Source organism: Scleropages formosus, chromosome 17 (genome assembly GCF_900964775.1).
Source record: "Scleropages formosus chromosome 17, fSclFor1.1, whole genome shotgun sequence".
Taxonomy (NCBI): Eukaryota; Metazoa; Chordata; class Actinopteri; order Osteoglossiformes; family Osteoglossidae; genus Scleropages; species Scleropages formosus.
In genome coordinates this window covers 3,592,917-3,737,095 of record NC_041822.1, presented here as the reverse complement: position 1 = coordinate 3,737,095, position 144,179 = coordinate 3,592,917, and the positions used below count along the sequence as shown (strand labels likewise).

Below are 144,179 nucleotides of genomic sequence, written 5' to 3'. Positions count from 1 at the left end.
TATCCTTAGATGTGCAATTAAGACAAATAATAGTATACAGATATGAATGCACCTTAATCTCTTAACCTGTGTCACGTCCACGCCCACAGCACAAGCAACAACACCTGACTCCGCACTAACTCATGAGTAATCACTCACCTTATAAAGACCCTCTTCGGCTCCTGTACCCCTGCGGAATCTCGTCAGAGACAACCGCCCTTTCCCGTGACACTTCGTTCACAAGCATCGCTAGCTCTTTGTTCACGTCCTCCGGTTTTTGACTCTTCTTCGCTTCGTTTCCTGACCACGTCCACGGATCCTCGTTCCTGTCCTGTTCGCCATTTGACCGACCCTTCGCTAAGTCCCCCGACCTCGTCCATGGATCTTCACTCTGACCCTGACCGCCGATCGACTGACCCTTCGCCTATCCCCGACACCGAAAACTTGCCTCATCCCTCATCTCCTGACAAACAACGCTGCACTTAGGTTCAGCCATCCTGGCTCCCTGTGTTCCACGTGCCAACCTGTCTATTCATTTTATGATGTCTGCATATGATCAAATTTCTATATTAATGACCTTTTGGTACATAAATGATATTTTGCATATACATCTGCGGGGCCTGTCATGTCACCCAATCTTCATAGTATTAATGCTACAGGCAGTCCCCGAGTTACGAACGCCCGACTTCCGTAAAATCCGCAGTTACCAACCACACCCTGTAAAGCCTATTATATTAAAAATTTGAGTTACATACAACGATTCATGATAACAAATGGGCACTACTTTGCAACGGTCATCAAAACATTGCGTTTCTACAGCGGTTTGTCGGCTCGTGAGCCCGAGGTAGGATTTGACTTTGCTCTTTTCAGTCGGACCACGTTACTCTTAACACTAACAGTGCCTTGTGTGTTACTCATTGACTTTCATTTTTTGTTTTTACCCTCCATGGCAGCAAAGCGTAAATGTGATGCAAATGATGGTGATGCATCAAAGAAAAGGAAAACGATCACGATTGAAACTGTCTGAACTGGAAATAATAAGCGATCGGAAAAGGTGAAACGCCAACGAACACTGACTGGAAAGCATTAGGCTACAGTCGGTCAACGATCGGGACAATTTTAAAGGACAAAGCGAAAATAATAGAGCATAAAAGGCTCTGTCGTGATGAAATATATAATTATGCGACTTACATATAAATAAATACAGACTTAAGTCCAACTGCACTGTGAATATTCTGGTTCCCCAAAAGTTGTAACTCCGCCTGCACATGTTTAAATAATAGACTACTGTTAACTAAGGTGCCGATAATATCTTAAAAAGGTGAATTCTTTTCTTAAAACCCTTCATACAGTACTCTATGCTGCGGTGATTTGAGCGTCGCCACCTGTTAGCGGCTCCCCGTACCTTCGGCGCTTTGCTCAGGCTGAAGCCACCTCGTCAGCCATTGGTCAGCACTGCCCTAAGGACCGCCCTTAAGCAGATGTCGCCGCACGGGAATGGTTCTTGTCCATGTCAGTCAAGATTCTGCGATCTGCCGCTTAGGCTCCGTGTATTTTTAGGTGAATCCCTATTATTTTGCCCATGATGGAGTGTGAAGGCTGGGAACGGCGCGTGTCGAGCCCAGCCACACAGCCGCTCGCGGACTCACGCTCAGCGCGCGTGCAGCTGCGCGCCAACTTGTGCGGGAAGCGCGCGGTGCGATGGTGTCCGTGAGAGACGAACAGAACAAGCGGTCGGAAGCGCGTCGTCCGGACTGAACTCGGCGGGCTTCTCTAAAACAAGAACGGAGATCATCATCATGTCACTCCTCTGTGTCAGAGGTGAGTTTTACTTGACAGAAGACTTGATTAAATCAGTCACGCAATTAATAATACGAGCTCTGTACAGATGTGACGAGAAAATTATGCTGATGTAACTCGAATTCTTTCTCATTTTTTACTGACGTGACGGTGACGGGAAAAAGGAGTTAAAGTTTTGAGGGGCGGCGATGCATTTCGCAGTTCGACGATTTGCTTATGAAATATTGCTGTCGAAGAATGCAAAAGAAAGACCTTTTATGAAAGTTTTCTTGCGTTGGGCTTTCTGCTGCAGTGAGTATTAGAGACACAGACAGTGGAGCGGAATTGCGGCTCAGTTGTAAACCCAGCGCCATATCGCTCTTTCCCGGGATTATCGGCGGATTAAAAAGAAAAAAAAAAATATATGTAGGCCTAATATATATTTAAATAAATTCTGCATCGCGGACAAGCATGGAGTCGGGGAGATGACCGGATGATTTAGCGCGAACTGAGGGCTCAAGTTCCTCCGCTTCGCTTCTGCGGCTCTGCCTCGCGCTGCTCGCGCCTCGGGTGCGCGCGACGCGCTAATGCGCTTACCTGCGCCAGGTGGCCTGCTGGTTAAGAACAGGGAGCTGCAGCGTGAACGTCAGCGACGCTGACTGCGTTTAACCGCAGTCCCCTCCCCGTGGATCCAGGTACTCTACTTATCCTGAACTGATACAGTAGAATTTCTTACTGTACAAGGAGGTCTTCGAGTAACAGGTATCCTGAACATTAATATTGTTAGCAATAATAATACTACTACTACTACTAATAATAATAGCAATAATAATTGTATTGTCATTATCAATAATAATCATAATTGTGAGTTACAACAACCACCACCACAATAATAATAATAATAGCAATAATAATTGTATTGTCATTATCAATAATAATCATAATTGTGAGTTACAACAACCACCACCACCACAGTAATAATAATAATAATAATAATAATAATCACGCATGTGTTCCTTGCTTAATCAGACAGCCCACATTTTACCCTAAAGGGAAAATACATTTTTATATTTGCATTTTCAGTCCCTGTTTGATCATTTCTTTAGCGGACTGTTATTAGCACACCTGTTACAGGTGTGCTGCTCTTCCGTTGGGACGTAGGTTCACTGCAGCAGGTCACACACAGAGCAAATCGGTACACACACTCGTTCGGATGCTCAGGATTACTGGTGAGTGACGTAACTTTGCTTGACGTCTATTTAAGCCACATTTAATATTCTGGATATTATGAAACCACTTTATATACGTGACAAGATTGTTCCGGAGCCTGGCCCACACAGTCTGCGAAGTACTCTGAATCTTTCACACACCCGTACACACACTGACCTCATAGTGTTGCTCTCAGTCTGCAGGCCTGAGATGTTGCTCTCCATCACTAGAGCAACCTCCCCAGCTCAACAGATAATACTGGAGTTGTCATGAAACTGTGTAAATACACTCCTGACTTATTCCAGTAGTTTGCAGTGTTTCATTTGGTTGCCTGCTGCACCTGGGTCCACATATTCTCATGCCGTTCAATTTTGTAGAAGCCTTTATATATGTTGCTAGTCATTATCCCCACTATTTTTTGGAGATGACTGTAAAAAATCACCAACTGGAGGTTCTTCTCACAAAGAAACAAATTAATAAGGCAATTAAAAACTATCGGTATACTTTAAGTTTACAATATAATGTCCTGCTTAAATGTATTATTCCATGTTAAGGTCTGTCTATGCAAATTAGGTTTCAGGCCATTTCCAAAAACAGCCATTCATAATTTTAAAATTTGGTGTAATTGGCTCCTTCTGTAAAGAAACCAACAGAAGATCCTTTTGGGGCAAAAATCAGTAGTACCAATGAGTTAGAGTTGTTCACCTCAGGGTATATTGGTCCTTAAAATTTTCCTTTGCAATCCCTGAATGGAGGAAAGTATTGTGTTAAAACATGACCTTGCCTTAAAATGTGTACCTTGAAAAAATAGTTTTTTTTTTTTTTTTTTTTTACATTATTTACCTTTCAACAAACATGTTCAAAGGCACTTATTTGTAGTACCTCAATATATCTGCAGCTTGGTGCTGGTTCATAATGTTTCAGATTTTAGATTTTTTCCTTAGTCGTTCAAGCCCGGGTACAAGCACCCCTCTACTTACGTAAATTTGACTTGCATAAATCCGGATTTATGTAAAAAAATTCCCAGCATGCACATCATTTACTGATAGCGCTTTCATTTTACGCAAAACATCTGAAATGCGTTAAGTACAAGTCAGCGTAGCCAGACGAAGCAGGAAGCTGCATCTTCCCAGTTCCTGCATGTTTTGAGCTGTGAACACATCTCCTCTCATTATTGTAGTGCTTTTTTTTCCCCATATTTTTTACCCTTTTCATTATTCACAATGCCTGGTGGTAAATGTGCACTTGAAGGAAAATGAGAACCGTCTCAAAGCGTACAGCAATTGATTTGGAGATGAAACTAAAAATATTAAAGAAGTATGAAGGTGGGCAAAGATCATATCATCTGTAGCACGGGAACCAGGTTTAGCCGTATTGACTATAAATACGATAGTGAAGGATGCTGCACGTATAACGGGGCACGTGAAAGGAACAGCTAGCATGAAAACAACAATAGTAACGAAGAAACGTCAAGGTGCAAAAACTGAGATGGAAAAATTATTAACGTTATTATGTTGAATAGTGCGGGAGGAGGTGGAGTCTGACATATGTAACTTTTGACTTACGTTAGGGGTTGAAGAACGGTCAATTTGCGTAAATCAAGGAGCGTCTATATTTCATCTCTGTTCTACTCTCTACACATTCTAGAATTTTGGAATCACGGGCTATGTCTATGCAATAAACTGTGGCTCTAATCACTAGTCAAGTTTTCTCTCTTTTCTGTAGAACACACAATTATTCTGCACGTTGGAATTTACAGATTTATAATTTAATCCCATGAAATCTTTTTCCTGCTGTTGAATAAACAGTTACAGTAGAAAGCCCTAAATATGTAGGATCTTGGGCCCAAGAAAATGCTAGGTAGAGATTTTGTGGAATTCAATAAAAGTTTGAATCCAACTCGATCTGTGTGGAGTTTGCATTTTCTTCCCATGTTTATGTGGGTTCCTCTAGGTGCTCTGGTTTCCTCCCATAGTCCAAAGACATGTGTTTCCGGTGTACCCTGCTTTGCTCATCTGTGCTTTCGTTGGTGAGCTCTGGAGCACCTTACATTTGATAAGTGATTACTGAAAATGGATGGGTGATGCATGGAAGTGAACACCTTCTTGTGTTCTGAAGGTTTTTTGCTCGTGGAACAATATCCACGTCAGTTGATCCAGTTTCAAATTGCCATACAACCTGTGGGCACTCAGTCATGTAGCTTTGGGATGTTATAACATTTCCAGATAACAAATCAGTACAGAAATTGCCAAAGCACAGATCTTGATACTGTAGCACACATATTCCTTTTGCTAACATGTACGCTTTACTGCTGTGAGAGATTATTAATTATAGAAGTGCCCATGTTGTCAGAAAGTAGCGGGTGTCTTTTGTTTTTCGGAGTTAAGCATTGTGTTCCCATTGTACCTGGAATTCTCACTCAAGGAACGAAGGAACGTGAATGGCAAGTCTTTGCTTCTCAGCAGTGGTGCAGTTTTTGTGTGTGTGCTGCAGCTTTGTGCGCCATCGTGTATGTGTGTGTGTGTGTGTGTGTGTGGATGGGGGGTCTGTCAGCCTGTAACACAGCAGTGAAACAGCCCAGAGAGACTGACACTGACTGCCTGTCATTGTTATTTCTCTTATTATTATTATGTTAAACTCGTGCTCCTGCAGTCTTTGTCACACCTCGAATGATTGCTTGTGACAGCAAACTGAGAAATGAACCACCTTTACCAGCCCACCAAGACTAATAAGTGGAATGTGGAACACGTGGCCAATCTCAGAGTTTGCATTTTAAGCAGTTGTATGGATTGTCTTCATCCTGGTCGATCGGAGCCATTAATTCTGTGAGAATCTTGTGCTTTGGGACCTGGAGAAGCAGCACGCCATGGACAGCAAAATGCACCTGCTGTATATATGTGCTGTATAGCTGTGCTGTTAGAGACCCGATTGCAATGCTCACAAACCGGTGTAAAGCCCTAGCTGTCCGCTTTGCTCCGAGAGATCATAGGGAAGAAAGCATAGTCCTGCAGCTTTAAAAAAAAAGCATTTTATTTTCAGATTTTCAGATCCTCTATTGCAATATGTACAAAATGGTTCAATAACTCAGAATACTTTCCTGCCAAGTGAAATCATCCGGTGCATGCATGTTTTCTCTTCCTTCCAGTGCCCTGTCACAGGAATATACAGGAATAGAGTGGCCTAGTTTAAAACCATGGCTCGCACAGTGATGGTTTCTAAAGTGTTATTCATCAAAAAAACCCTGAATAATAATAATAATAATAATCATCATCATCAACATGCTCAGATTTCCTTCTCTGTCAGTTGCTCCCAGTCAACAGAGGAGATTGGTATTACTCTATATGAGTGAATAAGAAGCAAAAATAATGCTAATATTTAATACAGTATAGTGAAGAGTACTGATTTGAGATTATCTGATGCAGAATCAAGATGTGAGAAGTAGTTTTTTTAGTGTTGGCACGTCATTAAATGTCTCTCCGTGCATTTACCAAAAATTAAACCATAACTGAAGTCCCCAGTGTGTAGCTGGAAGGGCTTATTTTTCCAGTGTTTCTAGCACAGCACAAGCGCCTGGATGCCCCTGCTCATTTGCATGTACATTACAAATAGGATGTAGTTTCATTAAGAACACTGGGCCCCTGGGATGGCTTGGTTATAAGACAAAATGCTAGTTTCTCTCCTAATTCAGTACACTGTTTATTCTTACAGAGTTACAGTAAATATTCCTGGGAGACAGAGCAATTATACTTGAATTAAATGTTAATTGTTCAGTATTCAGTCTGGCATTTATAGGTCAGCACTTGACATCTGAATTTGTTAATTGCATATTTGCAAAATAACAGAGCTGAACAGTTTGATGGAAAATATGAAATCGTTTTGCACTTGCACATTTAATATAAATGGATTTGAAACAAATCTGTGCATTTATTGGTGCAGAGGGCATACAGCAATATACAGAAGTTGTTTTCTTAAATTTGTATCAATTTGAACTTCTTTGAGTTAAAAAAAAAAAAACAAGAAAAACCAGTCATGTGTTTATCAATGTGCTGTTGGTAATATGTAGCATAATGTTGGACATTACAAGAACATATGCGTATATATATATGCTCCTCTGCTTACGATGGTTCAACTTATGATTCTTCAAAGTTACGACAGTACGATAATGATACCATTCGGCAGAACACGTACTGCAAATTTTGAATTTCGATCTGTTTCCGTGCTTGCGATATGCGATACGATATTCTCTCCCGATTCTGGGCGATGGCAGCGAGTTGCAGTATCCACTGAACCACAATCTCTCTGTAGCAATTCTACCAACGAGTGTAAACAACCGCAAGTCTAAACAACCGATACTGTGTTTAAAGCGTTTTTTTATTTTGTGTTTTCGCATCCCATCATGTCTACTAAACGCCCATGTGTGTCTCCTGCTTAAATTTGCCCAGCTGTAGGCTATGGTAAGTGTTCTGAGCACATTTAAGGTAGACTAGGCTATGATGTTCAGTAGGTGCAGTGCTGTATTCTTTTTCCACTTACAATTTTTCCAGTTATGATGGGTTTATCAGAACGTAATCTCATTGTTAGTCGAGGAGCATCTGTACGTGTGTGTGTGTGTGTGTGTGTATATATATATATATATATACACACACATATGTTGCAGTAATTCAAGTTTTCAGAGAGGCTGCAGTACTCCAAGTTGACAGAAGCAGTGTGATGTGCTTGTGTGGTTTTGGGGACTGAGGGCCTGGGAGCTGTCATTTTGAATGATGAGCTTTAATTTTCCTGAGAATGCCTCTTTCAGCACCTGTCAGAGGTGAGCAGGAGCAGCCCTTCCGCTCCCCTTCCTCTGACACGTGTCACCATCTCTTCCACCGCTGTCACGCTGAACCGCATAAGGGTGTTTGTAGTCGGTCCCACCTCTGGAAGAAAGGGTCCCTTTTGTGTTGCATGCTCACTTGGGCCCAGGCCACCACGCTCGGCCTGGGTGCCGACTCAGGATTGTTCCGGCAGGGCCCGTGATGCTGCGATATTGAGATGATGGCTGTCTTGTGAAGGGATGCAGCCAAGTGACCAGCAGGCGGAAACGTGCAGGCGATCACTCAATGTAATCGCACAGAGAGGGGCTCAAAATAAAGGGGTTCAAATGAGCTGCTGCAGCTGAACAGTGAAAAATCATCTGCGTCAACACATTTTTTTAAACATAAATTTACACTGTGGTGTTGCATTTAGGGGGTGTGGTGGTGCAGTGGGTTGGACCACAGTCCTCCTCTCCGGGGGGTCTGGGGTTCGAGTCCCGCTTGGGGTGCCTTGAGACGGACTGGCGTCCCGTCCTGGGTGTGTCCCCTCCCCCTCCGGCCTTACGCCCTGTGTTACCGGGTAGGCTCCGGTTCCCCGTAACCCCGTATGGGACAAGCGGTTCTGAAAATGTGTGTGTGTGTGTTGCATTTATTCCGCTGGTTTAAGATTTCTGTGTTGCTTTGGGCTCCAGGCATCTCAAACTATTAACTATAAAACCTGGCCTTTTACATTAAAATAAAGACAGTTTAATTGTGCCCTGCAGGACATCTTGTACCAGAACTGTTGATTGATTCTTGATATTTTTGTCCCCCCTTTGAAGGTGTTACTATACTTAGCTTTAAAAAGGAAATGTATGCCTCATTAATATTTTATTAATTCATAAATGTAAAATTTTCACAGTATGTTTATTTAGATTTTTTGGCCCTTGTTTGATTTTTTGGTCATTTATGACCTGCTCTAAGACCCTCAAGTCAATTTGCCTGTGGAATGAGTACCTTGTTGTGAACTAGAGAGGAGATTTATCAGAGATAATGAGATGGTTCAACCTGTTGAATGTTACTCTGACTGAAAATGAAGAAAGTAATCTTCTTCTTTAACCCCACTCATCCTGTGTCATGAAAATTATCACAAGCAACACTAAAGCCTCTTGAGTTTTCATCTTATAAATATGTCCTTTGAAATATATTCAGTTGATTTTTTTTGTCTGTTTCACTTTTGTCAAATAGTATGGAGCAAACAGCGGTAACACCAGAAGTGCTGGGCAGATGGTAGAGTAGTAGTTTAAGTTACTGCCTTGGGATCCACAGGTTGCAGGTTTGATTTCCTCCTCTAGTTACGGTACCCTTGAGCATAGTACTTATCCTAAATTACCCAGTTGTCTAAATAGATAAATAATTTTAGGTAAGTTAGCATTATAAGTTCTTTTGGGGAAAAAAGTATTAGCAGAATGAATAAAGGTAAATACAGTCATTCCCTCACATATGTCCAAGTTCCGTTCTGACCGACCGATCAGATCTTGAAATGGACGTAAGGGGGACATATGTGCATGTGGAAGTCGTATACCTGTATACCATTCTTTTATCCTACTCATTTCCTACTTCGTTTTCAATTCCAAATCGAGTGTCTTCCTCGGCTTCTTGCCAGATCTATCAGCAGCGGATGGGTTTTTCCTCTTGCTCATCACCTTCTTTGGGGTGTAATACAATAATAGTTTAATCTAGCACGAAATTCGTTAGATTTACTTGAATAATGCTTGCTTACCGAATGGCATGAGAGAGATGCTGTGATGTAAACAATGCCGAGATATCGTCTGATGGTCACTATCATAGTATGGGAGAGACTGTATCTCTGTTGCAAACCTAAGTGTATGTAGACTGACTTGGTCAGTTCATGTGGATTATAGCATGCTGAACATTTCTATTCTCTTCCTTTACAGAGGAGCGTCCTCTGTCACCTTTATCGTTTGAAAGTGTTTTGACGGTTGCTCTTTGATGGCGTGACCTGCACGCTAGAAGGTAAAGGTGTAGTGAGGCTCAAATCCTTGAGGATTGCTGCAACTGATTTTGCAAAATGTCAGAATGACACATCAGCAGGTAGTGTGACCAGAAGTTTTTTTATAAAGCTCCAAGCCCAAGTCTCTATTGTTGTACCCTTGAATAGAGTTCTTGACCTGAAATACTTCAGTTAAAATATTCAGCGGAGTCAAAGTGGAATATAGGTAGTATTTCTTCAGATAAAGGTATCTGCTAAATAATAATAGCAGTATTGCTTTTAATGTTTTACTGCATTTTTAAGTGTGCTTTAAATTCAACATCTTGAATTTTTTTCTTCTCACTGTTGTAAACTGTTGGCCCAAATGCCTTTGGTCTTGTTGTCTGGCACATCTTATTTACTAGGTTTTGTTGTATCAGGGCAGAGTTGCAAGTATGTGCTGTATCTCAGACTTGAACCAGCAACATTTGTACCATAAGCTAAAAACAAACAACTGCTCTAGTAGACTTTGCTTTTGTTGAAAACTCCAAAATTATTCTTATCAAAATGATCCAAAAATGATTTCTTGTATATTACTATGACATAAAAAAAGTGTTCTGCTTAAAATACAGCATTGGCTGGGTCCCTCGGGGCAGCTGTTTCATTGTATGACCTTTTCACTGGTTATAAAATGATTTCATTCTGTTAATGCTTTGGCAATGAAATGTTGTTTTCTAAGATTTCTGCAGATCAAAAATATTTGACAAGAGTATTTGGTAAATATGTTCTTTGGAACACAAGTGTTTGAACTGGTCTTCATGTTTAAGTGAACACTGCACTTGTATATACTTACAAAAATATAATTTACGCATTGTCTGAACCGTTTGTCCCATACGGGGTTGCAGGGAACCGGAGCCTAACCCGGCAGCACAGGGCGTAAGGCTGGAGGGAGAGGGGACGCACCCAGGACGGGACGCCAGGCTGTCGCAAGGCACCCCAAGCGGGACTCGAACCCCAGACCCACCCGAGAGCAGGACCTGGTCCAACCCACCACCGTGCCACCACGCCCCCCCGAAATATAATTTATAATATTTAAAATAATCTCATGGCTATTTTGTTAATGTGAGCACCGTAACCAAAATAATTGACTGCTGTCTTGGCTTTTGGAAGTAATTTGTCATGTCCTCCTTGAAGGCAACAGAGATTCAGGCTGTTGCAGAGAAATAGGAGAAGGGAGTTATATATAGAGAAGATACAGAGGCAGACAGATTGAGAGAGTAATCCCCTGGCCATCTGGCAAATTCACCTCTCAGATGAATCTCACGTGAATTGAGCTGGACAGAAATGGACAACAAATAGCAAAAACGTCTCATTTTCTCATATACATCCAGCAGTACCTGGGGGTGCGGGGACTAAACGTCTCTGGGTTTGATGACATGAAGGGCCTGATGGCCATGGTGCATTTGAGCTTCATAACTGTACAGCATCATCCGAAGAAGATGAAAGGAACTTAAAGTTTTCCAGCTGTTTATTTTAGGGTTACCTTGTCCTGGTGGGGGGTGGGGGCGCCTCGGTCCCGCTCTCCGGTGGGTCTGGGGCTCGAGCCCTGCTTGGGGTGCCTTGCGATGGACTGGCGTCCCGTCCAGGGTGTGTCCCCTCCCCCTCCAGCCTTGCGCCCTGCGCTGGTGGGTTAGGCTCCGGTTCGCCCCGACCCCGCTTGGGACAAGCAGCTTCAGACAGTGTATGTGTCCTGGTAGGCTAGTATGTAAGTATGTTTTTATTCTTCCAGAGTAGTTTTCAGATGTTCTACCTGCAAAACTTTTTTGGCCTGTGCTAAAAAAGAGCATCATGGCACATTGTCTGACGGGTTCACTCCTTACCTTTCCTATCCTATTGAGCTGACAGACTTTGTTTTGATGATTATTTGTGCTATATCATCATCTAGTTTTGGAACCTTAATTATTTTAATTTTAATGTGAGGATAATGAGCAGTTTTATGGGATAGACAAGATGATGTTGTGCCAGCTACCAACATCTTCTCTTATCTCACAACTAACTCTTTGTAACTCCTGCTCCAGTCCATGGTGTTATCCCGCCTGGACCACTGCGACTCTAACATCGGAGCTCTCCAGTTGATGCAGAATGCTGCTGTAAGGGCTGCGTTTGATCTGTCAAAGTGTTCCCATGTATCACCCCTACTTGCCCCTGTGCATTGGTTTGTGTAGCTGCCCGTATGAAGTTCAGCACTCTGGTTATGCCCTGCAAGACAGACCATCGATGGACCTGTTCCCTGATACCTACAGGACCTGATCACTCACTATGTTACAGCCAGACTGTTATGCTCCTCTTCCTCTGGTTGCTTGGTGGCCCCCTGCACAAGTGGTCCCAAAGGTTCTCGGTTCTGGTTCTGGTGGTAGAATGATCTTCCTTCACTCGGAACTGCTGGTTTGTATTGTGATTTGAGACAAATTGACTGTAGTTCAAAAATCACATATCTGCATCTAGATCGCTCCCTCTGTTGGTGCAATGCACTTTTGTATTGTTTTCCAGAGGTGTGTGTAACTTTGGAGGAAGGGTCTGCTAAATTAATAAGTGTAGATGCGGCATAAATGTATGGCTGTCCGCCTGTGCTCGTTCGTAGCTATTACACACCGGACAGTTTACACGATGGTTTTCCACTGGGTGCCCCAGTTCTGTATTTCAGGTGCTCTGTCACAATTAGTGACGCCGAATTACCTGTAGTGTGTATTACATTGCTCTGCTCTTGAAACCATGTGTAAAACATGAAACCATGTCCAATTTTGTCACCACAAAATCCTTCCGGGATACTTCCATTCCATTATCAACAACTGCCTTCCCGTGCAGGGTCACAGCAAGCCAGAGCCCTACCCAGCAACACAGGATGACAGTCCATTGCAAGGCACAAACCCCAGACCTGCCATACTCCCCCCCCCAATAATCAACATCTTCAATCTCTTGTCCCAAGTGGGGTTGCAGCAAGCCATAGCCTTATCTGGCAATATAGGGTGGAAGGCCAAGGGAATAGGAGCCACACCCTGGACAGGACACCAGTCCACCGCTAGGTGCCCCAAGCAGGGGTCAAACCCCAGACCCACCACACAGCCAGCATTGGCCAAACCCACCATGCTACTGCTCTCCTAAAGAAGGCTTGCGCTTACAAAAAATATATTGTAAATACTTATACAAAGAAACTGTTGAAACATCAACATACACAGAATAAATCTCCACGCGTCTCTCCCGTGTTTGAGTTTCAGGTGAACTCGTCACTCTAGATGGTCTGTAATGTATTTCTCTATGTGTATGTATGTGGTTGTTACATTTCTCTGCTCTACAGACTAAATGATAGTGGTTAGTGGACTGCTGTGTTTCTGGCAGTGTAAGTCACCTTGGATAAGGGTGCCATCTACGTACTAGTTACTCTAATTTGCTTTGGAGGAAACTGTCTACTAAATGAATAAATATAAATGTCTATATCTTGTTATGCTCAGCTGTCGGGAGGTGCATCAGATCCAAACTCTGTCCTTGTAAATGAAAACAAATGCCTTTTAAGACCAAATGGGAGTATTCAGTGAATGTCTTTTTAAAGTTAAATTTTCATAGCTCAAGTAGAGCAGTCTCAGGAATCATAACACTTTTTCTAAAGAGACAAACAATTGTAAGTTTTGCACACTAAGCTGCTTTCGTTTATGCAGCTGGAAAATATTTACTGGAGTAATTCAGAATAAATATTTTGCTATAGTGTACTACAGTGTGAATGGGAATTTGAACCCAGCTCCTTTAGTTAGAAGATAAGGGCTTCAGCCACTGTGCTAGCTGCTGATCCCATCTAAAACGTTTAAATAAAATGGCACAGATTACTTTTTATCTCAGTGACAGTCATTGCCCTTTATATTTCTGTGAATACGTAACACCGTAGTACAACAGATTGCAACACTAAATTAAAAAGACATTTCTGATATTGAGTTGGAAGAAACACCAAACGTGTCCAGTTTTACCTGACCTTATGCTAATTTTAACATTTTCCCAGACAATTTTAATAGGATATGTTGGTCCTTTAATTATGTGATAATTTAGCTATGACAAAATATTGCACCAATTTTTAATTTACTTTCTGCAGCTTTTGGCTTTAGTTCAACGATGAATTGATTGCTAAGGGGCAAGAAAGACACACAAAAGTGAAATATTTTTGAATAAGAAATAATAGGACATGGCTCTTTGATGGCAAACTAAAAAGAAGAGTAACAAGTGAAGAAAAATGAGGGCAGCATAGCTGAAAACCGAGGACGCTCCGTCGCCGTCTTCCTTCCCTTGGCCCTTGATGGCTACTTCACTCTGCCTGACATGAGTCAGTTGAAGTGAAGGCAGCTTGATGTCATTCGCTCAGTTTGTATGGAACTGTATGGAGCTTCCTCTATTCTTCAGCGACTTCATCTCTGCTTCCATACTCAGGAACCTCCGGTCAGCTCTACGCACCAGGTGTCTATTTATGGCAAACACATAGGGACAGACTTTACAGTATACAGACTTTCCCTTGCAGCCGCTGTGGCCGGACCTGCCTGTCCTGCATTGGCCTTGTCATCCACAGCTTGCAGCAGACGTGGGTAGCCCCCTTCCTAAATCTTCATTCATGAAGCCAAGCCATGCTATAGGGACAGCTGGTAGCGTAGGGGCTAGAGGTGCTGCCTTTGGACCCAGATGTTGCAGGTTTGAACATCACTCCAGCTGTGGTACCCTTCAGCAAGGTACTTCCACCAGAATTGCTTCATTCAAATTACCCAGCTGTTTGAATGGGTAAATAATTGTAAAGTAGCTTAACATTATAAGTTGCTTTGGAGAAAAGCATCAGCTAAACAAATAACTATAAACAGGAAACTCAAGGAAGAGCTTCAGCTGTGGCTTCTGAAAAATAGTGCCTATGTTGGGTATCCACAAATAAAGTTTAGGTTTAACAGAATCCTCCTTAAGAAGCAAATATTATGAATGGCTTACAAATCATTACAAATGGCTTGAATTAGATGAGCAAAATGTAATTTTTAAAGAGAAAATTAATGGGCATTGTTCTCAAATTGGTAATTCCAAAAATCAAATTAACCTTTTGCATTAATGAGTATCAGATCATGGTTATTTCTACTTCTTTTCCATCATTTCCATTATATCAAAATTACCACAACACCAAAGGACTCCTTCGGCAGCCTCTAAGAATCAAGTGACAATACTACTTTCAGCTTGTATCCAAAAATAAGATATACAGTGTGGGTCTCTGATGCAGGTGTCACGGTTCAGGTATGCTCATCATTGAAGTGAGATACCGCTGAAGTGTAGAATTTCACCCTAAATCAGATTTATAAAGTTTGGTGATCTTTGAGCAGAACTGAAATGTGCTTTGTGAATTTTAGAGATTTACACTGCCAACACTATCACATTCTGATGAAGATTTCTGACTTGAAACACCACTCATGCACTTACACATAGATCCAAATCTTACAGGGCTAAATAATAATACACATAAATTCTTAGACTACAAAGGAAAACCTTAAATCTAATATACCTCAGAGGAGAACTTGGCAATTTTCTATAAGTTGTTTAGAAAAAGGAAATAGAGTTAGTGAGAGGCATAGATACTAGTGCTGTGAAAAATTATTTTCCCGATTTTGTCAAGATGATTTTGGTGTGTTTCTCCTGCTCTGCTGGTGCAGCAGGCCTGGATGACCGTAATACCCCTTTAGTCAAGACAGTTATTCCTTCTTTGTATAAATAAAAGTAAGTTAATAACAGGCAAATTTTGTGTCAAATAGGAAGTCAGTTATAGTGCGGAAATACTAATCAATAACAATAATCGGGGTTTTGAGAATATTAGAAAGGATTATCTCAGTTGCAATGTCATGCTGTAGTGAAATGAGAGCAAATTTTTTTTTGTGCTGTGAGTCTGACGAAGAGCACCATTCTTCACATCTGAACATCGTTCATATCCTTTCACGGCCCTCAGTGCTCATTTAAAACTTGAGAAATCTGTTAGACGTCAGAGTGTACACATTTGTTCATTTACTGCATTTTACTTCAATTTTCATTTATTTTTTTATTTAGCAGACACAGGGGCATGGTGGTGTGGCTGGTTCAGCCAGCATCTGCTGTACAGTGGGTCTGGGGTTCAAGCCCTGCTTGGGGTGCCTTGTGACAGGCTGGCATCCCATCCTGGGTGTCCCCCCTCCTACTTAGGCCTTGCACCCTGTGTTGCCAGGTTAGGCTCTGGCTCGCTGCAATCCCGCTCGGGACAAGTGGTTGTTGACAACGGATGGCTGGATTTAGCAGACACCTTTCTCCAAAGCGAATTCCAGTGAACTCTATGTGGTGTTATCAGCCCACACACCTTATTCACCGCAGTGACTTACACTGCTAGATACACTACTTACACTGCCACTGGGTCACTCATCCATACATCACTGGAACACACTCAACCTGAACAGCATGTCTTTGGACTGTGGGAGGAAACCCACACAGATATGTGGAGAACATACAAACACTCACACAGACTGAGTGGGGATGGAACCCACATCCTTTTGTACCACCCAGGTACTGTGAGACAGCAGTGCTATTTACTGTGCCACCCAATACTATCAGGGCACTGTGCTTAATTAAATTTATTGCTATAAAAGGGGATTCAACTTTGTTCATCTCCAACTTCAATCCATTTCTTTAAGAACAATTATCAGCCAATAATCTTGCAAAGCCAGCTGTGTTGATAGGGTAAAACAGGCAGTAGAATGCAGAATTGATGCTGGTGCAATTCACTTTACTCAAGGCACGCATGACTACATCGGGCCTTTATTTCTCCACCTTTTTTTGGATGCCATCTAGCTGCTGCTTTGATGTTCAGTTCCTATTGTATCCACTTATTTTATTTGACATATTCTTTCCTGCTTGCAGACCGTGGGTAATTTATATCCATGTATACTCTACAGGGCTTCAGTACTGTTTTCACATACTGTGTTGATAATACTGTTTTGTTGCCACTCCACTGAGGATGATGCATTGCGAAACTCTAGCCTTTGTCTCCCTCCCAAAAGAAAGTGACACCATGTGCAAATCACCAGGGACTTGCAGTGAGGCTACTAGGATTGTTATGGTATTTCATCTCATATGACTTCAAAAAATTGGATGGCTTCAGTCTAATTGGTAGGCCATCAGTGTTTAGTTTTATAACCGTTATTAGCTTGGGCATCCGTTACACCCCAACCAGACTGCTATGCTCTTCCACATCTGCCTGCTTGGTGGTCCCACGCGTGAAAGGTCCAAAAGCAAAAACACGAAGGTTCTCACTTCTGCCTCTGTTGTAGTGGAACAACCTCCCCCTCTCACTCAGAACTGCTGAATATTTGTCCACATTTAAAAAGTATCTTAAAACTCACCTCTTCCAGACTCATTTTGCCCACGACCTCTTAATTTCATGTAAAGTGTAAATGTTAAGGGCATCAACTTAAAGTTATAGTGCATGATAAATCTTTACGCAGCTACTCCTGTAATGTAATGTAAATGTTTAAATATATTGTAACAACCCACGTTACCGTGTTGGAGCGGGAAATGTGTTTATTGTAATTGGTTAGCGTTTGGTGACCTATGGGGAATATAAGGGGGTGTTTGCGTCTGCCAGTGGGAGAGAGAGAAAGAAGAGAGCCTGGGGGCGCTAAGCAGGCTGGGAAGGCTGGCTAGACGCGCAGGTCCTCGGGCCGAAACGGGGTCCTTGGACCGAGAGCATTATTTCCCTGTGCGTTGGTGTTGGAATGAAATGTCTGAAATAGTTTCATAGTCAAAATCTCGTTTGGTTGTGCCAGGGTGCCGAATAAACTTTAGTTTTGATCTTTTATTTCTTTCATAGAGGAATGCTGTTTACAGTATAAATGTGTTACAACTAGGAAGCAAACAGTTAGTGAGTTCGTGATTAAAAATAAATGATTATGCTTTTTTTTGTACTGATCAGTACTAAAAATGCATTTGTATTATTTGTGCAGAAAATTAATAAAATGCATAAAATACTAAACATACAGTGGTACAAAAACTTTATTCCAGTCCTTGTTGTAGATAAGATTTTTTTTTTCCCCATCTAGAGGATATAGGCACCTTCAATGCCCTTTAAGCAGGTATTACCAAATGGGGACCAGGGATTCAGGTAATTTTGTGCATTATCTATTGTCTGTAGGGGGTGCGGTGGTGCAGTGGGTTGGACCACAGTCCTGCTCTCTGGTGGGTCTGGGGTTTGAGTCCCGCTTGGGGTGTCTTGCGATGGACTGGCGTCCCGTCCTGGGTGTGTCCCCTCCCTCTCCGGCCTTACGCCCTGTGTTGTCGGGTGGGCTCCGGTTCCCCGCGACCCCGTATGGGACAAGCGGTTCTGAAAATGTGTGTGTGTGTGTGTGTGTGTGTGTGTGTGTGTGTGTGTGTGTGTGTGTGTGTGTATTGTCTGTCACAAGTGAGTATATTGACAGTCAAATCCAAATTGCATCAGATTTCCTTAGCAGTACTGTCAAGATTCCATTAAACAGGCTATACAGACTGACCGTGGGGCATGTTTCCACATTGATTTCTCATTCAAAACTTATAAGTTAACAAAATGCTATAGCTATAAGACGACTGTGGCCCTTGGCAAAAAAAGACTGGACACCCCTAGTTTACTGTATCAATGGATACAGTAGGAGGTGGGTTCGAACCTGGGTCATTCAAGGCTATGCAAGTCCTAACCACGCTGATGCTGCTGCCTTGGTTTCTGTATTAAAAATTATTTATGTTTCTCAAAAGACTAAAAGCATTATAGTAATGAAAGGTTATTGCAAGTTGAACCTAATGAGACTGACATATACACATCATTCTATACCTGCAAAATTTTCATTTGAGGTTTAAAGCATGAGCCGTAACACTTACCTGCTGTGTTGCCTTGACTCCATGTGAATGATTGTCACCTGAGCTCCAATTAGCTGCACTAACGTCCTCATTTAAAATCCTTAGTGAGGTGTGTGTAATTGTTCACCAGAGATGTGAGCCTTTGCTATATTGATTCTTACGTGTCACTTTTATCCAAACCTTCTTAGAATTTTAACTAGTTTTTATAAAACTGAGTATTGTGAGGGACCAATAGATGTGAGACCCTAGAGTTTCTTACTCTAGGGTACCACTGATCCACCTTTGAAGCAAAAGAATACCAGTTCCAAGCCTATATGTATAACCCGTACACCCCCTGCTTGAAGCACAAATGTGCTACATTAATCAAATCTTTTTGTGACAAAATGATTTCTCCATTACAGTTTGTTCAATTTGTTAATACAGGTTATATCAGTGAATGTTGAATAGTACTTTCATTGCTCAACTTCCTGCTTCACAACAGCCAGAGATTATGAGACACATATTAGGCAGATTAGGTCTTGGTGTTTCAGGTGTCTGTTTCCTCCAAACTAATTATCCAACTCAGAGTAAAACTCAATTATTGACCCAGACACACAGAGGAGTTGCCAGCAGACACGAAATGTGTTCAGTTTGCTCAGCAGATGATTCCCTTGAGGTCAAAATATGTTTTAATTTGTTGAAATTTCCTTTGCTTTGATTCATTTGTAACCTGCATGAATAGCTGGGGAAACATGATTCCTCACACAAATCCTTTGCATCTCATCCCAGGATCATCAGAGAAGTTCCGTTTTCGTAGCTGTTGAAAGTGCTCTACTGTAAAATAAGTGGACTGGAGTCCTTCATAAGAAATCTGCCTAAAATTTTAAGAACACTTACTAAGGCCGATAGTTACGATTAACGTTCCTCTTTTGTTTGCACTTCAGAATCCATTCTACTTCAAGAGGTGTATTAAAAATCCAATGAAGTAATTGCAGATGAAATATCATGTAAAAGATAATGAACTGATATTTTTCTCATTTCTTTCTCTTTCAGTAAAGAAAGCCAAGCTCCATGGAACCCCAGGTAAGAATCAAAAGGAACTATGATCATGTTTTTTTTCCCTTGTCAGCATTTTCACCAGCAATGTATATTAATGTCTTTCTAAGGTATTTATACAAGCATATCAACAATGTAGTCCAACTGATTATTAAGAAGTGCTTCGATAGAGAGTGTTTAAATGGAAAGTACAGTATAGTCCTTACTTATGAAATTAACTGGATAAATAATAGGTTAATAAAGGAAATTACTTGGGACAGCTAAAAGCATAGTGGTTAGCACTATTACCTGTGGGTCCAAAGGTTGCAGGTTCAGTCCCTGCATCTGGCTGTAGTACCCCTGAGCAAGGTACTAACCCTTAAAAAAAAAAAAATTACTCCAGTAAAATTACCCACCTGTATAAATGGGTAAATAATTGTTGGTAGACTAACATTGTAAGTTGCTTTGGAGAAAAACATTAACAAAATTCATATGCAATTGGACTTAAGAGTTGATTTATTGCTTGAGAAGTCCATTAGTTCAATTTGACATGGAGTGGGCTACCACTTTATCATCAGTGGTGGTTCTGTTGTACAGCAATTTTACGTGCAACAATTTGTGCAATATGTGTTGGTAACAGCAGTGGTTTTGGTCAAAGAGACTGAAAATTGCATGTCTGCATCTGTATCTCACAGTCTGTTGGTGAAATGCACTTTTGTTTACTCTGACTTGTGCGCAACGGGGGGAAAAAAGCACCTGCTAAATGAAACAACGTGAATGTGAGTTTCAGCAATTGGACAGCTCCTCACTTCAGACGGGAACAGAGCAGTGCACTGTCTCTGTCTCTCCCACTGATCAGCTTGTGGAGACCAGGTTGCAAATAAGAAAGTGCAATGAAGAACCCTGGCCATTGCTAGAGGAGAATGTTGACAAACTTAAGGAAGCCCGTACTGTTCTCATTTTTATCTGTAGGTGAATTGGGTGAAACTTTAGTGTGCGATTTGAACTGTATGTTAACTGAAGTTAGATTTAATTAATGAAATTTCTCTGTGGGGCAGTGTGGTGGGGGGTGTAGTGGCGTGGTGTGTTCAGCTGGTACCCACTGTGTGGCGGGTCTGGGGTTCAAGCCCTGCTTGGGGTGCCTTGCAATGGACTGGCATCCTGTCCTGGGTGTGTCCCCTCCGCCTCATGATGCACCCTGCGTTGCTGGGTAGGGCTCCGGCTCGCCTCGACCTCGCTTGGTACAAGCAATTAACGATGAATTTCTCCGTGAATGCTGCCTTCATGGGTACAGTATATAACTTTTTCCTTCGACATGACATAACCCTTGTGTCGTAGTAGTTTTTTTTTATTGTCGGGTCACCATGACTTCTGTGGCAACAATTGCTGTTAGCTTTTAGTGAGACCAGGAATTACAGGAAAAACCTGAACACCTGGGCACTTTTTAGAAATGAACTGATGAGGAAAATAAGTACACTGAGTTGTTAAATGTAATATTAATTGTAACGTTCACATTTCAGTCAGTAGTCTCTATTTTGTTACATATAGGTTTTTACATTGTAAAAGATTTTCAGCACCTGAGCATATTTCTTGATATGCCAATTAGTAAGTGTTCTTGTTACTGTAGGATTATTGATTGTTTCTGTCCTGGTGGTTTCATTGTGGAGGCAGAGAGCCCATTATAATGGGCAGAAAGGCACATCAGCTCAGAGACTGCTGATACAGTTTGCCTATTTGAAATGTTTGTGTTTCATTTTTGTTTTCTTCTTTTCGCTTGCACAGGGCGAAACGCTATATTTTTACTACATTTCTTAAGGGAATGTTCTATTCATCTCGTTGAGTAATAAGACAAACATTAAATACTTATTCTGCTGATCTGGAGAAAACCAACAAGGAGGTAAAAATATCTGCAAATGTAAGTGCTCTGTAAAACAGCAATATAAAAATGTAAAAAAAGATATAGAATTCAGGCACTGAATTTTCACCATGATAAAAGAATAAAGGATTGACAAATCTGTGTCATGTCTTGATCCAGTGATATTGAACTGTTAAATAGATAATTACTGTTTTCTACAGGAAACTCCATCTCAAACACAATTTATGTTAATTGATTATATCTAAAAATCTAATGATGTATTCTGTGTAAGTTGTATTTTTTGCTATTACTTTCTAATAATTTAGTAAAATTTTAAAGGTGACTGCAACAACCAGCTCATCTGAAGACTGTAGCTGGTTCTTCAGGGCTTAGGTTCAGATGCTCTCCACATGAAGTCAGTAAAGGTGAAAGACCATTTATTGAGTTTTTGCTGTAATTACGTCGACTTGGCAATGGATCTATAGAGGGCTTCCAGAGTGGTCTGTCCTCCGTGTAGGTCCTTGGGCTTGAAACTGATGTGTCTGATGTCATTTTTTTTCCTTTTCCACTAACAAGCATTACTGTGGTTTGAAGGGGTGAAGTGCAAAAGCAATTAAGACACTGCTGTAGTTGCTCTCGGCTTCAAACTGCGGCATCTCCTCTTAACACTGATACACTCAACAGCCGTACAAAGGTATGATGTCTGAGTGAGACTGCCTCTGTTCTGCTGATCTTGGGTGCTCAATGGAAAAGCTGCTGCCTCCTTTGCACCACTCTTCTGGACTATGATGTCTCTCCTGGCACTGCAAAGTAAAAGTCCTGTTTTCTTCTTAACATGCTTGAATATGGATCAACAGGATAGACAAGGGGATTTGTTAAAAGAATTTGTTACAATAATGTGTTGCTATGATCTGAAAGAGTATAACTAAAAGCTAAAAAATCTGTGCCTTTTTATGGTTATATCCACCTGAGCCAAGGAGTCTTAATTTAAATGTATTGCTGGTAGCTCTCAAGGCTCATGCTGTTTTGGCTTTTCATGGTCTTGACAGGATTATATAATAATATATGGAATGTCAGGGAATATTCAGAGAATGTGATGTTTTAAGGTTATAGTGGCATTGAGTTGTATGTGCAGTATTGAATTGTAATGGTCTAAATAAAGGAAATAATCCAACGGCAGCATTAGTCCGGTTATTGTCCTGCCATTGAAGTTTTTGATGGTGATACAGAAAGTTAAAATAACTGAGAACTTATTTATTAATTTAGCTGATAAATTTCTCCTAAGCAATTTACAATTATGTTTCTGATATTACAGCTGGGTAATTTTTTAACTGGAGCAATTTGGGGTAAGTATCTTACTCAAGGGGACTACCACCACAGGTGGGACTCAACCCTTCAATCTGTGGATCCAAAGGCAGTAGCTCTAACTACGTGCTCAGCTGTCCACTCTCTTCAGGAATAATATATTATTTTGCATTATGGTTTAATGCCCTTAAGTTAATTGGAAGTTGGCACTTTTACTGAATGGTGATTAAAGGATTTGTAATGTCTTTTGAAACATGCAAGTCACTCTGTGATGGGAAAGATATTTAATTTCATTTGAGATGTTATGACCCCAAGGTTGTCTAACAAAGTAATTGTTTGTTACAAGCCTGTGTAGCAATTTTTCTTTTTTTTTTAACCAAGTTATGGGCTGTGAATTGACTAGAGAACAAATAGGGTGTACAAACAGGAGCATGTGTTGAATGTTCTTGTGAAAGAGAAAACGAAGGCCACAAAATAACGTCGCTTTGGAGAAAAGTGTCTGCTAAATGAATAAATGTAAAATAAAGAGCCAACAAGCAAATCTTAGAAAAGTGGACAGAAACCAAAGAGTATTCATATAAAAAAAACAAAGAAATAGAGTAACTAACCTAACCCTTGAAGACAATCCACTTTCTAACTCCAACCAGGAAGCAAGAAGGGGTCAAAACCCTGAACAAAGTCTTCAGCAACCTTCCTGTCTACACTACTTTTACACTGTGTAAAAAAAGAAAACAAACAACCAAACAGGTGTACAAGCAGTATGGAAATGACACCAAGAAAGAAGCAAAAAATATCAAAGTAACAATAACAAGGTAAACAGGAAGACCAAGATTAAACTAGAGCGCACACACACTGTCTAAAACTGCTCATCCCAACCGGGGGGATGGCGAACCAGAGCCTAACCCGGCAACACAGGGTACAAGGCCTAAGGGGGAGGGAACACACCCAGGATGGGACGCCAGTCCACTGCAAGGCACCCCAAGCAGGACTCGAACCCCACACCTGCCAGAGAGTGGGACCCAGGCAAACCTGCTGTGCCACCATGCCCCCTTTACACTGGAACAATTTTGTTTTAATCCAAGAGTAAGATCCCAAATGGGCTTCAGGAAGTTGCTTTTCAATGTATGGGAAGTCCTGACTTTCTGGTCCAGCGAATCACTTCTGACATTCCTATCTATGTTGATGGACAGGTGTCACTCCAAATGCGAGTCGGCGAAGGAAAAAACAATCATCATCATCAGTGCCTTCCACCCCTCCTGGGGCATAGGCTGCCAATAAGGGCTCCTTGTTGGCATTTCTGTAGCTGACTCAAAGTTTTAACAGTGTGGGGTAGCTAGCCCCATACCCAATCCTCCTCCTCTTTCAGCGGGGCTTAGGGCTGTCCATAGCGGAGTTAAGAAAGAAAGAAAGAAAATAGAAAGCAAACACCCCTGTGGATGCAACAGATAAATGATGATGGATGTGTTTACTACATATTTGCATCTTAGACATAGTGCTCTTTGAAATATGTTTTAATCACAGAACCGCGTTGCTGTCTCATTTACGTTTATCTTTTTAGCAAACGCCTTTTCTCCAAAGCGACTTCCAATGAACTGTATGTAGTGTTACCATTATATATATAATAATATAGTTTTTATAATTTAAACTTGAATTTGGGTGATCGAATGGTGACGTTATTTCAGTCTGTGATTAGGGATCAATCCGGTTATCACTGCGATTTAAGTAATCGATTTCACCCTTCTAATTACCTTTATGTGTGTGCAAAAGCGCACGTACGTGTGTTTGTAGGAGTGCATACAGAACAGCCTTTTGATCATTGCGCTTCTGGCAGAAGAAGTTTGCCCCAAGGGTGCATCTGCTATAATTTTCATCCATATCATTAGTTTTTTTGGTGCATAGCCCACCTTTTCACTCAGACAGGTGCTCTCCATATGCTTCACACTGACCCCATAACTGACCGCCTCCCTGTCAGTGAGTGTTTGTTTGCACTGGGCTTCTCACTTCAGTTTTACTCATTGTGTGTTCAGTTTTCCTGCAGGTATAAGCAATTTACATCTGTCGAAAATAGATTCCTGACATATTCAAGGATATTGATTTTTATTCATGCTTTTTTAGAATTTCATTTTGTCACTGATGAATGCATGTTGTCACTCGCTTTACAGTAAGATCACTCGTTTTTGTTCTGTTCCAAGGCATAAGTGAAGCCGGATAGTTTAGAGTTCTTCTCTTAAACAGCGATGACACTGATGAAGCAGATGTGAGTTGCTGTAGAGGGTCTTAGAATGTGAATGTAAGCCATATCTTTAATGCACTGGCACACTAAAAGGCGTGACAAAGGACGGCGATTCTGCCGCTGTAGCACGGACTACAAGTCCAGTAATGAAGCTGCTGAAATGAGGAGCGGGAATCATGGGGTGTAATCAAACAAAAAAAGAGAGCACCGCACTCACTCCTGCTCCCAAAAAAAAAGACTGCTTCTGCGAGCAGCTCACACAGGAAACCTCGAGGGGCCGCCACGACTCATTAATCCGCATTCTGAATGGGAACATGTGCTACTTTGTTCCTCTAGCTGAATTTACCAATTGATAGTGGCGATAGGCCTCCATTTCAAGCTGAGATGGAATTTGGTCAGAATGGAAGTGAAGTGCTTTTGTAATGAGCCTTTGTTGCTTATACACAAAGTCTGATCAGTGTGATCCAAGAGGGCCTGTCTGGCCCTTTACTCTCTGTACTCAAGCACAGACCACATGAATGTTTTTTTTTGTTTAACCACCTGCAAACTTCCAATTACAAAATGGGAATGTCATCTAAAATTCCATTTATCCTGTGATTTCAGGATAGAGAAGCATTTTCCCTCTTATACAACAGAAAAAGAATGTCATCAGACGACGTCAAGTTGTCATTTATGGTTGCAGGTGGTCCTTTGTCCAAAATAGCGTATTGATTTTCTCCTGCTTCCTTTCCATTTTTCGTTTTTTTTCTTCCTGTTGCCCAGTTTTGCTGTTATTTTGCCTGCCTGTTTTACAGACCCTGTGAATATACCAGGTGGCTGTTTGAACATACCGTGGGAAGACAGGAAAAAGAGGTCATGGAAAGCACGGGGACCTCAGCAGTTTTATAATGAGCTCCATCCTAGCTTTAGCCACGCTATTGTCCCAAACCACAGAAAGCTGTTGTCACTGATTTGTGAGCTTGTATTATAACAGTACTGTTTTGTACAGTAACGGATGTCCAAGCCTGGATGAGTAATTTAGTAATCTATGGTAATTAACCTTGGTGGTCCCTCAGGTCCTCTGAGCTCATTATCCTGTTAATACCTGTGAAATGGTCCCCAAGCAGAAATGTTGTGGACATTAACTTCCACGGTCTTTGAAGACAGAGACCTGCACTGGGTGCCTTCGCTGTCAATACAGTTTCCATTTTAGGTGCTTCCTGGATTTTTTACGCTATAAGTGCTAGTTGATTAAGTAGCCTATATCTATACATTTGTACAGCAAAGGTTTTAGCCTATTTTCTTGATGTATATACTTTTTGTTAACCAGCCTTTCATATGTCCTAGAACTACTTGTTTTCTCCAGAATTATTTATTTAGGATTATGTCTTGAATTGAAAGTATTGATGTAATACTGAGTACATATTTTGGCCTAGTTTATAAAGAATGGAAAGTAGTTTATTGGAACAGTGTGCAGTGTTCCCCCTTTCAGCTATTCTGTGGCCCCATGTTTAATATCCCCTGTGTCTTCCCTCCTTTCAGGGTGTTTGTTATGTGGCTTGAATGACTTTAATAATTTTAACAAAGTTACTTGTTAAGAATAAGGGTTCCATCTCCTATCTAAGAATGTTGGAGCCCTCATGAAATATTCAGATGTTCTCAGAGTGCAGCAGTTTGGTTAGTGATGCACCATAATTGAGGTTGTCCTTTAATTGTGGCTTTCTGTGGGTTAATTTGTTAACATGTTGCTCAGATAATTGTGGCTAATGTAAGTGCAAACAAAGATATAGATGTATCTGGAAAGTTACAAATCTAGTTTTGTCTTTTTTTGTCCTTTTTGTTTTGTGACAACCTCAAAGAAACGACAGAATCCTTTTTTTACCGCAGATTTGCTCTCTGTCAATGTACAACTCCAGGGAGTCTTAGTGAACAATGATGAATGTCTCAACAGCTAAAATACAGACAAATTTTTATCATGGGACATCCTCTTGTATAAATGACTGATGCAGTTCTCAGTGGTAAAGTCTCACTGATTTGTGAGAAAATTCTTTAAGCAATGATTAGGAGATGTGGAGCCATGTTTCTCCATGGTAAGTGGGCTGGCTGGCCTGAGTTGGGGTCATGGCCCTTTTTCATGTTACTAATGAGAGGAGCGGAGAGAGGTTTACCATTCACCATCGGTTTACCATTCACCATCCATCTTTGCCTGAACAGAGCTGAAACTGGAGGAACAGAAAATATAGTCACGCGCCGCTTGACGGCAGACCCCATATACCATGGTGGTCCTATAAGATTGTAATGGAGCTGTAAAGTTCTTATCGACTAGCGACGTTGTAACCGTCGTAACGTCGTGGTGCAATGTGTTACTCACGTGCTCGTGGTGGTGCTGCTGTAAACAAACCTTCTGCGCTGCCATTCGTATGAAAGTATAGCACATACAATTATGCACAGTACATAATACTTGATAATAAACACCTCTGTTACTGGTTTATGTATTTACTGTACTTTTTATTTTACAATGTACTCTTTCTACTTATACAAAAGTTTACTGTAAAACAGTATGCTGTGTTACGCCGGCAGCAGCCTCATAAATTTCGTGTTTACTGCATTTCTTGAATGCATCAAGGCTATACCATCTAGGTTTGTATAAGAATGCTCTATGATCGAGGCTATACCATATGGGTTTGTATAAGTACACTCTATGATCGAGGTTATACCATTTAGGTGTGTATAAGTACACTTTATGATGTTCGCACGACGACGAAATCGCCTAATGACACATTTCTTAGAACGTATCCCTGTCGCTGAGCAACGCATGTCTGTATGCTAAATGTTCACTGCTGATTGATTGACTGACTGATTGATTGATTCCCAAGGTGAAACCTGTTGTTGTACCCTTTGTGAAATGTACTTGAAGTGAAAAATATCCAGCTGAGAAAATATAAATGAATAAATTGTAAGTCATTTTGAATTAAACTTATTTAAATAAGGATGAGGGTGTGAAAGAATTGTGTGGAAGTTCTGCGTTAAATGCAGATGAAGGAATTAGAACTCCATTGTTGGAGTTTTGGAAGTAATTTCGGTACACCATGTGACAAGTTGGTCCTGTAAATAGGATTCATTCTGGGAAAAAATCAAAGTAAAAAAGATGGGGTTCTTTAGAAATATTGTGAATGAGGTTTGACTGAATAGAAGTCAGGTATTTGCTAGAAGCTGTTGAGTATTGAAGTGTTTATAAGACAGTGGCAAAAATTTAGTCAGACTTGTCTTTTCAGATACTGAGTACCCAGAATTTATATGACATCTGTAGCTTAACTTTGAAATGCATGGTTATTAGTAATTGAAGTACTGGCTAAGTTCATAGTTGACTGAGTGCCACTGCTGAGGTATTCAAGTTTATCCTTAATAAATGTGATATTTTAAGCCTTTATGTTATGCTTCAAAAAACTTACATGTTCTGTTTTATGCATTTTTCTTAACTCTTCAGATTTAATTCAGTTGTGCAGTATTTCTATTATTTTTGTTCATAGTCTGTGGAGAAGTATTCAAGAAGAATTTCATGATACTTGTACACGGTACTTATACGTATGACAATAAACTTGAAACTTGATAAACTTGATACTTAATTCATTATTTAATTCATTATTTTATAATCTATCTAGTTTTTTGTCTGTCTGGTTGTAGTCTGAGGGATGCCTTTTTCTTTTTTTTTTAATAAATGTTTTGTGGCCTGAACTATACAGTTGCTCTAATCTTTGTCAGTGTGCTTTAAGCCATTTTCATCTATCTCACTTTCATGAGCTTCCCATTTCAGCTAGAACCTCATAGATTAGTGACCAAATGTTATTTGCTAAAATTTCTGGGACATCTGTTAAGGCTTCTCACTATCTCTTTCCATCATGAATATTTTCTCTGTAATCAATTATATTCTTTATACTTGGCTCCGCTGTGGTGGAATGACCTCCCCCTCTCACTCAGAACTGCTGAATCTCTGTCCACATTTAAAAAGGGTCTTAAAACTCATGTCTTCCAGACTCATTTCACCCATGATCTCTTAAGTTCATGCAAGGTGTAAATGTTCATGCGCTATAACTTTAAGATCATGCCCTGATAAACCTTTACACAGCTACTCATGTAATGTGACGTAAATGTTTATATGTATCTAAAAAAAATAATATTACTAGGAAGGTAATCAGGAATCATGGATATTCGGATAAAGTTTTGTGCAGCTGCTTGTATAATGAAAATTGGTTCATGGTGGAAAGTAACAAAGTAACTGCACTTCAGAATCACACATCTGCATCTAAGTGTCTCTTTCTGCTAATGTAATGAAAGCATTATATTTTCTATGAGATGTATGTCTCTTTGGAGGAAAGCATCTCATAAATGAGTACAGGTAAATGTAAATGCAATGTAATACATGTCTTAAATTTGTCCTGTAATTCAGATGTTATTTGCATTCCAGTCTTTTTAAAAAAAAAGTTAAAATAGTTCAAAAACACCTAATTGTTACCCCTCACTGTGTTCTTCACTTAATGACTAAGTGCAACAACATGCTGAGGTAAGAACCCCTTTCCCTTGCCTGTTCACCAGAAAAGACAATCACCACAGAATTCACCGCCCACTGTTCTTTCACAAATGAAGTTGAACTTTTCCACTTTTGAGTTTGAGGATATTTTTCTAAACCAAATCTGTCTGGTTTGTAGGAGTTTCTGAGATTTTTTCACATTGCCACAGTTTTGGACGTAATGGAGAGTGTAGCTGTCTTAAGACTTTGAGGGTTCTTTTATTACTCATGTTTTGGCAAATATCTATTATACTTGGGTACACTGTGTTGCATCTTACAGATCTCTTATTACTTCTTTTTCTGTTTCTAGAGATCAAAAAGATACATGTGCCAGTTTCATTATAATATGTTCTGAATGAAATAATAGTGTTTTTACAGTGCTTGTATGTGCATGTGCTTCTACCGTGCTGCTCTATTTAGTGCCATAGAAGTAAAGGCGATTTGACAATGGGGCCTCGTGGGGAGCTGGCTTCACCTGACCTTTTCTGCCTGCTTATCATCACTGTAAAATTCACAACTCATTGTGATGTAAAGTGCAGCCTTCAAGACCGAGTCCCTGTGTAATCAAAACCATTCAGAACCGTTAGGAAGTCTGTCTCACTTACTGTATGAACCTTGAACTTTTCAAAAAAAGAGCACAGTACAGCTTCCTTCTTTAATATTTTATATATGTGTTCATGTGTTTTGTTTATTTACATAAATGCATGGGGTAACAAATTAACGGTTGATTATTTTGGAAGCCCTTCTTATTACTACACTTGTAATAATTAAAAGCATTTTACATTAAGCTGATGCTTTTCTCCAAAGCAGCTTACAATGTTAAGGTTATAATTGTTTACCCATTTGTACAGCTGAGTAATTTTACTAGAGCAGTTTAGGTGGGGTAACTTGCTAAAGGAGGGTACTACAGCCAGAGGTGGGGGATCAAACCTGCAGCCTTTAGGTCCAAAGGCAGTAGCTCGAACCACTACACTAGCAGCTATCCCCCAGTTTTGTGTTAATTTTACTCCAGATTCATGAATAAATAGCAAGTTTTGGCTCTCTGTACTGGTGGGCTGGAGGAAAGAGCTGATAAAACACCTTAGTACTGAGAAGAATTTCAAAAGTACACAATTTCTGCAAATACTTAAGCTCTTAAAGCTTAAATATGTAAAGAAACATAAGTTGCACGAAAACTTATATGAAAAGCAAAGAAGACCTAGGGTACAAACACATACATATGCAAATAATTATGTACTGAAATATTCTATCCAGGAGCAGCATGATGTTGCAGCTTGTAGCGTTGTAGCCTCACAGTGCTGGAGTGGTGTGAGAGAACATGGGTTTGATCCATACTTAGTCTGTTTGGAATTTTCATGTTCTCCTTGTGTCTCTGTAAGTTTCTTCTAAGTGCTTTGGTTTCCTGCCATAGTCCAAAGACATGAGTTTAGGTCGATTGGTGATGCTGAAATTGTTCACACTCTATGAATGGCTAAGTGAGTGTTTATGTGTGTGGCTTCCCTGCCATGGACTCGTGTCTTGTCCAGGGTGTACCCCTCCTCGGCCTTGTGCCCAACGCATCTGGGATAGACTCCGGTTCGCTGTCGTGTTGCTCAAGACAAACAGTTATTGAAATCTGATGAATGGATGGATATTCCAGGGCCAGTATATTGCAGGGTGTATTAAAATATTAAATACACTGAATATGAATGCATTCATGATAAGTACATATAAGTTATTCATAGTGTATATAAGTATTTGCACACAAGCAATCAGTTTGATATGTTATTGGGGTGAGGTTTTTCTGTGTTACGAAGCCTTGCAGACAGATGATTGGTGTACTTCTTCAGGGCCTGGTGTCCCATCTCTATTATGCAGCCACCAGACGGATGGTGTCTCTCAGCATGAGCTTGCTGGGTCATTCTTCTTTGCCACTCACTCTGTGTCCCCAGGGTATCTGTTATTCCTCCCAAACAGCTGGACTCTTAGTGTTGTTTATCTGTGCTATGATTCAGTGAGGCAAGTGGTTTCAAAACTTTACCAACTTTCAAAACACTGTGCTGCCTGCCTTTCCATGGACATGTCACAGTAATCAACAATAATCAACAGTGGTACTTATGTACTGGCATGTGGATGTCCAATTAACAAAAGAGAGTAGCAGAATGATTGGGGATGGGAGCTGGGGAGTTCAATGCTGAGTCAGTAGGCTTCCTGTGACAAGTCTACAGAAGAGTGTGAACCTCGGTGGAATAGGTGTCCATTCGTAGTTGTTGCATAGGTATGGAGTGCTGAACAGCCTAGCAATCTTTCCTTCCTTTGTTGGAGGAAGGAGTGAGTAGATTGGTAGGAAAGAGATGGAGATTTGATGATGATGATGATGATACTATTTCTGCAGCTTTTTCAAACTAATTATAACATGGATAGATGGAATCTGTGGATATCAGGAATCAAATATTTTATAACATAGTTTTTTTCAGATGTTCAGGTGTTCACCAGACTTGGCATTTGTATTGCAAAAGTTTCATCACCAGTCGAGGTAACATCATCAGTTGATGTCACCCCGACCGGTAATGAAACGTTTGCAGTCCAAATGCCAAGCTCGGCGAACATCTGAATCAACAACCTGAACTATGAACACCACCAATCTTCTCTGCCATTTCTAATAGGTTTTTTTCCCCAGCGTTTGAATCACTTTTCTTATCAAGTGCATGAAATGTTCTTCTGAAGTACATTTATTGTACACACGAGACTTAACATGATGAGGACATTGACTCTTACAGAGGTTACCCATTTCATTGAACCACCCTGATAATTTTCCCTCTGGGGCAATCTGTTTTTCGAAATAGACAATCTCTTGTAAGATGTCTGGCTTCCTCCAGGTAAGGATGCTAATAAAGGACCACTTGGTTACAAGATTGCTTCTGTCATTCAGGCTTGGTTGCATATTGGTGGGTTTCACACTGACAAACTTTGAGAAGAGAACAGGTTTTTCTACAGCTGCTTTCAGGTTTTTCTGAAATTGTTATGTCTTATTTCCTAAATATGTACCGAACAGTAAAATTCATGTCTGTAAAGTACATTTATTATCACTCAGAAAGAAACTCAAGCAGAAATAAAGCGTATGCCATTGAATCAGTAAATGGTTTTATAAGCCTAAGAATCTGATTTTCAGATGAAACATTGAGCATGGGAATTCTCATTGCTGGCAAGATGTTTTCTTCCTCCAGTAGATAGTAGACTGACAGCACAATTTTGGGGCTCATGGTCAAGAGATTAGATCTCATTTGAAGGCTTTAAAGTGTTAATATTTGGAAGATAAAATGCACATGGCTACCCTGCCAAATATATGAAGTAACATGCATCACAACACCAAATGTTTCTACACTTAAACCGTTAATTGGGCAACTTGTGGGACACCCCAACTTTTGGCAGAAAACTCATATATAACTCAGCTTATTCCAGTGCTGTGGAGTTGGAGTGATGGAGTCAGAGTCAGAAGCAATTATTGTGTCACTGGAGTGGGTAAAAATGTATCGACTCCGACTAAATGTACTACATATGCTGGCCTATAAGTCGACCCCCAAAAATTAGAGGTGTAATATAGGGTTAGGCCTATATTCGTTGGATAAGTCGACCCCCAAAATAATGTGCAACTTTTGGCCAGTGCTGTGGAGTTGAGAGTCGGAGTTGGAAGCAATTATTGGGTTACTGGAGTTGGAGTCAAAGGTTTTGTGTACTGACTCCACAGCCCTGGTTTATTCCTCCCTCTTCTGTTATAATACTTCTGTGGTTTTTTTGTGTATCAAGGCTGTTTCGATCTACCTGTGTTCCTCCTCTTTGCTATTTGTATCAAAAGTAATTTGCAGAAGAGTGAGTCACTGTTGACAGAGAGCATGGCATTTTCAGCAATTTGGAACCACAGTTAGGTAGGGGACCTCTTGGGGATATTAAGAAGTCAGCTTTGTAATCAAGCTGGTTTCCCATATGTAGTTAAAACCAGCTTGGGAGGTGAAAGGCCATATGGAGAAAAGCCAAGCTCAATTTAAAGCTGAAAGCCTGTCTATCAGGGGGTTGCTAAGACAATCTGGGATCTTACATATGGGGAAAAAAAATGCTTTATAACTAAATATTTCTGTAACATGCAAGGAGTTGAGACATTGGAATCTGGCACTGAAATAAAATGCAAATTACATGACTTTGACTCAATGTATAAAGGTCAAGGAGTCCAATGACAAGATGTTTTGTGCCACATGCAGTGGTTCCACCATAGCAGAAACAGCCAAGCCTCCTGAGATTTTTGCATGCTACAATGTCAAGAGTTTACAGAGAATAGTGGAGTAAACAAAATAGTCAGTGGAAATACAGTTGATGAAAATGCCTCTTTAATGAGAAAGGACACAAGAGAATATAAAAATCTGGGCAGGCTAACACACAAATAATTATTGTAAATAAGTAACAGCTCAGCTCAACAGTCTGCAGAAGGGTGTCTCAGCACAACAGACAGCTCATCAGATCTTCAAGAGGATGAGCTACAGTAGAAGACCATGCTGGGTTCAACTCCATTTGGATAATTAACAAGAAGAGGGGGCCTCAGTGGAGATATGATGACCGAAGAGTGGAGAAATGTTGCTTACAACATAAATAGCATAAATCCAATACCGTTTCACCACCACCAGCCAAAACTGCTATTGATGGTGTAATCTGTGAAGAATAATTTCTTGGTACACATCAGGACCATTAGTACCAGCTGAGCATTATCTGAAAGTACCTAAACATTGTTACTGACCAGGTGCATCCCTTCATCCCTTCAGTTTACCCTGTTTCAAATGCTTTGAGAAGAATACTATGCCTTATCACAAAGCACGTGTCACCTTTGGATGGTTCGTTGAACATGACAGTGATTTTACAGTTCTCCAGTGATGCGTGAAGCCCATAAATCTCAATCCAGTAGACTGCATGAGATGGAAATGGGAGGAATGTTCCATCAAAAAACCTACTACAACTGTTGATGAAGAATGGGCCAAGAACATCTGGAAAACTTAGACCACCTCGTTGAATCCATACCTGAAGGAATTAAGTTTATCGGCATGGGTGTCTTCTTCGGAATAAAAGCTAATTGTATCTAACAAAGTGGCTGGTATCTTAATATATTGCCATATTTTTGCTTGTTAAGCATATTAAATCACAACTAATGTAAGCCAGGATTTCTTTCTCTGTCTTATGTGTTTATGTCGTGGTTATAATACTTCCGTAGTGAGTAATCTGTTGCTCTATTCCTTCATTATCAGTAACTGCTTGTCTTGATGCAGGATCATGGTGATATGAACCCTATCTTAGAAGGTAGGGCACAAGGAAGGGTACACCCTTCATAGGCCCCAGGCCACCACAGGGCAATTGCACCCATTCTTTCACATGTATACACAGCAAACAACTTAGTTACCAGATTCACATCTTTGGACATTGGGAAGAAACTCATGCAAATACAAGGAGAACAAGCAAACTCTGCACAGACAGCAGAGGCCTTGCACCTGTCCCCAGTCACACAGTCCAGGTACTGTCAGGTACTAGCATTACCTGCTGCACCACCCCTTCTGACTCATAGAGCTCATTTATGCAGAGTTGAAAAATTAAGCTTATTCTATCATTTTAGTGCACTGAAAGGGTTTTTTTTTGGAATTTATGTTTAGGGAAAAAAACCATATGACAACTGTTCTGGTTTGCTTGGACAAGGGAATGTGAACACAAGGCTTTACATTCAACTGTAATTTTATTTAGACTGGGCAAGACATTTATTCATTTAAGTTAATGCTTTGTTCCCAAACCAACTTACAATTGTTGTTTTACCTACAGTTATTTACCCATTTATGTAGCTAGGTAACTTTACTGGAGCAATTTTAGAGTTGGTACCTTGCTCAAGGGTGCTATAGCCAGAGAGAGGGATCAAACCTGTCACCTTTGAATCCAAGAGCAGCAGCTATAACCACTACACTACCAACTGTCTCCCATCAGAAAAGGGGTTTCTTCTTATCTCCAGGAGTAGTATCTAAAGGATTTCTCTCGGTTTGGGCAGAAGGTGCTTAAATAGGGGAGTCATGGTAACATACTGTTAAACAATTATAATCAGTGGTGGTCAGGCATCTCAGTGTTATTTGGTAGTTGTCAGCAGTAACTATGACAGGTTTCCAGGTGTGAGTGGTGTCTGAGGGGCAGCAAGTAGAACAGGGGTTGGAGTGGCTTTAGTTGGAGGGTCTGGTGCAGTTTCCTTTGGATCCAAAGGTCACAGGTTTAAATCCCCCTGCAAATGTAGTACTCTTAAGTAAGGTACTTACCCTGAATTGCTCCAGTAAAATTGCCTAGCTGTAGAAACAGGTAAATAATTGTTAGTCACTTTGGCGGAAAGTGTCCGATGAATGTGGCTGTCTGATGCAAAATAATTATTTCTTGGTTATTGGTTCAGAAGCACATAGACTTGGTTAAATGTTTAAAAGGATAAAATATATCATGCACATTTATATGCGTATATTTATGTACGCATCTTCAGACATTTAATTGTGGAATATACTCGTTGTATTCACTGCTGGAAATAAATGATCAAGTGACGCATGATGAATACTTGACACTTGAAAGTGCGCAAGAATCTAATTTATTTCAATTTTGTTTGACAGATAAGTTCAACACCTATGTGACGCTGAAAGTGCAGAACGTCAAAAGCACAACAGTCACCGTCCGTGGAGATCAACCATGCTGGGAGCAGGACTTCATGTTGTAAGTTCTGTACCTTTCACTGGACTGTTGTGTAGCTTTGTATTATGGCTGCCAGATATGTGGAGGAGAATTAAATCATTCATGCTCTGCAAGTGTCAGTTGTTTTTCAAATATGGAGTGCTGACTGTGAGTTGCAGCAGCTTTAATTACAGATCTGTACAATTTAATTTCATAAAGCAGTTTTCTGTGAATGGTTTAGAGTCAAGGTCATACCTAGCCGTGCTGCTTGAATTCTGGTCAAGGCAGTGTCCTGTGTAGGCAATATAAGTTGGCCAGAGGCAGAACTATGGAACAAGGTAGAGCTGCACTTGGTCAGATGCAGATGGTCAGCTGCCCATTTCCTGCCCTGTGCCAACTTTCAGATAACGGGCACTAGTTGCCTATAATTGGACAAATAGGATCATTATATGGAGCACAAAGTTAGACACTATGGAAGAAGGACAATACAGGTATCCCCCGCTTTTCGAAGTTCGCTTTATGTCACTTCACTCTTACCAAAGACCTACATTAGTACCTGTGTTCTCTCACCGAAAAAAATTTGAAGAGGATTTTCGCTTTTACGAAAAAAGGCGAAAAACGAAAACAGCGTTTAGCGTTTGTTTTGCAGTGAGATCTAGAGGCAGCGCTCACCCCGGGCAGCCACAGTAGCGCCGCCAGGCTCCTTCTCCAGGACCTACGCTCATCATCTCAGCGTCAAGCCACCATAGCTTTGAATTGTGTCTGTGAGCACCTGTGCTTTATCTCGATTTATTTTGTGCATCCATTAGCAAGATGTGTCCTAAGGTATCAGAAAAGCCCAAGAGAGCTCGTAAGGGTATTACGCTTAGCGTAAAACTGGACGTATTTAAGCGTTTAGATCGTAGCGAACGAAAGAAAGACGTTGTGCGTGTGTAGAACTTGCTTGCTTCCACCAGTCCTACTAATAGGTTTTCTGTGTTATTTGGTATGATTTAGTGGGTTATTTTTTTGTTTCTAGGAACGCTCAAAATTTTTCCTATAAAAATTAATGGTAATTGCTTTTTCGCTTTATGCCATTTCATCTTACGAAAGGTTTCATAGGAACGCTCTACTTTCTGATAGTGGGGGAAACCTGCAACAGCTTCACAAAGACTTCAGCCTGGCTGTGATTCTTTAATGGTTGTTCTGACAACGAAAATCATTTCTTTTCTCTTACCTTTTTCATGACCTTAAAGAGCTTTATTCTCATTTCTATGTGTCTCACTCGGTGATAATTTTTTTGTCATTTCTCGCTGTACTCTTAGCCACAGTTTATCTTTGTAATAGTTTGATTTTGTTACATTGATGCTGACCGCTGTGTCTTGTCCTGTGTTGATCCTGTGTCAGTTCATCTGAGAACTCCATTCTATGATTGTACCCTGTGACTTTGTACTCACTTATATTTTATACAAACTGTACTTTTGTAGTTTATTGCTGCAGGATCCAGAGGAGGTACCAACTGGCCAGCTGATCATTTTAAAACTTGATCAAACATTGCAACATGATATTCAGCAGGGCAAAAACTAGCCGAGACACCGTGGAAGAAATGTGTATAAATGTGGATCCTGATATGTACTGTTCTAGTACTCTCACTCATTGAATACTATTGTTTCTTTTGACTTTCTTGTTTTTATGAAGTCACCTCTGTTCTCCCATGTTTTTATTGTGATATATTTAATTAAGATAATCTTTTGATTTTAATGAACTATGTAAATACTTATATAGTAATTAAAACATAGGGTGTGAAACAAGGTACACCGTGGATCAGATTAAATCCATTAGACCGCAATCACACACAGACTCAATGACTCACACATGGCACATTTGAGTAAAGAGCTTGCCCAGAACACGTTGTAGACTGGGGGAGGAAACAAGAGCACCCAGAGGAAACCCACATGAGAGAATGTTCAAACTCCATGCAGACAGAGCCAGACTGAAACTCACATCCAAACCCACTGAGCCGCTGTGCCACTCCCATTATCATCTGCTGTGACAAATGTTACTGTATAAGACGAATTTGAAGCTGCCAGGAACGTTTATGTTTGCAGTAAATTACTGCACAGTGTGGTTCCCCTTTGCAGTGGGACAATGACAGTCATCCGTAGTTGGCAGTGACTAACAACATATGTTACTGCTGAGCATTTAGCACTGGGGAGAGTTACGTTTGCGCTTGTGAGATGGCATCTTTTCATGTGTTGAGCCAGGGTTTGAGGTTGAGAAGGAGACCCTGGTCAGCAGGATTAAAGGCTTGCTGGCCTGTGTACTGATCGGGGTAAACCTCAGCACTGATGGGGATTAGGGCCAGCCTTAATCTCACTCTAGTCAACAGTGTGGTCCAGAGAGCACAGACAAGTGGCCAACCACACTTTTTCTGTGAAAAAGAAATACACAGTCATCCCCCTACATTTAAAGCACCCACCGTGTGCAGTATCACATTGTTTATTCTCTCAGCATGTAACATTCTACTAACTTAGTGATTATAATCACATAAACATGGCATCTGAACTAAACCTTTTAAGCACAAGTAAACTTTAAATCTAATGACAGCGGTCAGTAGATCCATCCATTTGTCTTCTTGACACTGCATTTTAGTACCATTGCATGCGATTACTAGTAGATGCTGATTTTTATTTGGATGGCTGGATGTAGTGTTGTCCTGTCTGCCTCTGTTTGCTCCTTCTTGGATTACTGTGTTCCAGAACACCACTGTCAGTACATTGGCAAAGATTAATCACGTTACGGCAGATAAAATTGAACCATCCTGGAAGTATGACATTTTCTCTTTCCCCTTTTTTGCCTGGGTAGCCATCACATTTGTGTCACTGCACTCAGATAATATGATTATATCTACTTATCCATTGATTGTATGTTTTATCTATTGTTTTTATACATATTGTTTTATGTACAGGGGGCACAGTGGTGCAGTGGGTTTGGCCTGTGCCTGTTCTCTGTTGGGTTTGGGGTTCGAATGCTGCTTGTGGTGCCCTGTGATGGACTGGCATCCCATCCTGGGTGTGTCCCCTCCCACTTCAGCCTTACGGCCTATGTTCCTCCGTTAGGCTCCGGCTTGCCGCAGCCCCATTCGGGACAAGCGGCTTCAGACAGTGTGTGTGTGTTTTATGTACCTATAATATACAGGCAGTCCCCGGATTACGAACGAATTCTGTTCCTAAGTCTGTCTTTAAGTTGAATTCGTACGTAAGCTGGAACAGTTAGGTACATTGTGTATCTAACATCAGTTAGTCAAATGTTTGTCATAGTATATAGTGTACCTTTCTGTGCATAAAAAACATTAAACACTTCCAGATACACTAAACCATATTTAATATAACAATACAGTAATAATAATAATAATAATAATAATAATAATAATAAATGTTACTACAGTATTTATAATCGAGAGTGAGAGAGATTGTGTGAGAAACTTTAATGTTTGCTTTTCCAATGTTCGTTGGCGTTTCACCTTTTTATGATCGCTTTATTATTTCCGTTTTAGTTTCAGTCGTGATTGTTTTCCTGTTTTTTGATGTATCACCATCACTTGCATCACATTTACGCTTTGGTGCCATGGTTACGAGGGTAAAAACAAAACATTTAAATCAAATAAAGTAACACACACGAGTCACTGTTAACAGCAACGTGGTCTGACTGAAAAGAAGGAAGTGTTAATCCTACTTTGGGCTCACGCGCCGACGAACCGCTGTAGACGCACAATGTTTCGATCACCGTTGCAAAGTAACGCCTATTGTATGTAACACCAATTTTTAATATAGTAGACTTTACGGGGGGTGGGTCGTAACTACGGGTTGTATGTAAATTGGATGTTCATAACCCGGGGACTGCCTGTAAATATTTGTATTCCTGTTGTATGTATTTGCAGTAGTTAGAGATTGGCAGATGGTGCTGGTTATGAGAGTATATGAACTCAGCAGTAACAACATTTCCAAGACATGACACCTGCAGCACAGACGCTCGGGTTCCACAGATGGTTGAGCAATTTTAATTGAAATCGTAAAATAAGCAGCACATTGCTTTTCCCATGCTTATGTGGGAAGGGAAAACAGCTGACTGGAGTAGCGCTGTACAGGATAATAAGTGATGAGCTGGTCCTGATCCCCTTCCAGGGAGCTGTCTCTTGTTGTATGTGCTAAGTGGTTGCCTGAGGTAACCCCAAGCGTACAATATGGCTGAGATTCCTTCACAGTCAGGTCCAGCCATGCCAGAGTCAGGAGATGCTTTACATCTACAATCAGTGCCGAGTATGAACAGTGGTGGCTGCACCACAACATTGCATGTGCTGAGGACAGTGTCAGATCAGTCGTTTCTTTCAGTTGCTGCGGTAAAAATGTAATTCGATATGTGAATGACAGTCCATTGGGCGTGTTGAAGCGATCTGAACAGCTCGGCCTACTTCCGGTGAAGCAAATAATCACAGGTGACTGAAAAGAAGGCAGCCAACATGCGAAATTTACATGTATTCATTTAACAGATGCTTTTCTCCAAAGCAACATACATCACATAGAAAGTACAATGTGTTCATTACATTAGCAGGAAGAGACACTTAGATTTTTTCGTGATTTTTAAGTGCAGCTACTTCGTTACTTTCCACCATATGAGCCAATGTTCATCACACAAGTAGCTGCATAAAACTTTATCCAAATATCCATGATTCCTGATCATCTTCCTAGTACTTTTTTTTGAGATGCATATAAACATTTACGTTACGTTACAGGAGAAGCTGTGTAAAGGTTTATCCGGGCATGATCTTAAAGTTATAGTGCATGAGCTTTTACACCTTACATGAACTTAAGAGGTCATGGGCAAAGTGAGTCTGGAAGAGGTGAGTTTTTTGACCCTTTTTAAAAGTGGACAGAGATTCAGCAGTTCTGAGTGAAAGGGGGAGGTTGTTCCACCACAACAGAGCTAGAACCGAGAACCTTCACACAACATTAGCTGACATGCTGGGGACATGTTCCTTGGCATGCGACGCTGGTCTCTGCAATAGATATTATTCAGCCCTCAGCATTAAATGCTACTCTTGGTGTTATGCACCTAGATTCTACTTACAGGTTTTTTTTTTAAATTTATACCTAACCTTTAATTATTACCTACTTTTAATTATTTAGTGGAACTCAAGTTGTCATGGTTTTTTTTGTCGGGATTCAACGTTCTGTTTTCCCGCAGCACAACGAAGCAGTCAGAATGGTTTACTGACAGTACATATTTTTCTCCATCCCCAACTAGCTTCAAGACAGGTGCATCCCTCTCCATCTTGGGGGAGGGTGGTAGGGGAATGAGAGTTTATGCAGAAGGGGGTGGCAGATGTCCAACTCCCAAACGGAACGAAGCGGAACCAAAATGTTTCATGAGACAGAGGTTTCTACTTGCTGTGTGCCAAGGAATGCCAAGAGGGAAAGCTGGAATGAAAGAGCATGAAAGGAGGAGGAGATGAAAGAGGAGAGGAGGACGAGAGGATTTTGGGGTTCGCGTCCTGCCATCTGTCACACAAGACCATTTTATGGACTGCACATCTCTGATATGGAATCTCCACTAATCTGCTCCATAGTGGGACAGCTGCTAGTGTAGTGGTTAGCCTTGTTGCTTTCGGACCCCAAGGTCACAGGTTTGATTCCTGCCTAATTCCTAGCTGTAGTACCCCTGAGCAAGGTACTAACCCTAAATAGCACCAGTAGAATTACCTAGTTGTTTAAATGGGTACATAACTCTAAGTACCCTACTCTTCTCAGTTGCTTTGGAGAGAAGCATCAGCTAAGTGAGTAAATATTGCATAAGTCCAATTGTTGTAGTGCAGTAAAAACAGGACTTGCAGCTATGCTTTAGTGCTGGCATTCCTGAAATGATTTTAATGAATGTTTGTCAACATTTTGCAGTTAGTTTCCAATTACTTGGTGCCCTGTTGAACAATTAAACATTTAAAAAGCATTAAATGCTGAATCAGCTATGGACAGTGAACACTGTGTAAAATATATATGTTCTTGTTTAAACATATGAAATATGTCAACGACTAAACTGTAAGAAAAGTGTATTACATAAAGTACTCTGCAATATATGAATTGGACAGCTTGAATCTTCCTCTGTGGAAGTGCTTGTCACTGCTGTTGATCTCCTGTCCATTCTAATTGGTAACATCATCCTTTGAAGCTCAAGTCTTCCACAGGTCTGGTTGGATACAGCTGTGCAATAATTTCATTTCTCAGTCATTTATCTCAGTTAGAAAGGCACACATTTTTCTTTCAGCCTGTTAAAGGATGTGGACAAACGTCCTATGTCTCCAGGTTTGTGAGTTCAAAGAGGGAAAACTCTTCATTAATAATTCCTGGTTTTATTTATAGAACATGCAGGACCATACAGTGCACCGGTTGAGGTAAACAGAGCTTATTAACGTCAGTCTGAAGCAGAGCCGTGCCAGAGTTAGTGGTACATGCTGCTCAGTGAGCAGGTGAGCCACAAGTTGAAGAGGATCTTTAGGAGAAGCACAGTGCAGGGATGGTGATGCACTCTCCATCTGGGCCACGTGATGCAGGGTATGCTTCCAGAAGTGTTTCCTGCTCAACGTACATGTCATTCCACATTTAAAAAGGGTCTTGAAGCTCCCTGTTTCAAGACTCATCTGAACACTTGACTCACTTCACCCATGATCCCTTAAGTTTATGTAAGGTGTAAATGTTCATGAACTGACTTTAAGATCATGCCCTGATAAACCTTTACGCAGCTGCTCCTGCAATGTAATGTAAATGTTTATATATCGCAAAAAACATTACCAAGAAGGTGATCAGGAATCGTGGATATTCTGATAAAGTTTTATGCAGCTACTCGTGTGATGAACATTGGTTCGTATGGTGGAAAGAAACAAACTAACTGTACTTAAGAATTACACGTCTGCATCTAAGTGTCTCTCTTAATGTAATGAACACGTATTTTCTACGAGATGTACGTTGCTTTGGAGAAAAGCGTCTGCTAAATGAATACATGTAAATTTATACACATTTTGTCTTTCCACTGGCTTTATGAAATAATCAATATTAAACGTTTGAGAAACATGTACATTGCACGTCACTGTGTGCAAAGCTGGAAAACACTTGCATTGAAGCATCTGTCCTATATAAACCCACTTCCAGGCACAACTCCACTTTTCTCATTTCTTGTTGAAATCGATTCTGTCGAGTGCTACAGTTTAAGAGGTAGTTATCTCCCTTAGGGGACATACCACCAAACTGTATCTTTATGTAACTGTCATTATATTACCTTTGCACAAATGACTCATTGCTTCAGTTCTGGAAATAACAACGGTGACTATGGTGTGATTGTTAAACCCTCAGCACCATAAGCAACTTAACCCTCTCTGCTTTGTTTCCTGCAAGAAAGGTATTGAACCTGGAGCTAAATCAGACTGAATGATAGCCAAGGCTGCGTTATTGTTCTTTGTGGGAACTAGAAAATTGTTCTGCACTAAAAAAAAATTCCTGTTTTCGTTGTATTCTCAGAGGACCCTTTTTGTGATTGCCTAATGCAGCAGTCTAATATGATGTTGTCTGCTATTTTTATTAATTTATTCATTTTATTTGTGACACCACTTTTTGGAATATGTGGGAACTAGAGAGGAGTGCACTAGAAGCGCCGTAGTTAATTACAGGATACCATAAAAACCTTAAAAAAAGACTCAGGCACAGTTTTTTTCCTTCATTATTCATTCCCAAATATCGATCGAATTGCTGATGAAACTAAAGTATGAATATGCAAGTGAGACATTAGTCTCTTTTAGATTACTAATGTATGTTTGAGAATGTGTTATTCCTGTCTACCTTTTGATGCGTCTAATTTTATTATTAGGAGTAAATGCATTACTGTGTGCATTACCACTGCTGGAAGGCTTGACATGACAAAGAGGGCTGTTTTGTCATAGTTCTTTCAGTGTCTGCATATATAATTCATTAGAGTGTCTTTTAGCTTTTCCACGTGTGTATACCTTACTGAACATTATGGTCTGGCAGAGCTTCTGAACCTGGGATCTGTTGAGCCATAATGGACCCATGAAATCTCATAAGGGGAAATAAGACGTACACTCACTCTACCTACAGCTGGCCTGATTTGTTCCTGAAAAACAACCAAATACCGAAAAACTCGAAAAGCCACATCCCATTATTTTCATGGGAAAAATGTCCAATTCATTCCAACTCCCATCCCACCCAAAATCAAACTTTTGTAGTTTGCTCCTGGAAAATAATAGCAAGGATGAGCCTTATTGTAAAAAGCTTCCTCACCAGTCTGGCAGAGATTTTTTAAGGCCTACTTTTGGAATAGTGGTATGAACTACAAATTTTCTTTTAATTTCATTATATGTTTTGGGGGGTGCGGTGGCGCGGTGGGTTGGACCACAGTCCTCCTCTCCGGTGGATCTGGGGTTCGAGTCCCGCTTGGGGTGCCTTGCGACGGACTGGCGTCCTGTCCTGGGTGTGTCCCCTCCCCCTCCAGCCTTACGCCCTGAGTTGCCGGGTTAGGCTCCGGTTCCCCGTGACCCCGTATGGGACAAGCGGTTCTGAAAATGTATATATGTATGTACATGTTTTGTTAAACAAAGGGGGGTGCGGTGACGCAGTGGGTTGAACAGAGTCCTGCTCTGCAGTGGGTCTGGGGTTTGAGTCCCGCTTGGGGTGCCTTGCGACGGACTGGCGTCCCGTCCTGGGTGTGTCCCCTCCCCCTCCGGCCTTACGCCCTGTGTTGCCGGGTAGGCTCCGGTTCCCCGCGACCCCATATGGGACAAGTGGGTTCAGAAAATGTGTGTGTGTGTGTGTGTGTGTGTGTGTGTGTGTGTGTGTTTTGTTAAACTTTTTTTTTTCTAAATTAATACAGAAATTAGTTAAAAATGGACTATTTGATATTTTTCTTCTTGGCCCCTCACTTCTGATGGCATCAAGGGCACTTATGGATGGCTGTACCACCAAGTCAACACCAACTCATAGCCATTTACAAAAATTTCAAGGTGTGGGAGGCATAGAAGTGGTTTACTAGTGTATTTTCTTGCATGCCCACTTAGAGGGTACAAATACAGGGAAAAAACATGCAACCTCCACACACCTTGGAGTCAAACCCCAAACATACCAAGCAGCTCAGGCAGAGAGACACCAGCTTTAGCCACTGTACCACCATGTCCCTTCAGGAGTGCTTATAGGAACACACATTCTGTGTCTACGGAAACAATAAGCTATTTGTGGAAGTTTAATTCGTGAAAGGGGCAATGTATGTGATGTATTTTATAAATATATAAATAAGGATTTCATAATGTTAACGTACTGTGACCATATGTGGACTGGCTTGAGAAAGACAAAGGGTATATGACACACTTACATAGATAAATTATACAATTAAAGTACAGTGCCTCACACAGCTGCTTTGCACTATTTTCAAACATGGTCTCAGTTTATCATGCCAGACCAGATGCTGCATACCGCATCAATGACAGTCGAGGCTGATTAGTGATAAGTGGCATTAATAATCTCGGAAGGGATACAGAAAAAAACTGATTTTGGGAGACCAGATAATGGGTGATAAGTGTATACATTACCAGGGTAAAAGCCAACTAGTTTTATTTTTATTAAGGCTTTTGATTAACAGGTTTCAGGGGAAAATCAGCTTCCATGTCCATGGAGCTCTGCAGGCTCCTAGGGATCCAGGACACTTGCGTGTTGCTTTACTTTCACTCATCTGGTCAGTTTGTCCCATGCAAGTATTGCCCATGCTGCCTAGATGTACTCAGATTTTTGATAGACGTGTATTTCACTTCTCAACTGTACGAAACCAGGGAAGATATGAGATTTAACTAGTGATCAAGGTTTCAGAGCATGTGTAAAGCACACCCAATAAGTAGACTGGTCAAGAATGGTTCTGAGATACAGCTGTTAAGGTACACAAGGGTATATGAAGGGAACAAGGCAATGGTGGTTTATATGCTAGTAGTAATAGCTGTGCTTCTTTATTCTGTGTTGCAGCGAGATCAACCGCTTGGATCTGGGCCTTGTCGTGGAGATGTGGAACAAAGGTTTGATCTGGGACACCATGGTGGGCACGGCCTGGATTCCTCTCAACACCATCCGTCAGTCAGACGAGGTGAGAGAGAGGAGCACACACAAAAGCACTCGCACAGACCTTCCATGTGAGGGCCTGACATCTAGCTGTTAAATGTCTGCCTAGTATCTGAGTGATCATCTACAGTTTCACTGTGAATGACAATGAGTCCTCTCAAGTAAGGTTAGGAGAGGAATGCAGAAACTGTCTGTATGACTGCTGGACTGGACAGACTGAAAGTGCATGTATGAACAGAAGGTAATCACACGTTTCAGAACCGCTTGTCCCATACGGGGTCACGGGGCAGAAGGTAATCAACAGCTAGTAAAAGTGCCAAATAAAATGGGGTGCTACTTTTATTTTAACTTTTGATTTTTAACATGGTGAAAGCCAAGATTTCTCTTACATTTACATTTACATTTATTCATGTAGCAGATTATTTTTTTCCAAAGCGACGTACATCTCAGCGAAAATACAATTTGTGCATTACATTAAGAGAGACATAGCTGCAGATGAGAACTGATCTCTTGTTTCTGGTATGTGTAATATACATATATACATATATACATACATGGGAAAGGTCTAGCTGTGGTGGCATCATGGTTGGAGCAGCTGCCTTTGGCTCCAGAGGTTGCTGGTTCAATAGCTGCTTCTAGCTGTAGTGCTCTAGAGCAAAATGCTTGCCCTGTAATTGCTCCAGTACCTTTGCCCATGTGTGTGACTAGGTAGGGAGTTGTGGCCCTGTGATGAGCTAGTGTCCCATCCAGGGTGTGCCCACCCTGTCAGCCTTTTGCCCTATGTCTCTGGGATAGGCTCTGGCTTGCCGCGACCGTGCTTGGGACAAGCTGTTATTGAAGTTGGCTAGGTTCAGCTATCAGTAGTAATACAAACCTCCTTGTAACAGTTATTCCTCCACATGATAATGGCATGTCAGGCAGTAAACGTGTTGGGCCTTGAAAAACATGCTCTATGTGCTGCACTATGCAGACAGGCAGCACAAACTTCCAAACAAGATATTTTATCGTTTTATAATGGATCAGCAGTCATTTGAAACGTACAAAACAGTTCTCCTTCTGTACCACTTGCTATGTAACCCTCTTTGTATTTCTATATGTCTATTTCTACAGGAGGGTCCGGGCGAGTGGATACCCCTGGACTCGGAGGTACTGATGAAGGCAGATGAGATCTATGGGACGAAAAGCCCAACACCCCACCAGGTGCTGCTGGACACGCGGTTTGAGCTTCCTTTCGGTACGTGCGATGCATCACCACTATCACGGTGCAAAGCTTTAGCATGGAGTGCCAGTGCAGGTCGGAATTGTGCTGACTCAGCTCACAAGATCAGCAGACTGGTGAACAGTTTGTCTGAAGACCATTGGTAATGGAAAAATTCCTGTGCTGCTGAGCAAAGGGTTTAACAGAGTCATTTCCATCATCAGAGAGTATTTTCTATTGTCTTCATTATGATAGCTTTTGAACACAGTTAAAGGCTTTATAAAGTATAGGCTCCTCTTGAGTGAATATTCCCTTGAGTCATAGTGAAGAATCTCCCATATGGTCTAGCAGTCAAGATTTCTGGTTTTCACCCCAGCAGCCTGGGTTCAATTGTTGGTATAGGAAGGTGTGATGTCCCAACGCTGAGCTTTTTGGGACAGGTGGTAGTCTAGTGGCTAGAGCTGCTGCCTTTGGACCCCCAAGATCACAGGTTCAACTTTCACTTCTAACTGTTATATCCTTCAGCAAGGTACTAACCCTAAGGTGCTTCAGTAAGATTATCCAGCTGTGTAAATGGGTGAATAATTGTAAGTCACTTCAGAGAAAAGCATCAGTTAGAAGTAAATATAGTAGTATATTGTCCTGATGCAATGTCATTTACTGTGTCCTATAGAGGCCAGCAAGGCTCTTGAAACAGTTGTCAGTCTGTGTGCTATCCATGGATATGGTGCCCTTATAAAAATGTGACCCCTTTTTTTTAAAACAGTGTTCTAAAAAGCTTAACGTAAAATGGCCTAATTTGCTACAGCTTGTTCTGTCAGTATGAAGTGACTGTGCCATTAGAAGTTATAACAACAGTATTAACTTTCCATAGATACTTAGGAGAAATGATTTTCCATATATCATCTCAGTATTTTACATCATAGGCTTGGAAATAAATTACTTCTCTGTCCTTACTGTTCATTTCCAGAAGGTTTTCAAAATCTGTATTTTTTCATTTTATTTTTCTTCTAAATATTACACCAAGCAGTGGAAAGAGCAACCTGCCAGAGTGCACAGGGATGGGACTGAACTATTTTTACTCTCCTGCAGGAATCATAAGTGGTTCATGCCATATTGAACACCATAAATGTATAATGTGGTATATGTTTGGGATGGAGGCGTTTTGGAAGTGATGTAGTTGCTAAATGTTGTTCTCTACTAGACATCCCTGAAGACGAGGCCAGGTACTGGACCAGCAAGCTGGAGCGCATAAATGCCATGAGAATTCATGACGAGGTAAAGCTTGCAGTCATTTACCAGGGTGTTATTACGTATGTCGACGTCTCACTCAGTGCGAAGAAATCTCACTTACTGGTTCAACACTGGCTTCTACATTTCAGGGCTTAGTCTTGAGGGTAATGTTGTCAGTGGAAATAAAATGAAAAGTCATCTGAAAATTCAGACATGTAATTCTGTCTAAAATTCAGTTAAATTCTGGTAATACAGCCATCTTTTTTGAGAACCGAGAAGTTTGATGCTTATTAATGTTTCTTCCTATGGTTTGTGAGGAAAAGGAAAGGTAGTAAACAGCCCAATCTCACCATCTGGGGGATTACTTGGTTACTACAACAACCAAGTAAGAATATGATGCTTTGGTGCTCCATTGTTGATGCTAAATATGTACAAAACATCTTTCAGTGACATGTGCAAAAAGCACTATGGCAGCATGGTAAGATTGTATTCCGTGTGTACCAGTTATTTACAATTTGTTCTGGATTCTAGCCCTCCAGAAATATCTTTCAGATAATCTTCTTGACTGGGATTATGTATTATTTGGTAAATCAGTGTCCCGTTCGTTTATATTAATGTTATGTGCCTTAATGGGAATATGCACTTTTCTTTTTCGTTTTTGATCAGTCATATGTGGCTAATCACACTAATTACATTACTGAACATTTGTGAGTTTTCAAAGATATTATAATGTAGTGCAAGCATATTCTGTTATACAGATAGCTGTTACATATTGTCAGTTTAAGTTTATATACGAAAAGGTAATCTCAAAATCTCCTAAAATGAAAAAATCTTGCCTGTAATTTCAGGTTTACAGTTAAGCAAATTCACATCAAAAGTTTTTAATAGGTGATTATAATGGGATTTTTCTATTTCAGACTTCCAAATAATCTTGTCTTTAATCACACTCACATCCCATTTTCTCCTCCCTTTAATGTCACTCTTTCTTCCTTTCTCTCTTTTTTTGTTCAGTACCCGTTTCGAGATGGTCCAAGGCGCACACTGCCCTCTATTCCTTCCCAGTGTTGTAAGTGTGAATTTCCATTTCTGTCTCTCACTGTATTAACAGGAGGTAAACTACATTGGTCCCATCAAGGATCCTTGACTTCCTAACCCTTTCGGGTCAGCTTAGTGTAACAGCTGAAAGTCTGTAGAACTGGAAGAGCCGACACTGAAATTAATAGGTCTTGTCTTTCTTTGGGACTGAGGATTGCTGTCTCTCTGGTTCTTTTCAGTTATTAGTGTCATAATTATATATTATTGGGTCATCTCATAAATAATGGATTGCGTTTATATCAAGCTGTGGCTATAGTCATATGCATTTTATAGATGCAGTGTTACTGCTTTTATTTATTTGCTTTTTAATATGTAACGTCTCATTTTTATTCCTGTCTTCATTTTGATGTCATAGTTTGTTCCGAACAAATTTTTGACGCTCTTAATGTATTTGGAAAAGAAAGACAACCCTTTGATTGGGAGTACATCAATAATACATCAATTATTCACTCAATCAATCAAAGGTTTATTTATCAAAAGCACAACAATATAGTGTACAGCAGTGGTTGCTGGCAATGAACTGTCTTTTTCTACAAGCTCCTGGGGGTGGGATAAAAAAGTAACAACATACATTAAGATTTCAAATAAGTTAAAAACATTTGCTAAACACAACACACAATAGGAATTGAGTAAAACTAGTAGCTATTAATTAAAACTATTTAAGAAAAACCAGATGTGTTGTACATGTAACAAGTATCAGAATGTAGATTTTGCAATTAATTTGAATTAATTATAATGTTTTAAATTTGTGCTGGCAACCACAGTTTGATTTGTTTGAGTTGCTTGTCGCTGTGTATGTTTTTCAGTTGATAATCTATGGAACATGAAATTAGAGCCTTTTCTTCTGAGACAGGAAATTCTGCATCATGTCACTAGATGGAGATATTAAATCATTTCAACTGATTTGTGATACTTGCTCAAATGGAGGAGCTCGTTCATAGGGAAGGGCTAACTGCACATATTTTTGTGTAGTCTTGTGTACTCAACAACCCACATATTTTGTATTACATTAAAGCAATGATCATTATAGGAGCTGTTCTGAGCAATTTGTATTCATCTGTCATTTTATGACATTGCTGAACAACATTATACGCTCGTTTTTGAACATGGTGGATAGTAGAACTGCATTTCCGGGAGAAAACTGCACTTTGTGCTTCATATTTATATTTTATTCATTTAGTTCACAGTGCATGATGAATTGTTCTGGTTCTCAGTTCAATTGATGCATGTAGTTAGTTTTTACAGCTCATAAAATATACAAATCATCAAACTCAGGATTTTTTTTTTCTGTGTAACAATGCCATATCTATGCTAATTCAAGACAACTTTTAACTTATGTCACAAAGGCACTTGTCCATATTTGTTGTGTAGGGTATACCTTTGAAACACGAACACTGCAACAGTATGAGCGTTGAAATATTATTTTAAGTTTACAATGAGACCAGCCGATCTCATGAATAAGACAGAACTTTTGTTGCTGTTGTTACTAAATGAAGTTTTCAGCAATCCTAAAACAGTCATATCTTCTTGCAATATATTTAGTAATGATATCATTACTTTTAACCCTACATCTTTTGGCCGTTTTTGCCGACTAATACATTTAAGGCTATGTTTTTGTCCTTCCACTCTTTTTCTCTGCAAACATTTGCTTCCACACCAGGCAACTGGAGTTATTTTGGATGGGGTGATCAGCAGAGTATGTACTGGAGATGTTTTTTTTAAATTGTGTTTTATTAGTTTTCATGTGGCTGTTATTTTTCTTTTGAAGCCCTCAACCCACTCCACTGCAAGTCTGTGACCAGTGCATGTTACAGTGAAAACCAGTGAGGCTGTTTGTGTTCTCAGTCTCCTTCATGTCCTCTCGCTCATCCTTCCTGATACAAATGCTGTCATCTGCCATTTATTCATTAAGAAAATGCTTTTTCCCCCCAAAGTAACTTCTCTTGAACTCCATGTAGTGTTACCAGCCCAAACACCTTATTCATCATGGTGACTTACACTGCTAGATACACTAACACTGGGTCACTCATCTATACATCAGTGGAACACACTCTCTGTCACTCACATACTATGGGTGAACCTGAACAGCATGTCTTTGGACTGTGAGATGAAACTTGAGCACCCATGCAGACACAAGGATAACATGCAAACTCCACACAGACTGAGCAGGAATCAAATTCACATCCTCTCGCAACACCCAGGTGAGACAGCGGTGCTACTGACTGTGCCACCATGCTGCCTGTGGCTCTTTTTGCCCTCATTCAAAAGGAGGGTGCTGAGTCGCAGGTTTGAGTGTGGAGTTAAGACCAAGATGTTCCAGTAATGAGAGCTCAAACTTTTCCATTTTGAAAATTAGTTTTTCTTTTCTTTTTTTTTTTCCAAATGACATTATATTTATAATGTTCCACATTTTGGCTGTCTTTGCATGGGTCAGAAAGGTTTTATTTATAATTTACATCAAGATTCCTAACAAGTCTTTCTTCTAGAAATATTTCTAATGTGTGCACATTGTTACAGAAGTGGTAAAATCTGTGAGGTTGTTGTAGTAGCAGCAACATTATTCCACTACTGAGTACTGAATATTAAGAGGATATCCAATCTCTGAAAATCGTATGTCTTTTCAGGAAGTGCTACATTCTATGATGGATTAGCAATTACTTGTTCTTTGAAAGGTTACATTCACATTTACATTTATATTTATTCATTTAGCAGACACTTTTCTCCAAAGCGACGTACATCTCAGAGAAAATACAATTTGTGCTTCACATTAGGAGAACAAAAGACATAGTTGCAGACATGTGATTCTTAAGTAATCTGGTTTGTTTCTTTCCACTTTATGCACTGATGTTCATCGCATGAGTAGATGGATAAAACTCAGGATAGACAAATCCTGATCACTTTCCTACAAGTTTTTTTTTAAAAAAAGGTAAAAAAAAAAACATGTACATACAATGCAGGAGTAGCGGCTGTGTACAGGCTTATCTGGGGATGATCATAAAGTTACGGTGCATGAACATTTACACCATACACGAGCTTGAGAGATCATGGGGGAAGTGAGTCCGGAAAAGGTGAGTTATCAGACTGTTCTTGAATGTAGACAGAGTTTCAGCGGTTCTGAGTGAGAGGTCATTCCACCACAATGGAGCCAGAGCTGAGAACCTCCGCGCTTTACCTTTCGTGCATGGGACCACCAAGCGAGCGGAAGTAGACGAGCGAAGCAATCTGGTTGGGGTGTAGCAGTTGATCTAGTCTTGTAAATAGCTGTGAGCGGTTCTGTTTATGCATTTGTAGACAATAACAAGGGTCTTAAATTTGATCCGGGCAGCTATAGAAAGCCAGTGCAGAGAAACGAGTAGAGGAGATACATGGGAACACCTTGGCAAGTCAAACACAACTCGTACAGCAGCATTCTGTATAAGCTGCATAGGTTTGATGGCAGTAGCGGGAAGGCCACACAAAAGATAGTTGCAGTAGTCCAGATGGGATGTCACCATGGCCTGGACAAGTAGTTGGGCAGAGTCAGTTGTGAGGTAAGGATGGATTCTTGCAGATATTATGCAGGATGTATCTGCAGGTCCGGGTTGTGGCTTCGATGTGCTCAGAGAAAGATAGACTTAAGTCAGTCATCACTCCCAGACTCTTAGATGAGGAGGTAGGCGAAATGAGTGAGCTGTCCAGTTTGATCGATAGATTGTGACAGGAGGACAGGCCAGCTGGGAGGTGAAGAATATCTGTTTTAGAGAGGTTGCGTTGGAGATGGTGATCAGACATCCATGCAGAGATGTGTGACAGGCAAGCAGCAATGCGTGCAGAAATGTCTGATGTTCCAGGTGGAAAGGAGAGGAAGAGCTGGGTACCATCAGCATAGCAGTGGTATTTGAATCCATGGTAGGCTATGACCAGGCCGAGGGAGGAGGTGTAGATCGAGAAGAGCAGAGGACCCAGTACCGAGCCCTGCAGGACACCGGTTGAGAGAGGCAAAGGAGAAGAACAGGAGCTCCACCAGACCACTTGATAGGATCTGTCAGATAGGTATGACTCAAACCGTCTTAGTGCCGCTCCTTTGATCACAAGCTAAGAGAGGAGAGTAGAATCTGGTGGTTGACAGTGTCGAATGCTGCAGAGAGATCGAGCAGGACGAGGACCGAGGAGAGGGAGGTGGCTCTAGCTGATTGGAGAACATCAGACACTGCCAGAAGCGCCATCTCTGTGGACTGACCAACTTTGAAACCAGACTGATATCCATCGAAGACATGGTTCCGGATGAGGAATTCAAATAGTTGATCACAGGCTCTAGAGTTTTAGACAGGAAGGAGAGGAGGGAGACTGGTCTGTACTTTTGGACTGAGTTGGGATCCATGGAGGGGTTCTTTAACAGAGGTAAAATGGGAGCCGGTTTGAAGGCAGCTGGGAAACAGCCAGAGGAGAGGGAGAAGCTGATGATCTTAGAGATGAAGGTGAAGGGTTGCGGAGAGATGTTCTGTAGCAGTGACGATGGGCTCGGATCAAGCGAGCAGGTGGTGGCTCTGTGTGATATCAGGAGGTCGGAGCTTTCAGATTCAGAGAGAGACTTGAATTTGGAGAGCATGACTTTGCAGGAAGTCCAGTGTGAACTGGGTAGGGTTATGCTGACAACTTAACTGAGGTTAAACTTCATAAGCTATGTCTGCAAATCACAGTTGTCTTCATGACTTTATTTGAACAGTCATGTATTCGCCATAGCTGGCTGATCTAGGAATTTATTTTTGAGCAGGGTATTAGCAAAACATCATTGTTCATCCCTGTGCATCATATTGCCATTCTCTTGTGTAAATACACCAGCTCTAACACTCATCCTTTCCCCCAAGACTCGAGTGTTGAATATTTCAACTATTTATCAAGGTGAGAATTTTTTACATTTACATGTACATGTATTTATTTAGCAGACGCTTTTCTCCAAAGCGACATACAACTCATAGAAAATGAAATGTGTTCATTACATTAGCAGAAAGAGACACTTCATTACATTAGCAGAAAGAGACACTTAGATGCAAATGAGTAATTCTTAAGTACAGTTAGTTTGTTTCTTTCCACCATATGAACCAATGTTCATCACACAAGTAGCTGCATAAAACTTTATCAGAATTTATATGATTCCAAATCACGTTCCTAGCCAGTATTTTTTTTTTTTTTTTGAGATGAGTGTCCTCACCTAGGTGGGAGGACAGAGGAAAGGAGCTGCTGAAAGAGCAGACATTTGGAATATTTGTACATTTAGTCACTCTGTGAAAATCCTACTTACTGTGTAATGTAATTACTTGAAGTTAGCCTCAGAGACTTCCAAGTCTAATAATTAAACCACTGGCTAAGCAGGGCATAATATAGTTCACTTATACTGTAGCTGTAGTTCCTCATGTTTTCAGGATACAGCCTAGATGGGCACCAATTTTTATATGCAAACATAAATATTAGACAGGTAGTGTAGTAGTTTTGGTGGCTGTCTTGCAGTGTGAAGGGTTCAGGTTTGAATCCCCCCTGGAGTTGTACCATTGCTCAAGATACACATCCTTCAATGTTAAGGATGTATAAATGGGTAATAACTGTATGTTGCTTAGTGTACAAGACTAATGATGTGAATTGCCTCTTGTACAGTAAAGATATCTATTCAATAGCAAAGAATAAAGTTAAAATTCTAGCTTTAACTTGTCAGTATGAAATTTGAATCCAGTCATCTATAAAGTGTTTTTTTATTAATAATCAGTAAACCAAATAGGCTTTAATTAGTGAAGATATTGCAGAAACTGCTTGAGCCTTGTATTTGGACACTCAGCTACCAACCACTTATTATGTTGTCTTTATTGTGGTAAATACCTAAATTGCAGAGCCTTACATTCAGAAAAGAATGTTCTTGCCTTCTTGTCATTTCAGCCTTGATTTACTGTGGTACTTTTGTGACAGGGTTTAATTGCATTGTCAGAAACACTTATTTCATCAGATCCCCAGAAAATCTTCCATTGTTTCCTGATTTCCTTTGAAATTGCTATTTCAAAACAGTAGCATTATGTCACATATGCTTAAGTTGTAGTAAAGGCAAATAGATCTTGACCAATTTAAGGCTGATTCTTTAAACTTAACTGATATACTGGGGTGCAGACACATTCATGCTTCATGTCCTTCATTTGCTTTCCATTGCTTTATGTTAATGTTGGAATATATGGAAATTACACATAACAAAAATAAATACATTAATACAGGATTTTTTTGTATGTGGGCTAGTGTCTTCGATACACTATTTTTACTTGATTTACATGTCTTATTCACTTTCACAGTCTACAAAAATAAGTACATTTTGTTAGTTCATTCCTATGTTTCATACTGTGATCTGTGGTTATGTGTTTTACAGTCGATATTGTTCACCTTCTTATTGTCTCAGAGGATTAACCTTCAAGACAAAACCCCACAATGCCGAAACAGAATTCTGTTTTCTGGAGCCCATGCTTTCCTTTTTGCAGCACTGGAAGATCATGACAGTGCAGTGGATGACCGAGACAGTGACTACCGCAGTGAAACCAGCAGCCTGCCCCCCAGGTACCACACCACGGCCCAGTCTAACTCCTCGCTGCATCAGTATCCCATTGGGCACAGGTTGCCACAACAGCCCCTCTCCAGGGAGTCCAGCACCCAGGAGAATTATGGCACCGACTCAATGCAGAGTTACGACTTTGACTACCAAGAACCCAGGGGGACCAGGTATGCAGAGGCACACATGCACGCTGCTCGGTTTCAAACAGCAGAAAAACTGGTAACATTTACTCTGATTCTTGTTTGAAGATTAATGGTCTCTTAACCTGTTCATTTTTCTGGTTTTATATTTTTCATTTTCTTTTCTCAGATGTGATATTTTGTTGATGTTCAGTTTGCATTACATACAGAACAGTTAATGGAAGATCCCTAAGAATGGCTCCAGTTAATATCCAAGTTGGAAGTTGATTTTGATGTTTAATCTGCACAATGATTTTTGTGGGAGGTCATTCAGTTTACTGGTAAAACATCTTGGTGATTTACCTGAAAACACAATGTATTCTTGTTAGCAAATTAAAATAGTGTTTCATCAATAAACTTTAAAATAATTTATCTTTGGGAAAAGTCTTCTTAAATCACAGCCAGTATGGGTTAATTCATATTCATTTTACCACTTTATGCTAATATTCCGTAAGACAGCCATCTCAGATGCAATTGGAATTTAATTATATGGAGTCATATGTCTATGTATTTAAGTGTCAAATTTTGTTCTTTTTGTCAGTGGTATTGTTTTTTTTTTATTTTGCTTGTTCTCACCTTACTGCCATTCTTTGTCTCTTTCTTTTCCTTTTCATTTTTTTCAATTCTCTGTCACTGATATTGTTTCCATGTATACAAGAACACCACGAGGTAGAGGAAGGGTGAGAATTATTCCTGTAGATTCAGGTATGGGTATTGAAGACTGGGAGAGCAAGTACAAGGTATCTAACATGAATGTGCTGGATGATTACTTGGACAAAGAGGAGGAGCAATGGGATGAGGATGATAAGAACATTATTTATCGCATGACCAGTGGCTCCAGTGAGCCCAAAAGCAGTCGTTTCTATCAGACAGTGGAGTGTGACACTGAGGAGAACTATGATGCTTTGGACAAGCGACGGAAAAAGAAAAAACATGGTATAGGAAGCAGAGAAGTGAGGCTTGTCTATAAAGAGGCAGGCAGTTTTGAAGATGAAACTTCCCCTCCTGAAATCTCCATCATACCCACCATCCAGCACTGCCAACAGCAGCAGGCAGAACAGGTGTTTTGGCAAGAGGCAAAAATGGAGAAACATGATTTGAAGGATGAACTGCTTTTTAAAACCAGAATGTGGGCAAAAAACAATCTAGAGGACACACTGGAAAACTATGCAGCATATCAAGAGGGGGAATTGGCTCGGCAAAATGTCAGAATTGAGTGTGACTCTGAGGGTTCAGAGGAGCTGCTATACTCTATAGGCTCTGAGGAGGAATGGGAGGAGGTGGATCCAGTTTTCATTCCAGATTCCACTGACTCCAGAAATGAGAATTATTACAGACAAGGAAGTTATCTTTTTCCGTTCAGTGGCTATAGTGATAAGCTTCAAGGCTACCGGGATAAAAAGAATGGAAAAGGGAAAGGTGGAAGCTGGGTTTCAGAAGCTGTGCTGTCTCCAGTGGAGGAACCAAGTGATGAATATGTAGATGCAATGGATGAACTACAGAGCCTAGTTGAAACTGTGTCAGAGTACCTTGCTGAAAAGGAAGAAGAAATCAACAAATATGAGTCCCTGCCTAAAACTGGGAAATCTAAGATATCTCAGGACAGCACAAAAAAAGAGTCTGTTGGGGAGGATCACAGTGTCACTTCTAAAGAAACAAAGGAGGAGGTAGCAGCTGAAGCTAAAGAGGAAATTCCCATGGAGCAAGGAATAGCTGGGGTAAAAAATGCAGTCAGCTCCCTGTTTAATTCTCTTACTGACAAGCTGGTTCCTAATCAGCAGTCTGGTACTCCTGAGGTCCAGGCCCAGACTCCCACTCCATCTTCAGGTGCAGCTCCAGCTGAGTCTGGACTCTCCAAGCTGCTTTCTTTCATCCCTAAATCTGCTGGCTCACCTCCAGTAGCTATTGTTCCACCTGCCTCTCAGGAGCCCCCATCTGAGAAAAAATTTTCACTTCAGTCTCTTCTGCCTTTTCAGTCATCAGAGAGTAACAAGCAAAATGATAGCAACCAAGACATCCAGCAAGCTGCCTCTGAGGCTCAGAGCAACAGTGGCAGCAGTGATAAAGGTCTAGAATCCAATTCAAAGCAGCAACCTTCCATTATGGATTCCATGCTTGGAAGGCTCAACCCCTTGAAGCTTTTTTCTGAAAAGCAAACTACAGTTGCTGCGGTGGAGTCCAAAGAGGAAAACAAAACTCAAGCAAGTACTGAATCCAAGAAAGAACATGTTTTAAAATCTAAAACCCATGAAAATTCATCTGAAGAAAAATGTGAGAACTTGTATCATGAGGAACTCTGTACCATGGAAAGCATAGAAGGATGTCTAGTAGGAGGAAGCAGTGGCTCTCAAGATCTCGAGACTGAGAAAGATTCGTTTGAGAAGACACCTGACATTCAACCAAATGAAACACAGAGAAATGAAGAGGTACATACTGTTACAAATGAATGTCAAACAAAAATGGAAGAAAAAACAGTGAGCCAAGCAGAAACAGAGGAAACCAGTTTCTTCAGCCCTTTCAAGAAGTCAATTGCTTCACTGATATCAGCACCTACTGAAAAACCAGCCCAAAATACATCTTTACCCACCAGCTCAGTGTTTTCTCTGTTTAAGTCTGGTGACGATATTAAAGTAGAAAAGCCTGCCGAAGAATCTTTCTCTCTTGGCAGTAAGTTCAAGCTTCCATTCCTGTCCTCTGAAAATGTTTCTGCTGAACAAACATCTAAAAATGAGGGGGGTGTTCTGTCCGGATTTCTAAAATTTGCTGCTGGTGAAGATACCAGTACTCCTAAAACAACCAGTGGTGCAAACCCAGTTTCAAGTATCACAGCCAGATCTTCTGTAAAACCTGACTCTAGTAAAACCAATGTACAGAATCGGTCTGCCCTTCTGGAAGGTGTACCTAAAGGGAACACAGAAACAGGATGGTTTTCAAACCTCTTTAAGGTGACCTCAAGTGAGAATGTGCACACACCGCAAAATCAACAGCAGTCTAAAGCTCAGAATATCCCTGTTACATCTGACTTGTGTCAGAGCACGATTAAGCCAGATGATAAACCACCATCTTCAGCAGAGCAAATGCCTCCAGATGGCCAAGTTGGAGAAACAGATCGGGAGCAAGCCATCAGTGAAATTCAGACACAACCTCACTCACCACCTCATCCACAGCAGCAGTCACAATCACAACCTCAGGGTTTCCTTTCAGGATTGTTCAAAATAGCTGAAGATGTGTCAAGTATCGGTAAACCTCAAGAATCAGCAAATCAGCCTCAGCAAGGAGGCTTGTTTTCTGGACTTTTTTCTTCTACTCAGAGTGGAAATCAAGCACCAATGAAGAGCTCAAATCTGCCACAGCAAGGAGCAGCTCCTCCACAATCTGGGGGGCTCCTCTCCGGACTTCTCAAGTTTGCCTCTGCTGAAAATGTTCCTGCTAACAAAACTCCCAGTGTTCAGACAATGCCTCCTGGTCCAAGTAGTCAACCAGGAGCTGACAAAAAAAAATTAGAGAGCCAAAAGAACATATCTGAAACAGAAAATGCTGCAACTGCTAGTGAGTCTGGAGGTTTATTATCTGGGCTTTTGAAGTTGACTTCTTCAGAAAGCCTGGTTGAGGGTTGCCAGTCCTCAACTTCTCAAGAAAAGCAAAAGGAAAGTCACTTGAATTGTGAACAGAAAGATACAGATAGTCAAAAACAACCTGAACAACCAACCAGTCAACTCGGAGGCTTGTTTAGCGGGCTTCTTAAATCATCTGAGAATGTGCAAGCTCCGCTGAACCAGCACCAATCAGAGAAAATAAATAACTTACCCGATCAACAGAAAACACAGCAAGTACCTCCCAGTCAAACAGGAGGGATGCTGTCTAGTCTGTTGAATAAGATAACATCATCAGAAAATTTAACCCAGAAATCTCAGCAATCTCCTGTGAGCCAAACTTGTCAGCAAGAAGCTAACAAGCCCATACTGACTGACCAAAATCAGCCACAGCAACAGCCTAATCAGCAAGGAGGGTTTCTATCTAGTTTGTTCAACACACCCTCTCCTCCTAGGCAAAAAACTGAAGGCCCTGGCAATCAACCTAGTCAACAGCAAACAAATAATCAAAATGTTCAAAGTGCACCACATCAGACAGGTTCAAGCCAGCCAACAGGGATGCTTTCTGGATTGTTCAATAAGTTGACTTCTTTAGAGAATGTATCTCAAAAGCCACATGAACAACCTGGTGGTAAGCCTGGTCAGCCCCAGTTAAACAGACAAGGGCAAAATTCAAGTCAGCAAGTCCCCAGTCAGCAAGGAGGTTTCTTATCTGGGCTGTTTAATGTAGCATCTTCAGATAATACATCGGCCAATAAGCAAACTCTAACACAGCAGAGACCAGGAGTATCCAATGATCGACCTAGTCAGCAACACGGGGGCAGACAACTATTACAGAGGCAGAACCAAATCCTCCCACAGGACAAAGTAGGCCCTGAACCTCAACAAGGTGGTTTGTTTTCTGGACTGTTTAAAAAATTATCTTCTTCAGAGAATGTTTCCCAACAGCAGCAGTCAACAGAAACCTGCCAGTCCAACCATCTACAGGAAAATAAGTCAAATGTAAGTGGGAAAAATCAAACAGCATCTCAGCAAGCTCCACCTACTAGTCAGCCAGGTGGACTCTTGTCTGGTCTATTTAAATTGGATTCTTCAGACAGTATAGGCTCTAACCAGCCTCCAGTACAGCAACAGTCATTACTGACTGGCAATCAGCAAATTAACAAGCAAAATCAAAATTGCCCTCAAAAGCAAGAAAAGCAACAGTCTACTCAACAAGAGGGACTGTTTTCCGGGCTTTTTAAACTGGCAACATCTGGTAATGAACCCCAGCAGCAAACACCATCTAACAACCAGGTAGCTCAGCAATCTCCCAAGAGTGGACAAAATCAGAATCCTCCGCAGCAAGAAAAAGGATTGTTGTCTGGACTGATGAAAAAATTAACAACATCTTCTGAGGAGGTGACAGCAAAAATCCAGGACAGCATTGCTCAAAAACAAGATTTACCAGGTAAAGTAGTTGGACAGGGACTCCCACAAAGTCAAAATGACAAGAAACTACAGATGCGGCCCTCTGAGGAAGATGTGGTTGAAAAAGATCTCAGAACACCTACACAGCAAAGTTTTCTCTCTGGACTTTTTGGTCGGGCAACAGCAGAAGAGTCCTCCTCAGACAAGTTAGCTGAAGTGGGTGTAGGACAGGAGAATACAGAACAGAAACCAAGCAGTGGCAGCTCCAAAAGTTTGCTCTCCAGCATATTTCAGATAGGACTTAGTGACAGTAGTGTTCAACCAACTGCTCAGGACCCTGAAAAGAGCGTTGGGATCATTGATCGGCTAATTCCAAAACACAACAAAACTGGTCCTCAGAACATCTTGGTTTCAAATAGCATAGAAAGTTCGAGTTCAGATAGCAGTCCTACATCCCAATTCACTCAGCCTCGTTATTCATCTAATAACAGTGTTTTACCATCAGGTGTTGACAACGAATATTACCATCAATGTGGCAAAGAGAACATCTGCTCCGAGAAACAGGAAAAACTTCATTCTGCTATGCTTTCGCAGGAGCATCTGCCAGAAGTATATGATGCATTGTGTGACATACCAACTGAGTATGCTTACCAAGACCTATTATATTCCTTTACACAATGTGGATTAATTCCTGTTGAAATCTACGAGCAACAATGTTTACTAGACACTCTTCTATGGCAGCATCTTAATGAATATGCTTTATCTGAGGCTACTGTTGCCCAATCTCAAAATGATTTCATAGAAGGTGTGGGTTACTATCCACCGGATGGCTCATTTTTAGTGGAGGCACCTTATGGGTTTAGTGTTAGAGATATTGACTGTGATCAGTATTTTATTCCTTCTCACCCCTGGGATGGATCCGAAAATTATATATTCCAAAGCAACCTCAATGATTCTGAACATGCGGAAATAATTTTGTATGATATGAGTTGCAGAAACAAGAAACCATGGAACAGTTGTGACAACTTGAATGCTTTGGAATGTCAAAAACACAGGACTGGATATATGAGTGCTCTGAATCTTACCACATCAAAAGAAAACTCAAAATTAAATAGGTGTCAGTCTCTTGATGAAAGTATCATGTATGAAAAGCATAGCTCCTCATTTATTGATGGTATATCTGAGATCCTGTGTTCCAAGGATGCAGAGTCTAAAAATGGACAGTCTAATTTTGTCAAGATTCTCAAGCGACATTTGGCTAAAAGAGGCCCAGTTGATTTATCTTACTGTGCCGTAGACTTAAGCTCCTCTGCTGGAGTTAATGTAGATGTAGATGACGATGATATCTACTTTGATGAGTCTGAGTGGTATCAGCAATGGCTTTCTCTTTTGGAACAAGGGATGTGGTGGCCAGCTGAAGCTGGTGATTGTGGATATTATGTTTACACTGATGAGGAATACATATATTCATTGCTGACAGATAGAGCAGGGAAACATTTGTATGCATGTGTCTCTGATAAAAATGCCAAAGTATCAACTGAACCTTCAAAACGCCTTGTAAGCAGTTCATACCAAAAGGACAAGATCACTTTGTGTGGTTTTAAAATTCCCCTTTATAATGAAGATGAGCTCCTCTGGGTCCCAGGACAACATCAGAAAGACTCCCAGTTTGTTAACACTCCTATGGACCTCACTGCAGCCTTTAGAAAAGGCGATCAAATTATGAACATGAATCTGAAGCGTTTCTCACAAATGTTTGAGGAATCCATTTCTGCACAGAATGAACAGCCTGTAGACTTTACCATGTGTAAATTGAAAAAAGTAAAAATGGAGCCCAAAGAATCACATCAGACAAATTTAGGTAATGAAGAGCCATGTTTGGAAGCTGCTGACCTGACAGTGCACGTGCACAGAGCAAGTCATCGAGGTCCATACTGGAAAAATCAAAAAACTGAGTTATCATCCCCATTCTCTGTTTCACTCAAATACACAACCACAATTAACACATCACCCGGCCCGTACAGACAATATAAAACACAATGTTGTACATCAGTTCCTGAAATTACAATTTGCCCTGCAGATGTAGATCAAGGGAAGGAATTCTCTGATACTGAAGGACCACATCAGACAAAACAAAAAATATCCACATTTCTTTCAAGAAGCCGAGATTTTGTGGCTGATGGCCAGGATTCTGAAATAAGCAAAACAGCTTGCTCAACGCCAGTGATAGTCCAAGACAGACGTTCTAGAAAACTTCCTGAGCTTCCCACGCCTTCTACAAAACTTTCTGGATCTCCAAGAACGATAGAGGAACTCTCTAAACCTCTTCAGGAGAATCTCGGTACTTCGGCATTTGCTCTGACTCAAAGCGAACAACATAAAGTGGGAAAAATAAAAGAGGTTCCATTAGCGGATCAACAGATTACAAAGTTCACGCAGTCAGACCATCAGACTTTGAAGTCAAAGATAATTAAGGGAGATGAATCTTTGGCAGGTGGCATATCTGATTTTTCATGGCCGCAGATACAAAACTACGCTACTTCTCAGATTGTTCAAGCACAGAATGATGAATCATTTCCCTTCGTACCAAAACAACAATTTAAATCATCTTTGTCAAATCAGTCCACTGCATCACTGCAAAGCATTATCAGTCCCATCCATGCCCTCAGCACACCAGCTGACTTCTCTGTTAAAGATCCCTTGAAACTAATGGGTATATCTAATGAATATCCCTTTCCATGTCCGCATCCACTTGTGAAACCCACTGCAACATCAGAAATGACCCAGTCCATGGCAGGCATGGTAAAAAACAAGTCAGAGCCTCTGAACACTTCTAAGATTCAGAAAGAACCACTTAGGAACAAGGGATCTGCTTTGGGTACAGATCATAGGATTAGCACTAATACTGGTGGTTCTAGCTTTACTACAGCATCCTGTGAAAAAGATCATCCTGAAACAACCCTTTCACAGCCACAGACAAGAATTCCACAGCAGTTAAATTCTGGTGGGCTAGAATTTAAAATTGATAAAATTGAACATTACAAAATGGACTCTGTGTCACACCAGAAAAGTCAACCTTCCGTTACAGGTGAGCTCCTCTGGATCCCAGGTCAGCCTTTGAGAGACTCACAATGTAGAAGTAGTCCCTTAGACTTCTCTAAGGTCTTCAACAATTCAGATCAAAAAATGTCACTGAAGGATTTCAGAGAATTGCAGAAGAAGCCAGTGGATTTCACTAAGTATAAACTAAAAGTCAGAATGCAGAAAAAACTACAGGAAGATAGTTCTAGCAATCAAAAGGCTGTTGATCTAACAGTAGAAAGAGATGATGAATATTCTGAATCACCATTTTTATATTGTCAAAACACTCAAATTGATCAACACTCCCCTTTGTCAGTGTGGCCCAGTTTAGTTACTGAAGGTACAGGCCAATTCAGTCATGATGCCAAGACATTAACAAAAACCTCCTACATTCAGAAGTGTCCACTGAATTTGTCCAGCATGACAGGTTCACTTTCGGATTCTTCTCTGGAAGTGGAGAAAGCTGAGATAGCCATTGATCCTGATGTTGTCACAGACTTATCTGTTGTTGCAAGGATTGAAAATTTCTCTGCAACTCATGCACAACACATGGGGAGAGATGGAGATGTTAACAATATAGATACTGCATCTCCTTTTAAAACAGTCATTGATTTGAAAAAGGTTCGGGCGAAGCCACATCTTTCTGAACAACTTCAAAACTCAGCAACTGCAGTGCAGCTAAAATCTGAGCCAAAAATTAGACATGAAATAGACAGAAAGCACATAGTGGATTCCGTTCCACATCGGAGAATTTCTCTTGACAGTGAAAATGGGATACTCTTGAGTCCAAAGCCACAGTATAAAGAGGTATATCAAAGCAGTATTCCTGTGAACTTCTCTGGTTTCAGAAACAATGACAAGCAACATCCGAAAAGCTGCACCCAAACTGCTGAAGATTCTGTTTTACTTCAGAAAGGGCAGCCTATGGATTTTACTAAGTATAAGATGAAAGTCAGAATGGCAAAAAAACAACAGCTGCAGGCAAACACTAATCATCAGTCAGGATTAGAGGTGGTTGATCTGTCTTTAGAGATGAGAGATGATGGATGTACAGAACTGACAAACCAAAGGAAACAGGAAGTTTCGTGCCAGAAAGACACTCCACTGTCCTACACAACCTTTGCATATATTTATCAAGGAGATCTTAAGCCTTACAGCCTACAGGAAAATTACTCTGAAATTCCTCAAATAATAGAAAATGATAGACAACATCTAGCTCAAGAGTTTCTATTGTCCGACCAATCCCCTGCATTAGTACAACCTGCAGTGACACCCAGCCGGTCTTCTCCAATAATCGCTAAAGATGAACAGCTCGAGAAGCTATCATATACACATTCACCATCCCTAATTTTAAATAAACCAGCAAATGAAATTCAGTCCAGTGTAGTTTCAGGCTCTTGTGTCTCACTGGAACAACTGGAAGAACACAAGGGAGAGCCTAATAAATTTCCTATGGCTCACATAAAACTACTAGAGAAGAGTGTTTCTGCTCCTGTAGGAGCTCTGAATGTCAGTTCTTTTAAAGACAGCTGTAATGTTTTTGTGTCTCCTTCTGCTTCATGTGAAGTACAACACCCATCTTTTGAAAACCTTAATGGAAAACAACCTCTCTCACAGTTGAAGTCAGGAGATTTACAGCAGCAGGGCAATCAAAAAGTTAGAAACAAGATGAGCACACAGTATGAAATTCAAACTCAACAGATGTCTATAATAAATAGGAATCATCCAGAACAAGCACTAAACATCAGAAGTGAAATAAAGAAAGAAGACATTATGCACAGGCAAGAAACTGCAACTGAAGCTGTATATAAAACCCAAATGCTTGCTAAATCCAAAGGTTTACAGAAACAGTCAGATGTTGCCAGTTTTGGAAATGACTCTCAATTTGAGAATCAATCAGTGGCTCAGCTAGGACAACCTAAAGTGCTTGGCATACAGCCCTGTGATTCTAGTCTTATCCAGACTTCTGAGAAATCTCTCACAGTCATGAAAGCAAAACAAAGGAAGCAGGAGAATATTGCCAAGAAAACTGCATTCTTCTTGGATGATTCAGTTGGAGAGACACTGTCTGAACATTCTGCAGAGGGGGAGGACTTTTCTGTTAAAAGTTTAGTATTGAAGTTCTCAACGCAAAACACTCAGGCTACCTCAGTACAATCAGGATCAACTCCTCAGGTATCTACAGCCAGTGATTTAAAGGATAAAGGTTTGCAGTCTATGACCAGGGAGCCTGGTCCCGTGAAGACTGCAATAACTCCCCTTATCTCTGTTACTCCTCAGTCGCAACCAACCTTTGATACTACTATACCTGGAAAATTGTCAGGTAGTGACAAACATGAGCAATGGTCTAGTGCAGCTGATCTACAGCCTGATTCAGTCCAACCAGAGACATCACCTGGAACATCTTCCACTGTTTACTTATCAAGCAAAGGTTTACATTCTGTACTCAACGGAATTAAACCTCAGGCTCCATCAACTGTGCAAATATCTTTAAATGTAGTTCAACCTGAGGCACTGCCAAGCAAACATCCAGCTTTGAAAGATGTATCGTCAAATCTCAGTGGACTTAGTCATCACCCTGCTCAAACACAGTTAGGACTGGTTTCTGTAAAAACCACAACTAATGGCCCAAATGGTAAAATTCTACCACAGGGATCAACTTGTAGTACAACTCTTTCTAAAACAGCTAATGAAATATCATCAGTGAAAGGAGAAATTCATTTATCTGATGAGTGTGGTTCACATACCTCAGCCAAAGACACTCAGACATCTGAGATCCCTGTCTCTAACAAATGTTCCAGTGGGCTTAGTCCAAACAAAAAGCTTATTCCCAAAATCACTCCATTCAAATCAAGTACAACTGAACTCTTATCTCCTGGTAACAAGTCGATGTCCTATGATCATAAATTACAGAGAAGATTAACACACAATGTCACTGATTCTGAACCAGCTACAGAAATTTTGCCAGATTCAAATACAGTAACTTCATCAGCTGAGATTGCTTTTGCTTTGTCAAATAAAACAGTTCCTGAAGCTCTTCACTGTGAAGAAATCTTCAGCGTAGAATTAGCCCCTGGTGAAAGAGAAATAATAGATCTGAACTCCACTCTCATACCACAACATAGCACACCAGCTTCTGACAGGATTTTGTCTGAAGCAACTTTACCTGTAAAAATGAAATCTTGTGAAGTATCTCTTTCCGGAGGCCCCATTCCTCAGTCTGACATAAATCACAGAACACCAGTCCTAGAGGAGAGCCTTTCAGAAACAGTTACACCAAAAAAGGATCTTCCTGCTAAAGGAGAAATCTTTCTTAAGGAATTTTCAAATGCTGTCTCTGAAATAATCGCCTCTGATGCAGCTTCACTCGCAATGGTACCACCAGCTAAGGAAGTGATTGCATCTACAGAGCTTGTTACTCAGGCAACTCAAGGAAGTAAAGAATCCTCTGAGATAACTGTACTGGAAGTAAGTACACTTACAGAGGAAACAACTTCAACAAATAAAAGCACCTCTGAGGCACTTTTGTCCAGTGGGACTGCGCTCACGGTTACACCTTTTCTTGAAGGAGAAATAGTTCAGTCTACAGGGTTAGCTACTCAGCTAACTGAAGATAAGAGGGACTCCAAAGAAGCTGCTCTACCTGAAGGAGAGCTAACTCCAAATAAAAGCAGGTCTACCTCTGTGGTAAATATTTGTCATGTAACTGCAGTCACAGTACCACCTCTAGCTGAAGGGGAAGTGATTCCTCCCTCAGAGCCCCACCTAGCTGAAGCATTGGGAGAATCCTCTAAGATAACTGTACTTGAAGCAACTGCACATACACAAGAAGTTAGTGCAGATAAAAGCACATCTACCTCTCAAGCAACTGACTCTGAAACAACTGCACCCATAGTATCACCTCCAGCTGAAGGAGAAGTTGTTTGTTCTACAGAACTTGTTACTCAGCCCTCTTCAGATATGAGAGAATCAGATGAAATATTTATAATAAAAGGTACTGCACCTAAACAACAGCAAACTCATGACTCAAACATTTTTTCTGTAACTATGCCACTCAGAAATGTTCCCATTTCTGAAGCAATAGCCTCCAAAGCAAATGTGGAGGTATCTTCAAATGTGGTGGAATGTGTTTCTACAGAAGTATTTCCTCAGTCTCTTCCTAACAAAAACAAATTCTCCCATGAGGTAATACTCCCTGAAGCAATTGTCTGCTCCGATGAAGTAGCATTACATAAGGAGAAAGAAACTATTTCAAATGAGTTTGGTCTGCATCCTACTCAAATTAAGGAAGGAGCTCCCGCTACAAAAGAGCCACCAGGAAAAAGTTTATTGTCTATGTTTGGTGGGTCTCAGCAGGGTTCTTCTCATACAGGGTCATCTATTCTTAGTGGCATTCTGCCTGGATCCTCCTATCCTAAAGAACCTCCTGGAACTGGAGGGTTATTTTCTATGTTCAGTGGGACGAACACTCAGCAGGTTTCTAGCCAAAGAGAGTCGGTTGTTGGCAGCACTACCCCAGGAATATCTGCGTCCAAAGAGCCACCAAACAAAGGAATATTTTCCATGTTCGGTGGGCCTTCTTCCTTGTCAGCTTCTAGTCAAAGAGGCACAATTGCTGGAGGTATCATTCCAGGAGTATCTACACCAAAAGAACCAGCAAGTAAAGGGTTATTTTCTATATTTGGAGGACAAAGTCCTCAGCATCCGACAAGCTCTTCAGGACCGTCAATTCTTGGCATTCTACCTGGATCAACTCCATCTAAAGATACTGGAACAGGTTTGTTTTCTATGTTTGGTGGAGCTAGCCCACAGTCAACGCCTAGTCAAAAAGGCCCAACTGTCCGTGATTCTGCTCCAGGAGTAGCCACAAGTAATGAAACACAAAACAAAAGTTTATTTTCTATGTTCAGTGGTCCCAGTTCCCAACCAAATGCAAACACAATTCAAGGAGGCATAAAGGGGCTGTTAGTTACATCTAAAGCATCTGAGACAGAAAGTATTTTCAAGGTTCCATCTATACGCTCACAAGATAGTTACCCTGAGCAAGCCAAAACAGGGGAGGGTGGCTTCCTCAGTATGTCCTTTACTGATAACAAGAAATCAGAGTTGTCTGAAATTCAAGATAAAATCACTGAGAAAAGGGTGTTTGGAGCTATGGTGACTGGAGAAATCACTGAGAAGTCTGTATTAAGTGAAAATATAGAGAAACAAAATACAGCAGCAGAAATAACATATCCATTAGTTTCTAAAATTAATCAGGAGTTAAGTGGTCAGGAGTTAAGTGCTGAATCCTTGGACACTTTAGGGCAGGTTGCTGGTGTAAAGGATGGTGAATCTGTACTTAAAGAAAAAGAAAGTTCAGCTGAAGAGATTTCAAAAAGTGAGCAACACCTTGTAACTGGGAAATCACCAACAACTGAGCTCTGTCATGTAAAAACAGAAAATTCTCCTCAAATAAAGCAGGTATTAGAAAACAATATTTTATCTGAGAAACATCCCGTCAATGAACAAATTCCAGAAAAGGAGCACATTGGAACAACAGACTTTTTGAAAACAGAAACAGTTCAAATAATAGAGAAATTTCCTGTAATAGAGAGCTGCTCTACAGCTGATTTTCACACAGAAATGGAGCCATTTTCAGGAACAGAAATAATATTAGCAGCAAAGCCATCAACAGAAACAGAACCAACAATTAAAACAGATTCAACACTTGTAACAGACACAGAGCCAAAACTAGCAATTGATCCATCTACACAGACAGAACCAACAGCAACAACAAAACATACAGTTGAAACAGAACTAGTAACAACAGAGACAGAGCTACAAACAGAGATGACACTAGCAGCAGAGCTATCAGCGGAAACTCAAACTATACTGCCTACAGAGACATTAACTGAAACTGAAACTGAAACAACGGTAGCAGGAGAACCAACAACAAAAGAATTAGCAGCAGAAACTGTGTCAAAACAAGTAACAGAACCGTCAGATGAAGAGAAGCTATTACTAGCAAGTAAATCATCTGCAACAGAGTCAGAACCAGCAATACTGTCACAAAAAGAGACAGAGAAGCCTTCAGCAACAGGGCAACCTTTCACAATAGACTCAGCAAAAATAACAGAGCAATCAGCTATGAAAGAAACACCCCAAGGGAAATTAATAACAAGAGAACAAGTTGTTCAACCACAGCTACAGCCTAAACGAGGAATAGTAGAACCTTCAAGTCAGATGATAAGAGGGCAGCAGAAGCCTCGTGAACCAGAAAAACCTGCAACAGACTCTCCATCAGATGTATTATCTGGCTTTATGTCCAAGATGTTTTCTGGACAAAGTGTACCTTCCAAGTCCCAAGCCTCCAGCTTTTTCTCCCCTTCACAGTCTTCATTCTTTAAATCCTCTCCCACTTCTGCTCAGTCACAACCAAAGGTTTCTTTCTTTAATCTTCCCAGCAGTCTACCAACAGATGCATTGAAAACTGATTTATTTGGCATGTTTAAAGGACCTGAACCACCAAAACCCCAAGAGAGAAAGTCACCCCCAACATCAAAACCTCAACATGGTGTCAAAGTTGAAAAAAATGTGGCAAAAGAGGCACCTTGTCCCATAGTCACCTTGCAAGAGCAAAATGAAGAGCCGTTGAAAGAAAGGAGAGAAAAATCAGCAATTGAAGGAGATGCAACTGTAAATAATGATCCTGTCCCCACTTCTAATGTTGACGTGAAACCTCTTTCAAAAGAAGCTGAAGTTTTAGAAACCATGGAGCACAAAGGAGACCCAAACAAAGTGATACTTCCTGAGACAGCAACGGCAGATGACTCACAGTCCATAGTGGAAACTGACACATCTCTCATTGCCAGCACAACTCAGGAATGTCCATCTGCTGGGGATACTACAGAGGAAGAATCTGGTATGCATGAGGGAAAAGTCATGTATGAGGAATGTTGCACAATTATCGGGCAGCCTGGCAGCACAAGCTTGGGCAAATCTGGACCAGAAGCTGAGACGACTACTACAGAGTGTAAACCAATTTTAGCAGCAGAGCATCCTCCTGCAAACTCTGACATGCCTGGCTTGTCTGCTTCCACATTTGGCTTCATGTCTAGAGCAAATGACAGTGGTAAAACCTTTGGGTCTCTTTTCTCATCTACCCCAACAATTCCAAAAGTGCCTCTGGTATCTGTGACAGAAGATGGTCTTTTGTCTGGATTCAAGACCTTTTCTGCAGGTCTTTTCCAAGAAGACAAACCAGCTACTATGAAGGATCAACCACCTGCTGCCTCCCTGCTCGGAAGGAAACTGGGTTTCCCATGGCAAACATCACAGACACCGGAGGCACAAACAACCCCTGATAATTCCTGTGAACCTAAAGCTAATGAAAATGCTGATAATACCACAGGTGATACACACTTGAACAAAGTCACAGTGGCATCAGATGAAACTGAAAATGTTCCTGAACCCAAGTCATCTGAAGAAATAACTGACAATTTAGATAAGACCAAGGAACTCTCTGAAAGACATAAGCAGGAAACTTTAAATTCTAGTGAGCCTCAGTTTCTGTTGAACTGTATCGATGAACCCCAGATTTGCATCTCACAGCCCGAGCCTCTACCCCAGGATACAACTGAGAAAGACACAGTCTCTCAACTGCTTTCTGGATCAGATCCCACTACAGAGCTGTCGAAGAAGGATGTTTCTAAAAGGCTAGTAGCAGCATAATAAATGGTTATTAAAAACCATTTATAATGCCTTGATGTTCTTACTAGAACATAGAAACATTATATCCACTACAACTGCTGCAGTTACATTCAGTGTTATCTGATTGACATTGTGTGTTATAGAATTCGTGTTTATTTAGTTGCATATTTGTGTCATGTTGAGTTTTTATGTTATGTTTTCTTATAATTGAAAACAGGGGAATAGCACATCCATGGTAACATTTTTCAGTGTTTTTGTTGTCTTGTTCAAATGGGACATTCCAACATAAAAATGTTGATTTTAGTTGGCGCTTTTCTCCAAAGTTAATTGTTAGTTTTGCTGGTCACACCAGCGGAGATTAGGCCTTCAACAACTATTTTTCAAAGACTTCTATCGGGAGCCATCTTTTCAACAAAGATGTGGAGTACTTATCATTATCTAAAGTGCATCTACCAAAAGAAGTACATAAAGATTTTCAAAGTAGTCTGACAAGTTCTACCAATATGTAGGCACAATCTAGGAAGCAAGTCTGCCTACAAAAACTATGAATTTAATCTTAGAAGATGAAAGAAATGTGGTCTAGATTTCCTGAGGTGCGGCACAAAATATGGTGACATGCTGGTGTGTCTATCAATACAGCCCGGTGGATAGTAGCCATTTCGGCTCCTCTGGGAACCTCAGCCAGACAAGCTCTCAGCTCTGTTCTGAACCAGAGGAGCAAGACAACCAAGACTCTCCTCAGTCCTTCCACAGCTCCCCCAGTCGCCCCACAATCAAAAGGCAAGCTACTTTGGATGAAGAAGAGAAGAAGGAGCTACAGTCACCACTGGACCTGGATAGGACCTCAGTGATCGACAGCATCTCTGACATACAGAGTCCAAAGATGCAAGAAAAGAGGCCAGAGAAATCTTGCAGCAGGTAAAAATTGTTGTTATGCCACTCCCAAAGGAATAGTATACACCTTGGCTGTGTAAAAACTGGTTTGTTATTTCCAGCATTCTTATTTTAGTGAGGGTGTGACAGTGGTGTAGTTGTTAGGGCAGGTGCCTCACATCTTCTAGACATAGGTTTCAGTCAGATTTACATTTAATCATTTAGCTGACACTTCTCTAGAAGAACTTGCAGTTAGTTACCCATTTATACAGCTGGGCAATTTTTACTCAAGCAATTTAGGGTAAGTACCTTGCTCAAGAATAGTAGAGTTGAGATTTGAACTTGTTACCAGTGGCCCTAAAGGCAACAGTGCTAACTACTACACTACCAGCTGATTTACCCTGGGGGAGTTTGCATTTACTCCCTATGTTCACATTGGTTTCCTCCAGGTACTCCAGTTTCATCCGACAGCTTAAATACACAAGTTTCAGGTGAACTGCTAACTCTGAATTGTACTTTTTGTGTATATATATATATATGAGATGATGAGTGTGTGCATCTGATTACCCTGTGATCCACTTGTGTCATATCCAGGATGTACTCTGCCTCATGCCTTAGGCCTTGGGATATTCTCTGGATCACCACCTCCCTGCCCTGGACAAGCAGTGATAATACTATTTTAGTATTATTTTAGTATTGTTTTGTTCCGCGAGAGATGTTGCTTAATTCAGATTTAGTCATTTAACTTTGTGAAAAGTTTTTATCTTTGCTCAGAAAAAAGCTTATTCACTCCTTCAGGCATTCCTTTCTGTTTATTCCTCTGTATTTTCTGGTCATGATTCCTCTTTATTTTTCACAGCTTCCATAACACTGGGCCTCCCCCCATCTCTGCATCCAGACTGCACTGGTTGAAGGCCATCAATAAAGTTCGAGTTCAGCTGCAGGAGGTAGGACATGTACCATATTGCACTCCCTCATTTTTGTTGTCTCTCTGTCCACCCCACCTCACGTCCATGCTTTCTCTGTTTCTTCTGGGTATGGTGTGGAGGGATGGGGTTGGTTGAGTTTCACTTCAGAAGCAGTTATTTACATGCTCTTTCAGAATTAGTCCATGAATAGCTTGCTCAGAAATGCTGCTTGGTGTACATTGCCCTATTTGCCCATTCTGAATTAGGCCTTCGATTTTGACGTACTGTGCTCTTGCTAACTATGCATATAATTAGCCTGTAGAGGAATCAGTATGGATCTGACCTCCTTATACGTCACCCAGCCATTCCTCTCTGTGTAATATGGATGCTCTTTAATGGTGTATTGTATTGGAGATTTTTTGGGAGGAAGGTTTGGAAAAATAGCAGCTGCTATTTTATCTTATTAAATTATTTTTTTTTAAACTTCATTGGAAAAAATGGTAAAGCTGGTCTTTAAGCTACTGAGTTTAGTATTTTTAAAAGGCTGGTTTTATGCAGAGGGGGGCGGTGGCGCGGTGGCGCGGTGGGTTGAACCACAGTCCTGCTCCCCGGTGGGTGTGGGGTTCGAGTCCCGCTTGGGGTGCCTTGCGACAGACTGGCGTCCCATCCTGGGTGTGTCCCCTCCGGCCTTACACCCTGTGTTGCCAGGCAGGCTCCGGTACCCCGTATAGGACAAGCGGTTCTGAAAATGCTCCTCCGTGAACCGCCACCTTATTGTGGTGGAGGGGTTTGAGTGCCTGAATGAGTCCAGGAGCTATGTTGTCTGGGGCTACATGCCCCTGGTAGGGTCTCCCATGGCAGACAGGTCCTGGATGACAGACGAGACAAAGCACGGTTCAAAAACCCCTTATGAAGGAAAAAGCAAGGCGTCCGTTTACCCCGCCCGGTATGGGGTCACCGGAGCCCCACCCTGGAGCCAGGCCTGGGGGGGGGGGCTCGCATGCGAGCGCCTGGTGGCCAGGTCTATGCCCACGGGGCCTGGCCGGGCTCAGCCCGAAGCCATAATGTGGAACCGCTCTTCGGTGGGCTCACCACCTGCCGGAGAAACCGTAAGGGGCCGGTGCATTGTGATTTGGGCGGTGGTCGGGGCCGAGTGCCCGGCCGACCCAAACCTCGGGCGCCAACTCTGGTTTTTGGGACTTGGAATGTCACCTCACTGGCGGGGAAGGAGCCTGAGCTGGTGCAGGAAGTTGAGAGATACCGTCTAGATATAGTCGGGCTCACTTCCACTCACAGCTTGGGTTCTGGAACCACTCTACTCGATCGAGGGTGGACTCTCCACTATTCTGGCGTTGCCCAAGGTGAGAGGCGGCGGGCTGGTGTGGGCTTATTAATAGCCCCCCAGTTCAGCCGCCATGTGTTGGAGTCTACCCCGGTGAATGAGAGGGTCATCTCCCTACGCCTTCGGGTCAGGGAACGGTCTCTCACTGTCGTTTGTGCTTATGCGCCTAGCGGCAGTGTAGAGTACCCGGCCTTTTTAGAGTCCCTGGGGGGCGTGCTGGAAAGCGCTCCCACTGGGGACTCTGTCGTTCTACTGGGGGACTTTAACGCCCACGTGGGCAGCGACAGTGATACCTGGAGGGGCGTGATTGGGAGGAACGGCCTCCCTGATCTGAACCCGAGCGGTGAGTTGTTATTGGATTTCTGTGCTAGTCGCGGTTTATCCATAACGAACACCATGTTCATGCATAAGGGTGTCCACCAGTGCACTTGGCACCAGGACACCCTAGGTCGGAGGTCGATGATCGACTTTGTAGTCGTTTCTTCTGACCTTCGGCCATATGTCTTGGACACTCGGGTGAAGAGAGGGGCTGAGCTGTCAACTGATCACCACCTGGTGGTGAGTTGGATTCGATGGCGGGGGAAAAAGCTGGACAGACCTGGCAGGCCCAAACGCATAGTGAGGGTCTGTTGGGAACGTTTGGCGGAGGCCCCTGGGGTGGATGAGATCCGCCCCGAGTTTCTCAAGTCTCTGGATGTTGTGGGGCTGTCTTGGCTGACACGCCTCTGCAGCATCGCGTGGAGTTCGGGAACGGTGCCTCTGGACTGGCAGACCGGGGTGGTGGTCCCTCTTTTTAAGAAGGGGGACCGGAGATTGTGTTCCAACTACAGGGGGATCACACTCCTTAGCCTCCCTGGGAAAGTCTATGCCAGGGTACTGGAAAGGAGAATCCGACCGATAGTCGAACCTCGGATCCAGGAGGAGCAATGCGGTTTTCGCCCTGGCCGTGGAACACTGGACCAGCTCTATACCCTCACTAGGGTGTTGGAGGGTTCGTGGGAGTTTGCCCAACCAGTCCATATGTGTTTTGTGGACCTGGAGAAGGCATTCGACCGTGTCCCTCGTGGCATCCTGTGGGGGGTACTTCGGGATTATGGGGTCCGGGGCTCGTTGCTACGGGCTGTTCGTTCCCTGTATGACCGGAGCAGGAGCTTGGTTCGCATTGCCGGCAGTAAGTCAGACCTTTTCCCGGTGCATGTTGGACTCCGCCAGGGCTGCCCTTTGTCACCGATTCTGTTCATTATTTTTATGGACAGAATTTCTAGGCGCAGTCAGGGAACGGAGGGTGTCTGCTTTGGTGGCCGCGAGATCTCGTCTCTGCTTTTTGCAGATGATGTGGTCCTGTTGGCTTCATCAAGTCAAGACTTGCAGCGTGCACTGGGGAGGTTTGCAGCCGAGTGTGAAGCGGCGGGGATGAGAATCAGCACCTCCAAATCCGAGGCCATGGTTCTCAGTCGGAAAAAGGTGGATTGCTCCCTCCGGGTTAGGGGGGAGTTGCTCCCTCAAGTGGAGGAGTTTAAGTATCTCGGGGTCTTGTTCACGAGTGAGGGAAAAATGGAGCGGCAGGTTGACAGGCGGATCGGTGCGGCGTCCGCAGTAATGCGGTCATTGTACCGGTCTGTTGTGGTGAAGAGGGAGCTGAGTCGTAAGGCGAAGCTCTCAATTTACCGGTCGATCTACGTTCCTACCCTCACCTATGGTCATGAACTCTGGATCATGACCGAAAGAATGAGATCGCGGATACAAGCGGCAGAAATGAGTTTCCTCCGCAGAGTGGCTGGGCGCACCCTTAGGGATAGGGTGAGGAGCTCAGTCACCCGGGAGGAGCTCGGAGTAGAGCCGCTGCTCCTCCGCATCGAGAGGAGCCAGTTGAGGTGGCTCGGGCATCTGTTTCGGATGCCTCCTGGACGCCTCCCTGGGGAGGTGTTCCGGGCTTGTCCCACTGGGAGGAGGCCTCGGGGCAGACCCAGGACACATTGGAGAGACTACGTCTCCCAGCTGGCCTGGGAACCCCTTGGGGTTCCCCCAGAGGAACTGGAGGAGGTGTGCGGGGAGAGGGAAGTCTGGAGTACTCTGCTCGGACTGCTGCCCCCGCGACCCGGCCCCGGATAAAGCGGAGGAAGATGGATGGATGGATGGTTCTGAAAATGTGTGTGTGTGGGGGAAAAAATGGTAAAGCTGGTTTTTAAGCTACTGAGTTTAGTATTTTTAAAAGGCTGGTTTTATGCAGGGGGGGTGTGGTGGTGCAGTGGGTTTGGCCTGTGCCTGCTCTCTGGTGGGTCTGGGGTTTGAGTCCCACTTGGGGTGCCTTGTGACAGATTGGCATCCTATCCTGGGTGTGTCCCCTGTCCCTCCAACCCTGTGCCCTGTGCTGCCAGGTTAGGCTTTGGCTTTCTGCAACCCCGCTTGGGACAGTAACGTGTGTGTGTGTGTGTGATTTTATGTGAGTTTTTTCTTTGGTAAACTACGGGGTGCCATAAATCAATGGTGAGTGTTCCTGAAAGAGGCTATTGTCATACTGAAATACTTTTACTGTCACTTCTGAATAAAGAGATCTTCCTGGTATGAAAAAGATTTAGGTGTGTTGGACAACAAAACAATTAATTTCAGGTTTTATGAGAAGGATGTTCATGTGGAGTGAATTAAACTTGTGACTAACTGTTTTTATATCTGGGTAGAGTAGCTTAAATTCAGCTGCATGCTCCATGCTTTGACTTGGTGTATACAGGTGGACCCTGATTTACAATGGTGATACGTTCCGCGAAACCCATCATAAGTCGAAAATATCATAAGTCGAACATGCATTTAATACACCGAATACACACCTCTGCGTGACAAACTGGGAGATGCGGATCGCTGCCGCTGCCCAGCATCGCCAGAGAGTATCGTACCACGTATCGCTTGCCCAGGAAAACATCAAAATTCTAAATTCAAAGTACGGTTTCTACTGAACGTCTATTGCCAGTTCACATCGTAAAGTTGAAAAAATTCTAAGTCGAACCATTGTAAATTGGGGACCACTTGTACACTGTCTCAGACCAATAAAATAAGACAAAGACAATTTTATCAATTTAGAGTTTTATCACAAAAACAGATGGAATTTAACTCATTTATTTCTCATAGCTTTGCCTGGATTTCAGTCTTAAACATTATGTTGTACTGGAAGAACGCCAGGGAAAGTTGAGGAATTTATTTAGATATATATTTTTTTTTCTGGCAGAGCCTTTAGTTATTCCCTTTTTTTATACATTTTGTTATTGTGTGATGAGTTAAGTTTGTGATCTTAATTTGTTTAGAAAGTCATTATTTTAAGCTGCATCATGTAATGGAAAGAGACAAACCATCTTCAAGGCAAGAGGAACACAAGTCTCTCCTGAGGATATGCTGATTGAGATTGAAGGTGATTTGTACTGCATAAATGATGCAAACACAGGTGCTTAAATGACTGTGTGGGAGACCGTTTCATGCTCTTGTTCAAATATTCTTACATGTTAGATGAGAAAGATGTGATTCTGCACATAGGGCAACACTGTTGTAACAGAGATGAAGCTGGAAAATATGGGAAAAATTATGGCAATGCTGATGAGAACAGAATATTGAGGAGGAAATCATTATGGCTCAGCACTCAGTAATAGACCAAACTGACCCAATTACCCCCTGTCACTCACTCCTCTATTTGGTTTTCAGCTGGTGGATGGAGCACAGCTGCACATTCTGGAAAGGTCAGGAGGATAGATAATGGTGGCCCTTGTTGTTTAGAATTAAAGGGTTACTCACGTTTACAACATTACTGACAATTATAACAGTCCTTGTAACTATAAGGATGGATGGTAGTGTAGTGGTTAGAGCTGCTGCCTTTGGATCCAAAGGTCAGGGGTTTTATCTCCTGCTCCAGCTGTACTAGCCCTGAGTAAGGTGCTTACCCTAAATTGCTCCAGTAAAATTACTCAGCTGTATAAATGGGTAAATAATTGTAAGTAGCTTAACACTGTAAATCGCTTTGGAGAAAAGCGTTACGTAAATGTGCTGGTTTCACAATCACTAACAGATCTGTGTAAGATCTCTTTAGCACGCATGGCTATAATGGATACTTTGACATTGCATTCTTGTGAGCGTATGATCTAGAATTTAACATTTTCTTTTTCTGTCCCCTGTACTCACATTCATTGGTTTGACATAATTTTGTCATATTTTAATTTTTGCTGTACCAGGACCTTATTAATGGTTGAAGTACATGAACAGAAGAATAAATGTTACTTAAAACCAAAACATGAAAAAACAACATGTTTTTAACAGATTTGATTTGATGTGTTTTATGCAAGAATGATACAGGATTGTCTGGGGATATGGAGAATGCTGGATGTATGCCAATACAGAGAATTGTCATGCAAGAATGCCAAATACAAGTCACACCGCAGAGCTGAGATGTCATCGCCCTTTTCAATCAGGAATTCGATCACTGTGCAATCTTGTTTTTAGTACCGCACTGTAATTGTGTCATGCAGAGACAGCTGTTGTGGTTTAAAAGGACATGGATTCTGCACACTAGTTACTCTGGTCTTCTAATGTGATCTGTCATTCTACTGTTATTTTTATTTTAAAAATAGCCACAACAATTGTTTCACAACACTCCTTTAACTGTGACAGTCAAAACACTAACTGGAAGATCATGCAAAAACTTGGAGCGAAAAAAAGAATAGTTAGTTCCCCCTTCAGAAATGATATCCCATAGCAACCAAGTTTTATTGCTATGGAAACACAATCTTTCTATGATTTATGATTATAGTGGCTTCCCTATAGGTGTTTTACTGTAAGAAGGTCTGAGGTAAACATGTTGTACAAGAACAGTACCTGGTTTTATCCTCTTATTTTCAAGGTTTTAATCTGTATGTAAAAACAAAAAACTGGATTTTCAGTCACCTAGTTTATACAATGCATTATGTCGTAAACTGTAACTGTCAGATTGATTTTGTAAAAAATAAGTCACTGAACGGTCATTGATCACCAGAAGCAGAATTTAAGAGTATCTAAAGGAATGACTAATGACGGTGAAAATAAGAACTACCAATTTCTTTGACAGAATGGGGAAGGGAAGAAGAAGTAAGGAAACCTTTCTCATGCTGATGTGTTTTGGAGATTTACAGCTAGTTGTTGTACCATTGGGCGGGGGGTGCGGTGGCGCAGTGGGTTGGACCAGGTCCTGCTTTCCCGTGGGTCTGGGGTTCGAGTCCTGCTTGGGGTGCCTTGTGACGGACTGACATCCCGTCCTGGGTGTGTCCCCTCCCCCTCCGGCCTTACGCCCTGCGTTGCTGGGTTAGGCTCTGGCTCCCCGCGACTCCGTATGGGACAAGTGGTTCAGATGATGTGTGTGTGTGTGTGTTGTGCCGTTGTATCTTGCTGTATTATTTAGAGCTTAAAATAATGTGAAAATGGAAAAGCATGAGGAAAAACATGGTTTTCAATTGATCAGAAACTACACATGACATGAAACAAATGCTAGAATGCTGTCATTTCAATTTCTGAGAGTCTCTCTTTAAGACTTTCATCAAGTTACATTTTACCTTTTTATATTTCTGCCTATTTAGTAATTCCCAGTTCACAATCTGACACCACTGAGCCCCCACATTGCTTTGATGAGAAATCCATTAGTACACTTACTGTTGCATCCTTTACATACTGCAGTTTACACAGAACCCTTCAGACCTGCCTCCAGTGTATGGAGCTCCTCATTTCTTACAGCAGGCCAGTGGCATCACGAAGGGGTGTAGGGGGTGCGGACCGTATCAGGTGACACCATCAGAGGAGGTGACACAAAAATGACTGTCTATAAAATTTGTGTGCAGTGTTTCAGCACAAATGTATTTTTTTTAAGAAAAATATCCCTGTAGTTAGTTATAAGAACAAAAACACACACACACACACACACACATTTTCAGAACCGCTTGTCCCATATGGGGTCACAGGGAACCGGAGCCTAACCCGGCAACTCAGGGCGTAAGGCCAGAGGGGGAGGGGACACACCCAGGACGGGACACCAGTCCGTCGCAAGGCACCCCAAGCGGGACCCGAACCCCAGACCCACCGGAGAGCAGGACTGCGGTCCAACCCACTGCGCCACCACACTCCCCGCAAGAACAAAAACATTTCTTGTAATAAAGCCCAGCTGACATGTATCAATATACACACACACACACACACATTTTCAGAGCCGCTTGTCCCATACGGGGTCACGGGGGAACCAGAGCCTACCCGGCAACACAGGGCGTAAGGCCGGAGGGGGAGGGGACACACCCAGGACGGGACACCAGTCCGTCGCAAGGCACCCCAAGCGGGACCCGAACCCCAGACCCACCGGAGAGCAGGACTGCGGTCCAACCCACTGCGCCACCACACTCCCCGCAAGAACAAAAACATTTCTTGTAATAAAGCCCAGCTGACATGTATCAATATACCTACAAGGATAAAACTCTGTGCTAATTTACTTTTTGACCCTTCCAATGCGCTCTGCTCAGAGATCTCATTATTACCCAATTACAGTGATGCTTCGAATCACGTGGTTTCATCTCCACGCGCTACAAACACGCGCTCTTGTTTTCGTCGCCGCTATTGTTTTTATAGCCGCAGATTTTGTCACAATTTCTGGTGTTTTAGCTACAATATTGTGGTAATTAGTATTTGTAAACCTATATCAATAACATTAAAATAAACATAATTTTGATTTACTTCTGAAACGTTTTTATTTCGAATTCTATTGTTTTCTTACTGAATTTTCACTTTAACCACATGAAACTATGTAAATGTAAGTACATTAAGGCTGTGTGTATGATGTTGTAATTTAAATGTGTCATTTTAATTTTGCTTGTTGTTTATACCACCTATTGCCATTACATTGAGTGATATACAGGAATTACGATTTATGAGTAACATTAGTTGAAAAAACACTACTGAGGATTCTATATGGTCTGGTATGGGAGGGGGTCCATGGGGGTGTGACACCATGAATTACTGCACTGGGTGGCACCCACCCTAGTGACACCACTGCTGCAGTCTATAGGACTCTGTCAAAATACCAGAGTCACACCACTGTATTCCAGTGTCAAATTTTTTGGTCAGAACAGACAGACATCATAGGAAAAAGAACCAGTCTGTAGAACCCTGCCTAAGATTGATGTTGTTGTGGTATTTATGTTATGTGCTGTAAGATTACAGCAGGAAATTTGAAAGTCTACAATTAGTATTTAGAGTGAAAAAATTTCCTTTTTGAAAGCATACAGTTCTGTGTTCTTAAAGTTTTAGAATTCAGTTCTACATGTTACATAGTTTGTGAATGTGAAATTTAGTCATATCTGATTATTTTGCAGGGGGTGTGGTAGCACAGTGGGTTGGTCCTGGTCCTGCTCTCTGGTAGGCCTGGGGTTCGAGTCCCACTTAGGGTACCTTGTGGTGGACTGGTGTCCCGTCCTGGGTGTGTCCCCTCCCCTTCCGGCCTTACGCCCTGTGTTGCCGGGTAGGCTCCGGTTCCCCGCGACTAGCGGTTCCGGAAATGTGTGTGTGTGTGTGTGTGTGTGTGTGTGTGTGTGTGTGTGTGTGTGTGTGTGTGTGAGTGATTATTTTGCCTGCAGCAAATTTGCTTCAAACTGTAGCTTCATGCTCTACAATTCAATTCAGTAAAAGGGTACAATGAAATTCTTTGTAGAAGCTCTTTTTCAGAAAAATGCTGCTGTTCTCTGAATCTGTCACAGCTAGTTCATGTTTCTTGAACTTTCTTCCAATTCCTGAACTGCCGTTTGAAAAAAATCAAAATTTTATTTTTTCTTAGGTCAAGTATTTAACATGACAAGCTTTAAAACTTAAGTTACCTCATGACTTATATATTTTTTAAGATGCTGCCCGAGACATCTGCAAGAGATCCATGTAAGGGCAAGAACTTGTAGACCTTTTTAGGATCTTTCTTCTATCTCTCGTCCTCCTCTTAAGCTGCTTGGGAGAACCACTGGAGGGCTTAACATGATCTCGAAGAAAAATTGAGCAGAAGGGGAAAATGTATTCAGAGTTTAGCAGTAAACCTCAGATTTAATTGAGAAATTAAAAATTCAGTTCTCTCTTCTAATATGTACAGTGAAGTTGTAAAATCGTAGTAGGAGGTTTGATCTTAATTAATTCAAAATGTCTGCTACTGATGGGGGGTGCAGTGGTTTGGACCAGGTCCTGCTCTCTGGTGGGTCTGGGGTTCGAATCCCACTTGCAGTGCCTTGCGACAGCCCGGCATCCTGTCCTGGGTGTGTCCCCTCCCCCTCCAGCCTTTCTCCCCGTGTTGCCGGGTTAGGCTCAGGCTCCCTGCGACCCCGTATGGGACATGCGATTCAGGCAATGTGTGTGTGTCTGCTACTGCCACAGTATGTGGGAAATCAATAGATCTGTTTTTATCCACCACCTAACGTCAGTTAATTGAAAGTAAATAGCATCTACTGTGAAATGTGAAGCTGTGTATATATTTGTAAATACTTTGGTTACACAGGGCACAAGTGTATACTGAGCAATACTGGAAAATAATTTCTGTGCGTGTGTGTGAGCATGTGCGTCTCGAGGATTGTGAGGGAGTTGTATGTGTCAGAGTTGTTGTGAGCCAACAAGAGGTCGAGGAGAGAGAAATTTAGAGAGAGAGAGAGAGAGAGAGAGAGTGAGAGCGGGAGAGAGAGAGAGAGAGTGAGAGCGGGAGAGAGAGAGAGAGAGCACGAGAGAGCACTCATATAATACATATCTGGCACTTGATTGTTTAAGCACTGCCTGATGCAACAAGCCTTCGGTGAAAGCAAGGAAGCAGTAGGCATTGTGCCATGTACTACTGCAAATATAGAACCAAGACATTTGCTGTGCCTAACATCCAAAATATTCTCTTCTGCCGGTCTGGGGATGGTAGGGTCATTGTATCTCTGCCAGCTGTTTCTCTACTACAGTGATGTTCATGTCTTTGACCAACTATCAAGTCTGGCAAGAACCTCAGGACTGCCAATCTTGTGTCTGTTTTGATTATGGAGCATGGAATGGAATTTGACTGAAGACAATTTTATTTATTATTCTTTACTTCATGTACCGGCCTCTTACTGTATTCTCCAGTGGTATGATTCGCCATGGAACGGCAACTGAAAATATTCAAGTTTACTTGGAAATTTAGTGGGAAATTATTGAAGGACATTTGTACATTATAAATACTGCTCAGACAGGGGAATTTCTTTTTTTGCCTACATAAGGTAAGTTTGCATTAAGTGATATTTGTGTACAGATTTGTGTGTGTGACTTAGCAAAGTCAGTAAATCGGTGTTTTTTGGGATATTAGGAGTGTTTTATTGCATCTGTGTGGTATTATGATAAAGTAAAATGAAAATGAGCAAAAGCATGTTCTTTCCTTTCCCTATCAAATCCTGTTCTATTACTATTATGTAGACTTAATAATTGTCTCAGAATCTGATATTAAGGATCTCACTGAACCAGAAAAGCTTAAAGCTTCTTTTCATGGCAAGTTATTGTATTTTCAGATTTAGAAACGTTAAAGTTGCTGGGTTTCATATTTTTAAGTTCATATAACCATAGTTATGCTTCAGTTGGCTAAATGGGCAACACGGTGGCAGAGAGAGTAGTGCTGCTGTCTCTCAGTGCCTGGGTTCTACAAGAGGGTGTGGATTCGATCCATGCTCAGTCTGTGTGGAGTTCACATGTTTTTCCCATGTCTGTGTGGGTTTCCTCCCACAGTCCAAAGACATGCTGTTCAGGTTCACCCATAGTGTGTGAATGACAGAGAGAGTGTGTGTGTTCCACTGATGTATGGATGAGTGACCCAGTGTTAGTAGCGAATCTAGCAGTGTAAGACATCTTGGTAAATTTGGTGTGTTGACTGATAACACTACATAGAGTTCGTTGGAAGTTGCTTTGGAGAAACGTGTCCGCTTAATAAATACATGTAAATCATACCAGTCCTAAAGTACAGTAGCTACACCATACTACTTGCATCAATACAATGCTTAACATCTTTCAGTTTTTTCAAGACATTGGAATCCAACAAAGATACAAGCAAAAACCTGCTGACCTAAAGGAAAATGATATCATTCATGAGCTTATATGTATGTTATCTGTACACTGTTGATCGAAGGACTTGGAAAGGGATGTTGTGACATAGATAGATAGTCACTTTTTAAGAATCATTCTGCCAGCTTTGTTTTTCATTTTCTTTCAATGGCTCTCATTGTTTAAGGCTGAGTAAAATAGTGATAGATGATTACCCTTGAGTGTAGTGCTCTGTCTAAAATTCCAACAGGATAAAGTAGTAAATTTTGTTGGATCAATGTAAGCTGTGAAATAATAATGCAGATGGTTTTCGTTATATTAAAAATCAGGTTAAATGAAGAGCGCTCAGCATGTGGCATGAGGGAGGAAATGCTGAATTTCTTAAAAAATTGTACTTGATATATTGGCCAGCTGACATGGTGACAGTCCATATCATAGTTGCCAGCTATGACACGTCAGGGTTTGACAAACTCTGGAATCACTGTAAGCAGAAAACTGCCAAATGTGTTTTTTCTTGGTTTTTCACTGAGCAAAGATGCTATTTAGCCTTTTAAAACTTCAGATGAATCTTCAAACCATCAGAAGAAATAATGCCCAAAGAAGCATCATTAATAATTTTGTTCCTAATGTGTTATTAGACAGTAGGTGTAGAAGAATGCTTGCAGGCTGTGGGATATGCTGGTCTCCTAGTACATTCTAACTAACTAAGCCATGACAAACCAAGGTAGCGCAACGCCAGCATCTTCTCTTGGATGGCAGGAGTGGTCGCCTCCTGATACATAAATTTGTTGGATACTGGAGATCAGTTTATGTTTAATCCTGGCAGACAAAAGTTGGACCATCTCTTTTTCTATATCTTGTGTATATGTGCTGTTTTATTTTAAGCACTAAGTATTAGCATAATTGTCAGAGGGATAAAGTATTAGACCTTGTGTAAAAGAAGCAAAACCATTGTTTTCTCATGGAAGAAAACGGTCTAAATCTCTCCTTTTTGGCATTCCCTGAAAGCAGCTAAAAGCGACTCTTCTTGAAACATATGTGTAAGAAGCTTCACAGAAAAATTATGCGGAAGCATCTCCTGCCAGTAATTCAGTCTGTTGTCAAGCATGCGGCTACTTTGCACCCACATCAACAAGATGAAACATGCCATGTTTGGGGGCCCATCAGTCAATTGTATTTTAAAATATGGAAGAGAAGAAACTGTTTCCTAGGATAAAAGCAACTGAGCTATTAATCCTAAAAGAATACTTCTCGTAACTGGTTGTGATGTTGGCAGTACTTCAGATGAAGACCCTCTTCCTCAGTTTCGAGAACTTTGGACTTAATTTGAATTACAGTATGGATTTTTCGAAGTATTGTACTGGATTTCAGGAGAAAAAAATATTGTGAAAAAAAAAAGTGGAAACAATTATTTTCCTTCCCCTACCACCCTACCACTTTTCGAGGTTAGTAACTTTGAAGATTAACATAACTGATTGATACTGTAATCACCAAAATTACAAATGCCTTCAGACCTTGCACGGTCACACTTGAATTTCACAGTTCTGCATGCTTCAGTTGCACTAAAGTGTCAGTAGACTGCCAGTTTGACCAGTGCCCGAGAGTGCAATGCAACAATTAGCCAGCTGGGCTGAACGAAAATAAATGTGCATGGTGTGTATGTTAACATTGCATGGTGATCAGTAAGGCTGAGTGTCTCAGCTATTCTTTTTGGCATGTTCTGTTAGTTATTACAGACAGATTAACACACATACAAGACACTTTATTTGACTATACAGTGGTCCCCGATTTGACTTACGATTTTTTCGACTTTCCGATGGTGAGCTGGCGATAGACATTCAGTAGAAACCGTACTTCGAATTTTGAATTTTGATTTTTTTCCCAGGCAAGTGATATGTGATGCAATACTTTCTCGCAATGCTGGGGAGCAGCAGTGATCTGCATCTCCCAGTCTGTCACGCAGAGGTGTGTATTAGTTGTATTAAATGCGTTTTCGATTTATATTTTCGACTTACGATGAGTTTCAAATTTTAAACTTTATTGAGCTGATGGAAAGGGGGTGTGGTGGCGCAGTAGGTTGGACCAGGTCCTGCTTTCCAGTGGGTCTGGGGTTTGAGTCCCGCTTGGAGTGCTTTGTGACGGAGTGGCATCCTGTTCTGGGTCTGTCCCCTCCCCCTCCAGCCTTACACCCTGCGTTGCTGGGTTAGGCGCCGGCTCCCCGTGTCCCTGTATGGGACAAGCGGTTTCAGGTAGTGTGTGTGTGTGTGTGAGCTGATGGAATGCTGACACAGACTGTAAATATCAGCAGTTTTTTCTTATGAGGGAATTGTGCTGTCAGACATCTTTTTATGGAAATGAAATCCTAAATTCCAGATAACAAAAGACTTCCTTTCCCTGGACTCTCAAAGAAAGGTTGCTGTCAAGACTGTGAACGATCAAAGCACCAGTGGAACATCCATGACATGCACAGAGCCTGCGTAATGTAATTGATTTTCTTTCTCAACTAGTGACCTTTGAGTGAATCAGGTGCTCTATAACTTAGGTTGTTGGAATTACACATCTGCCATCTAAAGCACTAGTCTGAATGCCATTTTATTATCTTTTATTACTTTTTGCTTAACATATGCCTTTATTCAGATTCAGTTATGATTGCACTTATTTATACATGTGGATATTTTACTGGGGCATTGAGGATAACTAACTTGTTCAAGGTTATTACCAGGGCTACAATTGCCAGCATTGATCCTGTGCAACTTGCTGGCCTTTTCTGTTTGTTTGTTGTTGACAAGGGTGACATCTGAGCCTGAATCATTTGTTTATATGGCTGTCTTTACAATATCCAACTCACACCCGAGAAAATCACAAGTCAAAGTTTCTTAGTCCATTAATTGCTGAGCTTCAACAGGCAAATGAATGACCCGATTCTGGAACAAAGCTGCGGAAGGAAATTGTTACTGGGAAGCATCCGGCACTTACGGATGGCTTGACATCTTAACGTGGCTTGTCTGCCTACAAATAATAGCTTTAAATTCGGCTTGTTCTTATGCAGTTTCCTGCTTCCCTGCTGCATGTTTCAGTTGCTATGTTCCCTAACAGAAACCCAATAAAGCTCTCCATCCATACAAGCTGAAATATTCGGTTATTTCAGAATTAAAGGGTATTTTTTTTCTCTGTCCGTGATAGGAGGCTGTTTTCTAGCTCTTGTCTGGGAATTGTGAGGTTGAGTTAGTACATACTACAACTAGAATATTATGGACATTTTTTGATGAGTATTGCATAACTGTAAGCTTCCATCTTTTGGATAGCTTTGTTCTTTATTTTCTAGAATGTAAGTCCATGCAGAGCTATTCTTTTACTGATTTTAAAGGAGGTCTTGTTTACCACAAGAGACACATCTAATTTTCTTCATTTAAGCTTTGGAGTCCATTGTGTATGCACGTTTTTGTATATATGTGCTCCAGGAATAGGATTTTATATACGCAGAGTCCAGGAATAGGAGTAACAAATGTAATAATTGAAGGTAATTGCAGGTCACTATTGTCCAATGCAAAGCTATCAGTCAGTATGGAGGCTCAGGGATATAAAAGGTAAGTCTGCTATGTATGTAATGTCTCCTGTCAGTGGTGTAATAAATTTGTGTCTTACAGTTGAAAATTATACAAAGTGAAAAGAAAATGTAATTTAATAATTTTATAGGAAATTATTTTTTGCTAATAGTTAGTTTGTTTGCAATCCAAAGATATGAATGGACTCAATAGATCTTACATGAATTATAAACCTGAAAACTTGAATTTGTAGCATTGAGAGTTGTACAGTTTGATTCAGTCATAATATATTACAATAACAATGTTAATGAAAATAGAATAATATTGAAAATCTTTGAGAAAAACTTTGATTTGTCCCTATTTTCTTGTTAAACCACAACCTTAATTCTTTTAATGATGTTATTGTATGTAGGCTGGTTACTATTACATCCCTGGGAAAATGCAATGTCCGGACAGGGACGTACAGTGAAGTGGTCTCAACTGCACAGTGTATATACAAGTGCACAGTGCAAACTCAGAGATAAAGTGCATGATTAACTCGGAGGATACGGAATAAGAGACACGCACAAAGTGCTCTTAAGCACAACTGTGGTGTGAACAGAGTAAATGGAAAGAGACGTGGCAACAACAGGGTGGTACACAGGACCGGGACAGGATCCTGAAGGACTGGTGTAGACAGGAACAGAGACACTGGACTTTAACATGAGAAATAGGTCATTGAGCAGGAATTGCAGTAGAATCACAGAGAAAGCAATAAAGGGCTGATCAAAAATCCACAAACTAGTGATGTGTCCTTTCTCCCATTAAATAGGGCTGGGAACTGATTATGAGGCAATTTGAAACAGGTGTGTTGGTTAGTTGCATGGATCTCAGGTAGTGCCTCTGGGGAACATTGGGGATTTCACCCCCTGGGGTCATGACAGTTATTAGAATGTGCTACATGATCGCACCTGTCATATATTGTATCCTCTTGACCTTGAGCCGTAGCTGTATCTATGTGGAAATATTTGCAGTCTTTCAGCTAAATGATTTTACCAGTGTGTTGTTGAGAGCTTGGGCTTGTTCATAATTTACAAATATGTAAATTAATAAATAAATACATTCATTCAATAAAGTTGGAAATAGAGAGCAATAATAATAGTACATTACAGCAGTAATAAATAAATTGTCCTTTTTCACTTTTGTTTTCCTACTGCAATTGAAATTGCTACTTTACTAGTAAAAGTTATGAGAGCTTCCCCTGCAGATGCAAGCCCCAAAAAGGCACAATCAAGAAGCTTCATGGGGTGACCACTGCTTCTGGAATTTTTCAGCATCTTTTCTTGTGATGTTGAACAAATACGCACACACACACACACACTTTCTGAACCGCTTGTCCCATACGGGGTCACAGGGAACCGGAGCCTGACCTGGCAACTCAGGGCATAAGGCTGGGGGGGGGGACACACCCAGGATGGGATGCCAGTCCGTCTCAAGACACCCCAAGCGGGACTCAAACCCCAGACCCACCGGAGAGCAGGACCCGGTCCAACCCACTGCGCCCCCCTGTTTGAACAAATAGTATTTTTAAAAGATTACTCTATGAATACCGTATCGCTTTGTTCTGAACTTTTTGCTAAAAATAAAGTAATCATAGTATTCTAGTATATGTTACGCTCCATGATTATTATAGTCAATTAACACAAAGTTTATTATTTTCCTTAATTTTTTATGTGCCTCGTTAGTTTGCTAGAGGCCTCCATTTTGTTACATATTGCTTAGACTTTGGTTTTAGTTTTAAAATGCAGTTAGGGTCATTTTGTCACGCCTTCTATCTCGGCAACGAGGAACACCTGCGGCTGATCAGGGTCCAGACGCGTCAGAGGACAGCCCCCAGCTCAGAACACTGCGGAACCACGTTCACCCTTACTGCTCACCAGCGCTTCTTGCATCGCCCTGTTTACCTTTCCTGACTTCCCTGTCCTAGCTCCCATTCCTCAACCCTCTTCCTCCTGACTCTCCTCGTCTTCCTCGTTTCCTTCGACCCATTGCCTGATCTTCGATTCACGGTTTTCGGATTCTCCTCGTAACGACGTCTGCTCTTCGGTGACCCTTGCTTGTTTTCTCACAGCGACCCATGGATCCTCCCATTACCTTGTGCGCCTCTGTGCTGCACTTGGGTCTGATGACCCACTTTCCGGACGGAAACATGACACATTTATATTTACGTATACATTTCCGAAACTCAGGATAGACAAATCCTGATCACCTTCCTACATTTTTTTTTCTTATTTTAAAAAAGGTACACAAACATGTACATACAATACAGCGTAAAGGCTTATCTGAGGATGATCATAACGTTACGGTGTATGAACATTTTCACCATACATGAGCTTGAGAGATCATGGGTGAAGTGAGTCCAGAAAAATGAGTTTTCAGACTCTTCTTGAATGTATACAGAATTTCAGCAGCTCTTAGTGAGAGAGGGAGGTCATTCCACCACAATGGAGCCAGAACCGAGAACCTCCGCGCTTTACCTTTCGTGTGTGGGACCACCAAGCGAGCAGAAGTAGACGAGCGAAGCGGTCTGGTTGGGGTGTACCAGTTGATCAAGTCTTGTAAATTGCTAGGAGCAGTTCTATTGATGCATTTGTAGGCAATAACCAGGTTCTAGAATTTGATCTGGGCAGCTGAGTTCAGTGATTAATTTCATCAGCAGTGAGTACATGTCATCAACACCGAATGGATAACTGAATATGTCCCAAGATTAAATTAAATAGATTCAATTACTAAGCAGTCAGAAATAAATTTAAACAGTTGTAAGTTTGCATAGAACTATTTCTCTTTCACTTGGCCAAAATTATTTGTTCTTAATGAAATCGAGGATAGCTGAGTATACTATACGGTTTAACTTTAAATGTTATATGGGTTGATGAGTGAGGAAAAATATTTGTTCTTATTTTACAAATGATCTGGTTTTCTTGAGGGTTTTTTTGTTATCATATGTTGTAAAACTCCCTAGTAATATGAGGTAGTGGGAAGGATAAGGGTAAGATACTTTTGTCAGGTATTAAGAACATATGGAGAGAAGTCGATTTTTGCTTGTAAAGCCTGTCTGGAAGACTGTCAGAGCCCTGCTGTGTATCTTCCTGCTTCAGTAAAGTTTGAAATAATAGCAATAATAATAATACTTTACAATAACAATAAATTTTTACTGCTCTTTCACTTTTTGTTTTCCTATAGTTGAAATTACTACATTACTGTAAGAATTTTCTTTGGGTCTTCCATGACCAAATCTTGAAGTAAGCTGTGAATGATTATTCAAAGGTAAAATTACAATAGGCAGAAGTAAAGTTTGTGAGTTTTAATTCTGTGATTATTGTATCTGTGCTTCCCATTCAGTTTAATAGAGTCACACAAATCACAGTGTTATACCTTGGAGAACCGACTCACTTGTTTAATCAGTCATTTTTTGTTGCAGCAGTAACTGATGTTTTTGCCTGCATTCTGTTTTGGAATTGCACTGTACACCTGAAATGAAGAGTCCTTGAGTTATAAGAATGTTTCAATTACTTCATAGGAATTTGAGAACACAGCGTCATTCCTGAGTGTCCAGTCAATAACCCCTGTCCGCTTAGCCCTCACATAGTAAGGTTTTTCTTACCAGTTTGGGGTACCATTTCTGTTTTGTTCCATGCAGCTTTGATGGGGAATGGAAATAATGCTATATTGATAATACACTGTATGTGTGACTTAAATAGGTCAAAAATAAAACTGAAATAATCTCAGGTGCTAAGTTCTGTTTTGAGTGGTTGAGGCTAGATTTAATATGATTAACCGTAATAATAAATTTTTGGCTTTTTTTGTTTGTAAGCTGTTGACTTGCAGGCTGGGCACAGCAGCTTTAATTTCTCCTTTTCTCAAATGAAGACTTGAGATCAAAGGTCCAAGCTGATTCTGCAGAGAAGCACTGAAGTTGATAATTCACTAATAATGCTATCGAGAACCCACTTCAGTGGACAAGATGGGACAAGCATCCTTGAACATGAGCAGTCAGACAGGAACACTTTGGCAAAGAAAACTGTCCATAGTCCAAAAGAGACCCATGGACTACGGAACAAAATACATAAGTTCCTCCAAGGAGCAGGAGAGAACTCTTCCCCACATTGTGACTTTTCCAATGCCCAGACTGAGAAGGATATTAAGAAAGTCTTTTCCAGTGTTCAGTTTTCATCTCCACTGGTTTCTGGAGTTCAAGGCCAGATGACAGCACCTAGCACTGATATTAACATTGCACCTAGCATTGGAAGTAAAGTAATGGACAGAGGGATCTATAATAAGATCCCCTGCACTCTGCACACTAATGGGCCCAGAGTAGAGAAATCTATGCCTAAGGTTATTTGTTCCAGCTTGGCCATAGAAGAAGATCAAACTGGAGTTCAGGAGGAAGACAGAAACCAAGCCAATGAAGTAACTGATCAAGAGACGAGTCTAGAGGAAAATTATAGGGCCGAGGGGGACTCAAGTTCTGTTATTAAGCACATTCTGAAGGAGTTGCGTGGTATAAATAGGATCCAAGAAGAGATTTCAGATCTTCGGGAGTATTTGACATCTGTGTCAGGGTCTGTGGATGAGATGTCCTGCTGTGTGGATGCTGTTTTGACTGAAATCGAGGGACTCCGTTCTAGTTCTAGGACTGGTGCCCATTCTGAAACCTCCATATCCCAGATACCCAACAACCCTTGTAATTTCCATGTTGAGGAGAAACCTCATGGACTAAACCAGGAGTCCAGGAACATTGAGGTGCACTGCACAGTGTGTAATGCACAGAGGAAAACATCAAGCATGGTAGACTGGTCCAAAAATACCAGACCTTCCTCTATGATTTCTTCCTCAACTGTTAAATCAATGTGCTCTGATATGTTTGAGATGGCTCATAAAAATACATCAGAACAAACTTGTGATCAGCCGTCTGTGTCCAGAAAGCTTAGATTTGGCTTTGTGGAATGGCAAGATGGCCAGGACTGCCCAAGCACAAGTTCCCAATCCTCAAGCCATAGCTCCAAGTCCAATGAATTCAGCCAAGGAGAACAGCATGAATTTCATTCCAGCACAGGCAGTGACTGTTGGGGCATAATTGATTTCACTGAGGAGACTCACTTCTCTCAACAAAATACTGTAGAGGGAGAGCACTTAGGAGAAATGGAGACCTGGAAAGAATGCAGAGGCAGGGAACCCACTAGTACTCCAGAACAGTCTTCATTGAGTAGTTCTGAGCATTTTGTTCCTCAATTTGGGTGTCACTACAATACACCAAACAGCTCACCCAATTTTGCTGATGCGTACACACTACAGTATGATCTCCATGATACTGATATGGCCACTGATATATCAAATCCTAACTTTGAATGTGAATGTACTGCTAGCTGTCTGTACTCACCAACTTCTGGCTACCACTACATAGAGACTTACAGTGATGAGCAGGTGAGTGAGCCTTCTCCAATTCGAAATCCTGCTTCAAATCTTATTCATGCCAAATGCCAAGACATCTGCCAGGAGATGTATCGCTCTTTTGAGCACTACCCCACATCTGCTGAGGTGGGCATTTCAGCAGATGGAAATCTGGGGAGTCGGCAGAGAAAGCGTTTGTGTCACAACACTACAGTTGAGGAGGCCTTGCAGGTGGAAGGAGAGGAAAAAGGAAACAATTCTCTTTGCACCCACCCTGGGCTAGAGCCTGAGAATGAAGAGGCCGGTGTAAGTTTCAATGTCAAAATCATAGGGAAAGTGGTGCTCGATTTCAAAACTGCTCTTCGGGGCGCTTTGCACAAGCTGGAAGCTACAGGCTCTCAGTGCTCTGAGGAGGAGAGTAAAGTGCTCACAAGTCCAAGCAAATTCCTTGTAGATGAGTTTGGCACAGCAGGTTTACAAGAGGAAGAGAAGGACAACTATCTGATAGGGGACTCACCAAAGATGGGCAGTGAAGTAAATTGTTTGTCTGGTGAGTCTGCCTACATGGACTCGCTGGAAGAGAGGTTGAACCCTAACGGCATATTAAAAGATGTCCCGGGCTCCCCCAGCATGGACCTCTCTCATTGCAGAACAACTGAGGTGGTGGAAAGCATTGGAAAAACCCCACCTAATGAAAAGCTCTCAAGCACAGAACTCATACCTGAGCTTTCTCCATGCAAGGTGGAACTCAGTCAGCAGGACATCTGCAATCTGAAGTGTATTACCAACTTCCAACAAATACTGAAGGAGAAGAGACAATCACGCCAGAATCTGTCCAAGACTACTATATCCACCTTCTCTCGGGAGGAGAGTATTCCAGGTAGACTACTGGACTATTAAAGAGATGGATAATTATTTTTTTTCCTCGTTTTTCTTTCTTCTTCTTGCTTTTTACTTTTTTATTCTATTTTCCTAAGATTTGTGCCTGTAGCTGTTAAACCATTATGCCTTTAGAACATCACCATGAGTAATTTACATAATTTCACAAGGATAGCAAAATTAATTAAATATCTGTTTTTTATTATACAGAAAAGTAATTATATTTAGAACATCAACTCATAGTGTCCCTGACATTCTTTAACAAAAGCCACATATGTGGTAATATAGAGTTTCATCTCCTGAGAATTTAACGAAGGTTGAAGATTTTAATTCTGGGTTTGTCCTTTTTATGCTATCATTATATATTTAGTTGTATGCTCATAATAGAGTGTAAATACAAAAAGTCTGACATTCGAAAAAAATCAAAGTATGAAAATGGAGGAAAGCCAAAACTCTCTAATGAATTTTGGGTAAATTACTGTTCGTTATCAATTATTATTTCATACATTTTATTTTGCCCATCTTGCCTCCTCTCTACAAATATTTCTTGGCTACAGTCTTTAATCTCCTTACTCTTTTTGTCTTCTTCTCTTTCAGAAGGCACTAGAGGAGATGACCAGGTTACTCTCACCAGTTTGAAAATAAAATCTCATTACTGCTCTTAGTGACTGTGTCACTATTGATAGACATATATATCATTTCCTTGCATGGGCTTAGCATGTCTTTGTGATGCTTTGTCTTCTGTTTTTGTGCCATGCTCTCTTCCTTTTAGTTGAGTTCTTTGTACTTTGCTTAGGGAGGGTATGAAAAGGTATGAAGGAACTAGGTGCTTTAAAAAAAAAAAGGATATTGACAAAACAATCAAAAAGGTATCTGTTGTACACTTTCAGGACCACTGAAAAGCCTGCTGCATGGTATTGCAAATCTTATTGCTTTACAAATTTGTTTTAGGAAAATCTGTGATGCTTTTGAACTTTGTGAGTTAGGATAGATGAACCAGCACTTCTGAATTTGGGAACAATGAAATACAGAACAAACAATGAGGCTTTTTCTGTATGTTGCAAAGGTTAACATGGTAGGAAGACTCGCACTCTTGGTCTGCTCTTAAGTCACTGGAAATGTATAAAGCTCCATTGATGGAATATGGATTGATGATGGAATATGTGGCTTGACTATTGAATTTAAAACAATGGAAAATGGTTCTTAGCTTCTGCCAGTTCAAGGGTCTGATTCCTCTGAAATATGAATACGAACCTACTGTTATGGACATTATATGTTGGTGCTCTTGCAATGCATATGCTGCATTAAAGAATCTGTAAATGACTAATATAAAAGTGGTGATTTGCTTTCCAGTTAAAGCTAATCCAAAATATGAAGGAGTAGCAATAATGAACAATAACAAGTTGCGTTAGATGACTGTGTTATAGTGGTTGAGAAGTAAATTGTACGTTTTTACAGAAAACTGCTCCGTGAGTATCCCTTCAAGAGGTATTTATCGTTTGTACAGTGAGTCATTTTTATAGCTAGCCAATTCTTGTGTGAATCATCATGTACAGCAATTAGATTCATCAGTTATTTACCTCCTCTGAATCCCGTTTTCGTCCTGTTTTTTCACACTAACACAAGTTCAGAATGTCAGGTCTCAGGCTTGAAGAAGTAGCAGTGTGAGAGAAAATCAATTTGATGACTTTCATTCTATAGAAGTCAAACTTGCACGGTCATATACATGTATAACTGAAAGTGAAAGTATTCAACCTTGGTTGAAGATGATTTATAACCAACTTTGTTAGCGTGATACCTGCACAGCTATTTAAGACCAGTGCGCTAGGTTATTGATGGGCTATGGACCTTTTTTGTGTTACTGCACAGTAGACTGACAGCAAGAGGCTGGCAGAGATACAGACAGAGTAATGAGATCAGAATGTGTTCCCTCACAGTGAGCCCTGACATCCCAAGCCATCCTTGCCTTCATCGTGCAGGCTTCATTTCCTTATTATTGTCTCAGCTCATCGTCACCAACACTTTTCATTCCATGGTTAAGTGTGCAGGGGGTAGTCCTCGGTGAATATTGAATAGTTTCCTTGAAGTGTTTAGTTGTTGGAAAGGCTGTGCTATTAAGATTCAAATTAAATTTGTTGAAACCCTCTTTTGATAAAAATATATAAATGGCTGTGTCCTGATTTTTTCCTGTGAATAATAATGGTTCCTCCAGTTGAAGTCTTTACCTCTCCAACTCCTGTTTTTTTAATCCTGAATTGTACTGTTTTACCTTTTGGTTTGTTTCTGTTTTCATAATAGTCTGGTTTTAGCAGCTGAATTTCTGTAGGTCTATTTTAATTCCATACAACATTTTCAGTTGCAGTTTTGTTTGTTTTACTTTCTCAAGCTGCTGTATTTCATACAATAATCACTGCAGTGACTAGAGGAAGAGGAAGCATGCAATACCAGTGAAACTCAACAACCCATTTCTCTTTGTGTCGTGTCATTTGTATTCTTCTGCTCACTTTCGGTGGGAATGCCTGTCCAAGTGGGAACATTCTCACTTTCTAACCAGTTTCATTTATTTTTAAAAGAACCGGGAAGGTGATGGCGATCCCAACAAACACCCCTGGGTTAAGACTGGGTGAGTGGCTCTTTCACTCTCAGTAATGTCTGCTTTAATGTCACCACTTGCAGTGTACAGTCAGGCCTGTTCTTTATGATGCTTCTGGGGCATGAAGGTATTTACTAAGGGCTTTAAGAATTGTTTTTCTTGCTGATCCGCTGAATCTCTATGCTTGTGTCGACAGTGGAGGTGATAACTTTGGCATCGACAGCATGCCTGATCTCCGCAAGAAAAGGCCTATCCCTATTGTCACTGAATTGGTGAGTGCTGCTCTCCTGCAGGTCCTCCACATTTAAGCACATGCAAAGCACATACATATATTGCAGCTTCGCTGACGGGATCAAAGAGTTGATTTTTTTTTTCTTTTATGTTTTTGTCCGTGCTGTTTTGAAAACTTCAAACACTGTAGTCAGATTTAATCTGCAGCTTTGATGAAGTTAAGTAACATTTTCATTTGCTGTAAATCAGTGACTTTCCAACTGTAATCTTAAAATAACCCCTTTTGCATTGTTTTGGATGCATTCGTACTTATGGGTCCAGGCTATGGTGAGTGAATTACTCCTGTTATTGACACTTAGCCAGAATGATAATTTAAAAGAATTTTTGGTTTTAAAACCACTGTTTTATAGAAGCTCTTCAGAGCTGTAACATTTATCTGAAGTAAAACACACACATTGACATACAGCTTATATTTCAGATGGAAATAAAACTATGCTTTAGGTCTATCTACAATCTGTATCTGTTCTCTTATTTCTGTTTTACCAGTTTCTACACCATGAAAAGAGGCATGGTAACAGTGTTCTATGTTTAGCTGTTTATCATATTGATTAGACCTCCATCCATACATCAATATCTGTATAATTAATATACATTCATTATCTAGATTGGCTTCATTTCTTTGAAGCATATCTTCCTCCTGGGTTGAATTCTGTGTTCACATAGCAACAAGCAGGACAGTTATCTACATACTATTTTGTGTTCAAGCTGGTTTTGTTAGTAGGAAAGACATTTATTTGGAATCACTCGTCACCACCTGCCACAGGACTGTACATGGGTGGTGTGGAAAGCTTGGATGATGCAGTTACATGTGTTCTTTGAGGGAGCTGATGTATGATGTGTACTTTCCCCTGATGAGCAGTCCCTGGTCCGGTCCAGGAAGGCTGGTATTACCTCCGCCCTGGCAGCAAGGAACTCTCTTAAGGACGAGGATCTAGTAAGTTCCCAGACTACAGATTTTAAATATTGCTTGGGTGGGGAGCAACTATATACACCTGCCCTCTCTGTGCTCTGATTATTGACCCATTTTTCTGTAATGAACAGTGGAATGTATTGTTTTGAAAACCTGTCATGATGATTCATGGACTGCAGTTTGCACACAACTGAGTATGTCTTTTCACTGTTGCCTTGTATCTACTTTTTCTCCACACCCCCACAAACACCCAATGCCTTGTCACCTACTTTCCACTGTCTGCTTGTCTGGCTTGCAGAAGAAGCATGTCTACAAGAAGACTCTGCAGGCACTGATCTACCCTATCTCCTGCACCACGCCGCACAACTTCGAGGTGTGGACGGCCACCACGCCTACCTACTGCTACGAATGCGAGGGGCTGCTGTGGGGCATCGCTCGCCAGGGCTTGAGGTGCTCTGAATGCGGGGTCAAGTGCCATGAGAAATGTCAGGACCTTCTGAATGCAGACTGCCTGCAAAGTGAGTCAGAGTTCAGTCTTCGCTGGTGGTTGTGCTATGAGTGTTTTTGGAGATAGGGTTGGTGGGGAAAGTGGCCTGAACCTTCAGTCAGGATTTCTACAGCAGTCCAGCACACTCAAAAGTTAACTATGGCCAAACAGACATAATTTTAGACTGTGCTTTCTGTGGAAATAATTTTATTTTTAAGAGATTTTTCCAATGACTCATGACCCTTACGACCTTTCTATGTATCCAGACGTCCCATGACCTTTAGAATGTCAAAACTGCTGTGATCGTCACTAGCATCACATTTCATCCTGTATGGTCCTGCCTATCTTGTAACACTGTGTCATCAAAATTCGTTGACATGACTTGCTTGATTTCTTTATGTGTTAGATTTTATTTGCTTCTGCTTCCCGCACTAATAACTCTACAAATTAGCAATGCTTGATTCTAATATGGAATTAATTCATGTTGCATTTTTTTTTGCATAATTGCGATGTTTACATGAACAGGCCCTTTTTGATGATTCATTACAAAGTTTAGTTTTGCAGTGACTTGTAATGATTAATTTGGAATGTGAAATTATTCATACATAGCATACCTTTTTATTCTGCAGGAATGCGGTGCATTGCTTAAAGGTCACTGAAATGATTCTTAGATAAATCTATCAAGCATAGTTTCAGATTTATAATTTCTCAGAAATTCTGCTAATAATCAAATCACATTCAGATGGTTAAGATCGTAAAATGGTATATTTTCGCTTTGTGAAGTTCAGCCTAATTAACAAACATTTTTTAAATATTAAGCATACAGTATGATAAATCATTTTAACGAATGGTTTGTACCTTTCAGATATCTATCTCAGATTGTAATTTGTTTCAGGTCACTGGTCACAACAGTCTAATCTCAGTAACACGTAAATGCAGCTCATAGAGTTCAATTTGAACAAACATCTAAAAATTAAAATTCAAATAATTTATATTTTTAATAGCAAAAACCTTTACTGTTTTCACCATGCTGTTGCCTGCTTTCTGGTATTTTAGGGGCAGCAGAGAAGAGTTCCAAGATGGGAGCTGAGGATCGCACCCAGAACATTATTGCAGCCATGAAGGACCGTATGAAGATCCGTGAGAGGAATAAGCCAGAGATTTTTGAAGCGATTCGTGATGTTTTCGGAGTCTCCAAACTGGCTCATGCCCAGCAGATGAAGGCTGTGAAGCAAAGTGTGCTTGATGGCACCTCAAAATGGTCAGCTAAGATCACCATCACAGGTACATAAAGTTGAAGGGGAAAAATACTTTGACAGCTTCTGAAATAGTAAATTAAGGAGGGAACAGCAAGCTTAGGTGGGTTTACCAGAGTTATTGCATTATGACTTGCTGTGTGCTTCATTGTTATAGTAACAAACCCAAAGTAATATGTCTTGTAGACTTGTGCATGTGCACTGCAGTATACTACAGACTAATGCCCACAGAGATATTTTATGTCATATCACCAGTATTTCCACTTTAAAACAATAGTGACACTATACCGTGTAAATCCTTTTCAGCTGTACTGATGAAACTTGTGTCTCTGTGTTTGTATCTCCCTGTTAGTGAATTCTACTTTTGTTTTCTTGAGTTGTACGCTGCTTTGGCGAAAAGTGTCTGCTAAATGAATAAGTGAAAATGTCAGCAACGTGACAGCTTTGCATTTCGGATGATAACACAGTAGCACTCTCTCTGTCTATCCCTCCCACTGAGCATCTCATGCAGACCAAGCTGGCAGACAGCCTAGTGCACATGCCTGCATGTTCTCAATCCCCTGGCTGGGTATTTATGACCCATTATAAATAAAAAAGCACAATAAAGAATCCTGGCTACAGAGCTGCACCAAGGTGTTGGAAAACTTCAGGCGACATTTGCTATTCATGATCACTATCTGTTGGCATATTTGACTGGTATGGTAATGGTATGCTAGATGAATACTAAATCCTTCGCAAAAAAAATTTGTAACAGCTGAAAGTTTGACTCTAAAGTTTGTAAGTCAAAGACCCACTGTACAGGTGGTCCTCAACTTACGATGGGGTTACGTTCCGCAAAACCCATTGGAAGTCGAAAATATCGTCAGTCAAAAATGGATTTAATACATCTATTACACACCTCTACGTGACACCTCTATACTAAATGTTGAGGCTGGCAAACTAAAAACATCTAAGCTACCCTTAAAGGTACAAAGTGACCAATCAATAGAATGACCACAGTTGTAGTTTCATAATTTGGAATGAGTACATCTTACTTTAGTCCACACTCAATTTAGTCCGCACTTGTAGCATTTCATTCGTGCAACATGATTTGAATTCATCATGGTTTTTTCATATGTTTTGACAAAAGCAGGTGTTTTTCTGGCTGGGGTTATTTCCAGTCTTGGCTGATGTCAGTAATGTCAGACCTGTACCTCCTCAGTGATGTCTGCCCAGGGTTTGCAAGCCAAAGACAGGACCGGCTCCAGTGACCCTTATGTCACTGTCCAAGTGGGCAAGACCAAGAAGAGAACCAAAACCATCTATGGCAACCTCAACCCAGTGTGGGAAGAGAAGTTCAACTTGTATGTCAAACCTCTTCCTACTCTTGAATGCTAGCAGACTTTACCCTTTTGTCTGAAAGTTGCAAGTGGATCCAAAAAAGAAAATGTCAGACGTGGAGTTTGTTGTTTTGTCTTCTTAAAAGACCCAGGTTTTTCTGTTGTTACCATGTTCCGTTGTTACTGTTATATTAGTGTTTTTTTATGTTTTCTCAAATCCCCTTTTATTAGTGAATGTCACAACTCCTCTGACCGCATCAAGGTGCGTGTCTGGGATGAAGATGATGACATCAAGTCCCGGGTGAAACAGCGCCTCAAGCGGGAGTCTGATGACTTCCTGGGTCAGAGCATCATCGAGGTCCGCACACTGAGTGGTGAGATGGACGTCTGGTACAATCTGGGTGAGTGGCCATGGATGTGTGATACAATGCCACCTTTCCTTGTCTTGGAATAATGGAGTTAACACCATTTATCCAAAGTGGTATTTGTGTCTTATAAATAATATTTATAGGAAGCTGATTGAGTTCTAATCTTGCTTTTTAACATAGACTTAACACACTCTTACAATACCTTTGACCTTAGTTATTCTTACAAAGTTTTCTATGTTACCTAAGTAGGTTTTTTAATATCACACAATTCACAGAGCATATATGAATGTACACTGTATGTATGTTCATTTAGCAGAAACTTGTCTCCAAAGCTTCCAATGAACACTGTGCAGTAATATCCATCCACACATTATTCACCCATAGGTGATTTACCATGCTAGATACACTGCTTACAATTGGTCACTCATCTATACCACACACACACACACAGGGTTACTTTTTAAAGTCACCAGTCCACCAGAACAGCATATCTTTAGACTGTGGGAGGAAACCAGAGCACCCACACAGAGACAGGGAGAATATGAAAACTCCAAACAGACTGAGCTGGGATTGAACCCACATCTTCTCACACCGCACAGGCACAGCAACACTACTTGCAGTGCCATCGTGCCACCCATTGGCTATGCGTAATATTCTCAAGAGGCCTTGAAGAAGGTGTTGAAAACGGATGGTACTACAAATGGATAGCACTGAGAGATTTTTACTCGTATAAAGGTTGTTTTAAATTATGCTGTATTATTGCTTTTATTCAAACTGTCTTGCCTATTTGCTATCAGTTGATATTTTATTTTCTACAGCCCAGGCTCAATGCAGTATCTCCCTCTTTTACTAATCTGTGTTTTTTACCACCACACAAACTCTAGTGAAATTCCACAACTTGAATGCTGCCTGTTATCCTTTCCCATTCCAACACTAGTGCTTTTGACCCACAACTGCTTATATTTTAATTTATTCATTCAGTTAACACATCCCCCAAAGTGGTTTGTACTTCTAAGATGCTTAGAATTATTTACCCATTTATACAGCTGGGGAATTTTTACCAGAGCAATTTAGGATAAACACTTTGTTTAAGGGTGCTATGGCAGTAGGTGACCTTTGGATCTGAAGGCAACAGTTCTAACCACTATGCTACCATCTGCTTCCCGACAATTCTCTATATGTGCTTCTGTTGTATCCCCAACAGTGCTTCCTGTTGTGTGCTCCATTACCTGTGACTGACCCATTCATCTTGTCCAATTGGTCTAGACCTGCAAACCAGTCCTTCACCAAATGAGCCGTTTTCTGCTCTCTTGGGTTTCACTGGGTTCCATCACTCACGCTTGCTCTGTTTCAGTTCCAAACTCCCTCTTTCTTCCCTTTTTTGCCATTTTTAATGTTGCTTGTTCTATGTTTTTTTTTCAGTTTCTCCTTCTTCTCTCATTTCCTCACAGTAGTCCTTTTCCCTCTTTTCATGATTTTGTTTATTCATACCTTGACCCCTTCTGTTTTGCTTTTTATTCCATGCTAAAATAATTTGAAGATCTAACTGGAGTTTTAAATAATAAATTCTATTGCAGGTACCATGGTGGTGCAGGGGGTAGCGGTTTTGAATTTAACTTTAATGTAAATATAAATTTAAATTTAACTTAGCCTGAGTGAAGTTTGCATGTTTTCCCTGATTTCATGTGGGTTTTTTCTGGGTGTTCTGGATCCTTCCTGCAATCCAAAGACAAGTGTTTCAAGTAAAGTGGCAAGCATGAGTAAGAATAGGTGATTGAGTGTTATGCGAAATAGCCTGCATATACTGCTGACAGTACCTGGGGGCCAACCCTGATACAGATGCTCCTCGACTAACGATGGGGTTACATTCCGATGAACCCATTGTAAGTGGAAAAATCGTGAGTCGAAAAAGAATACAGTACCGCACCTACCAAACATCATAGCCTCGCCTATCCTACCATAAACATGCTCAGGACACTTACCCTAGCCTACTGCTGGGCAAATTTAAGCAGGAGACTCACATGGGTGTTTAGTAGACATGATGGGATGCGAAAACACAAAATGAAAAAATGCTTTTAACACAGTATCGGTTGTTTACACTCGTTGGCATGATCGCTACAGAGACTGCGAGCGTGGTTGAGTGGATGCTGCAGCTCGCTGCCATCGCCCAGCATCGGGGGAGAGTATCATACCGCATATCGCAAATGTGGGAACTGATCAAAATTCAAAATTCGAAGTACGGATTCTACTGAATGCGTATTGCTATCGTACTATCGTAACTTCGAAAAATCGTAAGTTGAACCAACGTAAGTAGAGGAGCATCTGTATTGCTGTTAGTGAGTTTTCATCCCATTGGCTTTGGAGTAGAATATGGCCAATTGAACTACTTAAGCTACTTCGTTTTCAAGGAAAAAAAAATTTGCAGCACTCATTTTCCACTCTTCAATCAAAAATATATTTTTATGTAAAGATGTATTGAATTTCCACTTTTTTGTACACAGACACACTTTAACATGGCTTAGTTCACAAGCTAAACCAAGAAAATGTACGATGTAAAGGTTTTGGGGAGAAAATCTCTTGTGACAGAGCGGCATTACTGATGTTTCATTTGCAAATGTATTTACAAAGTGATGTGTGAGAAAGGGCTTTTGGTCTTTTCATGCACAGAAAAAAGAACCGATAAGTCAGCGGTGTCTGGAGCCATCCGGCTACAGATAAATGTAGAAATAAAAGGAGAGGAGAAAGTGGCTTCCTACCACATTCAGTACACTTGTCTTCATGAGGTAAAGATCATTTCACACCAAATGGTGTACCTAGCTCATCGTTTAGCACAAAATATTGATACGCACAGACAAACAAACGCATAGAAGGACTCTCACAAATTATTACATCAGGAAGGCCTGATGTAACCACCTTTTGCAAATACTCTATTGTTATTTACAAAGTCCATGCAGTGGACAGCTTAAATATAAGAGTTTTTATTTTTGCATTATATCACATCTATTTCAGTCTCTGTATTTGAAATGTGAGACTGAAATAGATGTAAATTTCTGAAAATTTTCTTATTTATATTTTTCTTATTATTTTCTTTTCTTATTTCTTATGAAATAAATGTAAATGTTTTGTTTTTTTAAACCAGCTAGTGAAACATATTTTAGACAGGATAGTGTCACAGTTTACAATGTAAGGCAAAAATTATAGTGGACCAAGGAATGGAGGTGCTTTGTTTGTTTTTTTTTGTTCAGAACATATTCCACCACAGCACTGTTGTAGAGGGCCAGGGCGTGGTGAAGATCCCACAAGCACAGGGCGATGATGCCTGGAAGGTGTACTTTGATGAGGTGCCACAAGAGATTGCTGACGAGTTTGCCATTCGCTACGGCATAGAGTCAATATACCAAGCAATGACGTGAGTTTATGAACATTGGGGTTTAAAGCAATATTTTTTTGTGTTAAATGATTCCCCTTGTTTCATCTGTGTTCTTTCTGTCTGTGTGGCTGTGTCTAAACTATCAAATTGCCTGTGTTTCTAATACCAACCTCTCTATATCGCTTCTAGCATTACCCTCAGCATGAAATACATTACCTTTTACAAATATCTCAGTTTAACCATAGAATTTAAGCTTTCAGTGGAATTTGTTAGTGTACGTATACAAAGTTAAACAAGGACTAAGAAATTTTTTGCAGCTTCGGGTGGTCCCAAACTTTGATAGGTCATTGTAGTACCATGTCTCAGAAAACGACTTAATATTATTTGTGTTTATATAACTAACAATCAAACATGCTGGGAGCCACTTGGCAAAGCAGGTGATGATTATTTATATGTGAATTCTTTCAGAGAACACTTCATTACAAGAGTTGTTGCATTTAGGCTTTTCCATTATTAAACAAATTGTTATTAAAAAATATTAAACAAAACAAGCATGTACATGTTTATCAAGCATTTACGAGATCAGGGGAGAAGTGAGTCAGAAAGCTGAGTTTTGAGACCCCTCTCAAATGTAGAGTACTAAATCAACAAAATCTTTCAAACCATAAATGGAAAAACAATTCTCTAAACTGTAACAACAGAACTTGAAAAACAATGCAAAATTAAGAAGAGGTTATCATACACTGTTGAAAATCTGTGGTTGATTCCGGGAGCAGCTGATCCATATAGCAGACATGGGTATAACTTTTACGGCGTCATTATACCAAAAGTTTGTAAATCGGGTGTCTGTATGCCAGGATATACCTTTAGATGTAACAGTGTAATGCTCGGGTGGGTTCAAGACATCAACAAATTAAATTAATTTTAAAACTCAAGATGTCTTACAAGTATAGGTGAAATCTGTACCATGGTTATATTCAAAGTAGTGGTAGAGACATGGAGCATTACTGCTTTGTAGCTGTTGCTTCATAGTACCTAAACAAAATAGTGTTCTCACTGTTCCCATTATTTGTCCAATTCCTAAGCCATTTATTCATTTTGACATTAAAACTGTAGATGTGGGTATTCTTCAGAGTGGTGATTTAAAGGTTGTAACTGAATGAATGGAAGAAAACGGTGATTAAAAAGTATTTTCCCTGGTTCCTACAGACATTTTGCTTGCCTCTCCTCCAAATACATGTTACCCGGTGTGCCTGCGGTGATGAGCACGCTGCTTGCCAACATCAACGCCTTCTACGCACATCCCACTTCTTCCACCAATGTGTCAGCCTGCGACCGCTTTGCTGCTTCAAACTTTGGGGTATGTCCTTGTAGGTTTGTTCTGTGCCTAACTGCTCCACTGTGTCCCTACCCCCTCTTAATCCGTATCAAGTAATCCATAACAAATGAAATCATGGTATCTCTTACATTATTTTGTTGTATATGCATACTGCATTTTTAAGCAAATTTAGTTATAACTAAATTTTAAGTTCTTCTTTGGTAATATGACCAAAGTTTTTTAAGATGAAAACCGTAGCTCTGTGCAGTATTTCTACAATTACCAAGTAAATTGTCAGGTTATATTTAATAGTTTTTTGTGTCTCTTACCATTAAAGCAGGAATATTTCATGTTCTTGAAATGATATTCTTACAAGACAGGAAAGCATTTTGAACAATTTTAGAGATTTACTTTGACATTTTATTTTGAATTAAGCGCAGTAATCCTGCAGTGACAGGATGAAGTTGGGGCTCTTTGACAGAGACATCTGTGCATCAGTATTTAATTATGCTTGTCATCCTAAACTTGGATACGATTGCACCACTGCCATTCGGTGTCATTAGGAAGAAGACAGAAATGCTTTTGTGATGATTTACAATGACAGATACGGCAAATCTTAATGAGCTAGTGAGAGGAAGGCAACAGCTACTATGATTAATAATAGTCCAAAACGTCTTCTCACAGTCAAAGGCTTACTAAACAGAGTTCCCTACTGCGTAAATCTGTCAAGTATACAGATTCCACATTTAGTGTTACTGATGCAGCTCTAATTCAGTAATATATTTTGCAATTATTGAAACAGGATTTCTAATTTTTGTAGAAAACGTACAATTTTTTAACATGGCCTTGAGAGCTGACTCAAGGAATTTTATGCCTGCTGCTATGTCTTCTTTGGAGAGGAATCTCCTTCCATTAATCTCCACTCGTATCTTCAGGAGAAAACATCAATCTTAATTTTAACAGTGGATCTGGGATTGATCTGCAGAAGCTGGTTTTGATTGAAGACATGTGGCCAGTTATTGTACCCAGTTTATGGCTTGCTTCCTGTTTTCTGTTAATATAATTGTATTCATGTAATATAGCAGTGACATAAATTTATTTTGTTATATCCATTCTTTCTTTGATGCATTTATTTAAATAAAGACATATTTTTCTTGCCCTTATTTATATTCCCTGTAACCTTAATAGATGAGTTTTTTCTTCTCCTTTTCTCCTCTTTGTCCCTGGGCTGCTTCTGGTCCACTGCAAGCCAACATTCAATCCACAGTCTTCTCATTCATTTTTCATCTTCATTGTTAATATTATTGTTCTCACTATCTTTATCTAACAGAGAGATCGGTTTGTTAAGCTTCTGGATCAACTGCACAATTCTCTTCGTATTGACTTGTCAATGTACCGTGTAAGTATTGCTCACTCCACCAAGGCTGAGTCACAGTTCCTCTGTTAATCCAAACAATGTGACATTCATTGGTAATAAAGTTTAGCCTTTCAGAAGCCTGAAGTGTATGTAGTGTTATCAGCCCACACACCTTATTCACTAAGGTGACTTACACTGCTGGATACACTACTTATGATGGGTCACTCATCCATACATCAGTGAGGAATGTATGGATGAGTGACCCAGTCACTTTGGAGAAAAGCAACTGCTAAATAAATAAATGTAAATGTTTTAAGCACTGATTTATTGTAGTTATTATATGTATTATTTATAATTTTGTAAGAAATTGTAAGAATATGATAAATACAATAAAAGTTTGATATGAAACGTAGGGGGGTGCGGTGGCACAGTGGGTTTGACCTCAGTCCTGCTCTCCGGTGGGTCTGGGGTTCGAGTCCTGCTTGGGGTGCCTTGCGACGGACTGGCGTCCCATCCTGGGTGTGTCCCCTCCCCCTCCGGCCTTACGCCCTGTGTTACCGGGTTGGCTCCGGCTCCCTGTATGGGAAAAGCAGTTCTGAAAGTGTGTGTGTGTGTGTGTGTATATAAAATGTTTACAGAGAACAAGTTTCTTGTTTTCTTTTCTTTCCTGCAACAGAACAACTTCCCTGCCAGCAATAAAGACCGTCTGAAAGACTTAAAGTCCACTGTTGATCTACTTACCAGTATAGCTTTCTTCAGGATGAAGGTAGGCTAGCATAATTAGTGACTTTGTAAAATTAGATCAGTTGTTTATCTTAATGAAAGTGATGACTAACCAGCTTTTGTTTCAGCCAAGTGTGGATGAAGATTATGCAGAGATCTCAGCCGAACAAAAATGGTGGAAGATCTATGTTTGGATGAACATCTGTGTAAACACACTATGTTCCTCTGCTGGCTGTAACTGTGAATGCTTTTTGTTTGTTCTTGTCTCTATCTGAATGTCTGTCTCTATCTCTGTTTCCTATCTGAATGAGTATTATTTTATTCGTCTGTGTCATCAGGTCCTTGAACTTCAGAGCCCTCCGCGGGCTGGGCAGGTGGTAAAAGACTGTGTGAAGGCTTGTTTGAACTCCACCTATGAATACATCTTTAACAACTGTCAGGAGCTGTACAGCCGCCAATACCAACCCCAGGGAGACTCTGTGAGTGTGCTTCTACTTTTTCCTTGTCCAGTTCATCGCTAAAGCACGTGTCACAAAACTCCTCACGTTGTCTCTTCTACTTTTATCTTCTCTAATTTCAATGTCTTACAATATCTTACATCTTACATTTCAGTTGTGTATCTTTAAGAAGATGCACAAGCATTCCTTAGCCTTTGTTTAAATTCATAAGCAATCTGACTGAAGTGGTTTTAATAGTCCTGTTTTTGAATAAAACAGAGTCTTTCTATCTGTGTTGTTCAGAACAAACAGGAGGAGCCAACAGAAGAGCATGGCCCCAGTATCAAGAACCTGGATTTCTGGCCGAAGCTCATCACTTTGATTGTATCCATCATTGAAGAAGACAAAACCTCATATACTCCTGTTCTCAACCAGTCAGTGCCATCTCCTTTTACAATTAAGTCATAATATCAAGGGTTTGGATGTATCCTTGGGCATTAGTTCAGTCCTTAGATCATGGCATGTTCTTCATGACTTATTACTCTATAAAAGATTTTGTTAATATCCCATTTCCAAATTCCATGTTGCACTTTTCCAGGTTCCCCCAAGAACTAAATGTTGGAAAGGTCAGTGCAGAAGTCATGTGGACACTGTTTGCCCAGGACATGAAGTATGCATTGGAAGGTGAGCCTGTTCTTACATTTAGCCAGGTGTCACAGATTCATAAACCAGAAAACACAGATTCTAAAGACGCAGCAGTTACATGCTAATATCAGCCCAAGTTCAATGCCTTGACAAGGCTGAAGTTAAATTCAAATCAATATGTTATACTGGTGAAAACCAGCTGCATGTGCTGTGCTGTAAGTAACTGAGTGCGGAACGATTTTTGAAAGCCGTTCACATAGAACATGTTTTTGCAGTGAAAGAGAATTTGCACAGATTCCTTTTGGGTGTGTTCATCTTCGTAGTCAATTCCTCTCCATTCCCCTGCAGTTTTCTCTCATTCTGTTTCAGTTGTATCTTTTTTGCCTGCTATTTTTCAGTTTTGGATAACATTGACCATTACCACTGGAAAAATGGTAAGGTTTTTAGTTGTAGAAATTGAGTAGAAGCAATGTTAAAGGAGCACAGTAGAATCTGATTAATAGCCAAATACAGACAGAGAAAAAGACTTTAGCCCATTAAAAGACTAATGTTTTTTTCACATTTTGTGTAAAGTGCAGGAATTCATTTATAGAGAATAACCTACTAACTTAAATTACTGGTGTAGAATTGATAGATGTGCAGGAATTAATGCTGAAATCTTAAAAATTGACTGCTATCATTATTTATTTTGATTCATTCTTTTAGTTTCATCCTTGATCGTAGAATTTGAGATTAAGTACCATAAAAAAAATTAAAGAGCAAAATAAGACACTTAGAATACCACAACTATCATGGCAATGTGTGTTTTTTCAGGAACAGACTTAATTATGGTAGTTTGTGTTTGTCACACTAAGAAGTAAAAAGAACTGATTTTCAGTAAAATCACTTTGTAAAATATGTTTAAAAAAGTGAGCAAGAGAGCAAGTACCATATTGCTGTAATGGTAAGTACAATGATGATGAGAAAACTTTTCATGCACTTGTCAACTTCAGTTTTCTTTTTCTCCTATAATTCTCATTTCCTTTTTAACATTCTGTTGTTGTCTTTAAACCACCCCTTTTGTCCCCCTGCTTCTCATTTTCTCTGCCTGTGTCACCCTTTTTCTGTTGATGTTTGTGTTCCAGCCCCAACTACATTCCGCATACGTAGGCAAGAATTTTATGCTGGTAAGATAATCACACACCCCCTTTCTGCGTGTATAACACACCAAACGATGTGTCTGTCATATTTGTGTCTTCCAGGAATTGACTCCACTCATTTACAGTAGAAACATGAGTTCTTCATGTGTAGAAATTTCAAAACATTTGTTGCACAGATATGTGTGTACATTGAAATATCAAAAAAAAACAAAATATTAAATCTGTCTTGTTTTAGCAAGAAAAAGGGGGGTGTGGTGGCATGGTGGGTTGGACTGGGTCCTGCTCTCCAGTGGGTCTGGGGTTTGAGTCCTGCTTGGGGTGCCTTGCGATGGACTGGTGTCCTGTCCTGGGTGTGTCCCCTCCCCCTCCAGCCTTACACCCTGTGTTGCTGGGTTAGGCTCTGGCTCCCCGTGACCCTGTATGGGACAAGCGGTTCAGGAAGTGTGTGTGTGTGTGTTCGTTCGTTTGTTTGTTTGTTTTAGCAAGGCACATAAATGATAAACATTTCAGCTTCTGTCCCAGGGTGATTGGCATTTCCTGACTGGGTAGAAGTGTGTATTTAGGTGTGCTGGCTATAGTCAGGTGTTTTTCTAAGCAGGCAGTTTCTCCTTTGTTTGTTTCAAAAATGCAATTTTTTGGCAAGGTGAAGAGTGCCATGTGCTGAGTGATCATCAAAGGCACAGCAGCTCTCTAGGGCTCAGGTCGCACAGCTTTCCTGTAGCCTATCTTCTTGATAACCTTTCTTTAGTTGTTCTTCCATGTCCCCCTTTGTGAAATACCATGTGATCTTCAAGTCTGTATCAGAAAAGAGTGCTGTTTTGGAAATGGCAGAGAAGGCTTTTAGGGTGATGAACAGGTCATGTTGGGTATATACAAGATGCATAAATGTCAGCTTGAAATCTTGACTTTTCTTTGTATGGGTCACTGATTGTGGAGTGTTCGCTACATTCTCTTTTCACATGCATCCTATTATCAGGTGCATCAGCAGGAATATTGATATATTAATATACATGTGCGTCATCTCTCAGTTAATTTTCTCAAGCTACTATCTACCTCTCCATGCTATGAGCTATGCTGTTGAGATCCGTACTGTGTGAAAGTGAACTGGCTGTGATCAAGTAATTTTTCATTACTTGATTAAACTATTGATAAGGTAAAAAATTCACAAAAACCTTATTGTTTTCCTTATTGCCCATTGTTGCCCAGCCAAGTTGCAGCATCACAAGAAGGCATCACGAAAATTATTATTGGACACCTAATTTGAGAGCTCATGCAGAGTACGAGTACAAAATATCTTATCCAATATACAAATACATCTATTCCTCACACAACAGGGCTGCAGTTGGCAAGGGTAATGCATTCCCCAAAAAAACCCTTCATTTGGTGAATGGAAGGCTTCATTACCATTAGTTTTAATGGCAAAATGTTTTATGCCTTCCTGAATCCCAAAAATTACATCCATTTAAATTGAAATATTACCAAATCCAGTTACAATGGACACATTTACTTTATTGGTTAACATGACTTACCTTAACACAACATAACTAGGCAGATTTCCTTCATGAACTGCTCTGTAATAACTGTATTAATGTCTACCTAAACTCATTCAGCTCTTTCGTAGCTATTAGATATGATACGCTTAAATAATCATAAAAATTCCGTGATAGTGTGAAGGATGAAAGGGTACGGCAAGTGTAATAGATAGAGGTGCTGCCGCCACCTTGTTGCCAGATTGAATCCCGCCACTTGCAATAGTATTCTTAAGAAAGGTTCCTACCCTGAATTGCTCCAGTAAAAATTACATAGCTCTATAAGTGGACACTTGAAGCTAGTCTAACATCGTAAGTCACTTTGGAGAAAAGTGTCAGCTAAATGAATGAATGTAGAACTGTGTATTACTTCTCTTGTTCTAAGATTGTTTGTGTGTTTGCGGGTGGTATGGTGGCACAGAGAGTAGCGCTGCTGGGTGGGTTTGATCCTGACTCAGTCCGTGTGAAGTTTGCGTGTTCTCCCCGTGTCTGCGTGGGTTTTCTCCGGATGCTCTGGTTTCCTCCCACAGTCCAAAGACATGCTGTTGAGGTTCACCCATAGTGTGTGAGTGACAGAGAGAGTGCATTCCACTGATGTATGGAAGAGTGATCCATTGTAAGTAGTGTATCTAACAGTGTAAGTCATCGTGGTGAATAAGGTGTGTGGGCTGATAACACCACATAGAGTTCATTGGAAGTTGCTTTGGAGAAAATAGTCTGCTTAATAAAATAACGGAAGCGTTTTTGTATACAGAGTGAATTTACAAGTTCTGTAATGTTCATACTAGTGTTTATTCCAAGTTTGTCCTGTCATGCATTGATGGATATCTTATCAGGGCAGGTAACTATAGACAGGGTTTGATTTGTTTTAGTTTCCTGCACTGTCTGATAGTTCTTCTTTAAGGCTGCATTTCAAAGTATTACCAAATATCCTTTTTTCTGGGTCCTATAAAGTAAGATAAGATACTTTATTTTCATTGTATGCAATACAAGGAAATTTTGTTGATAGCCCTCGGAAGAACAGCAGCAGAAAGAACACTTAAATAAATAAATAAATAAATAAGAATTAGATTATAAGTTTGAAGTCCTCAGTCCTTAGCAGTCTTTGAGGGGGGGCAGTAGATGTGGGGGACTAATGGAGGTGGCAGCTGGCTTTTGTGATCAGTTACTGCCAGCTTTCTTCCTTGGTCGGCTACCATAGGCACTGCCCAGGTTGGGGAGCTCCATCTTGACAATGAGTTGGGCTGCCTTTACCGCACCATGTACATCCTTTCGCTCGGCAGCTGGCATACCACACAACAGCGCAGTTAGTCAGGATGCTCTCAGTGGCGGTCCTGTAAAAGTTTAGCAATAGTTTCTGTAGGATCTGAGCCTGTTTCATCTTCCTGAGGAAGAAGAGTCTTTGTTGGACCTTTTTAACCATGTGTGAGGTGTTGCAGGTCCATGTCAGCTGGTTTTATACATAGACTCCAAGAAACTTTAGGCTTTCCAAGCTTTCCACTGCTCCTCCATATATGTGGAGGGGGGTTGGTCTATCTCCTTTGTTCTCCTGAAGTCCAGAACCATCTCCTTTGTCTTAGAGCTGTTAAGGACCAGGTTGCTGTCCTTACAACACTCAGCCAGATGTTCCACCTCAAGCCTGTAGACCATTTCCTCATTGACTGAAATCAGTCCAACTATCGTGGTGTCGTCTGCAAATTTAATTATGTAGTTGGAGGTGTGGAGGGGGGGTCCAATCATAGGTGAAGAGTGTGAAGAGCATGGGGCTCAGCACACAGCCAAGAACTTAGGCCCAGGTTGTCCAGTTTGCTGACCAGTTTATGAGGGATGACAATGTTAAATGCGGCGCTAAAGTCCACAAATAGCATCCTCACATAACTTTTTGGTTCCTCTCAGTGTGTCTCAGAGCGGTGTGCAGAGGTGTTGTGATGGCATCCTCTGCATCTCTATGCAGTAGCATTGCATGTGGAGCATTATTGTTCTTACCCAAAATTGCACCAGGAAAATTATCAGGCTGTGTAAATGGGCAGATAATTGTAAAGAGATTAACATTGTAAATCACACTAGAGAGAATTGTCAGCTAAATTAATAAGTGTATAAGATGTTTGTAATTCTTGATGAACACTGGTGCATACAGTGTAAAGAGACAAACTAAGTTTACTTAAGGATCACATGTCTGCAACTATGTCTCTTTCTCCTAATGTAATGCACAAATTGTATTTTCTCTGATATGTACATCACTTTGGAGAAGAGCATCTGCTAAATGAATAAATGTAAATGTAAATTATGTTAGATATGGGGGGGTGCGGTGGCGCAGTGGGTTGGACCGCAGTCCTGCTTTCCGGTGGGTCTGGGGTTCGAGTCCCGCTTGGGGTGCCTTGCGACGGACTGGCGTCCCGTCCTGGGTGTGTTCCCTCCCCCTCCAGCCTTACGCCCTGTGTTGCCGGGTAGGCTCCGGTTCCCTGTGACCCCGTATGGGACGAGCGGTTCTGAAAATGTGTGTGTGTGTTAGATATGATATGCAATGTTCAGAAAATTATATTGAAGTTCAGACAATAATTCAATTAATTCAACATTTAATTCAAAAAACAATGGTAAAACAAAGAAAAATCAATGAAAACAGTGCAAATGAATTTGAAATAAACAATCTAACTGCCTTGTCATATACAGAATAAAAAATGGTATATATTTTTGTAAGCCGTTGTAGCGTTGCTTCATTGCATACGTTCCTGTTACGTAAGGTATGAATGTGCAAAGTATAAAAACAAAAGGAAGCCATGCATTTCATAGGAATTCAGTAATCTAAAATAATCTGTCTTCATACTGTAGTTAAAAACTGAAAATGAAAGGGCTTGATGTTTATGATGTTCAGTAACATGTACTGATGAATTTCAGTATCTCTTCAACTACTGTGGAAACCTTAATTTGTGGGTTGAGGACATGAGATGTTTCAGAAACTTTTTCTAATGCTTGTCAATCTTTCTACTCAAAAAGATCTTTAGATGTTTGATTTTTGGTACAATCAGCGAGTTTCCATTTTGCAGAAATCAAGTATCATTTCAGTTAAACCTAAACACTGTCAAAATTATGGGAAGTTATGTGTCTTAAATATCAGTAATAGAGTAATTTTTCTAGATTCATACTTTTTCTTGCATATGGCATGATTGGAACCCAAGAACTCTCAGCTAACACTTCTTTTAATGTGTAATTTTGTCTACTGAGTAGCTGTGGACTTTTTGCTTTTGAAGTGTATTTTCTGAGTGCATGTGCTCTGGTAAGATCAAATTTTGCGCTTTACAAACTAATGGATTCCTGATGACTATACTTTGATGTCTTTACTGAGAAAGAGATTATGCTGTTTCCCCATATTACGGTTTAATTTTTTTGACAACGTTGAAGATTGTCAGATATAGAAGTTCTTCTCAGAAGAAAAATAATAGGTATTTGGGTGGAACAGTAAGATTATCTCCTATTTTTGTTTGTAGAACATGAGAAGCACAGGCTGTGTAAGAGTGCGGACTACATGAACCTGCACTTCAAGGTGAAGTGGCTGTACAACGAGTATGTGAAAGACTTGCAACCCTTCGAAGAAGTTGTCCCGGAGTACCCATCGTGAGTGGTCAGCCTGTGGCTGTTTCCGTTCTTGAGAATGTGATCTGTCACTGTCTGAGTCAGGCTCTGGACGTGGGCGTCTCAAGCATGCTTATGCTGCCGCTGCATTGCTGCCCCTGAGCTTGGTTTATCATGACAGGGTGGGCCTCCTTTGCTATCCTTCTCTCCCACTCTTTTTCTTCTCCTCCTCATCCTACTCACCATTCTGATACAATTCAGTTCTGTTCAACTGCCTCTACCTTCTGTCTCAGTTTAACTTCCAGAATATCTTATTATTTTGTCATTTAAAAATTTTTTTTACAAGGACCCTTGAACCATCTATATAAAATGTTCAGAATTTAACATAATAATGTGTCCTGCATGCATGTATAAGTATTATTGTACAAGCTAAAGTTTTTTTTTATACTGTATACTATGCTGAAACAAATCATACATTTATTCAGCTGAAACAATTTATGTTGACTTTATGTGTTGACCCTCTGGGTCTGTCTCTTTTGGAAGCTGGTTCTTGCAGTTTGTCCTGCAGTGGCTTGCTGAGAATGAGGACGTCTCAATGGACTTTATGCAAGGAGCCCTCGAGCGGGACAAGAGGGAGGGAGTAAGTCACTCAACACAGGGAGCACTGTTTTGCTTTTCATTTTTATTTTATAGTTGAGGGTTTGGCCTGATAACGGTAGAGACTAAAACCTCCAGTTATTTCGGATATCTGTCCACACAATAACAGCAGGTATAAAGAATGTGAATAATAACCACATGATGCATACAAATAGTAATGTGTTAAATAGTAATGTGTTATGCTATAATCTTTATCAGTATTCTAATTTTATGCATAGGTTTTTCCACTATGAATCTTCTAAAATGGAGCTGTGAGTGGGAGAAATCAAGTGAATATTCCCTGCGGGTTGGTTACATGTCCTAAGAATGTTAAGATTTTTGTGTGGTGTCTTTTTCTACCCCCTAGTTCCAGCAGACCTCGGAGCATGCTTTGTTCTCCTGTTCTGTGGTTGATGTCTTCACCCAGCTAAACCAGAGCTTTGAGATCATCAGAAAGCTGGACTGTCCTGACCCCAAGGTCATGTCCCACTACAACCGACGCTTTGCAAGGGTAGGGCTGTGCTTCCCCTGAAACAAAGACTATGTTTTCATCAACAAATGAGGAACTTTAAAGAGAGACAAAAATTTTCTAAATTACTGTTTTGTAACATGTTTTTTCAGAAATGAAATGATTTTCTGTAGTCTTATTAGCTGTAAAAATGGCTGTGTAAAATGAACCTCAAACCATAACTCAAGCTTGGAGGCATTCATGGCCCTATTAAGTGACATTTTTAAGGTAATAAACTTTGCGAAAAGAAAATTCTAAATTAGTTATTTATGAGGCGATGGATAACCTATTTTCAGGGGTTGAATGAGAAAAGGAAGTGCCAATTACTGTTGGGTAAAACATTTTGGTATCCTGCAGAATATTCTCTTCACTATTTCAGAATGTCTTTGACTGCGACAGTTTAACTCTGCAGGGACAGACAGCATATGAGGGCTATGAGCTGCATTTAGTCCGTTATTTTTTAGAATAGTGGAACAAATATTACTTTTAAGACAAGCACGTACCAAATGCAGTAAAACTGATTGCCACTTGATTATGGATTTCTCATTTATTTCCTTCTTGCTTAAAAGACCATTACGAAGGTGCTGATGCAGTATTGCGCAATCCTCGCGAAGAGCTTCCCCTCCTACTGTGAAAAGGAGAAGATTGTAAGTCCTCTGTCATTGGGAAGAGTTTTTACATGTTTTTACCTTGTTCTTTGAGTTGCTTTAGGTGAATTCAAAGCTTAGTGAGAAGTTCTGCAACTTACCTCTCATTTTTCCAGCCCTGCATACTTATGAACAACGTCCAACAGCTCCGTGTTCTGCTAGAAAAGATGTTTGAATGCATGGGTGCCAAACAGGTGAGCGAATGGTGATGACTGAATTAAACACCGCAGTGCCATGTAACAGAGCACTCCTGCATTACCTTTCATAGATCAAGTGGGATTTTTAAATGTAAGCCAATTTATTAAGCAAGTGGTTTATCACATCTGCACAGTCTACTGCGAGTGCAGGGTCACAAATACACATGGCTTTATGGGGTCAACAGTAACTGTGGGATTGAACTTTTGGTCAGCTGATCTATGTACAGAAGTTGTAATTTTCTTCCCGTTTAATCAGCACTGACTTTAAGTTAGATTATTCAAAGGTGTTCCGTGGAGTAAGGTGCACTACGCAAATGTGCACATCATTAGATGGACAATATTGTTTTCCTTGTTTTATTTTATTGCATGGCATATGCTTTCAAGCTCTTTGTGGGTATTTAACTCGTTATATTAATGGTATTTTGCTACATGGAGACGTCTAATAAGATTTTGCTTTCCATTTGCTTTTCCTGTCAGATAACTGCAGAGGAGGAAAGGGTAGGTGTAAGACTGAACATTTAGTCTGGGTTAATGTGCCTGACCTTGAAATCTTGCGACATTAACCAACTGGCCCCCACCCCTTTTCCCATAAAATAGACTAAATCATTTTACCTTTCCTTCAGAACACAATCTTCTACAAAAAAATCCCGAGAACGTACGTTTACATCCCTATTTATTCTACTCAGGCTTTTCTGAGGACCTAATATTGCTCTTAAATTGCAGTACACGCTGAATTGCTACCTTGTATGTAGTACAGTAGTACCAAGTAGGCAGAATGAGGAACGCTTTAGCCCTTATTTGAGACGCAAATTCATCTGTTGGTTTTAAATGTACATAGTTGAATCTCATAGCTTTTTCTTTTACCCTGCTCTTAACCCTCATAAAGACATATTATTACTCTCGTTACATTGCATATTCTACAACAGAAATGTTTAAGATGAAAATGAAGTGGCATCAGGTGATGAACACATTCCTGCAGGCTTAGGCTTCCTCCACATTCAGGGTTGGGTAGCTAGGGGTCTGAATCACTCTTAAATATCTGGTATCTTGGCTGTCTCTAGCTTGAGGATGAAGAGGAGCCAGAAGATTTTGATGAAGAGGTGCGTGTGTGGGTGTATCTTCTGGCATTAGATTCTCTTCAGATTGATAGAATTTCAAAATTCTGTGGTTAATAAATACAGTCTTGTAAGCGTGTGTGAATGGGGAAACACTGGATTATTTTACTAGCAATTACCTTCTTTTGAAGAATTATACTAATGAAGTAGAAACAGTGATACCATGTGGGAAAATATAATTTTATTAATAAATTATTGATTTAGTTTTTTAAAATATAATTAGATTTTTCATTGATCTGTCTCATAAGCCCTGAGCTATTTTTTATCCTCCGACCATTAGGCCATCACAGATGATGAAAGAAATGACATGGTGGGTATGGCTGTAGTCAAAGTGTGTTGTAAAAAAGTACATGTGAGTAGCTTTAGCCAAAGTAGTTGTATCACTGTGTAGAGACATATGTGAAGGGGCATGAAACAAGCAAAAAAAGCTTCTTATGTGACCATAAGATGCTCTGCCTTACAGTTAGTGATAATACAGACTCTAACTAAGTAGAGGAACCATACTGGGAATTCTCTCCCATCAAAATTTTGTAATAAATGTTGAATCTACTTTAAATATCAAGGCATCATGTTTCCTTCAGCAAAACCAGACCTGAATGTGAAATGAGTGGAAGTACACAGCTTCCACAAGTATGCTTTGGGCAGACTACCATACCAGACTGAAGACACAGTGGTAATAATCTGGAGGGGTAGTTTGTAGTCTAGGGATTAGAGTTGTTGCCTTTGGACTTGAAGGTCTCAGGTCTGAATCCTATCTGTAGTACCCTTGAGCAAGGTACTTACTGTAAATTGCTCAGGTAATGTTACTCAGATATATAATTGCGTAAAGAACTGCAAGACCTTTAACGTTGTAAGTCACCTTTGAGAAAAGCATCAGATAAATGAATAAACTCCACAGTTAGTATATCCTTTTGGAAAATTATTTGTAAAGTATTATAGACCTAAGGAATTTGTGAAGGCAGATTAAGAGCTTGATCAGCCATGCCCCCTCCCACTGTCCTAGGTGATGCCCTGTTGTGCCCACTTCCCTCTGTCTCCATTACGGTGTCTTGTTTCTCAGATTATTAGGTCTTATCTGTTGAAACACTTCTCTGATGATTAAAGAATATGACATTTAGTCATATTTAGACATAGAACAAAATTATTTAAATGCATCTCAGGACCTCTGGATTCAGGACCTTTTAAGGTGTGATAAATAATCTTGTATTTTTTAGATTTTCATTTCATGAGTGTATACCATTTTAGGAAAATTAACATCTGCTAGTTAATTAGGGGAATAAGGACTTTAAACTCCTTATGGGGACAGCTGATAGCGGAGTGGTTAAAGCTACTGCCTTTGGATTCAGAGATTGCAGGTTTCGTTCCCACCTCTTGTTGTATTACCCTTGAGCAAGGTACTTACCCTAAATTTCTCGAGTGGAATTACATAGCTGTATAAATGGGTCAATAGTTGTAACCTTGACACTGTAAGTTGCTTTGGAGTCAGGTAAAGTTAACATACAACTCTGAGTAGAGACTTGACTAAAGATAGGCCTTTAGCATTTGTTAACAGATATATGTGTTTCATTTTGCTTAAAGCACAGACTCTATGCCGTATTCAGCAGGCAGAGTAGTTATTTCTGGTTGTAGATTTTTCTGAAAAATGAGAATAACAGTCGTGAGGACTGTAGGAAAAAATGAGTCTTGCTTCTTTATGCTGTGTGGTCCATGAACAGGTAGTGTTGAGAACTGTGGGTGGACTGCCTACTCCTTGCAGTGGCAAGGAATGACTAAAATGCTGAAAAAAATGTGTATTGTTAAATATGGTTGGCAGTAGAGTGCTAATTTACTTTTGAAGCAGCATGTGATTAGAGCTTTATGTTTGAAATTACAATAAAGGCCAACAAAACCGCAAGCTGAACAGAACTAGTGGGAAATGCAGATGGTGATGTGTGAACAACAGAGTAAATAGAACGTGATTATAAAGACAGAAATGTTCCTTTTTCACTAATCCAGTCAGAAAACAGAGGAGAGGTTTGCAATCACACATATGGCCTTTGCAGTAATTTAATGTATTTGATCTTGAATTGGGAAATAAACGTAATATCATTGATTATGAATATGATTAATACTAAGTATGTGATATGGACAAAAATGTTAAACAGTTAAAAAAGTCTGAGAGGAACTAAAGGGGCGGTATTTGATTTTCATTATGGCAAAGTACTTTTTGCACTTTGTATTTAGCAATTTGACAGAGCTGATCAAAATCCACACCCGTCGAATGTGGCTTTAAGCTTATGAATCCATACAGATGCTACTGAGGTTGCAGTTTTTAATGAAAATTAAAATGCAAAGTATTATTTTTACTAATCTGCATGCACATATCAATTAAAAGCTAGAAATAAATATTTATTTTGTTTCTTTACAACTTTACACACAGTACTAATTTCCCAGCAACTCTAAAAACATTAGTTTATGCTCAGATCAAATATTAGTAAGAATGTAAGCATTAATTTGTATCAATATGTGTATTTCAACTTAAAAACTCAAAATTGGCTGCATATAGACGTGAATTTACACAAATCATCTTAGACTACACAAGAGACCACAATGACATATGTGGTATGCAAAGTCTTAGAACCAACCAACCAACCAACCAACGTCAACAACCGCAGGGTCATGGCAAGCTGGAGCCTGTCCCGGAAACACCGGGCACAAGGCTGAAGGGGGAGGGGAAACACCCTGAATGGGACGCTAGCCCATCGCAGGGCACCCCAAGCAGGACTTGAACCCCGAGCCCGCCACACAGTGGGCAGCAAAGTCTTACAGAGTAGGTCTGATGCTTTTCACTGTGTAATCGATAATGCAAATGTACATGCAAATCATTGAGCGGTGATTTTCATAATAAGGATGTATACCGGTGTGCATGTAGTACTATACAATCATTAATTATCCCAGTCTTTCAAGTGTGCCTAGACTTGCACACAGCAAAACATATACATATAAAATTAACCTTATAATGAGCTGCATTGCTTTGACTACTTTTCTTTCCTACATCAAATTCATACTCCTCGAAAAACCGTTGATTAAATTTTACGGATTTCGTATCTGCCAAAAACATTTGAAGTTCAAATTCAGACTTCGTCACATCCCTATTTGTATTGTAGGTACTGAAAATTTGTGATCACTATTTGATATACATCAGCTAATTACTCATGTTTAAGTCCTTCCGCTCTTTCGAACAGCAACCTTTTGGCCCACATCCGTATACATGATAATACATGAAAACTTGGTGCTTTCAGAAGAAATGTGTTGCTAATGTGACAGAGCACATATTTGGTCTAATGCATGACCTTAGATGAAGACAGAGCTGACAGGTTGACAACTGGCATTTCAAAGTTGTGCCCTATATAACTTCCATTTCAGTAATGAGGGGGAACTACATGAAACTTCACTGTTACTAGGGAGATGGACACATACAGTACTGTGCGGCTTCACAGTGATCACTCTAGTTAACTGTTTAGTTATTTTATAAAGCTTTTGTTCTAATGTTACTAATGGTCTGTGTGATCTGTCCTCTCAGACGAACCCTTATTCCATCCCCTACCTTTACTGTTGCTTTCTTCCATATTGTCAATGTGTGGTTTTCCATCCTATCTGTCACCTCCTGCCCTTGGTTACAAAATAGTTGATTTTCTAAAAGAAATTAAATTAATCCAGATTTTTTTTTTGTGTTTTTCATCCAACCTGTCTCAAATTTTTCATCACCAGTCAGATGATTCTGAAACCAAGGTGAGATTTCAAAAGAAAGGATCCTTGGCTTTAACTTCACATAGTACCTTTTTGTCTACAGCTCATTCAGACTTGGTAGAGAGTATATGTGTGAACAATAACTAAAACGACCTGCTTTAAAGAAACACTCGTGTTTGTGACCTATATCTGAATAAGAAGGAGTTTGGTAGGTAATGGAAGGTTAGAAAAAGAGCAACTGAAGCTTTCATTAATAAAGTTTTACTTCTGTGTTAACAATGTGTTTTTTCAATCTATTCACATTGTAGACAAACACAACTGCATACTTTTCTTAATAAAATTGAGTCTTCAAAGGCAGTTGCAATTATCATAATTAAGTTTAAACGAGATTGTTTTCATTAATTATAAACAAGCCATGGGCAAGTCCTCAGTCCCTCAGAAATGAGTGATCATTCTTAGATGAGGAGTCAACAGCTTCTGTAGGAAGATGGTGTGTCGGTACCTGGTCTTTGTGAAATACTTCAGACCTTCATTCGGCCTCTTGCTCTAACTGTGTTTTCTTGAAGTTTCTAAAAAAGCCTCTGTGACAGAAGGACATAAGTTCCCTTGTTCACGGGGGAAAGCTGAACACAGAAGGGTCTGACCTGTTTTTCTTGCCACCTTTCTTCTCTTGCTTCCCAACAGTCTGGATGTTCAGATTCGGGTGGTTCGGAGGTGAGAACTAATGGTGGAAAATAGAAGGGGATGGTGGTGGGGGAGGGAGCTGCTCTCCAGAAGTAGAATGTCATCAGTTATTGAAGTGTTTACTCTGTGTAAGATGCTGGCTCCAGAATCCAGGACACAGTCAAATCTATTTAAAGGACACAGCTGAGGTCGAGGAGCAGCTCGCCAACCATAATTTACAAAATCACCATGTACATGCACTTGTGGTTTACTCCTGTGGACCTTCAAACTTTTTCCGTAGGATTCCACCCACAGATAAATGCTCCATCTGTTGTTCCTGTTTGTGTTACTTTTTATTATTAATTTCCTCTTGTTGCACTCATTTTCATTCTATTTTGAGAAGACATACTTTGTGGATGTAATTGCTATGGTTCAACTCGATTTTAGGGTTTTCACAAACCAAAACAGGCCCTTTTAGCAGTGGGCAAATGAAAGTTATTGTGTACTTGCCTGCTGAGACTTCACACACTTTCTGTATTGTACACTGTAAATGACAGCTATAGATATTCTCTTTTCTTCTTCCTTTTTAGTGCGACAACAAAGAAAAAGATGGAAAGGTTAGTTTGGCATGTAGAAATATCTACTCTGCCGGCTGTTACATTGCTGGCAGTCTGCGCAGTGAATTGATGTGAATATAAAAGGGATTAACCTTGTAAGGAAGAAATATTTCTATTTTAGTTTGATTCTTATAAGCTTTTGAAAGGCTATGATCAGAGTTAAATACAGATGAATGCATTTTTCATGAAAGTATTTTCTGTGTTCCTAAAATTCCTTGTTTGTTTTTGAGGATTTTCTCCTGCCTAGGGTATAAATTAATAAGAAATGTGCTATAGACTGTTCCAGTGATAGCGGTTTTATTCCCCCTTCAGTATCTTCCCTGTTGTACTGATGCACAGCAGTTTGTAACATATGCGTTTTTTTGCTTCTTTTGCTCCCATCAGTCGATGGATAGTGAAGAAGAAAAGGTGTGTTTATGACAAGCTTTGTATTAGCTCTGCATCTGGCTGGTTCACCAGAATCTAGTCCCCAACCCCAACCTGTTGACTCCATCATAGTAATTAGGTCTTCTTAGTTCTGGCTCCATTGTGGTGGAACGACCTCCCCCTCTCACTCAGAACTGTTGATTCTCTGGCCACACTCAAAAAGCGTCTTAAAACTCACCTCTTTCAGACTCACTTTACCCAGGATCTAAGTTCACGTAAGGTGTAAATGTTCATGCGCTCTAACTTTAAGATCATGCCCGAATAAATCTTTCCGCAGCTACTCCTGTAATGTAACGTAAATGTTAATAGGTATTGCGAAAAAATAAATAAATATTACTAGGAAGATGATCAGGAATCGTAGATATTCAAATTAAGTTCTATACAGCTACTCGTGTGATGAACATTGGTTCATATGGTGGAAAGAAACTAACTGCACTTAAGAATCACATGTCTGCATCTAATTCTCTCTTTTCGTTAATGTAATTAACACATTGTATTTTCTACGAGATTTACGTCGCTTTGGAGAAAAGCGTCTGCTAAATGAATACATGTAAATGTAAGTGTAGGCCTCCACCCACCCCACCCCCAATGAGAATTATCTCCTTTGTCTCACTTTATTATAACAAATGATTATACAGCCCTCCTTAGATCCTTAACCTATTTTCTGTTGTTCAAATACAGTGTCAGTGCAGAATTCGGCAGAATTACACTTAACCTAAAATTTGTCCTTGTGCAAACCGCTTTTATCTCCAAATTTCTGCTCTGACCTTGTTATAGAAAAAGAGTATTTCCAACTTCAAGAATGTTTCGCTCTTTCTGTAATTCAACCAAATTAGTACTTTTAAAAGAAAAAAATAGATGTTGTGTACCATTCTTGAAGTTTTGGTGAAATATCACTTTAGACATTCATGTTTGTCTCTAAAATTTTGCATGTTCCTTGTTTTTATAGCTTGACAAAGAAAAGGTAGGTTTTCAAATGACTCAGCTGATTCAGTATACATTCATGCAAAGAGCTCCTGATTTAGTCTTTCGTGTGTATCTTACAAATTTAATGCTCAGTGGCGTCACTAGGGGGTGCAGGGGGTGCGGACCACACCGGGTGACACCATCAGAGGGGGTGACACCAAAATGACTGTCTATAAAATTTGAATGCAGTGTTTCAGCAGAAATGTATTAATTTTTCGAAAAATATCCCTGTAGTTAGTTATAAGAACAAAAACACATACGCTGCCTGAAGCCGCTTGTCCCAAGTGGGGTTGCGGCGAGCCGGAGCCTAACCCAGCAACACAGGACGCAAAGCTGGAGGGGGAGGGGACACACCCAGCATGGGATGCCAGTCCATCGCAAGGCACCCCAAGCAGGACTCGAACCCCAGACCCAGCTGAGAGCAGGCCCTGGCCAAACCCGCTGCACCGCAGCACCACCGCACCCCCCCTAGAATAAAAACATTTTCGTAATAAAGCCCAGCTGACATGCATCAATATACCTACAAGAATAAAACTCTGTGCTCATTTACTTTTCGAACCTTCCAATGCACTCCGCTCAGAACTCTCATTATTACCCAATTACAGTGACGCTTGGAATCACGTGGTTTCGTCTTCACGCGCTACCAACACGTGCTCTTGTTTTTGTTGTCGCTGCTGTTTTCATAGTCGCTGATTTCGTCACATTTTCTGGTGTTTTAGCTACAATATTGTAGTAATTAGTATTTGTGAAACTATATCAATAATGTTAAACAATTTTGCTATAGTTAAATGTTTTAACTTTGAATTCTATTGTTTTCTTACTGAATTTTCACTTTAACCACATTAAACTACGTAAATTATGTAAATACATTTAGGCTGTGTGTATGATGTTGTAATTTAAATGTGTAATTTTAATTTTGCTAGTTTTTTTATACCATCTATTGCCATTACATTTAGTGATATACGGGAATTCCAATTTATGAGTAACATTAGTAGAAAAAACATTACTAAGGATGTCTCATATGGGAGGATGTCCATGGGAGGGATGACATCATGAGTCACCGAACTGGGTGCAACCAACCCTAGTGATGCCACTGTTCGTCCTATGTGTAGAAAACATTTAACAAAGGATTGCTTGGTGTTTGATGATATCGTATAGTATAATTTTCACAGGCTACGACTGTCAGTTGCATTTGGTCTAGTAGTTTCTAAAGATCTTTTTCATGGACTGTATTATGCGTTTCTGAGAATTGATGACGAGTGACTGTTTTCATTCTGTCTTCCATAGCCTGAGGCCCAGAAGGAAAAGGTGTGTGTTCATTAACTCCAAATGTCTTGAGATTACAAGTGGCAGAATAGTTGGGTAGTGTAGGTAGCACCAATAAAAACAGCAGACATATAAATGCTGCCTGGGGGTTTTGCATTGATCTCTTAGTCTATTCTCATCCCCTCTGTGTCTGGCCTCTGCGTTTGCCTCCCCCCCCCCCCCGAACCTCATATCAATAGTATGTAATAATGAAGGCTAGAGGAATGGGACCTGTTTGTATGTGTGTGAGTTCAAGTGAGAGATTAAAGGCTTTCATGCTTCTCTTCTCCCTGAATCATCGTGAACTCAGTTGCTCTCTGAGTTGGAGAACGCAGAAGTGGATGACACTTCCACTTAATGTGGCTGCACCCACACCAGATTGACCGTGCTACTCTTTGCAAAGCACAAATCACATTACAAGAGGACATTTTATTTGCTTGCCTTGTTTGTTTACCATAACAGTGCAATATAATCATAATCACTTAATTTTTTTGCTTCAAAATATCCCTGTAACATTTTCTATTGTACTGTTATATTTAGTTTTTGTGTGAATTCATGTTGTTTAATGTTAAAATGCAGTAATTACATAATTTTTTCATCAATCTTGATAGGCTGAAAAGAAAGGCAAAGAGAAACAGGTGGGTTTGCTTTTAGATTTGTTGAGCTGTACATACTGCATGTAACTGATTTTATTTTCAAGGTAGTTCCCACTCATTAGGATTCCACTCCCATTTTGCAAAACCACTGTTATTTGCTTCGGTTGAGATCTGAAAAGATTCATAGTCCCTGTTCGACAAAGTGCCATGCTGTGACTTACAGTGTTTAACTGTATGCACAATGTTCTTTCCAAATGCATCACACTTCTTTTTGAGGTGTAGCGGGATTCCCTATGAGTGAAGGGGATCTAAAGATCAGTTTCTAAAGATGAGCATAGAAACCATATCGGTCCCACCATAAGTGTACCTCTTTCAAATGAGCAAGTCCCCAGTATTTCCAAAGCACCTTAATTTTTCCAGATCACTTACTCCTGAACATTTTAAAAGGGAAGAAATATGTATGAATTTTAAAAACCACTTACATATGTTGTCATATTCTTTCTCTTTAATAGGCTGTGGCAAAGAACAAAGAGGTGGGTCATTATTTAGAACAATTAGAGCTGTTTTCACGAGGCAAGCACACATTTTCACAGTTTGGAGTGAGTTTTGTTCAGGTGCTTTCATTTCTGCTTGTCTGTGTGTATGTGTATTTGTGGTCAGTGTGTTCATTATATACATCGATCAGCCAAAACATTAAAACCATCTGCCTAATATTGTGTAGGTCCCCCTCTTGCTGCCAAAGCAGCTCTGACTAGTGGAGGTATGGACTCAACAAGACCTCTGAAGGTGTCCTGTGGTATCTGGCACCAAGACATTCGTAGCAGATCCTTTAAGTCTTCTAAGTTGCAAGGTGGGGCCTCCATGGATCGGACTTGTTTTTCCAGCACGTCCCACAGATGCTCAGTTATATTAAGATCTGGGGACTTGGGAGGCCAAGTCAACATCTTGAACTCTTTGTCATGTTCTTTAAACCATTCCTGAACAGTTTTTGCAGTGCAACAGGGTGCATTATCCTGCTGAAAGAGGCCACTGCCATCAGGAAATACTGTTGCCATGAAGGAGTGTACGTGGTCTGCAACAATCTTTAGGTACATGTCAAAGTAACATCCACATGAATGCCAGAACCCAATTCTTCCCAGCAGAATATCGCCCGGAGTATTCCACTGCCTCTACCAGCTTACCTTCTTCCCATAGTGCATCTTGCTGCCATCTCTTCCCCAGGTAAACAACGCACACGCACCTGGCCGTCCACATGATCTAAAAGAAAACGTGATTCCTCAGACCAGGACACCTTCTTCCGTTGCTCTATGGTCTAGTTCTGACGCACACGTGCCCATTGTAGGTACTTTTGGCGCTGGACAGGGGTCAGCATCGGTGCTCTGACTGGTCTGCAGCTACGCAGCCCCATACGCAGCAAGCTGCGATGCACTGAGTGTTCTGACACCTTTCTGTCATGGGCAGCATTAAGGTTTTCAGCAATTTGTGCTACAGTAGTTCTGTGAGATCAGACCAGATGGACTAACCTTCGCTCCCCACGAGCATCAGTGAGCCTTGGGCGCCCATGACCCTGTCACCGGTTCACCAGTTGTCCTTCCTTGGACCACTTTTAGTAGGTACTAACCACTGCATACCGGGAACACCCCACAAGACCTGCCGTTTTGGAGATGCTCTGCCCAGTCGTTTAGCCACCACAATTTGGCCCTTGCCAAAGTCGCTCAGATCCTTATGCTTGCCCATTTCTTCTGCTTCCAGCACATGACATTCAAGAAGGGACTGTTCACTTGCTGCCCAATATATCCCACCCCATGATAAGTGCCATTGTAATGAGATAATCAAGGTTATTCACTTCACCTGTCAGTGGTTTTAATGTTTTGGCTGATGGGTGTACGTTCCCTGTGTCTTGTATAAACAGGATGACTGTACAGTGATTAGGAACACCCTAGGTTTGTTTATGGTTTGATGTGAAAGATAATGTTTTGGCCCTTGGGATCCTTGTATTTTTTTCACTCTGCAGTGAGACTGTCTGCAGACTGTTTAGCACTTCTGAAATCATAGACATGAAAACTGAGATTTAAAAAAAATCTTATTTTTATGTGTTCCTGCAGAACATTTTCATGCATCGTAAAAAAATTATGATAGTCATAAAAAACTGATTAAAAAATAAGTTCTTGTCTGTTTACCACTTAACAAAAATAGTGAGTGTTTGGACGTGTCAGGAGTTCCTTGAGGGAACTCCGGCTATTGAAGCATTGCTTGAACAGCCATTTACTTTGACTTTATTGCATAAATTGTGTAAGTACTAACATTATGGACCGGGTAAGAAATATACATTGCGTGTTGTTTTGCTCTTAAGGCCTGTTTCCTCTGAGCAAGGCTTTTATTTGGTTACTGCTCCTTATGTTGCTTCACTGCTTTTGAAATTGAATTTTTATTGCACTTTTTTCCCCAAAACTAAAACATACTGTACAGTGTGTTTAAATTACCATGTCGTACTGGAGCTTTTTGTTTTTATCCTTTGGGTGTCTTGAAATTAGTTTCTTTTATGTAAACAAACAAAAAATGTAGAATGTTAGAAAAATAAAGTGGTTTGAGAATATAAGGAAAAAAGGATATCTCATGTGCTCCTGCAGTCCACACTTTTTTACTTCAGTACGGATATTTTAGTCTTCACTTTTTTCTTCATCTTTTTTCTTCATTTTGTCACAACTCAGTCAAAAGAGGAGGAGAACCAGGTGAGTGTGTCAGAGCCCTGCAGGACATATTGTCAGGTAGAAGCCCTGTTAGATGTCCCTGCGCCACAGCCCCAGTCCCTCATATCATCCCCATTCTGTTCCAACATCTGTAGCATGATAAACAGCATCCAGCATCCACAGTGGTCACACCTAGTCTTTTGCTGACAAGTTTTGTGATAGTTGCTGGACTTTTGTGACTTTCTAGTGGGACACTAGATGTGATCTACAGTTAACCTTTTGCTGTCCTTTCAATGCCTATAAAACAAGACGGGAACTTGGCTACGTACCTTGTTCAGAATGCTTTAGGAAGATAAGCGTTACCATTGCTCTGAGGTTCCAGTTGAACGACTTCTATAATGACTGATTTATCAGCACATTTCAGACCTCTGGGGTATTTTGTATCTTATTTGTGTTACCAGTATCTGTTCAATTGGCAACAGATGAATCTTTGAGAAAAGGGAGACACGAAACACCTGTTGCCATGGTATTTGGAAACTGGTTGCTGGGAGAAGCACTCTTAGGAATGAATCATCGGGGAGCTTAGACTTCAGTATTTTTGGAACTGTAAGAGCACCAGAGGTGTGCTGATTAACTGCTTTCGTTCCATACATTGGATGTCTCCTGTGCTTTCCAGCTGTGGTCATATTGTGCACTAAGAAAACAAAACAAAGATGTGAGCCAAAGCTTTTATGTGATGCTCATTGACGGTTCCTTCTTCCCTTTGAGGAAATCAGTCGATCTGATTCAAGGCTCTTTGCATGAATATGTGAAAATTTATTTTTCCTTTTTTATTTCTTTTCTTTTTTTGCCTGTTTTGAAGATTGAAGCCACAGCCATCACGAAGAAGGTGGGGTTAAAAATAACTGAGGCCAAGTCCCTCAGAATTTATTTTTTGCGTGCTCCTTCTGATAGTTGTGGTTCTCTTTTGAATACAGTAGACTTTGCACGTGAAATCTTGTTCTGGGATATGATGCCATCACTTCAATAGCTGCACAGTAGTTAACAGAGTTCGAGAACTATATCGAACAAGGAATTTGTTGGAATATGACATCAAAGGGAACATCTTCTTATTTTAAAAAGTGTAAACTGAAATAGAATTTCATAATTTGAAGTCAACAAACTTTTTGAAATATTTTTTCAGAGTGGGAGATGTTATTGGTTTTTTGTTCTATCAAAAGAATATAGTCCTACTTTCAAAACTCTCCAGTTTTAAATTCTGCACTGTCAGGGGTGAGGAAATTAAATGTTTAAATGTAGAATACAGAGTCCTGTTTGACTTAATTCAAACATTGTATTGTATTGTTTTTAAAGTGTTTTCACATTATATTTTTCATTTCATTCATTTTCTTGTCATGTTACCATGCAGTGGCAATTGCTATGGTACTGTAACAACATTTGTAAGGGCAGATAGACTTTGCCATTATGTATTTCTGAAAATGATATTCTGCACTAATAATTTCTGCTCATATGGTTGGACATCAGCAAAACCCAGGCTTCAAGTAATGATCTTCCACCTCCACTGGCAGTCATCTAAAAGTAATTTACCCTCATTTGAGAACAGCCTGGTCCAGAAAAGCAAGACTTGGTCAATTATAATGCTTATGACAAAGAATGTGTGCATTTAGACTGAAGTTTTCACAGTCAGTTCCGTATGATGCCATCTGGTAATAAATACTGTAATAAATAAAACTATTGTACTTAGATTTCCAAATCACTTCTATTTATCACTTTGAATCTACTGGTGACCTGGACTGTTTGTAGTACTCTTTAAAGTATTTTTTGGGGATGTATGAGCTTGAATTTGATTGGCGTATTCTCTGAGGGCTGGTGCAGGTCACTGTACTCATTTTGGAAGCCATAGCTGACTGCAGCAGGGTAGCTGGGTCACAATAACTGTCAGCGGCTCCACGCTGACACTTGTGTGACACTTTTTCATTTATCCTGCTGAAGGACTGTAGCAGTGATATCTTGGAGGAGATACTGTAAGTCGTTATCAGCTGGAGTTACTGCCGGTCTGACTATCAGCTTTGCCAGCAGGCATTTATACATTAGGAGAAATAGTTGAGTAAACAATTTTTAAAGAATGTTAAGAAAGAAAGAAATACATTTTTTGAGCTTACCTATATGATCCTTAAGTGAGTATCGATGATATTGACGCACATGTACAGATACGGTGCATGTGCCATATATTGGCGTATTGTCATGTTTCCTGTGTAACGGTCTTTCTGTCAAACTGTTGTAGCTGGACCCAGAGGCTGCTGACATACTGAATGATCTGCAGGTGAAGCTGAACAATGTCCTTGATGAGTTGAGCACCATCTTTGGAAACAGGTGAGTATTATTGCCGTATTGAGCACTTTGAATCCCCAGATCACCTTCTGCTCCTTTTTCTTCTACTTCTTACTCCAGAGTAACCACAACCAGCTTTGACTTGTGTTACTGTCTACATCCAGTTCCATGCTTGCCTACCACATCCCTTCTTCTCCTGATTCACTACATTCTAAAGAAATAACCTGTTTCCTTTCCAGTGACCCAGCAAGACAAATCATTAGACTAAATGAATCATGATTGGATAAAATTAATTGTATTTGCTTGGCAAAAACCTGTTTTGTGAGAACAGTAAAAGGCTGAAGTATCATAATTTAATACCATGTATACCATAATCCTGACAGTCTCAGAATATAATAATATAATAATCTTGTATTACATGTATATTATTATATAATGCATCTGTTGTCTATAGAAAGCAGGGGTGTGAGGAGGCAAAGTTTCGGTCTTATTGCAGGTCAGTAGACTGAACAAGTTGAGCAACATGTGTTGACTCTTTCGGGTGTTTTTCTGTGGATCTCACTTCCAGCTTCCAAAGCCGAATCAATGGTTGTGTGAAGCAGATGGCAGAGCTGCTGTACCAGGTGAAGGGTCCTGCCAATGCACGCAACGCAGTGGAAGCCGACTCAGATAACATCCTGCGGCCTCTCATGGAGTTCCTGGATGGGAAGTGAGTGGGACTTCTTTTTTGTGACAGCAGCTGTCCCAAGCTGCATAGGGTTACTTGTTGGCTGCTTTTTTGTTTGTTTTATATTTATTTATTTAGCAGACACTTTTCTCCAAAGTGACTTCAAATGAACTCTATGTGGTGTTATCAGCCCACGCACCTTATTCACCAGGTGTCATGGGAGGTCCCTTAGTGGACAGCCGGGGAACTACTTCCATGGGTTTATGACCGTGGGATCATATACAGCTTGTTCACATTTTGTTTACTTCTTTTACACCTTATCCACTCTTTTGAAGAACTTGAAAGCAGCACACTATTCACAATCTCATTTTTTTTGGAGCATCAGGTGTTGCTTTGGCATCTGATTTGTATTCTTCTGTTAATCTAAAAACTTCTCAGTAACTATTGGCAAAAAGTTTCTTTCTCAAAAGTTGGGGATCAGTTGTGGTAATATCAAAGCATCATGTTCAGGCCACTTTGTTACTCAATATTTATATTTAGGGGGGCGCGGTGGTGCAGTGGGTTGGACCGAGTCCTGCTCTCTGGTGGGTCTGGGGTTCAAGTCCTGCTTGGGGTGCCTTGCGGCGGACTGGCGTCCTGTCCTGGGTGTGTCCCCTCCCCTTCTGGGTTGCTGGGTAGGCTCAGGTTCCCCGCGACCCTGTATGGGACAAGCAGTTCTGAAAATGTATGTATGTATGTATGTATGTATGTGTATTTATATTTATTCATTTGGTGGACACTTTTCTTCAAAGCAACTTCCAATGAACTCTATGTGGTGTTATCAGCCCACACACCTTATTCACCAAAGTGACTTACACTGCTAGATACACTACTTACAATGGGTCACTCATTCATACATCAGTGGAGCACACTCTCTCTCTGTCACTCACACACTGTGGATGAACCTGAACAGCATGTCTTTAGACTGTGGGAGGAAACCAGAGGAAACCCATGCAGACACCGGGAGAACATGCAAACTCATACAAACTGAGCGGGGCTCAAACCCACATCTTTTCACACCACCTAGGTGGTGAGACAGCAGCGCTACTCGCTGTACCGCTCTGCTGCCCTACAATTTTATTTTCTGGTTTTATCTCTTGCTCTGTGTGTAATTTTCAGGTTCTTTTTTTGTGGGGGGGGGGGGAACAGGGTGTACTGTTCAAGGTTGGTGATAGGTAGCTGGTAGTGTAGTAGTTAGAGGTGCTGCCTTTAGAGCCAAAGGCTGCTGGTTCAAGCCTCACCTCTGGCTGTAGTACCCTTGAGTGAGGTACTTAGTGCAAATTGTTCTAGCAAAATTACCCAGCTATATGAATGAGTAAATAATTGAAAGTACATCAACACTGTAAGTCACTTTGAAGAGAAGTGTCAGGTAAATGTGATGACCTAAAAATGTTAGTTTTCCTCCATATTTATAAGCACACCAGGTCTGCTTATTATTATACTTGTCATTCAATGTGTTTAATAAATCTGGCATATCTGCATGTCTTTGTTTTTGTTGCTAGCCTCATGCTGTTTGCCTCAGTGTGTGAGAAAACAGTGCTGAAGAGAGTGTTGAAGGAACTGTGGAGGATTGTCATGAATAGCTTGGAGAAAGTCATTGTCCTGCCACAGAGCAACGACAGCTTTGTAAGCCCTTTTAATTGCACACACCCTTATGCACACACTCGTTCTCAGACTCTATGTAACTGATGCCACTTCGACTTTCTCAACAGCAAATTACATTTACATTTATTCATTTAGCAGATGCTTTTCTCCAAAGCGACGTAGATCTCATAGAAAATACAATGTGTTCGTTACATTAGCAGGAAGCGACACTTAGATGCAGATGTGTGATTCTTAAGTAGAGTTTGTTTCTTTCCACCATATGGACCAATGTACATCCCACGAGTAGATGAACAGAGTTTAGATGAGAACGAGTTCATCACATGTTCAGCACCATGACAAAGGTATGAGCTTATGCAAGAAGGGAGTTTGCTAACAGCCAGGGTTCGGTAGAAATTACGGCAGCCAATGTTTCCCTCTAGTGGAAGTACAGGATCACACTGCTCTCGAGTTTCTCCTGCATCAATACCTGTAGACGTTCATTTTACTGAGACAGCTGAACAAGTTCGCTCTGTTGATGTGAAGTGTTCCACAGTACTGACATGTTGCTTTTTGGCTCTCTGTAGGGTGCCCAGATCCTGACTGCTGCCAAAGAACTAGGACAGCTGTCCAAACTGAAGGTGCCCTGGCTTTCTTTGTGAACATTTAGCTTTTGTTTTTCTTCAAAGTGGTATACAATGTTGAAGTTACAATTATTTACCCATTTATACAGCAGGGTAATTTTAGTGGAGCCAGCCCTACGTAAGTACCTTGCTTAAGGGTGCTACAGCCAGAGGTGGGATCAAACCTGCAACCTTTGTAGCCAAAGGCAGTAGCTCTAACCACTAGCCTCATTCATGGAAACACTCTACTGGCATTCTGATATAAGATTTGGGAGCATATTCCACAGTCACTGCATGTATGTAGTCATTTAACTTTTTGTTTAAACAAATGTGTGACTTAACAATTTTTTGTATGACACATACAAAAGGTTTGTACAGTAAATATAACTTGCCTTGGCATTAACACTGGGAAACAGGCTAAGGAATACCTCCAAGACCTCTTCTGTCAGCTGGCTGGGATCTGCTTTCACAGACAATCAGTTGGACCTGATACTCGACCGACACTGACAGCTTCCTTAAGGCCAATTACTGTTTATTACAGTGCGCAGTTGAGAGACAAAGTTCAGTCAGGCATCCTGCATCACGCACATCCTATGTCATGCACATCTTTGAAGCAGCTACATGTTCCTTTTAAATATGCTTGATATGAAAACAGCACGTTGCCTTGCAGTCATCATTACAGACAGAATTATTGGCGGGGTCAGAGCAGTTATTCTGAAAAGCTGTAACGTGACGATGGACAATTGGAGCAGCACCATGTGAGGCCATGCTTGTGCGCTGTCTCCGCTGATCACTCTGAAAGGATGAACAGCATTGACACGGCCGATTTCGCAGCGCTGTGGGAGATCCGCAAAGGCAGCACACACCGCAATCACCCAGAGATCAATTGGCACGACAGTCAGCAGAGCCATAACAGGATATATAGCAGGTCCTGCCGACCATGCACCTGGCTTTCAAGTGCCAGCCTTATGACTGACATTATTCTGTCTTAAAATTTTGTCCTTGCCACACGTGTTTAGCACAAGCGCTCACAGTGCGATCAAGGAATGTCCTGGTCTCTCAACTGCCTTTGTTGATGTCAATTGCAGGGTTCAGGGGAGGCCAGAATGTTGACCCCCAAGCAGTGTGCTGTCATGGACGTGGCGCTGGAGACGATTAAGGTGAGAAAGGAGGGTTGATGAGATGTTTTTTTTTTCACCATATTCATATGGTAACAGGAGAGGTGTTATGATTTTTCTGTTATATAATAGCAGACTGCACCATGTGTGGTATGGGGGAGTAACAGACGTGAGGCAGAGATGGGTGGATTTACAGGATTCATTTGTCACTTCTGTAACAAAAACACTAAATTCCACAAGCATTGCCAAAGAACTATGCAACACAAATGATACGGTAGGTTTCATATTAGAAATTACCTTACCGGAAACCATCAAAACTGAAAAGCAAAAGTCACAATTGAGCATTTCAAGGCAAACTGATGAATGATCATTTTCCCTAAACAAACTGCATCTACTCCTTCGGACATTCATAATCAACAGCTTAAAATGTTACCGCACAAACATGTTACTTCCGTTTTCCTGGTGTGCAGTTTCGATTAATCGGGTGAGGTGAGGTGCGGCACAGGTCTGCTGCAGCTCAGCAGGGATGTTCGTAGCAGGGCGTTTCCTTCTCTTCTGCTCACTGATAAAACCTCAAGTTCAAGTTGTTTTTTTTGTCATGCCTCTATGTAGCTTGTATACGGTGGAACGAAATGTCGTTTCTCCGGAGACCGGTGCAACACAGAACAACCCGTTTATTTATCCGCAGTTATGCAGCTACACAGTCTTTACTCTTGGCTGCCTCTGTCCTACAGCAATATTTTCACGCGGGTGGAAACGGCCTGAAGAAGACCTTCCTGGAGAAGAGCACGGAGCTGTCTGCGCTGCGTTACGCGCTGTCGCTGTACACGCAGTCCACCGATGTGCTGATCCGTACCTTTGTCACCACACAGCACGCCCAGGGTAAACCCCTCAGTCCTGCCACCCAGTGAACACACACTTGTGGTACACATGTCCAAATGCCAGCATGTACCTGTCCACACAGCACCCTGCAAGATGAGTCTGTAGTGGATGGTGTGGTGTTTTAGTGCAAATAAAATGTATCAAGTTCCACAGACTGACCCAAGGATGGTGATCACCAAAGCGGTACTGAGAACGTGCGGTTACCTCCACAGCAGAAATTCCATCAAATTCTGCAGTCCTTTGTGTGAATTTTCTGCATTCATTATATCTTCTGTTTAACTCGTTTTTCACTCATCCCTATCAGTACATAATGGAATGGGCATAAGGATCACCCCTAACGAAAAAGTACGACCAGACCGCGGTAAGTCTCGACACCTTTCCATACGCTTACTATATATCACATGACTGTGGACGTAAATGACTGTTCGTATTGGATCTGGAAAACGTGACGAGTTCTGCTTTAGTTAAGTTACTCTGGTTTTGTCAGATTTTAGTCAGATGTTATGTTTTTGTTATGTCAGTCTCTAATGTATTCTAGCGTTGGTGAAAATTATATGACAATTTTGATTATTTTTGCAGCATCTACTTCAGGGCAGCTGCTAGCATCGTGGTTAGAGATGCTGCCTTTAGACCCCAAGGGGTGCAGGTTCAAATCCAGTCTCCAGTTATACCTTGCTAGATGTTGCACGGTGGCACAGCAAGTAGTGCTGCTGTCTCCCAGCACCTGGGTGGTGTAAGAGGACATGGGTTTGATCCCTGTTCATTCTGTGTGGAGTTTGCATATTCTTCCCCTGTCTGTGGGTTTCCTCCCACAGTCCAAAGACATGCTGTTCAGGTTCCCCCATAGTGTGTCTGAGTGACACAGAGAGAGTGTGTTTCACTGATGTATAGATGAGTGACCCATTGTAAGTAGTGTATCTAGCAGTGTAAGTCACCATGGTGAATAAGGTATGTGGGCTGATAACACTACATAGAGTTCATTGGAAGTTGCTTTGGAGAAAAGTGTCTGCTAAATAAATAAATGTGAGAATGTACCCTTAAGCAAGGCAGTTGCACTAAATTGCTCCAATAAAAAAATTGCCTACTTGTATGAACAGGTAAACAAGTGTAGGTAGCCTAATACTGTAAGTTGCTCTGGCAGAAAGTATCAGGTGGATGTACATTTCTGGTCAGTGCCATTGTGGTCATACTTCTACAGGCTCAGGAGTGGATAAGCCTGTTGGGGAGCTGTCAATGCAGGTGGACATCTCCATTAGTCCCAAAGAACAAAAGGTCACAGTGAAAGGTAAGCCCCAATTTGGAGGCCAGAGCCACAGTCCCTTTTGTAATAATAAGGCAAGTTATGGGGAACCTTGTTGTTCTTAAGTCATTTCTCAGGAAAGGCAAATATCATATCTTTAACTGCAATGTTCTGATCGTCTCTCATCACAATCTTGCTTCTCCTCTTAGTTCTGGCAGTGAATGACTTGAAGTGGCAGACCTCTGGCATGTTCCGGCCATTCGTAGAAGTCACCATCCTAGGTCCACACCTCAGTGAAAGGAAGCGCAAATTCACCACTAAATCCAAGAATAACAGCTGGTCACCAAAGTACAACGAGTCCTTCGTCTTGTAAGTTCTCCTTTAAAAACTTGAGCAGATGGACATCTCCGTTAAGAACAGTCCTCCTTAGACGTTCACTTGGGACTGACAGGGTACCTGTACAGTATATAGAATAAGTAAACTGATGTGGATTTTTAATGTAGAAAGTATCTTACTTCTAACTTCTAACTTTAAGATCATTCTCTGATAAACATTTACGCAGCTACTCCTGTAATGTAATGTAAATGTTTACATGTATCACTAAAAAAAAATATTATTAGGAAGGCGATCAGGAATCGTAGATATTCAAATCAAGTTCTATACAGCTACTCGTGTGATGAACATTGGATCATACGGTGGAAAGAAACACACGAACTGTACTTAATCACACATCTGCATCTAAGTGTCTCTTTCTCCTAATGTAATGAACACATTGTATTTTCTACGAGATGTACGTCGCTTTGGAGAAAAGCGTCTGCTAAATGAATACACGTATACGAGTGCAAAAACACGTTACATGTGCTATGTTTCTTCCTTCTTTAGCTCTCTGGGAAATGAAGAGCGTCCGGACTGTTACGAACTGCAGGTGTGCGTGAAGGACTACTGTTTCGGCCGTGCGGACCGGGTCGTTGGCATGGCCGTTCTGCAGCTGCGGGATGTGGTGGACCGGCGCAGCTGCGTCTGCTGGTGTCCACTGGGCCCGAGGATCAACACGGATGAAACCGGTCTGACCGTGCTCCGCATCCTCTCCCAGCGCTCCGCCGATGAGGTCGCCAAAGAGTTTGTCAGGCTCAAGGCAGAGATGCGCTCGGCTGAGGAGGGTAGATGAGGAGGGCCGAGGCGCCATGGCCGAGGGACCTCCCTCAGCGGGCAATGTATGGGAAAGGGCACTTCGCTATCCGCTGGCCCAGCACCGCAGTAACAGCAGCAGAATGTGGTGCACGATGGATGGTAGCGCAGGAAACTTCCTCTACAATCACTCCCCTGTGCAAGACTATCTGCAAGGGTGCGAGAGATCTGTCGCTTAGACATCGCTCTGTAGTGCACTCATTGTAATGAGATAACAGACAAGCTGAGAGTTAAGGGTGAGATATGAAAGCACCTGTGAGAGCAACACCTTCTCAGATCATCTGTCACACGTAACTGTACCTGCTTTTGTGGGCCTCCAGGCTGTTGGCGGCTGAATGCACCAGTGTTACGTCTCTCACTTTCTTTAATAAACACAAAGCATGGCTCTGATTCATATTGGTGTGTGCCAGTCTGGAAAATATCAGTAAATATTAATATGTTATGCGAAATGCCTTACAGTTGCCTGGATGGGAATTTGTAAGGTTGGATCTGTTTTATATTATTCTGTGCTAAAATTATACTGGTTTAGTGTTTTAAATTTGGTGGTTTACCTGCAAATTACCCTGTGACTGAAAATTTATGAATGTATGTACGACGTATATATTTATTATACATAAATACACTGTATATTGTATGCTTTGACAATAATTTAATATCTTTATTTCTGTACCTATATTCCTACTCTCAAAAAAATTTAATCAAGTGTTCTTAGCTGTTAGGGACTTAACGTGTGCCGCAGCGGTCATATACAGTAGTCTACAGCCTTAATTATTGTAGAGTAGAGACTGTGGGAGTAGAGACAGTTGAGATATGCTTCATCCATCATTTTAAAGGAAAAAAGTCCAGTCCTAAAGCTTGATTTACTCTGCAGCATGAGTATAAATGAGTCCACTGGGTCTGAATCTGGTTTTTCGTCGATGTCTTCCTGTCTGAACAGCTTAAGTGTCCCTGAAGTGAGGTTTGCGTGCTCAAGATGAGGTATCCCTTATTTTGTAAGCCCATGGTGTGCCTTCCCAGTAAAAGAAATAAGTCCAGGCCCTCTTTCATTTTCAAAAAGGCAAATAAAGTACATTGCAATAGGAAAGACTCTGTGGGTTTAAAACAGCAACCTAGATGGGGTTTTCACAGATGTGGTAATTCATGTAATTATATAGTTTCTTTCAGAAACATTCCTCAGCATTTACAGTTCACTGTTCACTGTAGGTAATTTCAACTGTTTCTTTTTTGGTTAAACTGTATTTTACAGTGTGCCATGTTCAAACACTGTCCTCTAGGTCTCCGAGTGCTTCACGCCAGCTGGATTTGGTGTCTCTCGTCAGAGTTCGGTTAGCCTCAGGTATCGGGTGAAGGTTGATAAGTACTGAGTTCTGATTGTTCGTATGTGCAGGCCGGACAAAAACACCATTGTTTACACACCGGTACTCTGGTTTCATGCCTGTCATCTTCGTCAAGGCCTTACTGAGTACAGTAAGATTTAGGAATTCATCCAAACCTCAGATGCTCAAATGGGCGCTCGAAAGTGTTAATTGTTAATCATCTCTCTACATTTTCTTTCAGCAGTAACACACTCAAGGGACTTGGTGCAATGTATATTATTTATTAGTGTTCAGATCCCTGCACACTAATGCACAGTAGAAGCTGTATGCATATGATAATTTATTTTTTATTTTTACCGTTTTGCAGATAGATTTGTATGATTAATATAAGTTTTCTTGTTCCATGTTGACGATCTCTGAGCTCCGTCAGTGCACTATCCCACTGTCCCGCACATAATCCAGTCTCATTGTACAAGCACCAGATTTGACTGTAAATCTGTGTGAAACCTTCGGCTCTTGCATTGCCTGCAGTGCCTGCATCAATGTGTTCAGTCATAGTGCAAGTCATGAACCAGGTGTTCAATAAGATCACAGGAGGGCAAGGCACCTCAAGACAGCCTAAATGTACAGGGCAGCAGAAGGGCAGCGCTCTAAAAACAGCTGAAGGACAAGGTACAGCACTAATAATCTGCTCCGTTTGTTAAAAGCTCCTTTATCCTTTGTGTATCCCTTGTGCCAAGTTGTGAAAAATGTTATTTCAGTTAATATCTTTTTTAAATGTGAAATCGCACAAATGTTTATCTTGACACAAATGTTTCTTGCATGCGTTGTATAGTACAGAAATAATTTTTAAGCAGATGTTGTCAAGGGAGGGGGATAAACCTAAAGATAACATACAAAAATACACCAAATCTCGAAATTACTTGTACAAATTGTTGAATTTTGCATATAAAGTATTTAAGAAACAACATGATCTCTGAGAGTTATTTCTGCTTCTTTTAAGTATTTTATGACTGAATCTATTGTGTTCACTCAAAGTCAGGCTTTGTATGAGCCATCCATTGTCAGCAACCTCACCTGGCGGCGCAGGGCACAAGGCCGAAGAGGGAGGAGACGCACCCAGGACGGGACACCAGTCCCTCGTGAGGCACCCGAAGCAGGGCTCAAATTCAAGACCCGCCACACAGTGGCTCCGGCCGAACCCACCAGCCACCGCGCCCCCTGTTTTGTATGATATTCCATTAAATTCAGTGGCACAGCGGCTGTTGTTATTACTTTCACATCAGCTTACATTATCCACCGCCTGAACTGTCGCTCCAATCACAGCAGATCTTAGTTCGCGTTTATAAAACAATGCTGGAGGAAGTAAATGAACAATGCCAGCTAATGTTTAAACTGCAAAGGAAATGTGTGTGAGTGACTGTGCAAAGCCAGTGAAATAATAAGAAGTGTTTGAGAACAAGGTCCAAAACTCCTGAGGTTAGTGGTCTTGCACAGATCACAAATCATAAAAAAATACATAACGCTATCAAGGTACTGCTACAGTTGCACCACTTTGGTTCAGATTACAATGTTATCCACGATTACATTTTTGTTTGCGATGTTTGAAGGTGTGTTTACCGTTTATGAGCAAGGAAATCCCCATCATCTGATAAACTACTAATATCCTATGGTAAAATGGGGTTAGTTACTCAGTGATATTGCCTTATCGCTTTACAACTGTCAGGTGGCAAGTGAAAAAGAACTGCTCCACTCCTTTGCCACACTCCTCCGTGAAGTAGAAAGTATTTCTTTATAATTAGCGACTAAAACACACTTAAGTTAAATATAAGTCTGATGGTGAAATTAAACTAAAAGCCAGTTTCCATATTTGAACGGTTCTGAATTTTACTCATTGTATCCATGCAAGGAAAGTGTTTGAAGTAGAAGCATAAGTAAATGGTATATTATGTCAATGGCCTTAATAGAAATCTTTCATTTCTTTAAACTGTTTCCTCAGTATCATAAAACTATAGACTACAGTCAGCTTGAAAATGTGAAAATGCTGTGAATTAAGTTTCATTCAGTGGTTGCCGAAGTATCTGTTCTGGTTTTTTAATTATAACTATATCATAAACAGACATACAAATGAAAAGCCAGTGTTAAGAAGATTAATCTTAACTTGTTTTGGTATTCTCTAGATTATTATTTTCACTATTGATTACTATAGTAGATGCAACAGTATTGGGGATAACTGAGAGATTATTCTGCTTTATTACTGTCACCCTTT

General features: G+C 40.8%; 1 protein-coding gene across 1 annotated transcript; it reads left to right on the top strand.

Moving 5' to 3' along the window:
• The first annotated feature begins 34,895 nt into the window (after positions 1-34,895).
• Positions 34,896-140,574, top strand: LOC108938954 (protein unc-13 homolog B-like). The gene is made up of 39 exons (XM_029259705.1): positions 34,896-34,914; positions 36,240-36,339; positions 46,344-46,461; positions 47,547-47,670; positions 48,839-48,912; positions 49,879-49,933; positions 56,454-56,691; positions 73,119-73,397; positions 74,212-74,299; positions 98,092-98,141; positions 98,308-98,383; positions 99,262-99,336; positions 99,611-99,830; positions 100,856-101,083; positions 102,257-102,398; positions 102,606-102,775; positions 105,410-105,525; positions 105,988-106,151; positions 107,322-107,472; positions 108,761-108,829; positions 109,464-109,553; positions 109,849-109,989; positions 110,251-110,381; positions 110,546-110,631; positions 116,746-116,872; positions 117,374-117,470; positions 117,834-117,977; positions 118,544-118,621; positions 118,738-118,815; positions 133,210-133,298; positions 133,825-133,965; positions 135,465-135,588; positions 136,131-136,184; positions 137,255-137,326; positions 138,019-138,166; positions 138,471-138,527; positions 139,365-139,451; positions 139,616-139,775; positions 140,289-140,574. The coding sequence occupies exons 1-39, from the start codon at positions 34,896-34,898 to the stop codon at positions 140,572-140,574; spliced, it is 4,746 nt and encodes a 1,581-aa protein (XP_029115538.1).
• Positions 140,575-144,179: the final 3,605 nt, after the last annotated feature.

What these genes read in the sequence shown, in the direction of transcription:
- LOC108938954 (XM_029259705.1), top strand. An exon ending in GTTGTCCCGGAGTACCCATC is followed by an intron (nt 116,873 to 117,373) that starts GTGAGTGGTCAG and finishes CTCTTTTGGAAG; the next exon opens with CTGGTTCTTGCAGTTTGTCC. An exon ending in AAAAGTACGACCAGACCGCG is followed by an intron (nt 138,528 to 139,364) that starts GTAAGTCTCGAC and finishes ATACTTCTACAG; the next exon opens with GCTCAGGAGTGGATAAGCCT.